The 140,356-nt window shown below is 42.6% G+C and overlaps 2 protein-coding genes, 1 long non-coding RNA gene and 1 other non-coding gene across 8 annotated transcripts; 3 read left to right on the top strand and 1 right to left on the bottom strand.

The window, feature by feature from the left end:
* Window positions 1–26,495: 26,495 nt before the first annotated feature.
* On the top strand, window positions 26,496–62,170 carry GINM1 (glycoprotein integral membrane 1). Of its 4 annotated transcripts, none has more exons than XM_033235106.1 (8): window positions 26,496–26,779; window positions 33,473–33,532; window positions 33,696–33,792; window positions 40,031–40,182; window positions 41,037–41,193; window positions 42,127–42,257; window positions 43,963–44,126; window positions 62,047–62,170. In XM_033235106.1, exons 1-8 carry the CDS (start codon window positions 26,660–26,662, stop codon window positions 62,063–62,065), a joined length of 900 nt encoding a protein of 299 aa, XP_033090997.1. In that variant the 5' UTR covers window positions 26,496–26,659; the 3' UTR covers window positions 62,066–62,170. The 4 variants fall into 4 exon arrangements, with proteins under 4 accessions (XP_033090997.1, XP_033090994.1, XP_033090995.1 ...); XM_033235103.1 differs by lacking the exon at window positions 62,047–62,170 and adding an exon at window positions 52,440–53,257; XM_033235104.1 differs by lacking the exon at window positions 62,047–62,170 and adding an exon at window positions 48,830–49,150.
* LOC117098167 lies at window positions 55,083–55,217 on the top strand. The gene has a single exon (XR_004443222.1). It is a non-coding gene; the product is annotated as a small nucleolar RNA SNORA2/SNORA34 family (small nucleolar RNA).
* On the bottom strand, window positions 55,337–127,794 carry KATNA1 (katanin catalytic subunit A1). Of its 2 annotated transcripts, XM_033235101.1 has the most exons (11): window positions 127,465–127,794; window positions 115,877–116,051; window positions 109,722–109,879; window positions 98,228–98,408; window positions 65,453–65,574; window positions 63,747–63,852; window positions 62,085–62,243; window positions 58,699–58,825; window positions 57,993–58,127; window positions 57,544–57,670; window positions 55,337–55,696 (listed from the first exon to the last, which is right to left on the bottom strand). In XM_033235101.1, the coding sequence occupies exons 2-11, from the start codon at window positions 116,036–116,038 to the stop codon at window positions 55,498–55,500; spliced, it is 1,476 nt and encodes a 491-aa protein (XP_033090992.1). In that variant the 5' UTR covers window positions 116,039–116,051; window positions 127,465–127,794; the 3' UTR covers window positions 55,337–55,497. The 2 variants fall into 2 exon arrangements, with proteins under 2 accessions (XP_033090992.1, XP_033090993.1); XM_033235102.1 differs by lacking the exon at window positions 62,085–62,243.
* A 101-nt stretch (window positions 127,795–127,895) lies between these two features.
* LOC117097298 lies at window positions 127,896–137,739 on the top strand. Its single transcript, XR_004442905.1, has 3 exons — window positions 127,896–128,195; window positions 136,897–136,945; window positions 137,661–137,739. It is a non-coding gene; the product is annotated as an uncharacterized LOC117097298 (long non-coding RNA).
* Window positions 137,740–140,356: the final 2,617 nt, after the last annotated feature.

Here is a 140,356-nt window from a genome sequence, read left to right as displayed (position 1 = left end):
CCTCTACTAGGAGTTTCAGATTCTAAGAACTGACATTTTGTTTTGTTTTCTGTTTTGAGAGAGGGTCTCGCTCTGTCGCCCAGGCTGGAGTGCTGTGGCGCGATCTCGTTTCACTGCAACGTCCACGTCCCGGGCTCCAGCGATTCTCCTGTCTCCAGCCTCCCAAGTGACCACAGGCGCGCGCCACCACGCCCGGCTAATTTTGTTCTTTTATTTTGTAGAGATGGCGGTGGGGGGAGGTGGTTTCACTATGTTGCTCAGGCTGGCCTCGAACTTCTGAGCTCAAGAATGCGAACTCTTCCCGCCTTGGCCTCCGGAAGTGCTGGGATTACTGGCGTTAGCCACTGCGCCTGGCCAAAACTAACACTTTGGCACGCAAGTTTATTCCCCACACTCTCTTCTGGGCAAGGCTGTCACTCTCTCTGACGACATTTTACACATAATCTCCAATAACTTCACATCTGACGAAAAGTCAAAGCTTTTTTTTTTTTTTTTTTGAGACGGAGTGTCGCTCTGTCGCCCAGGCTGGAGTGCAGTGGGCCAATACAGCCTCCCGAGTAGCTGGGACTACAGGCGCCTGCCACCACGCCCGGCAAATTTTTTTATTTTTAGTAGAGACAGGGTTTTACCGTGTTAGCCAGGATGATCTCGATCTCCTGACCTCGTGATCCGCCCGCCTCGGCCTCCCGAAGTGCTGGGATTACAGGCGTAAGCCACCACCCCTGGCCGAAAAGCCAAAGCTTTTATAATGGCTTACAAAATCCTCTCCTACCCCATCTTCCTAGGCCATCTTATTCATCTGAAGCCATACTAGACAGTTTGCTCTTCCCTGAACACCGCTGACATACCCCTGCCCCAGGGCCTTTTCACTTGCCTTGGTTGAGGGACCTCTTCCTCCAGTTATTTGCGTGGCTCCCCTTCACCTCCTTCAGGCGCTTTGGCTTCTGTCACCGTCAGTGAGGCCCTCCATGGCTGCCATAATTAAAATTAACACCACATACACTTTTCTTTTTCTCCATATAGCTTTTTCTCCAGAGTACTTTTTACAATCTAGCATGCTATTTACGAATTTGTTTATGTTTGTTTATTGTTACTAGAATGTGTGTTCCAGGATATTCCATCTTGTCTGTTTTGTTTAAAGCACTATCCCTAATGCTTATGACAGCGTGGTACATAATGCGCAAGTGTTTGTTGAATGAATGAATGTTGTTTTTCGGTTTTGGGGGTTTTTTTTTTGAGACGGAGTCTCGCTCTGTCATCCAGGCTGGAGTGCAGTGGTGCGATCTCAGCTCACTACAACCTCTGACTCCTGGGTTCAAGTGATTCTCCTGCATCAGCCTCCCGAGTAGCTGGGACTACAGGTGCGTGTCACCACGCCTGCCACCACAATATTCATGGCTGGGCGTGGTAGCTCATGCCTGTAATCCCAGCACTTTGGGAGGCTGAGGTGGGCCGATCACCTGAGGTCAGGAGTTTGAGACCAGCCAGGCCAACATGGTGAAACCCCCTCTCTAATAAAAAATAAAAATAAAAAAAATTAGCTGGGTGTGGTAGTGCATGCTTGTAATCCCAGCTGCTGGGGAGGCTGAGGCAGAATTGCTTGAACACAGAAGGTGGAAGTTGCAGTGAGCCAGGATTGCGCCACTGCACTCCAGCCTGAGTGACAGAGCAAGACTCTGTCTCAAGGAAAAAAAAAAAAAAAAAAGAAAGAGAGTGCTCTCATACCATGTTCCATTTATGCCTGATATGTCTTTAAGGGTTAAAAGTAAAGCCAACAAATGGAATCCTAAGACTATGAGTTCCAGGTCATTGTAAGGTTCCTCAGTGCTGTTGAACTGAGAAAACCGCTTAGGACAGACCCAACAAATTAGTCTTGTTGCAGAAATGGACCATGGCAGATATTGTAGAAGCTAAAGGGTGTGACTTATTAGTAAGTCCCATAAAAAGTCCTAACAGACCCAGTGATAGTAAAACGCTCATGTTTACTGTCGGTTAATAACCATTATTCCTGCTGTGAGGATAGTAATTAAGCAAAATGCTACAGTAATTGAGGTTCTCTGTTCGATATTACACCATGAGGGTGCTATAGTATATAGTAATATTTGGCTTAAAAAGAGAGGTAGAAACAGCAAAAAGTATTTGGTGAGGTAGAGGCGAGACTAAGGTGAGTAGTTCTTACTCCATTACTTACCTTTTGTGATTTTCAGCTTACGGTCTCCTACTTCTTCGCATTGATATTCAGGTCGTTCCTCTGGGCTGTCACGGGTTGCTCCCTCAGCTTTCCAGCTTTGACTCGAGTGTGATGTATCCAAAAGTCGATTCCTGTAACTTTTATTGCCAAGGGAGTTGAAAGAACGGTGTAAAGCCCTTCCCAGCTTGGGCTTAGGGTGGAAGAGAGAGAAGGGAGAGCCTTCACCAGTACCAAATCTCCTGGGTTAGATAGAGGTGGCCCAGTTTCCTGGGGTTGGGCCTTTGCTAATTGTGCTAATACCTGTTGCAAGTGAGACAGAGAAGTTACACGCTTGAATAGCTCAGAGTTTTCTTGATCTAATAGAAAATCATTGGTAAAGAAAGGTCATCCATACAGCATCTCAAAAGGGCTAAGACCTATTTTTGAAGGGGTATTTTTTATTTGTAGTAATGCCATAGGAAGAAGAGTGATCCAAGGAAGGTGAGCTTCTTGGGATAATTTTCTGAGGTGTCTCTTGATCATGTTATTAGTTTTCTCTACCTTTCCTGAGGATGGAGTCTCCAAACACAGGGGAGACAGTATTCTATGCCAAGTGCTTTTGAGACCCCTTGTGTGACAGCTGCCTTAAACGAGGGTCCATTGTCACTTCGAAGATACCTAGGTAGACCAAAGCGGGGAGTTATTTCATTAACACTTTTATTACCTCAGAGGCTTTTTCTGTACGGCATGGGAGTGCCTCTACCCAGTGAGTGAAGGTGTCTGCCCATACCAGCAGGTATTGGATGCTCTTTGTCTTCCACATGTGGGTGAAGTCTATTTGGCAGTCTTCCCCTGGATAGCCTCCTATTCTTTGGGGTTGAGGAGGAAGGAGTCGCCTGTTCAGGATTATTTTTAAGACAGACTTCACAAGCATTAATAACCTCCTTAACTGTTTTTAGCAAGTTATCTCCTGAAAACAATCTCTGGGCACATTGATATGTCTTATCCTTTCCCAGGTGAAAAGCTTGGTGAAGGACTTCAAGGACTTTCCATTGGCTGGAGGCTGGCAAGTGGAGCTTGCCATTCTGCCACTGTCACCATCCTGAGGGCAGAAATGTAGACCCTCGAGAAGTGGCCCATTCTACTTCTGTAGGGGAGTACTGAGGTTTAATTCCTCTTATAGAACCTTCCCAGACTAGAGGGGTTTGAAGTGTTGATGTCTTGAGGCTTTCTTGGCACTGACTTAGCTGTCTGATCAGCTAATCTATTTCCTTCAGCTACCTCATTTGTTCCCTTTTGATGTTCCCTACAATGTATTACTGCAATTTCTCATGGAAGGAAAACTGAGGATAGTAATGTATTAATTTCCTGGTGATATTTTATAGGAGATCCATTAATGGTAAGAAAATGCCTTTCCAGGCCCTGCATGGTGGCTCCCACCTATAATCCCAGCACTTTGGGAGTCTGAGGCGGGAGGATCACGAGTTCAGGAGTTCGAGACCAGCCTGGCCAACATAGTGAAACTCTGTCTCTACTAAAAATACAAAAATTATCCGGGCGTGGTGGTAGGTGCCTGTAATCCCAGCTACTTGGGAGGCTGAAGCAGGAGAATCACTTGAACCTGGGAGGCAGAGGTTATAGTGAGCTGAGATCATGCCACTGCACTCCAGCATGAGCAACAAAAGCAAAAGTCCATCTCAAAAAAAAAAAAAAGAAAAGAAAATTCCTTTCCTTCCAAATGGCCGCATGAGCATGGAGAACTAGGAAAGCATACTTGGAGTCAGCGTAAATATTAGCTACCTTTCCTTTGCTTAATTCAATTGCTCTTGTAAGAGCTATTAGCTCAGCTAATTGAGCGCTTGTGCCTGGAGGAAGAGACACACTTTCAATATAATCAAATTCAATAGAATCAAATAGTGGCTGGATTTAGGCTAGAACAAGTCTTTAATTGGATGTGGGAACCCTCTAACAACAAGGCCTGATATTTAAGCCAATGGAGTTATGTTCCCAGGGGGATTATGGCCTCCTCGAGCTTCCTTGGAGCAAGTAGTCAATGATTACTGCGCATCCTGCCTTGCGGATCCCTTGTTCTATAAAAGAGCTCCATCTGTGAAGAGGGTCCAGTCCGAATTCTCTAGGGGAGTTTCCCTGAGTTCCTCCCTGGCTGCGTAGATTTGTACTATGACTTGTTCACAGTTATCTTCAGGTTCCCCAGTTTCCTCAGGGAGGAAGGTGGCTGGATTTAGGCTAGAACAAGTCTTTAATTGGATGTGGGAACCCTCTAACAGCAGGGCCTGATATTTAAGGAGTCAGCTATCTGTTAGCCAAACCCTTTCTCTAGAGTACAGTAGTCCTGCCACATGATGTGGGGTCTAAACAGTTAAATCATTCCCCAGGGTTAGTTTGGAGGCTTCTGGGACCAGAAGAGCCACCAGTCCCTTCTAGCTTGTAGAGTTTCTGCTGGCTTGGTAGTGGCAAATTCTCTCAGCATTTGTTTGTCTGAAATAGACTCTATCTTTGTTTGTGAAGCTTAGTTTTGCTGGATACAAAATTCTTGGCTGATAATTGTTTTGTTTAAGGAAGCTAAAGATAAGACCCCAATCCCATATAGCTTATAGGGTCTCTGCTGAGAAACTGTTGTTAATCTGATAAGTCTTCCTTTATAGGTTACCTGATGCTTTTGCCTCACAGCTCTTAAGATTCTTTCCTTCTGGCTGGGCGCGGTGGCTCACGCCTGTAATCCCAGCGCTTTGGGAGGCCGAGGCAGGCGGATCACAAGGTCAGGAGATCGAGACCATCCTGGCTAACACAGTGAAACCCTGTCTCTACTAAAAAAAAAAAAATACAAAAAATTAGCCAAGCACGGTGGTGGGCGCCTGTGGTCCCAGCTACTTGGGAGGCTGAGGCAGGAGAATGGCGTGGGCCCAGGAGGCGGAGCTTGCAGTGAGCTGAGATCGCGCCACTGCACTCCAGCCTGGGCAACAGAGCGAGACTCTGTCTCAAAAAAAAAAAAAAGATTCTTTCCTTCTTCTCGACTTCAGATAACCTAATAACTATGTGCCTAGGTGGTGATCTTTTTGTGATGAATTTCCTGGTGTTCTGTGAGTTTCTTGTATTGGATGTCTAGGTTTCTAGCAAGGCCAGCCCCAGAGCTGTTTGTACTGGCACCAGTGTTAAGTGGGTCAAATTCTTGGGCCTCCATGTGGCTTGCTCAAATGCTGGTAGTGCTAGTGACAATCCAGGTGTTTGGGTAGGTTTTGGGCTCGTGGGTAGCTGCTGGGAAATGACTGATGGCAGTAGCAGTGGTGGAGCAACCCACTGGGGCCCAGACAGTCTGTGCTTGTATTGGCGAGGGCTGTGACAGGTTGAGTTGCACTGGTAGCACTGCCAGCTGTGAAAGTATCAGCAGGATGGGTCAGCCCAACCTTAGACCCCCGCAGGAGTGGCCATTCAGGTGTCAATGGTCATAGATTGGGATGGGTGATTTTCAGGTCCCTGGATAGCGTGCTTGAGTACTGGAGGAATGGTACTGGGCTGGCCAACTTGTACTCTGGCCCTCTAGTAGTGAATTTAGGTGCTTTTTGTGATAAGTAGAGGCAGAGTGGTCCACAGGCCACAGGCAGAATGCTCAGGTGTGGGCAGTGGCAGCTGTGCTATGGGCCTGCCCTCAGGGAGGGTGGGACCCGTCCCAGCTGGAGTAGTGCAGGCAGGCAGCTGTAGGCAGTGCAGTTTGCCCAGGCCTTGGCCCACAGCAGCCTGCAGCTGCAGTGGTGAGATTTGTCCTAGGGTTGCATGGGAGTGCCCGGCCTCCCCTCTCACTTCTCAGTGGCAGCAATGTCAGCATCAGCCTGGCCCCAGGGCAAGATACAAATCCCCAGAGGCTAGGCTCTGAAAATGGCACCAAGCTGAAGCTACTCTGGCCTTGGATGCCTCTGGGACTTTGTATGAGTTCGCTCTTTGAAGCTGTGTCTCTGTGCAATCTCTAAGCACCTTCCTGTTAGACTTGAGACCTGCATGGCTTGAGTCGTTCTGCAGCTACGTTATAAAAGACGATGGCAGAAGTATGAAGCTCTGAGGGTTTTTCTCTTACCCTTTACCTGTGTTTGGAAACTTCTCCCACTTCTCATCCAATCCTGGCTAAGCAAGCTGCCTCTTTCCCTGCTTTCAGTGCTTCCTATCACTTTTCTGTTGAATCCCAGTGTTCTCTCTTAGACAATCTTTTGAAGTATGAATATCTACTTGCTATATTTGTCCCTCTCCATAGAGGAGGTGCATACTAGCTGCATTTACTCAGGCATCTTGAACCCTCTCCTTGATATTAATGTTTGGAAAGCAACAAAAATGTACTAATCTTTTCTCCAGATTTAATCTAATTTATTATTTACATTTGGTTGAATTGCAAATAATATAGCTCTTTCTTTTCACCTATGTAACTACTATACAAACCACTTCAACATATTTAAATATTTGTAGCATTAGAGACAATAAGATAATGACAAGCATAAACTATATAATGAAATGATACTTTCCTTGTGATGGCAGAATATTTTATATTTAGGGATATAATTAAGTATAGCATAATTTAAAGATGGTGTAAATTACACACTGAATAATAATAATAAGATATTCTATCTAGAGTTTAAGATGTCCATACCTTAATTATCAGAGTTGGGAGATGATTGAAAAATTAAAAATTAATGCTGGGCGCGGTGGCTCAAGCCTGTAATCCCAGCACTTTGGGAGGCCAAGACAGGCGGATCACAAGGTCAGGAGTTCAAGACCATCCTGGCTAATATGGTGAAACCCCGTCTCTACTAAAAAATACAAAAAACTAGCCAGGAGAGGTGGCGTGCGCCTGTAGTCCCAGATACTCCGAAGGCTGAGGCAGGAGAATGGCGTAAACCCGGGAGGCGGAGCTTGCAGTGAGCTGAGATCCAGCCACTGCACTCTAGCCTGGGCGACAGAGCAAGACTCCGTCTCAAAAAAAAAAAAAAAAAGGAAAAATTAAAAATTAAAAAAAAATGCCTATACCGGAGTCTGATTCTTCAAAACAATCTGGCAGTACCCTATATGGTCATTAGTGACCATATAGGTCATATAGCAAGTAGATATTCATACTTCATACCATATAGCAAGTAGATATTCATACTTCAAAAAGATTGTCTAAGAGAGAACACTGGGATTCAACAGAAAAGTGATAGGAAGCACTGATGTGAAATCATTCCTCATGTTTATTATGTCACTTTCTAATTCTCTTTGAATAGTTCAAATTCTTCTTTAAAAATTACTTGATTAGTGGCTCATGCCTGTAATCCTAACACTTTGGGAGGCCAAGACAGGCAGATCACTTGAGCTCAGGAGTTTGAGACCAGCCTGGCCAACATGGTGAAACTCAGTTTCTACTAAAAATATAAAAATTAGCTGCACGTGGTGGTACATGCCTGTAATTCCAGCTACTGGGGAGGCTTAGGTGTAAGAATTGCTTCAACCCGGGAGGTGGAGGTTGCAGTGAGCCGAGATCATGCCACCGTACTCTAGCCTGGGTAATGGAGTGAGACTCTGTTCAAAAAATAATAATAATAATAATAATAAATTGTTTGATTTTTTCCAAACCCTCTTTTTTTCTTTGGATTTGTAATATTTCTCTTAAGGATACACAGAATGTTATCAAACATTACTCTTTAATGCTATCTCTAGTCTTGTAATTTAGGATTCTACTAGGGAAAGATTATATGAATTATATACACAGTATCAGGCAATTAGGTTGAACTAAGGTTTCAGTTTTCTTTTCTTTTTCTTTCTTTAGAAAAAGTTTTTGAACAGGGTCTCACTCCTGTTCAGGCTGGAGTGCAGTGGGATGATCAGGGCTCACTGCTGCTTCAACCTTGGTGAGTATTGAAGTCCCCCACTCTACTAAAAATACAAAAATTTGTCAAGTGTGGTGGCGGATGCCTATAATCCCAGCTACTTGGGAGGCTGAGGCAGGAGAATTGCTTGAACCCAGGAGGCGGAGGTTGCAGTGAACCCATATCATGCCCCTGTGCTCCAGTCTGGGCAGCAGAGTGAGACTCCGTCTCAAAAACAAACAGAAAAACAACCATCTATGATAAACCCTCTCAAATAAAAAAACAACCATCTATGATAAACCCATAGCCAACATTATACTGAACAGGGAAAAGTTTAAAGCATTCCCCCTAAGAACTGGAATAAGACAAGGATGACCACTTTCACCACTTCTGTTCAACACAGTATTAGAAGTCCTAGCCAGAGCAATCAGACAAGAAGAATAAAGGGAATCCAAATCTGTAAAGAAGAAGTCAAATTGTTGCAGGTTGCTAATGATACGATCATATACCTAGAAAACCCTAAAGACTCATCCAAAAAGTTACTACATCTGATACATGAATTCAGTAAAGTTTCAGGATACAAAATCAATATACACAAATCAGTAACACTGTTATACACCAACAGCAATCAAGCTGAGAATCAAACTGAGAACTCAATCACTTTTACAATAGCTGCAAAAAAATAATAAAATACTTAGGAAATTACCTAACCAAGGAGATGAAAGACCTCTACAAGGAAAACTACAAAACACTGCTGAAAGAAATCACAGATGACACAAACAAATGGAAACACATCCCATGCTCATGAATGGGTAGAATCAGTATTGTGAAAATGACTATACTGCCAAAAGCAATCTACAAATTCAATGCAATTCCCATCAAAATACCATCATCATCTTCACAGAACTAGAAAAAACAATCCTGAAATTCATATAGAACCAAAAAAGAGCCCATATAGCCAAAGCAAGACTAAGCAAAAAGAACAATTTTTTTTTTTTTTTTTTTTTTTTGAGATGGAGTTTCGCTGTTGTTGCCCGGGCTGGAGTGCAATGGCGCGATCTCGGCTCACGGCAACCTCCGCCTCCCGGGTTCAAGCGATTCTCCCGCCTCAGCCTCCCGAGTAGCTGGGATTACAGACATGCGTCACTACACCCGGCTAATTTTTTTGACTTTTAGTAGAGATGGAGTTTCTCCTTGTTGGTCAGGCTGGTCTTGAACTCCCAACCTAAGGTGATCCACCTGCCTCGGTCTCCCAAAGTGCTGGAATTACAGGTGTGAGCCACTGCCCCCGACCTTTCTTGTTCTTTACCTGACTTCAAACTCTACTATAATGCTATAGTCACCAAAACAGCATGTTACTGGTATAAAAATAGGCAAATAGACCAATGGAACAGAATAGAGAACCCAGAAATAAAGCTAACAGCCAACTGATCTTCAACAAAGCAAACAAAAACATAAAGTGGGGAAAGAATACCATACAAATGGTGCTGGGATAATTGGCAAGCAACATGTAGAAGAATGAAACTGAATCCTCATGTCTTACCTTATTAAAAATCAACTGAAGATGTATCAAAGACTTCAATCTAAGACCTGAAACCATCAAAATTTTAGAAGATAACATTAGAAAAACTCTTTTAGACACTGGCTTAGGCAAAGACTGCATGACCAAGAACCCAGAAGCAAATGCAACAACAACAAAAAAGATAAATAGATGGGACTTAATTAAACTAAAAGGTTTCTGCACAGCAAAAGAAATAATCAGTAAACAGACAACCCACAGAGTGGATAAAACTTTTCACAAACCATGCATCCAACAAAGGACTAATATCCAGAATCTGCAAGGAACTCAAACAAATCAGCAAGAAAAAAACAAATACTCTCATCGAAAAGTAGGCTAAGGACATGAATAGGCAATTCTCAAAAGAAGATATATGAATGGTCCACAAACATGAAAAAATGCTCAACATCACTAACTATCAGGGAAATGCAAATCAAAACCACAATGCAATACCACTTTACCCCTGTAAGAATGGGCATAATTTTTAAAAAAAGATATTGGCATGGATATGGTGAAAAGGGAACACTTCTACGCTGCTGGTGGGAATGTACAACCACTATGGAAAACATTATGGAGATTCCTGAAAGAACTAAAAGTAGATCTAACATTCTGATGCAGCAGTCCTGCTTTTGGGTTTCCACCTAGATGAAAAGAAGTCATTACATGAAAAAGAGACTTGCACACACGTTTATAGCAGCACAATTCACAATTGTAAAATTATGGAACCAGCCCAAATGTCCATCAATTAACGAGTGGATAAAGAAAATGTGGCAGTGGCCGGGTGCAGTGGTTCACGCCTATAACCGCAGCACTTTGGGAAACTGAGGCGGGCAGATCATCTGAGGTCAGGAGTTGGAGACCAGCCTGACCAACATGGCGAAACCCCAACTCTATTAAAAATACAAAAATTAGGCTGGGGGCGGTGGCTCACGCTTGTATTCCCAGCACTTTGGGAGGCCGAGGTGGGTGGATCACGAGGTCAGGAGATCAAGACCATCCTGGCGAACATGATGAAACCCCATCTCTACTAAAAATAAAAAAAATTAGCCAGGTGTGGTGGGTGCCTGTAGTCCCAGCTACTCAGGAGGCTGAGTCAGGAGAATGGCGTGAACCCAGGAGGCAGAGCTTGCAGTGAGCCAAAATCGAGCCACTGCACTCCAGCCTGGGTGACAGAGCGAGACTCCATCTCAAAAAAAAAAAAAAAAAAAAAGCTGGGCATGTTGGCACGCACCTGTAATTCCAGCTACCTGTGAGGCTGAGGCAGGAGAATTGCTCGAACCTGAGAGGCAGAGGTTGCAGTGAGCTGAGATCATGCCACTGCACTCTAGCCTGGGTGACAGAGAGAGACTCCGACTCAAAAAAAAAAGAAAAGAAAAGAAAGTGATATATATACATATATATACACCATAGAATACTACTCAACCATAAAAAGAAACAAAATAATAGTATTTGCAGCAACCTGGAAGGAGTTGCAGACCATTATTCTAAGTGAAGTAACTCAGGAATGGAAAACTAAACATTGTATGTTCTCACTTATAAGCGGGAGCTAAGCTATGTGGATGCAAAGGCATAAGAATGATCCAATGGACTTTGGGGACTCAGGGGGAAGGTTGAAAGGGGGTGAGGAATAAAAGACTGTAATTAGGTACAGTGTACACTGCTCAGATTATAGGTGTACCAAAAGTTCAGAAATCACCACTAAAGAACTTATCCATGTAACCAAATACCACTTGTTTCCCACAAACTATTAAAATTAAAAATTTTAAAAATTTAAAAAATTTTAAAGTAATTGACAATAAAAAACACAAAAAAGTAGAATGATTTCAAATGAACAACCTAATAAGGCACTTAAAGGTACTAGAAAAGAAGGAACAAATCACACTCCCAAATTATGAGAAGAAAAAATAGAGATCAGAGCAGAACTAAATCAATTTAAGACTAAAAAATTACAAAGGACCAATGAAACAAAAAGTTGGTTCTTCAAAAAAATAAACAAAATTGATAAACTGTTATCTAGACCAGCCAAGAAAAGAATACTCAAATAAACAAAATCAAAAATGAGAAAGGAGATATTACCATTGATGCCACAGAAATATGAAAAAATTATCAGAGACTTTTATGACTATATACGGACAAACTGGAAAACCTACAGGAAATGTATAAATTCTTGGACACTACAATCTACCAAGACTGAATCAGAAAGAAACAGAAAACCTGAACAGACTAATAATGAGTAAGAAGATTGAATCAGTAATAAAAATCTCTCAACAATATAAAGCCTAGGATAAGATGGATTCACATTCAAATTTGCCTAAGTGTACAAAGTAGAACTAATGTCAATCCTCCTGAAATGATTCCAAAAAAAACTGAAAAGGAGGGAATTCTTCCTAATTCTTTTTTTTTTTTTTTTTTTTTTTTTTTTTTTTTTTGAGACAGAGTCTCACTCTGTTACCCAGGCTGGAGTGCAGTGGCGTGATTTCGGCTCACTGCACCCTCCACATCCGAGGTTCAAGCAATTCTCCTGCCTCAGCCTCCCGAGTAGCTTGGACTACAGGGGCGCACCACCAGGCCCAGCTAATTTTTGTATTTTTTAGTAGAGATGGGGTTTCACCATGTTGGCCAGGCTGGTCTCGAATGCTTGACCTCATGATCCACCCACCTCAGCCTCCCAAAGTGCTGGGATTACAGGTGTGAGCCACCATGCCCAGCCCTCCCTAACTAATTCTATGAGGCCAGTGTCACATTCATATCAAAACCAAACAAGGACAAGAAAAAAGGAAACTACAGGTCAATAACCCTGATGAATATAGATGCAAAATCCATAGAAGAAAATACTAGCAAATCAAATCAGCATTATATCAAAAACTAATACACCATGATCAAATGTGACTTATACCTGGAATGCAAAGATGGTACAACATATATAAATCAATAAATGTGATACATCACATCAACAGAATGAAGGACTAAAACCATATGATCATCTCAATAGATGCAGAAAAAGCATTTAATAAAATTCGATATCCATTCTTCAGAAAAATTCTCAACAAACTAGGCATACAAGGAGTATACCTCAGAGTAATAAAGGCCATATATAACAAATCCACAGCTAGCATTATACTGAATTCAAAAGAAGTTGAAAGCCTTTCTTCTAAGAACTGGATCAAGACAAGGATGCCCACACTTACCACTCCTATTCAACATAGTACTAGAAGTCATACCCAAAGGAATCAGGCAAGAAAAAGAAATAAAATGCATTCAAATTGGAAAAGAAGAAGTCACACTACCTCTCTTTGTTGATGATATGATCTTATATGTAGAGCAAGCTAAAAGACTCCACCAAAAAACTCTTAGATTTAATAAATAAATTCAGTAAAGTTGCAGTTCACAAAATCAACACACATAAATCAGTAGTGTTCCTGTATACCAATAATGATCTAGCCAAGAAAGAAATTAAGAAGGCAATTCCATGTACAATAAATACAAAAAAACCCACCAAAATACCTAGAAATAAATATAACCAGGGAAGTGAAATATCTCTACAAAGAAAACTATAAGATAGCTAAACAAAAAACAGCAGAAACCTCGGCAGAGGTAAATGCCCCCGTCTGACAGCTTTGGAGAGAGCAGTGGATCTCCCAGCATGGAAGTTGAGATCTGAGAACAGACAGACTGCCTGCTCAAGTGGGTCTCTGACCCCTGAGTAGCCTAACTGGGAGACATCCCCCACTAGGTGCAGACCAACACCTCACACCTCACACGGCAGGATACACCCCTGAGACGAAGCTTCTAGAGCAAGAATCAGACAGCAACACTCGCTGTTCAGCAATATTCTATCTTCTGCAGCCTCCACTGCTGATATCCAGGCAAACAGGGTCTGGAGTGGACCTCAAGCAAACTCCAACAGACCTACAGCTGAGGGTCCTGATTGTTAGAAGGAAAACTAACAAACAGAAAGGACACCCACACCAAAACCCCATCAGTACGTCACCATCATCAAAGACCAAAGGCAGATAAAACCACAAAGATGGGGAAAAAGCAGTGCAGAAAAGCTGGAAATTCAAAAAATCAGAGCGCATCTCCCCCTCCAAAGGAACGCAGCTCATCACCAGCAACGGAACAAAGTTGGATGGAGAACGACTTTGACGAGTCGAGAGAAGAAGGCTTCAGTTGATCAAATTTCTCAGAGCAAAGGAAGAACTACATAACCAGTGCAAAGAAACTAAAAACGTTGAAAAAAGATTTGACAAATGGCTAACTAGAATAACCAATGTAGAGAAGTCCTTAAAAGAACTGATAGAGATGAAAACCATAACATGAGAACTACGTGACAAATGCACAAGCTTCAGTAACCGATTCGATCATCTGGAAGAAAGAGTATCAGTGATTGAAGATCAAATGAATGAAATGAAGCAAGGAGAAGTATAGAGAAAAAAGAGTAAAAAGAAATGAACAAAGCCTCCAAGAAATATGGGATTATGTGAAAAGACCAAATCTACGTCTGATTGGTGTGCCTGAAAGTGACGGGGAAAATGGAACCAAGATGGAAAACACTCTGCAGGATATCATCCAGGAGAACTTCCCCAACCTAGTAAGGCAGGCCAACATTCAAATTCAGGAAATACAGAGAACAACACAAAGATATTCCTCGAGAAGAGCAACTCCAACACACATAATTGTCAGATTCACCAAAGTTGAAATGAAGGAGAAAATGTTAAGGGCAGCCAGAGAGAAAGGTCGGGTTACCCACAAAGGGAAGCCCATCAGACTAACAGCAGATCTCTTGGCAGAAACTCTTCAAGCCAGAAGACAGTGGGGGCCAATATTCAACATTCTTAAAGAAAAGAATTTGAAACCCAGAATTTCATATCCAGCCAAACTAAGTTTCATAAGTGAAGGAGAAATAAAATCCTTTACAGGCAAGCAAATACTTACAGATTTTGTCACCACCAGGACTGCCCTACAAGAGATCCTGAAGGAAGCACTAAACATGGAAAGGAACAACAGGTACCAGCCATTGCAAAAGCATGTCAAAATGTAAAGTCCATCGATGCTAGGAAGAAACTGCATCAACTAACGAGCAAAATAACCAGCTAATATTATAATGACAGGATCAAGTTCACACATAACAATATTAACCTTAAATGTAAATGGACTAAATGGTCCAATTAAAAGACACAGACTGGCAAATTGGATAAAGAGTCAAGACCTATCAGTTTGCTGTATTCAGGAGACCCATCTCACATGCAGAGACATACATAGGCTCAAAATAAAGGGATGGAGGAAGATCTACCAAGCAAATGGAGAACAAAAAAAAGCAGGGGTTGCAATACTAGTCTCTGATAAAACAGACTTTAAACCATCGAAGATCAAAAGAGACAAAGAAGGCCATTACATAATGGTAAAGGGATCAATTCATCAGGAAGAGCTAACTATCCTAAATATATATGCACCCAATACAGGAGCACCCAGATTCATAAAGCAACTCCTTAGAGACTTACGAAGAGACTTAGACTCCCATACGATAATAATGGAGACTTTAACACCCCACTGTGAACATTAGACCGATCAACCAGACAAAAAGTCAACAAGGATATCCAGGAATTGAACTCAACTCTGCATCAAGCAGACCTAATAGACATCTACAGAACTCTCCACCCCAAATCAACAGAATATACATTTTTCTCAGCACCACATTGCACTTATTCCAAAATTGACCACATAGTTGGAAGTAAAGCACTCCTCAGGAAATATAAAAGGACAAAAATTGTAACAAACTGTCTCTCAGACCAGAGTGCAATCAAACTAGAACTCAGGACTAAGAAACTCAATCAAAACCGCTCAACTACATGGAAACTGAACAACCTGCTCCTGAATGACTACTGGGTACATAATGAAGGAAGAAATAAAGATGTTCTTTGAAACCAATGAGAACAAAGATACAACAAACCAGAATCTCTAGGATACATTTAAAGCAGTGTGTAGAGGGAAATTTATAGCACTAAATGCCCATAAGAGAAAGCAGAAAAGATCTAAAATTGACACCCTAGCATCACAATTAAAAGAACTAGAGAAGCAAGAGCAAATACATTCAAAAGCTAGCAGAAGGCAAGAAATAACTAAGATCAGAGCAGAACTGAAGGAGATAGAGACACAAAAAGCCTCCAAAAAATCAATGAATGCAGGAGCTGGTTTTTTGAAAAGATCAACAAAATTGATAGACTGCTAGCAAGACTAATAAAGAAGAAAAGAGAGAAGAATCAAATAGATGCAATAAAAAGTGATAAAGGGGATATCACCACCGACCCCACAGAAATACAAACAACCATCAGAGAATACTATAAACACCTCTATGCAAATAAACTAGAAAACTTAGAAGAAATGGATAATTTCCTGGGCACTTACACTCTCCCAAGACTAAACCAGGAAGAAGTTGAATCCCTGAATAGACCAGTAGCAGGCTCTGAAATTGAGGCAATAATTAATAGCCTACCAACCAAAAAAAGTCCAGGACCAGACAGATTCACAGCCGAATTCTACCAGAAGTACAAGGAGGAGTTGGTATCATTCCTTCTGAACTATTCCAATCAATAGAAAAAGAGGGAATCCTCCCTAATTCATTTTACGAGGCCAACATCATCCTGATACCAAAGCCTGACAGAGATACAACAAAAAGAGAGAATTTTAGACCAATATCCCTGATGAACATCGATGCAAAAATCCTCAATAAAATACTGGCAAACCGAATCCAGCAGGACATCAAAAAGCTTATCCACCATGATCAAGTGGGCTTCATCCCTGGGATGCAAGGCTAGTTCAACATACGCAAATCAATAAACGTAATCCAGCATATAAACAGAACCAAAGACAAAAATGACATGATTATCTCAATAGATGCAGAAAAGGCCTTTGACAAAATTTAACAGCCCTTCATGCTAAAAACTCTCAATAAATTCAGTATTGATGGAATGTATCTCAAAATAACAAGAGCTATTTATGACAAATTCACAGCCAATATCATACTGAATGGGCAAAAACTGGAAGCCTTCCCTTTGAAAACTGGCACAAGACGGGGATGCCCTCTCTCACCACTCCTATTCAACATAGTGTTGGAAGTTCTGGCTAGGGCAATCAAGCAAGAGAAAGAAATAAAGGGTATTCAGTTAGGAAAAGAAGAAGTCAGATTGTCCCTGTTTGCAGATGACATGATTGTATATTTAGAAAACCCCATCATCTCAGCCCAAAATCTCCTTAAGCTGATAAGCAACTTCAGCAAGGTCTCAGGATACAAAATCAATGTGCAAAAATCACAAGCATTCTTATACACCAGTAACAGACAGAGAGCCAAATCATGAATGAACTCCCATTCACAATAGCTTCAAAGAGAATAAAATACCTAGGAATCCAACTTACAAGGGATGTGAAGGACCTCTTCAAGGAGAACTACAAACCACTGCTCAGTGAAATAAAAGAGGATACAAACAAATGAAAGAACATACCATGCTCATGGATGGGAAGAATCAATATTGTGAAAATGGCCATACTGCCCAAGGTAATTTATAGATTCAATGCCATCCCCATCAAGCTACCAATGACTTTCTTCACAGAATTGGAAAAAACTGCTTTAAAGTTCATGTGGAACCAAAAAAGACCCCACATTGCCAAGACAATTCTAAGCCAAAAGAGCAAAGCTGGAGGTGTCACGCTACCTGACTTCAAACTATACTACAAGGCTACAGTAACCAAAACATCATGGTACTGGTACCAAAACAGAGATATAGACCAGTGGAATAGAACAGAGCCCTCAGAAATAATACCACACATCTACAGCCATCTGATCTTTGACTAACCTGACAAAAACAAGAAATGGGGAAAGGATTCCCTATTTAATAAATGGTGCTGGGGAAACTGGCTAGCCATAAGTAGGAAGCTGAAACTGGATCCTTTCCTTACTCCTTATACGAAAATTAATTCAAGATGGATTAGAGACTTAAATGTTAGACCTAAAACCATAAAAACCCTAGGAGAAAACCTAGGTAATACCATTCAGGACATAGGCATGAGCAAGGACTTCATGTCTAAAACATCAAAAGCAACGGCCACAAAAGCCAAAATTGACAAATGGGATCTAATTAAACTAAAGAGCTTCTGCACAGCAAAAGAAACTACCATCAGAGTGAACAGGCAACCTACAGAATGGGAGAAAATTTTTGCAATCTACTCATCTGACAAAGGGCTAATATCCAGAACCTATAAAGAACTCAATCAAATTTACAAGAAAAAAACAAACAACCCCATCAAAAAGCGGGCAAAGGATATGAACAGACACTTCCCGAAAGAAGACATTCATACAGCCAACAGACACATGAAAAAATGCTCATCATCACTGGCCATCAGAGAAATGCAAATCAAAACCATCTCACACCAGTTAGAATAGCAATCATTAAAAAATCAGGAAACAACAGGTGCTGGAGAGGATGTGGAGAAATAGGAACACTTTTACACTGTTGGTGGGACTGTAAACTAGTTCAAACATTGTGGAAAACAGTATGGTGATTCCTCAAGGATCTAAAACTAGAAATACCATTTGACCCAGCCATCCCATTACTGGGGATATACCCAAAGGATTATAAGTCATGCTGCTATAAAGACACATGCACACGTATGTTTATTGCAGCACTATTCACAATAGCAAAGACTTGGAATCAACCTAAATGTCCATCAGTGACAGAGTGGATTAAGAAAATGTGGCACATATACACCATGGAATACTACATAGCCATAAAAAAGGATGAGTTCGTGTCCTTTGTAGGGACATGGATGCAGCTGGAAACCATCATTCTCAGCAAACTATCGCAAGAACAGAAAACCAAATACCGCATGTTCTCACTCATAGGTGGGAATTGAACAATGAGATCACTTGGACACAGGAAAGGGAATATCACACACGGGGTCCTATTGTGGGGAAGGGGTATGGGGGAGGGATAGCATTAGGAGATATACCTAATGTAAATGATGAGTTAATGGGTGCAGCACACCAACATGGCACATGTATACATATGTAACAAACCTGCACGTTGTACATATGTACCCTAGAACTTAAAGTATAATAATAATTAAAAAAAAAGAAACTATACATTTACTTAACGACATTCCAAAAAAAAAAAGAAGAAGAAAACTATAAAACACTGTTCAAAGAAATTGAAGATGACACAAATGAATGGAAAATATCCCATGCTCATGAACTGGAAAAATTAATATAATTAAAATGAACATATTGCCCAAAGTAATCTATAGATTCAATGCAATCCCTATTAAAATACCAATTCATTTTTTATAGAATTATTAAAAACAATCCTAAAATTCACATGCAACCAAAAAAGAGCCCAAATAACCTATGTAATTCTGAGCAAGAAGAATGAAGCTGGAGGCATCATATTACCTGACTTCAAAATATATTACCAAAGCAATATAGTAACCAAAACAGCATGGTATTTATATAAAAATTGACACACAGACAAATGAAACAGAATAGAGAACCCAGAAACAAAGCCATACATTTACAGCCAACTGATCTTTGACAAAGTGAAAAGAGCTTATATTGGGAAAAGAACATCTTCTTCAATCACTGGTGCTGGGAAAACTGGATAGACACATGCAAAAGAATAAAACTGGACACCTATCTCTCACCATACACAAAAACCAAGTCAAGTTGGATTAAAAACTTAAACATAAGATCTGAAACTACAAAAATACTGGACAAAATCCTAGGGAAACCTCTCCTGGACATTGGCCCAGGCAAATAATTTAAGATTAAGACCTCAAAAGCACATACAACAAAAACAGAAATAGACAAATGGGAATTAATTAAACTAAAAAGCTTCTACACAGCAAAAGAATCAGCAAAATGAAGAGACAACCTGTTGAATGGGAGAAAACATTTGAAAACTATTCATTCAACAGGGGACTAATATCCAGAATATATAAGGAACACAACTAAACAGGAAAAAGCAAACAATCTCTTTATAAGGTGACCAAAGTTGGCTGAGCATGGTGGCTCACACCTTTAATCCTAGCACTTTGGGAGGCCACGGTGGGAGGATCCTTTGAGCCCAGGAGTTCAAAAGCAGTCTGGGCAACATAGCAATACTCTGTCCCTTATTTATTTATTTTTTTAAGTGGGTAAAGAACATGAATAGACACTTCTCAGAAGAAGACATACAAGTGTCCAGCAGATATATGAAAAAATGCTCAACATCACTAACTGTCACAGAAATGCAAAGCAAAACCACAATGAGATATCTTACCATTTGGAATGGCTATGATTAAAAAGACAAAAAATAACAGAGGTTGGCAATGATGCAGAGAAAAAAAAACTTTTATACGCTGGGAGAATGTAAACTAGTATAACTACTGTGGAAAACAGTATGGATATTTCTCAAAAAACTAAAACAGAATTAGCATTCAATTCAGCAATCCCACTGCTGGCTATCTACCTGAGGAAAAAGAAATCAATATATCAAAGGAATATATGCACTCACATGTTTATTTCAGCACTATTCACAATAGAAATATAGAGGATCAACCTCAATGTCCACTGACAGATGAACAGATTAAAAAATGAGGTATATGTACACAATTGAATACTATTTGGTTATTAAAAAGAATGAAATAATGTCATTCATAGCAACATGGATGGAACTGGAGGTCATTATCTTAAGTAAAATATGCCAGGCACAGAAAGAAAAAATATTGCATGTTCTCATTTACATGTGGGAGCTAAACAATTGGACTACATGGAGGTAGAGAATGGAAAGGTAGATGACAAAAACTGGGTAAGGTGAGTGAGGGGGAAACGGGAGGATGAAGTCAAGTGGGTTAAAAGGTATAAACATACAATTAGATAGAAGACATAAATTCAGTGTTTGATAGAAGAGTCGGGTGATGTTAGTCAAACAAAAATGTACTGTACTCAGGTGACACATACCCGACATACCCTGACTTGATCACTATACATTACATACATATAACAGAGTTTCACGTGTATCCCATAAATCTGTACAAACATAAATAAAAACACAAATAGATTGGTTGGATTGTATATGAGAGGTGCACTCCCAGAGGTGTCCACTGGAGCATGAGCTCTGGATTGGCTGTGTTGTATATGAGATGTGAACTCCCAGAGGTGCCCAGGGAAGTACTTTGTGATTTCTAGGAATTAGCTAACCCTCAGAGGGGCAGTGTCTCCAGGGCCAGTGAGACTCCAGATGCCACAACATCAAGAATACAGAAAATAAGCAAATATAGTTAATACATATGGCTATGAAGTTGCCTGTTATTTTAGCACCAACTGAGGTAAAGAATGATAAAGTGAGGCTCTTATATTCTAGTGAATTAAATAAAGTGAATCCTGACTCAGAAGAAGAAAATCCACTCCCAAGAGGGAAATCCACTGAAGGCAGAGGAAAGACACCCTATACTCTGCTTCTGCTTCCAAGTGGAGGCTTCTTTCATTTCTAAAGGTGTTTTTAAAAGTCAAATAAGGCTGGGCACGGTGGCTCACACCTGTAATCCTAGCACATTGGGAGGTTGAGGCAGGTGGATCATGAGGTGAGGAGTTCAAGACCAGCCTGGCCAACATGGTGAAACTCCGTCTCTACTAAAAAATACAAAAATTAGCTGGGCCCGGTGGTACGCACCTGTAGTCCCAGCTACTCGGGAGGCTGAGGCAGAAGAATTGCTTGAACCCAGGAGGCACAGGTTGCAGTGAGCTGAGATCGGCCACTGCACTCCAGCCTGGGTGACAGAGCAAGACTTCGTCTGGGAAAAAAAAAAAAAAAAAAAGTCCGATAAGACAAAAGAAAATGGCATCTTACCACAAATATAACGTACTTGTCTGGGTTACTGAATATGAAATCATCTCTAAACAAACTCTTCTTGCAGTATCTGTTACAGATGCTTTATTTTTTAAAACCTGATAAGATCTCTTATGCCTTAGGATACTTAATCATTTTAATCTTTTTTTGTTCGTTTGTTTTTGTTTTTGTTTTTGAGGCGGAGTCTCGCTCTGTCGCCCAGGCTGCAGTGCAATGGCTGGATCTCGGTTCACTGCAAGCTCCGCCTCCTGGGTTCACGTCATTCTCCTGCCTCAGCCTGCCGAGTAGCTGGGACTACAGGCGCCCGCCATCATGCCCGGCTACTTTTTTGTATTTTTAGTAGAGACGGGGTTTCACTGCATTAGCCAGGATGGTCTCGATCGCCTGACCTCGTGATCCGTCCGCCTTAGCTTCCCAAAGGGCTGGGATTACAGATGTGAGCTACTGCGCCCGGCCCTTTAATCTTTTATATTCAGGATTTTTATTAGAGTACCAATCAAACATCAAATTATACTATGATTTTTAGCATTCTTGAGTACATACGTCTCTGCAGATTTTCAGATTGTTGAAACTAGTTAGCTGGGGGAGCAGAGAGCAGGGGCTGCATCTTGGCCCTGGAGCCCCTCTAGCTTCTGTGATGGAGAAGGCATAGCTCTCCTGTTTCTCCATTTCTCCCAACTCAGCTCATTTTATTTATTTATTTATTTATTTATTTATTTATTTATTTATTTTTTAAGACGGAGTTTCACTCTTGTTGCCCAGGCTGGAGTGCAATGGCGCGATCTCGGCTCACCTCAACCTCCGCCTCCTGGGTTCAAGTGATTCTCCCGCCTCAGCCTCCGGAGTAGCTGGGATTACAGGCATGCGCCACCACACCCAGCTGATTTTTGTGTTGTTAGTAGAGACGGGGTTTCTTGAACTCCCAAGCTGGCCTCGAACTCCCGACATCAGGTGATCCGCCTGCCTCCCCCTCCCAAAGTGCAACCCAGCTCATATTTTTAGAAAGCTAATAAGTGGAATAATTTATAATCATCTCTATAAATGTATATAAATTAACTAAATGCCTTTTGTTTTATTATACTGTGTTGGCTTAGAATACCAGAGTTTAAAACCATAGCTTCATCATTTACTATTCTGTAACTCAGAGAAAAACACTAAATTTCTATAAATTTCTGTTTTGTATATAAAAATGGGATAATAAATTGTAATCATGTCATTAGGCTGTTATGAGGTTTAAATAATACACATAAAGCACTTAACACAATTAGTATAATACATGCTGGCTGCTACAATGATAATATTTCTGTGAGTCGTTCTTCATATGAGAGGCATCAGCCATCATTATGAGCTAATGAAATTCATTCATAAATATATGAACAAGAAAGTTACAGCAAAAGCAGTTTTAAAATATTTAAGGCCAGGCACAGTGGCTCATGACTATAATCCCAGCACTTTGGGAGCCCGAGGCAGGTGGATCACCTGAGGTCAGGAGTTTGAGACCAGCCTGGCCATAGTGGTGAAACCCCGTTTCTACTAAAAATACAAAAATTAGCTGGGTGTGGTGGTGGGTGCCTGTTATCCCAGCTACTCTGCCTTGGGAGGCTGAGGCAGGAGAATTGCTTGAACCTGGGAGGAGGAGGTTGCAGTGAGCTGAGATTGCGCCATTGCACCCCAGCCTGGGTGACAAGAGTGAAACTCTGTCTCAAAAAAAAAAAAAAAAATTTTAGGCCAGGCACAGTGGCTCATGCCTGTAATCCCAACACTTTGGAAGGCCAAGGCAGGAGGACTGCTTCAGCTCAGGAATTCAACCTGGGCAACCTCGCAAGTCCTCGTCTCCACTTAAAAAAAAAATCAGCAGGGCATGGGGGCACATGCCTACAGTCCCAGCTACTCAGGAGTCTAAGGTAGGAAGATGGCTTCAGCCCAGGAGGTCAAGCCTGCAGTGAGCCATGATCTATCTTGCCATGGCACTCCAGCCTGGGTGTCAAAGCAAGACCCTGTCTCAAAAAAATAAAATACAGTATCTTTGTTTCTTGCTCTCCCTCTTGTCATCTTCTAGGGGTCTTTTAAAAAGTTCAAAAATATGTAGATGACTAACTCTGGAAAATACTGGAATAGACCGTGTTGCAATAGAAGTGCAGTGAACTCACTCCCAGAAATTGGAAACAGATACAAATCATCTCCCAGATTTCCTTTTGGCGTCAAGCCTGCTTTAAATTGCAGAAAAAGATGGACTCCAATTTTTATTGTGGGAATGATGAAAATGACAACGAAATCGGCTACTGAAAAAGGAAATACATCAAGGTTTGGAGTCAAAAGGTATTATCTAGTGAAAGAATAAAGACATTTTAATATATACTTTGTTCGGGAGGCTGAGGCAGGAGGATGGCGTAAACCCGGGAGGCGGAGCTTGCAGTGAGCTGAGATCCGGCCACTGCACTCCAACCTGGCCGACAGAGTGAGACTCCGTATCAAAAAAAAAAAAAAAATATATATATATATATATATATACACACTTTGTTTTCTGTAGTATTAGAAATTTATTAGACTATCTTCTCCTATATGAAAGATAACCTTCAAAGAAGAGAAAGCATCTAATGTGTACAGAACTGCAGTCAGTTGCTGTTAGGCAAGTTGAACTCTTTATGATAGAAGATATCAAGTTGACACGAGCTGACTCAAAGGAACATCAAAGTACTCACCCTATTAACATTGACAGATTTATCTGTCATGTAAGCAACTGCCAAGTTAATTCTGTCTTTTGCTTCTCAGATTAATGTGAAGGCTCAGTATACCAAGTTGAGTTTCCAATGGACAAGTGGAACTCAGCCACAAACCTTGTTTAAAGTTTTGTTGTAACCCATTAGAGTTGTGGTATGGTTCTTTTCCCCCCAAATGATGGGGTTTTTAACATGAAATTCCATAGCGCTCATGTTTGCATGTAGCAAAATAACGGCCTAAAGAGAACCATTCATACAAAACAGTAAAATTGTTGATTATTAAATAATACTGTCAACCACTTAGACATTATTTGTCCAACAAACCCCCACTGAGGGCCTACTCTAGCAAGCTGTTTACTTTAAGGTTTGGCCACCCCTTTCCTGGAGCTCACATCTATCTGACCAGACAGACAAGCAAAAGAACAGTGGACAGTTAGACCATGGGAAAGGCTCAGTAAGAAAATAGCCTCAAATTTCCCTATTATCTTTTCATATATACGTACTTTGTAACCTTATATTACTAATTCAAATTATACACATCCACATGTCATGTTTTCTGACTTCCAGATTCCTTTTTTTTTTTTTTTTGAGACGGAGTCTTACTCCATGGTGCAAGCTAGAGTGCAATGGCGCGATCTTGGCTCACTGCAACCTCCGCCTCCCGGATTCAAGCGATTCTCCTGCCTCAGCCTCCCTAGCAGCTGGAATTACAGGTGCGTGCCATTATGCCTGGCTAACTTTTGTATTTTTAGTAAAGATGGGGTTTCACCAAGTTGGCCAGGCTGTTCTCGAACTCCTGACCTCAAGTGATCCACCCGCCTCGGCCTTCCAAAGTGTTGGGATTACAGGCATGAGCCACTACGCCCGGCTTCTAGATTCCTTTGTTTTTTTTTTTTTTAAATAGACTCAGGCGATCCTCCTGCCTGTGTTTGCTGCATAGCTGGGACTACAGGCACAAACCACCACGTCCATCTCCAAATTCATTTGTAATTCCAGCAGTAGGAAAAAAATGAAAAGGCCAAGTTTGCAGATGGAACCCAGAAGTGGGTGGGGCTTCGCTGTGAAATCTCTTGTAGCTTAGCAATGGCGTGGGGAATCTCAGAGTAAGCCCGGAGTTAGTTGAAAGGAGTCTTCAGCCAAAACTTTTATAACTTATTCTGGTGGGGGGAGGGGAAGCAGGCAAGTGGCAGGAGGGTGTTAAAAGGAGTAAAGGGGGCTCAAAGAGAGAAACAGATTCTTGTTTCCCTTTTCATGTAAAAAATTTTATTTCAAAGGAAGACTAAATATTTCTCTTATTCTGCCTGAATGGCCAAGTTTCCAAGTTTTTCTCAATCAACGTGCAATCCTGTTAATCTAAAATGCTTGAATTTCTTGCCACTCTCTGCTTTACAGGGTTCCGTAACTTTTTTTTTTTTTTTAATCTGAAAGGTGGAAGAAAAGTCTAACACTTTCACTTTAGAGTTAAGATACTGACCAAAAAGGCGCTGAGCGCCCAGGTGTGCTGGCTTCCAGCTGAGCGCTGTCCCCGCGCCGCCTCCAGGGGTCGGCGGAATGCTTAACGATAAACGTGGCGCATCCTCAACCTTGGCCCCACAATGAATCACCCAAGAAAATTTAAAAACCACCAGGGCCCGAGCCGCAGCCCAGGCTGGAAAGTGCGGTATTTAGGGAGACCCCAGTACTTTTTAAAGCTGCCCGGGAGAGTCCCACGTGCAGCCAAGGGTGGGAAATTACCCACTTAATAAAAATTTCCCCTCTAAATGCGATGTTTCTTTTCTTTTCTTTTTTTTTTTTTGAGCGGGTTCTCGCTCTGTCACCCAAGCTGGAGTACACTGGCCAGATCTCAGCTCACTGCAAGCTCCGCCTCCCGTGTTCACGGCATTCTCCTGCCTCAGCCTCCCGAGTAGCTGGGACTACAGGCGCCCGCCACCTCGCCCAGCTAGTTTTTTGTATTTTTTAGTAGAGACGGGGTTTCACCGTGTTAGCCAGGATGGTCTCGATCTCCTGACCTTGTGATCCGCCCACCTCGACCTCCCAAAGTGCTGGGATTACAGGCTTGAGCCACCGCGCCCGGCCGCGATGTTTCATTTTTAATGTATAACAGTTTTCTGAAATATTTCCATTGTTTTCATCGTATAGGTGCATGTACATGTGCACACCAAGACACATGCATGTGTGTATATACTAATTTTAAAAATAATGGCTACGAGAACATTTACATCGCTCAAGTTGGAGTCCTGTCCAATCCTGAGGGCGGGTCTAATAAGGGGCCGTACCTTCCAAGACTTCACTCCGCCCCTCGACGCCGCGCGGCGCTGCGCGTGCGCAAACGCCTTCCCCGGCCAGCCGGATCTCGGAGAGTCCCCGTGCCTTCCGCGGCCTCCCTGGAAGGGGACAGCCCGCCCCGCCCGCCGGAGCTCCGCCCCGCCCGCGGGCCGGCTCCGCCCTCACCTCCCGGCCACCGCTGCCCTCTGCCCCGGTTGTCCAAGATGGAGGGCGCTCCACCGGGGCCGCTCGCCCTCCGGCTGCTGCTCTTCGTGGCGCTCCCCGCCGCCGGGTGGCTGACGACGGGCGCCCCCGAGCCGCCACCGCTGTCCGGAGCCCCACAGGTAGGGCAGGGCGGACCCAGCTGGCCGCTTTACGACTCCGACCCTCCGGGAGGCCCGGGCAATCCACAATGACGCTTCCCACATCCCACTGGTGGGCAGGGGCGGGGGTCCGGGCTCCCGAAGGAGTTGTGGGGAGAAGCACCCCAGGAAATGGGGGCGGCGTGGGAGGCCGAGGTAAGAGGGAAAGGACCTACTGGGGTGAGTGAGCCTCGAGTCACCTCACACCGACTCTCCGGCGGCCCAAGCCGGCGCGCGACGTGACGGGGCTTTGCCGTCGAAGCGCGCGGTTGCCGGTGATCGCAGGCCTTCGTAATGGCGCCTTCCCGGGGTAGAGCCGGCGCTTGGGCAGGGAATGTTTGTGTGCTCGGGAAGTGTAGAAGTTGCCCTCTTCGCGCGTTTCCAGGCCACCTGTGCCTGCTCGGCCTGCGATCGCGAGGGCCCGCCGTCCTGAGGCTGCGGGGCTCCGCTGGGCTGAGGTGGGCAGAGGCAGAGACCCGGCCCTCGCGCGACGTAGTGTTTTTGTCGGATGTTGGAGGAGAAGTTCTCACGGCGGGGCGCGATCGGCGGCGTCCGCATCCGCTGGGAACTCGGCCCGTCCTCTGGGGGCGGGGCCCAGCAGTCCGGGTTGGCGAGTCCTGCAGGTGCTTCTGATGCCGGCTGAGGTGGGAGAATCGCATCCTAACATTAAAACGTGGCTGATGCTCACCATTTCTGCCGTAGAGTCGTGCCTACCTAGGCCAGTATCAGCCTTTTTTCAGTAGAATGGTAGGGAAAAGTTTGAATATTTTAAAGTGTAAGTTTTCTGAGAATGACAAGAAACTATGTTGGTACACCTTATCTTACTCGTCAAGACTTGAATACGAACACTCTAAATACAAAGGTGAAGGGCACGGTAAATGTCACTTTGACCAACAAGGTGAAACCCCGTCTCTACTAAAAATAGAAAAATTAGCCGGGCGTGGTGGCAGGTGCCTGTAGTCCCAGCTACTCGGGAGGCTGAGACGGGAAAATTGCTTGAACCCAGGAGGCAGAGGTTGCAGTGAGCCAAGATCGTGCCACTGCACTCCAGCCTGGGTGACGGAGCGAGACTCCGTCTCAAACAAAAAGCAAGTTTTAACGTTTTAGGATAATGACATTACCCCATGTGTGTACAAAAATGACGAGCATGTCTCAGTTCTGCAGGGCATTCCAAGAAGCCAGACATTGCCTGCCGTAAGAACTACATATATCTGAAATTATATGTGGATCACAGTTGCATCTGGTTAAACAATAGGAATGTGATGGACAGGCACCAAGGGACCAAATAAAAGTGAAATAGTTCTAAAAAGTTCTGGAAATATGGACATTATTTTCCTATTTTTCAAGTTTTAAAGATTCATAATTGACACCTATGTGTCAAGCGATGTTTAGGTCTATATAATCTGTGAAAAATACATTTTGACTGCAGGCTTAAAATACACTGCATTGTCAGCTGGCTCTTAGTGATTTTATTATTTCAGTTCTCCCTTCTTGGACCTTCATTTCACTTTTGGAAAGTCCAGATCTAAACTCGGAAATTCACATATTAAGCTTGGTGCAGTGGCTTATGCCTATAATCCCAGCTACTGGGGAAGCCAAAGCCAGAGGATCGCTTGAGACCAAGAGTTGGGTGTTGGCTGATAAGCCTGGTTAACATAGTAAGATCCTGTCTCAACAATAAGCAGTTTCACAGATTAAATGAATGCTGAACAACTAGAAAGAGAATTCCATTACCTGGACTGTGTTTGTGGGAAACTGAAGTCCCTTGATCTAAGTCTTCTCAACGTCTTGTTGTGAAACATTTCCAAATAGGAAAGAATTTCACAGTGGTCCCATATATTGTATAAGTGCTGTCCAGTAGAACTTTCTGCCTTGATGGTTATGTCTTTTCTCACCTTGTGAGTAGCCACTAGACTACTGTGGCCACTGAGCATTTGAAATGTGGCCAGTGCCAGTGAGGAACTGTTTTTAAATTTTTATTTAATTTTAATCAATTTAAATGTAAATAGTCACAAGTGATTAGTGTGTACCATATTGAACAGTGCAGAACCAGACTACCCTTAACATTACTAGCTTTATCACATCTGTCCATCCTCATATCCAGCCTGATATGAATTAAACTGGTTGAAGTCAGGAAAATTCTGCCTTCTTCCAATGACTCAGATTTATTGGATTATAAGCATTTTTCGGTTTTTATGTATGCAGTTGTCAGAAGTTGAGGTTATACAAGATTGCACGTAAGACTGACAAATGAAAGTTGGTTTTTTGTTTTTTTTGAAACAGAATCTCACTCTGCCTCGCCCAGGCTGGAGTGCAGTGGCGGAATCTCGGCTCACTGCAGCCTCTGCCTCCCAGGTTCAAGCAATTCTCGTATCTCAGCCTCCTGAGTAGTTGGTACCACCGGCATGTGCCACCACACCCGGCTAATTTTTGTATTTTTATTTTCATTTTTTATTTTTGAGACAGAGTCTCAGTCTGTCTCCCAGGCTGGAGTGCAATGGCGTGATCTGGGCCCACTGCAAGCTCTGCCTCCTGGGTTCAGGTTCACGTGATTCTCCTGCCTCAGCCTCCCGAGTAGCTGGGATTACAGGCTCCCGCCACTATGCCCAGCTAATTTTTTTATATTTTTAGTAGAGACGGGGTTTCACCATGTTGGCCAGGTTGGTCTCGAACTCCTGACCTCAAGTGATCTGCCCGCCTCTGCCTTCCAAAGTGCTGGGATTACAGGTGTGAGCCACTGTGCCCAGTCACTTTTTTATTTTTTTGAGATGAAGTCTTGCTCTGTCCCCAAGGCTGCAGTGCAGTGACATGATATCGCCTCACTGCAGCCTCTGCCTCCTGGGTTCCAGTGATTCTTCTGCCTCAGCCTCCCAGATAGCTGGGATTGCAGGCATGTGCCACTATGCCTGGCTAATATTTGTATTTTTAGTAGAGATGGGGTTTCACCATGTTTGCTAGGCTGGTCTCAAACTCCTGACCTCAGGTGATCCACCTGCCTCAGCTTCCCAAAGTGCTAGGATTACAGGCATGAGCCACCATGCCTGACCGAAAAATAAAAGTCTTTATAGTAAATTCTTCTAATATTAAAATAACTTGGTCACCAAAGAGAGGCATTCAGAGGACACTTACTTTCTTGTATGCATAACCATATATTTCACTCAGACGTATTTTAAACCACCTGTCTATTACCTTTATTCTTAGGAACCCACTTGTGTCCCCAGTGGGCATCCTATGAGTAAAGGAATTAGAAGAATTGAAGATGGTTAGGGAGAAACTTTTCAGTGTCCCCAAGTATTGGGGGAACCAGCCCCTGATATTTCAACATAGGTTCTTTTCTATTTTCCCTAAGTGTCGGCTGGTCTGAGGAATAAAGGGAAAGAGTACAAAAGAGAGAAATTTTAAAGCTGGGTGTCTGGGGGAGATATCACATGTCGGCAGGTTCCATAATGCCCCCTAAGCCGCAAACCCAGCAAGTTTTTATTATGGATTTCAAAAGAAGGGAGTGTACAAATAGGGTGTGGGTCACAGAGACCACATGCTTCACAAGGCAATAGAATATCACAAGGCAAATGGGGGCAGAGCGAGATCACAGGACCTGCACGAAATTAAAATTGCTATTGAAGTTTCATGTCCCACTGGGCACTCACTGTCACTGATAACATCTTATCAGGAGACAGGATTTGAGAGCAGACAACCAGTCTGACTAAAATTTACTAGGCAGATATTTCCTCATCCTAATAGGCCTGGGAGCGCTATGGGAGACCTGGGCTTATTTTGTACCTTATATACAAACATATAAGACAGACATTCCCAGAGCGGTCATTTTAGATACCTTCCCCTAGGACTGCATTCTCTTTCTCAGGGCTGTTCCTTGCTGAGAAAAAGAATTAAACAATGCTTTTCCTATTCGCTTTTGTAAGAAGAGAAATATGACTCTGTTCTACCTGGCTTCCAGGCAGTCAGACCTAATGGTTATCTCCCTTGTTCCCTGAACATTGCTGTTATCCTGTTCTTTTTTCAAGGTGCCCAGATTTCATATTGTTTAAACACACATGCTTTACGAACAATTTGTGCAGTTAACGCAATCATCACAGGGTCCTGAGGTGACATACATCCTCGGTTTACGAAGATGACAGGATTAAGAGATTAAAGACAGGCATAGGAAATCACAGGAGTATTGATTGGGGAAGTGATAAATGTCCATGAAATTTTCACAGTTTATGTTCAGAGATCGTAGTAAAGACAGGCGTAAGAAATTATAGAAGTATTAATTTGGGGAACTAATAAATGTCCATGAAATCTTCACAATTTATGTTCTTCTGTCACGGCTTCAGCAGGTCCCTCTGTTCAGGGTCCCTGACTTCCTGCAATACCCAAGCACTTTCTAAGTATATGCAACCCTGGCTCACAAGCCTGAACTTCCAGTTCAATCAGAAGTTCTCAAGAACAATAAATATGACCTGGCTCTGAACTGCTGGTCAGGAGGCAGTAAAATAATTCAAAAATACCAGAAAAGAATTTCGTTGAACTTGGTTCTCTGGAAAATATAGTGTGCTTGTGTCTGTTAATTGTCTTTTTCAAACTCTGTAATTTTACTAGGTAGGTGAGATATATATATATATAAAGTTCAGTAAGTTGCTAACAATATAGTGTATGTTCACTGCTAAAACGGCAGAAGCTATAAAATGGTTTCCTAGAACAACATTGGAGGCTTACTTCTGGGCTGTTAGAAGAATAGTAGTTTATAATGAATACATTCTCTAGTTTGCAGAGGAGATCCATATGACTTGAATTTGGACATAAAACAATATAGCTATCAATCTGATGGCTCATTGAATGTTGATTTGTTTTAGATGCACTATTGATTCTAACCCTCTAGATCAAGATGGTCCAGGAGAAAGCCGGCTAGTTCTGAGGAACTGCTAGTTGGAAAGCTTCCTAGGCTTCTAGTTGGGAAGTGAACCAAAGTCACCCTAAATATATGATATGGGTCTTGTGTGGTATGAATCCTGTTCCACAAGTTATTCCTGGAATCAGCTCAACCTCATGAAATTTCACCAGTCTTATTCTCTCATTTGTTGGAAATTATATATAAAGTATTGAGGATACTCAGGGCCAGCAGATGAACTTGTATATTCTTTTTGATGTTTATGAACAATTTTCTAAGTTAATACAACCTCAAAGAAAAAGTATTTGAGAGGAGTATTGTTTTTATTCTAGAATAACAATGTCTGTTTGTGAATAAAGTTAGGAAAAAATTTGATTTATGAATGACAGATTGTAGTTCCTGTGGTCAGTGGTAAATACTTCTTAAAATAGTGCTTGCTTCTCTATATAAAGCATGTCATCTTCAATATTTGGGTATACTGCTTTTGATCATACCTTGAGAGGCAGTAAAATTGGAGCACTACAGATACTTGTATAAGAAGCACACTCAAGAAAGGGTCAGTGCAACTTTGGTCAGGTGTGGTGGCTGATGCCTGTCATCCCATCACTTTGGGAGGCCGAGGTGGGTGAATCACGAGGTCAGGAGTTCGCGACCAGCCTGACCAACATGGTGAAACCCCATCTCTGCTAAAAATAAAAAAATTAGCCAGGCATGGTGATGCACACCTGTAATCCCAGATACTCGGATGGCTGAGGCAGGAGAATCGCTTGAACCCAGGAGGCGGAGATTGCAGTGAGCTGAGATCACTACTGCACTCTAGCCTGGGCAACAGAGCAAGACTCCATCTCAAAAAAAAAAAAAAGTCAGTGCAATTTTGTTTATAAAAGCAAAAAAGTCGGAAACAACTCAGATGTCCATGGGTAGTAGAGTAAGTAAATTGGTAGTCAGAAATGGACTACTGTGATTATGTGCATCAACAGTATCAGCTAAAGTTAGGGAAGAATACATATACTGTTATCCCACTTACTTAAAACTCAGAAACAGATAAAGCTAAGCAACATATTGTTTAGAGAGAGGCACACAGGTAGTAAAACTATAAAGAAAAGCAAGAAATGATTCAAATGGAATTGGGTGTAGGATTCCTTCTGGGGGGATAGAGGGCAATTATGCAGAGCCTGCCAAGGCAGGGGTAATATTTTATATTTTATCCTAGGTGGTACTTACAGGAGTGCTTATCTTTTAAACTCTACATTTGCGTATTATATATTCATGTGATACTTTTCACAAGTAAATAGAAAAAACATATATTATAAAAAATTAGACCTGGCGTGGTGACTCACGTGTGTAATCCCAGCACTTTGGGAGGCCGAGGTAGGCGGATCACGAGATCAGGAGTTCAAGACCATCCTGGCCAACATGGTGAAACCCCATCTCTACTAAAAATATAAAAATTAGTTGGGTGTGGTGGTGCATGCCTGTAATCCCAGCTACTCGGGAGGCTGAGGCGAAGATTGCAGTGAGCTGAGATCGTGGTACTGCACTCCAACCTGGCGACAAAGTGAGACTCTCTAAAAAAAAAAAAAAAAAAAAAAAAGAAATTATAAAAAATTGGAATTGTAAATAAGGGTGGAAAAATGGCTATAAAATGGAAAAGATGGTCTTTTAAACTCACTTAATGCTGTTAAGTGATTGTACAATAGATATAATTGAAGGGAAAAGAGAAAGCCATGTTATTCTCAATCTGTGAGATGTAGACCTATCCAATTTACACAATACTTGTTTTACAGGACGGCATCAGAATTAATGTAACTACACTGAAAGATGATGGGGACATATCTAAACAGCAGGTTTGTCTCCTTTTCTGGTTTTAATATATAATTTAGCTAAGTGTTATGCAGCTTATTTGATTTTTTTAACCTGCATATCTAATTTAGTTAATCTTTTTTGACATGAAGAGTTTGCTATTATTTATAAATATTGGAATTAATGTATATGCTGCTTTATTTTAAGGTTGTTCTTAACATAACCTATGAGAGTGGACAGGTGTATGTAAATGACTTACCTATAAATAGTGGTGTAACCCGAATAAGCTGTCAGACTTTAATAGGTGAGTACTACTAAATTATTTCCATAATTGCTCTGTTTTTTTGTTTGTTTTTGTCATTGTTATTGTTTGTTTTTTGAGACAGTCTTGCTCTGTCATCCAGGCTGGAGTGTATTGGTGCGATCTCAGCTCACTGCAACCCCCACCTCCTAGGTTCAAATGATTCTCATGCCTCAGCCTCCAGAGTAGCTGGGACTGCAGGCATGTGCCACCATACTCAGCTAATTTTTGTAATTTTAGTAGAGACAGGGTTTTGCCTTGTTGGCCAGGCTGGTCTTGAACTCCTACCCTCAAACCATCTACCCTCCTCTGCCTCTCAAAGTGCTGGGATTACAGATGTGAGCCACTGTGCCTGGCCTGTTCTGTTTTTAATAATACTAAATTAGCAAAACAATTTTTGGATGTTATATATTTCCATTTTAAAGTAAAAATAGACTGGGCGCGGTGGCTCATGCCTGTAATCCCAACAATTTGGGAGGCCGAGGTGGGCAGATCATGAGAGGTCAGGAGTTTGAGACTAAACTGGTCAACATGGTGAAACCCCGTCTCTACTAAAAATGTGGTGTGTGCGCTTGTAATCCCAGCTACTCGGGAGGCTGAAGCAGGAAAATCATTTGAATCCAGGAGGTGGAGGCTTCAGTGAGCTGAGATCACACCACTGCACTCCAGCCTGAGTGACAGAGTGAGCCTCTGTCACAAAAAAAATAAAAATAAAGTAAAAATATACATCATTGAAGCAAGAGGATCACTTGATCCCAGGAGTTTGAGGCTGCAGTGAGCTATCATCATGCCACTGCACTCCAGCATGGGTGACCGAGCAAGACCCCATCTCTAAAACACACACACACACACACACACTATCAGAATGTACAATCACACGAATGTGTTTAAAACTCTATTCTTATTTTATATTGGCTGCTTCTGGTATATTCACTATTTTCCATAAGATCAGCATTGATGGAACTGCATTTCTGGTAAGTTGATATTGATGTAAGAATGTGCATAGAGGTGGGGCATGGTGGCTCTAGCACTTTGGGAGGCTGAGGTGGATGAACTGCCTGAGCCCAGAGTTGGAGACCAGCCCGGGCAACATGGTAAAACCTTGTCTCTGCAAAAAATGCAAAAATTAGCTGGGTGTGGTGGTGTGTGCCTGTAGTCCCAGCTACTCCTGAGAGGTGGGAGGATCGCCATTGCACTCCAGCCTGGGCAACAGAGTGAGACCCTGGCTCAAAAAAAAAAAGTGCATAAGGGTAGTAAATCAGCTAGCAGAAGCCAAGAAAATGAATTATCTGATTATCTAGTTTTCAGTTTACTCTACCCTTATGTCAGTAGAACATTTTCTTTTTAACCTATAAAAATTTTGAGTTGTTTAAAGGTAAGCAGATACGTTGCATTGGAATATGCCATATTATTTGGATGAAATAGCAAATACAAAGAATATACATAGGATTGTTTTTTGTTTTTTTTTTTTTGAGATGGAGTTTTTGCTCTTGTTGCCCAGGCTGGAGTACAGTGGCACGATCTTGGCTCCCTGCAACCTCCTCCTCCCGGGTTCAAGTGATTCTCCTGCCTCAGCCTCCCGAGTAGCTGGGATTATAGGTGCCCACCACCATGTCTGGCTAATTTTTGTATTTTTAGTAGAGATGGGGTTTCGCCATGTTGGTCAAGACTGGTCTCCAACTCCTGACCTCAGGTGATCCACCCACCTCAACCTCCCAAAGTGCTGGGATTACAGGCATGAGCAAGCGCGCCCGGCCCATTTGTTGTTTCTGTCAGTCTGTCTTTTAGTTGGGATTTTAACTTATTTACATTAATAAAATTACTGATACATTTGGATCTAAATCTTCCTTCTTAACTGTTTCCTCTTTGTGCCAACTGTTCTGTGTTTCTTTTTCTTCCCCCTTTGCCTTCATCTAGGTTAATTATTTTTGGTATCATAGTTCCCTTCTGTCTTGGTTTTACATAATTTTACTGTTCTTTTAGTGGTTACCCTTGCTATCAATAAATTAGTACTTTTGGCTGGGCATGGTTGCTCATTGCTGTATTCCCAGCCCTTTGAGAGGCCAGAGCTGGAGGATCACTTCCGCCTGGGAGTTCGAGACCAGCCTGGGCAACATAGGGAAACCTATGAGCCCGGTGTGGTGGTGTAGGCTTGTTTTCCCAGCTACTTAGGAGGTTGAGGCGAAAGGATCCCTTGAGCTCAGGAAATAGAGGCTGTAGTGAGCTGTGATTGTACCACTGTTGTCCATCCTGGGTGGCAAAGTGAGAGCCTGTCTCAAAAAATGAATTTAAAAAATGAAAATAAATAAATTTATATTTTTATCACTTCCCAAACAATGCAAGAACCTTAGAACACTTAAATTCCATTTATTCCTTTTTGCCTTTGGGTTATTATATATTTTAACTCTTTGTGTTCTTAAACCCCATGTGACATAATTGTTATTGTTTTATGCAGTCCAGTATTCATGTTAATCATGGTTACCTTTTTCATTGCTCTTTATTCCTATCTGTGCTCCCCTCTATATCATTTGGTTGGAATTTCAAGTTCTAAAATTATTTCTTCTATCCCTGTTTCTCTGTACATTCTGCAACTCCTCCCTTACCCTCACACACATGCATTGTGCCCTCGTTGTCATTTTCCTTCGGCCTAAATAATTCCCTTTAGTATTTCTTTCAGTACAGGTTTGTTAGCAGTGAATGGTCTGAGGTTTCATTTGTCTGAAAATATCTCTTTGCCTTCATTTTAGAAGGCTGTTTTTGCTGGCTGTAGAAGCATAGCTTAGCATTTTTGTTTTAACACTTAAAACACTTTATTTTCTCCCCTGCTGAGTGAGACTGCCAGACACTTTGTCAAGCTTTTTTGCCTCCTAGTCATTGCTTTCTACTCAGCTTTTCAACCTCTCTACCTGTTCTGCTTGGGAGTTGGCAAATGCCTTCGGGGGAAGAAGTCACATAGGATATTGTGCTCACCTCAGGGAGCTCTTTTCTTGGCCCTTCAAGTGCTGGCCGTCTTTAGCTTCTGATGCCTCTAGACAGATACAGGTTTTGTGTGTATATGTGGGTGTGTATTTTTTACATCTTCTAGCGGTTCTTTGCAAGTGGTTCATTGCAAGAAGGTTGGTGTACTACAAGCTGATCTATGGTAGCTAAGAAAGTAAGTGCTAGTACTATTGAAATAATAATTCTTTTGTTGTTGTATTCACTGGAAACAGGATGTGGAATGCAGCCTCTCTCCTCTCTTACGGCCATATTTTAGTCATCCCAGTCATTGCACTGAGTTTGTTTCTATGATAACTGAAGTAAATGCTCATCTTACCCAGTGACAACAGGAATCTTCAAAACATTAGATGCAGCAGCAACAACAAATCTTTAATTCTTTAAAGAAACTTTTTCTTTAGTTGGTGTATTTGTTATTTATTGCTGCATAACAGTTTAACCCAGAAATCAGTGGCCTAAGACAATATTTATTATTTCATAGTTTCTGTAGGTCGAGAATCTGAGCTTGGCTTAGCAGGGTCCTATGGTTCTCAAAAGGCTGCCATCACGTCAGGGCTCATCTGGGAAAAATCTGCTTCCCAGCTCCTTCATGTGGTTGTTGGCAGGAGTCAGTTCCTTCTGAACTCTTGAACAGAGGCCTCAGTTCCTCACCAGATGTTGGTCGAAGGCCTTCCTCAGTTCGTTGTCACATGAAACTCCCCATAGAGCATCTCACAACGTGGCAAATTAGCTTCATCATTGAGAGGACAAGAGAGACTGCCAGTAAGAAAAAGAGTTCTAGCAAGACAGAAGTCACAGTCTTTAATAATCTAATTGTGGCAGTAACATTCCATCACTTGTGCTACGCTCTGTTTGTTAGAAACAAGTCACTAGGCTGTGTGTAATGGCTCGTGCCTGTAATCCCAGCTATTCGGGAGGCTAAGGCTGTAGGATCACTTGAGGCCAGGAGTTCAAGACCAGCCTAGGCAAGATAGCAAGGTTGTCTCTTTCAAAAGAACAAAAAAAAAAAAAAAAGAAAAAAAAAGACTGTCTCATTCATGCATAGATAGAGAGGTAACTGACTGACTAGTCACTAGGTCCAGCCCACTTGAGGAAGGAATTGCAGAAATGTCTGACTCCTTAGAGGCAAGGGTCATTGAGAGGCATTTTTGAAAGCTGCCCTACCACAGTAAGGAAGTCAGAATATCAAGGGCTTTGTTGTTTTTTATTTAATTTTACTCTGTATTAGAGGTACTGTATGAGACTCTTCTCACATTGCTATAAAGAAATACCTGAGACTGGGTAATTTATAAAGAAAAGAGGTTTAATTGGCTCATGGTTCTACAGGCTGTACAGGAAGCATGGCCGCAGAATCTGCTCAGCTTCTAAGGAGGCCTCAGGAAGCTTTTACTCATGGTGGAAGGCAAAGGGGGAGCCAGTGTCTCACGTGGCAGAGCAGGAGCAAGAGAGAGTGAGAGTGGCAGGGGGGTGCTGTAACCCCAAGCCATGAGGGATCTGCCCCCATGGCCCAAACACCTCCCGCCAGGCCCCACCTCCAACATTGGGAATTACATCTCGACATGAGATTTGTGGGAAACATCCAAACTATATCAGGCACCAAATTTGCAGGCTGAAGAATTGCCACTTGGGTGTATTTATATGACTGCATTTTCTCACCCATTGAGTCTCCTGTACCCTGGTCTTTGGGCTTACGGACATGGTGACACAGCATCTGCTGTTTTACGAGGCAGACCCACAGGTGTAATGGTCAGCTGAAACGTGGGGATGGACCATGAGAGAGGGGGTACCTTTGGCAGTGGTGCCTTTCAAAGGGCATGAAGGATTAGGCAGGCACACTAGAGAGAGGAGCAGCGAGGGGCCACATGAGGAGCCTGAGGAGGACCAGTTAGAGGACTGGGAACCTCACAGAAGTGCCACTAAAGGTGCATGAGCAGAAGGCTGTGGACTGAAAACCACGTCACAGTGAGATGAGCCTGGCACTGTTGTCTGAATGGTTTGGAGGGGGGACTAAAGCAGGGGAGAACAGGTAGGTACATCTTATAATAGTAAGTAGTTAATGAACTAGGTATTGAGATATTCCAGACAAAGGAAGTAGCCCTATAGAAGCACAGAATCAGATTAAACAGCTGGGTGTGCATTCAGATTGTACATCTGGGTTCCTGTTTGGCAAATAATCTTCAGATTATTTGAGGGATAGAAACAAAATGCTCCATCTGTGGCAGGTGCATTGGTGTATGTTGCTTTATCTTTTTCGATAGAACTTCTACCTTAATAGAGTAACCATTGGCTCTATAAACCAGTTGCAGGTACTACACCCCATTTCTACTGGAGCAGGAATAGGGGTTTCCTAGCTAGAGAAGAACATGGACAATAGCTAGTCCTACCCCATTATCCATTACCAGAGAAAAATGACAGACCTCCCCGACTCTCTTTCCCCATACCTGCTTTCTCTAATAGTAATGAGTCACTTATAGGGGAAAGGATTGAGAAAAGAACTTAATGTTCTTACTGCTTGGGCATCTTTTCTCACAGGATTTTGTGGATACATGAATGGATGAATATATGTGCTTATTGTGTTAAAACATGGGATTGACTGTATCTTCTGGCTGGCTTTATAGTTATGCCTTGTTGGTTCCTCATTGCCAACTTGTGTAAAAGAATAGGAAAGATGGGCCGGGCACGGTGGTTCACGCCTATAATCCCAGCACTTTGGGAGGCCAAGGTGGGTGAATCACTTGAGGTCAGGAGTTAGCAAGACCAGTCTGGCCAATATGGTGAAACTCCATCTGCTAAAAATACAAAACATCAGCTGGGCATGGTGGTGCAAGCCTGTGATACCAGCTACTCGGGAGGCTGAGGCAGGAGAATCCCTTGAACCCAGGAGGCAAAGGTTGCAGTAAGCCGAGATGGCGCCACTGCACTCCAGCCTGGGCGACAGGGCAAGACTGCATCTCAAAAAAAAAAAAAAAAGAATAGGAAAGATGTTGCTAGTGTGGTATTTCATACAAAGTCTAAAGATCAACATATTTTGCCCTTTCAAATGAGTGTAAGCAGTCATAAAGATTTGTCAGATTGTCTTTGTTTTTAATAAATCTGAAACAGCATTGAGATCAGGGATGAAGAAAGCCAAAGAAATTGGTTTACAACTGTCTTGTTCCATGTAAATGTCATCTAAATAATCAAACTCAGTAACAAATTTGGTGGTAATTTTTGTTCAAAGCTGTCACTACTTTTTTTTTTATAGTGAAGAATGAAAATCTTGAAAATTTGGAGGAGAAAGAATATTTTGGAATTGTCAGTGTAAGGATTTTAGTTCATGAGTGGCCTATGACATCTGGTTCCAGTTTGCAGCTAATTGTCATTCAAGAAGAGGTAGTAGAGATTGATGGAAAACAAGTAAGATAGTATGTTTATTAATTGGGAATTAAATTATAAAGATTTAGATTTCTGCTAGGTATTATGCATGTGTTCAGTTATTTTGTTTCTGACTTGATAAGGAAGGTGCCTAATGTTGCCTATATCCAATTATTTACAATTTTTGTATATTTATTTTAGCATTTGTAATGTATTTTTAAAATTTCCCATATTCACACATGTTTATATCACTTTAAAATGTATGGACATTATTAAATAGAAAGTAAGCAAAGAGATTCAATTTGGCTCATAGTTCTGCTACCATTTCCTCTATGGTAAATGAAGTCTCTGTGTGTAAATGAAGTAGAATCTAGATTTAAGCTTATAATAGTAAGTGTTAAAGCAGACAGGAATATTATTAAAGTTGCAAGTTAAGTGCCCCAAAGTGGGAGTATGGGGAAATAAAGAGTAATTGTCGGCTGGGCACAGTGGCTCACGCCTGTAATCCCAGCACTTTGGGAGGCCAAGGCAGGTGAATCACCTGAGGTCGGGAGTTCGAGACCAGCCTGACCAACATGGAGAAACCCCGTCTCTACTAAAAATACAAAGTTAGCCAGGCGTGGTGGTGCATGCCTGTAATCCTAGCTACTCGGGAGGCTGAGGCAGGCGAATCGCTTGAACCCAGAAGGCGAAGGTTGCTGTGAGCTGAGATCGCACCATTGCACTCCAGCCTGGGCACACCAAGCGCGAAACTCCGTCTCAAAAAAAAAAAAGAATAATTATCTGAATAGGACACATGTTTTAGTTATATAAATCTGGGAGGAAAATTTGCTTTTAAATTTTTATGGGGCTGTGCCACTATTTAAAATAAAGAATAATTATATTTTCTTTCACAGGTTCAACAAAAGGATGTCACTGAAATTGATATTTTAGTTAAGAACCGGGGAATACTCCGACATTCAAATTATACCCTCCCTTTGGAAGAAAGCATGCTCTACTCTATTTCTCGAGACAGTGACATTTTATTTACCCTTCCTAACCTCTCCAAAAAAGGTAACTTAAAAGACCATTATTTAAAGTATTAAGGAGATTGTTTATTTAGTTGGTAGCTTTATATATACTCTTGAACTTTGTTATTTTTTACACTATTTGCAAAAGTTGCTATTGATCTTTAATTAATAGTTAATATGTTTGGAAATGAGCTTCTTTAAAAAATGCTTTATAACATGTTGCTTCATATGTCCATTTAAGAATTTTAGGACTCTATTTTGAGCCTTAGTAGAATGTGATCAGTGCTGTTTGCATAGTGACATTTTTCAGTAATTATTCACTCTTACTCTGGGTACTGATCACAAAATATGTAATAAGACTATAGTAAAGGTTCGTTCAGATGAAGAACTATTCCTTTTTTCACAGAAACATAGAACTTATAAAATTTTGGCTTTCTATGTGAGAGAATCATAACTGCTTTAGCTCCTTTTACGTGTCTTTGTTTATAGCTCTCTTCTGGCATTTAAATCAGTGAACATTCGGATATGTTAATTTTTTTTTTTTTCTTTTTTTTTTGAGACGGAGTCTCGCGCTGTCGCCCAGGCTGGAGTGCAGTGGCCGGATCTCGGCTCACTGCAAGCTCCGCGTCCCGGGTTCACACCATTCTCCTGCCTCAGTCTCCCGAGTAGCTGGGACTACAGGCACCCGCCACCTCGCCCAGCTAGTTTTTTTGTATTTTTTAGTAGAGATGGGGTTTCACCGTGTTAGCCAGGATGGCCTTGATCTTCTGACCTCGTGATCCACCCATCTCGGCCTCCCAAAGTGCTGGGATTACATTACAGGCTTGAGCCACCGCACCCGGCCTGGATATGTTAATTTTTTCTCCCATGGTAAAATATGTGTTCTCACTATCCTAAATGCTATTAGTTTAGTAATCTTAGGTCTAGTAGGATAAGACAACAGCATTTTGCTAATGTTGCTCTTTCTCCTGGGTAGAAACCGTTAGTTCACTGCAGACCACCAGCCAGTATCTTATCAGGAATGTAGAGACCACTGTAGATGAAGATGTTTTACCTGGCAAGTTACCTGAAACTCCTCTCAGAGCAGAGCCTCCATCTTCATATAAGGTAAATCAAGTATTTGATGTTGTATTTATTTGGTGTTATCATAAGCATTCATGGTTATGATGAAGAAGATTGATCTAGCATTTAAAATGGAGTGGAAATTATGATGATGGAACCATGGAATATTGGTGATAAGGGACTCATCTTGGTCTTAATGTGATATTTTTAGGTATTCCTATTTTCCTCTTCAAGCTTTGTTTAATAATATTGTAGTCAGATCATGATTATCAAGGTGCTGGATTTCATGTGGTTGGAATGATCAATTCCACAGTTCTTTCTCATATCCAGATTTCTGTGTTTATTCTGCACCTGCTACCTTGCATACACACATGTGCATTGTGCCCTCAGGATCTTGCCCAGTGATTCAGCTCAGGTGGTTGAGAATGTACTTCCTGGAGTCAGCCTGCCCAGGCTTGAAACCTGGTTCTGCCGCTGACTAGTTGTGTGAGTTGAACAAATTTTTTTTTTTCTTTGAGATGGAGTCTCGCTCTGTCACTTAGGCTGGAGTGCAGTGGTGTGATCTCAGCTTAATCTTCCACCTCCTGGGTTCAAGTGATTCTCCTGCCTCAGCCTCCCAAGTAGCTGGGATTACAGGCGCGTGCCACCATGCCTGGCTAATTTTTGTATTTTTAGTAGAGACAGAGTTTCACCATGTTGGCCAGGCTGGTCTCAAACTCCTGACCTCAAGTGATCCACCCACCTTGGCCTCCCAAAGTGCTGCGATTATAGGCGTGAGCCGCCGTGCCGTCCTTGAACAAATGCTTAATCTCTCTAACCTCAGTTTCTTTATCTGTGCAGTGGGGCACCCACTTAATCTGAATAGTAGTGTAAAGTAATATCTCATGAAGTTGTTATAAGGATTAAATAAGTTGGGTACTACATATAAATATGCATTGGCACCTACTAATTTCTCGAATGTTACCTGTGACATTTATACTGCTTACTAGGAATATATTCATGGGTTCAGAGAGCATCCTGATATCTCTCTGTGTATTAAGTAGGCCCCTACCCAAAATTCATTTTAAATGAGCAGGGTCTATGGTTGGTCTTAAAGGAGTAGTAGTTCTCACTGAAGGTCAGGATTGCATATTTGGGGTCACTTTAGCAGTGTGGACTGTAGCACCTTTACCCGGTGTCTACCTAACCTCCCTTGGCAGGTCAGGCCCAGAGCAGACTGTCTTCATAGCCCATGCCATGAGTGCCCATCTTAGGTTCTTCTCTCACTCTTAAAGTATAGAAACATATTTTGTACACAGTGAACTTCCCATCTGTTCTAAAAGCTATTAATATGTTTGTCTTTCTCTTCCTTCTCTTGTGCTCTGGGTACTGGAAACAGATAGTTGACTCTGCTCCATTTCGTTTATAATGGACTAGCCTAACGAATCTCTTGTCAATTAGCAATTATTTTCATTTGATTTGTAGTTAGAAAATAATATAAATAATTTTGCAGGCTATTAACATTTCTGTGCTTGTATTGTTAGAACATAATTTTTAAAATTGTAAGTAACTTTATTGAGGTACATTCTAAAATAAAATGCACCATTTAAAATATACAATTAGTTTTGACAAATGTAGTCACCCATGTAACTACCAGCACAATCAAAATATAGAATATTTTCATCATCCCAAAGCTAAAACATTAAAAAATTTAAAGTTTATTCTTAGAGATCGATGCAACTTGCATATCTAATCAAAACTCCTTTTTCAGGTAATGTGTCAGTGGATGGAAAAGTTTAGAAAAGATCTGTGTAGGTTCTGGAGCAGTGTTTTCCCAGTATTCTTTCAGTTTTTGAACATCATGGTGGTTGGAATTACAGGAGCAGCTGTGCTAATAACCATCTTAAAGGTGCTTTTCCCAGTTTCTGAATACAAGTAAGTATTTCTTATTTTTGAAATGTTAGTATTTTTAATGATTAAAAAGTGAGACATGTTTGCTATGTTTTAAAGTAGAAAATATAAAAATTAGAGAGGGTAGGACAAATGGGAGGGAAAATAACACCTACTGTTTTTCTAGCCCATCTTCCAACATTAGCAAAATTGAAACACATTTATTGAATAGCTATTGGAATCAGGACATTCTTAGAGATTCAGATGTGAGTAAGACAAACTCCGCTAAGAACTTAAAATCTAGTAGCGGAGGAAGAAAACAAATATGTGTAATGGAAAATGCAAGTGTATGATCAGAGGTGAACAAAACCAGAGGACTTCATGATGTATTTTCAACCCCAGAGTATCAGTTTAAAATGTCGTTAATTTCAGTAGACAAGCAGGATACTCATTGCAGCATTGTTTGTAATAGAAAATAAAAGCAAAATAGGCTGGGTATGGTGGCTCATGCCTGTAATCCCAGCACTTTGGGAGTCCCAGGCAGGTGGATCATGAGGTCAAGAGCTCGAGACCATCCTGGCCAACATGGTGAAACCCCATCTCTACTAAAAAAAAAAAAAAAAGGCCGGGCGTGGTGGCTCACGCCTGTAATCCCAACACTTTGGGAGGCCGAGGCGGGTGGATCACAAGGTCAGGAGATCGAGACCATCCTGGCTAACACGGTGAAACCCTGTCTCTACTAAAAATACAAAAACCCTCTTAACTGTTTGTCAGTGAGGGCTAATGAGATTTTCTCTGGCTGAATAAGTCCAAAATCTATTATGTGGGGGGAAATATGGCAAAGCAGTGTGATCACATTTAGGTAAAACAAAAGTATTATGTGTATATAAATGCATAGAAAATTTCTGGAATGAGAAAATAAGTTATCTTTAATGAATGGGAATGAGAGCAGAGGTGGAGAGACTGACTTTGACCTCCTTTTGTGTATTTTTTAGTCAAAAATTATTTTATAATAAAATTTTAAATGAATTATTGTATTTTCCCAAGTCAGTCATTTTATTTATTTAATTAATTTGTTTATTTATTGAGTTGGAGTGTTGCTCCATCACCCAGGCTGGAGTACAATGATGCGATCTTGGCTCACTGCATCATCCACCTCCTGGGTTCAAGCGATTCTCCTGCCTCGGCCTCCCGAGTAGCTGGGATTACAGGCATGCACTACCTTGCTTGGCTAATTTTTGTATTTTTAGTAGAGACGGGGTTTCGCCATGTTGGCCCAGCTGGTCTTCAATTCCCAACCCGCCCCGGCCTCCCAAAGTGCTGGGATTGCAGGCGTGAGCCACCCCGCCTGGCCCATTAGTCATTTTAATGATCTTAACAGAAGCAAATCTCAATGCAGATGACCACAGTTCTTGGCTTAGCTACATTGCATTATACTGTTACATAACAGGATTTTTGGAAAAGAAGACCTAATTTGAACATTTACTTTCTGAACCTCCAACTTCTTCAGGTGTAATGATGAACTAATGCCTCACTTGAAGGATTGTTGAAAATCAAAGTCATGAAGCAAGCAAAGCACCTGCAGAGTAAAGAAATATTAGTTGCCCCTCCCACCTCTTAGTTTATGTTTCCACTGAAGAATTGGCATTCCCATTCCTTTCTGATACAGAAGTATCCTTATCCAAAATGCTTAGAACCAAAAGTGTTTCAGATTTCAGATTTTTTTGGATTTTTGAATATTTGCGTTATACTTACTGGTTGAGCATCCTCAATCTAAAATCCAAAATGCTCTTGGGAGCATTTCCTTTGCATATATGGAAATATATATATAAAATACTTGTATATATTTTATATATTTATATATACATGTGTGTGGGTGTGTATGTATATATGTAGAGAGAGAGAGAGAGAGACGGGGTCTCACTATGTTGGCCAGTTTGGTCTTGAACTCTTGGCCTCATGCCGTCCTCCCTCCTTGGCCTCCCAAAGTGCTAGCATTACAGGTGTGAACCACTGTGCCTGGCCAAGCATTTTCTTTAAGTATCATGTTGGCACTCAAAAAAGTTTTGGATTTTGGAGCATTTTGGATTTGGGATTAGGGATGCTTGACCTGTAATAAAAATTCTATAATTTAATAGATTTTTTTCCCCCTTTGGCTGCCAGGAAGTTCCAAACTTTTTTCGAACTTTATTATGTATACCTGCATAGAAAATGGTGTTGTAATGTTTTTCTTTTTCTTTTGCCATTGTTTTGTTATGGGTTTCTCTGCAGGAACAGATGCAATATAAAATGAAAAACCAAATTTGCAGGTGTCCTGCAGATACTTCCTGGTAGAAAAGGATTTAATAGAGAACTATAGAGAGCAATGAACTGAAATATCTCTTCTCTGTTCTTCAATTCTTATTCTTCTACCTAGAGGTAGTCATTGTCAACTGTTTGAGTTGACATTTTTAATCCAAATTCTATGTACTAATGTAAATGTATACTAGATAGTCATAATTGTTTATCAACTCAGATTGTTAATTGTTCTGCATTGCATTTTTCACTTAAGACAGAGGTTTCCCAAACTTTCTTGGTTTACAGTACCCTTAGTGTGCCAGTAATTTTTTTTAATGCCCCTATACTTAGGCCAAAAGACAAATTTAAAGATTTTAAATTTTTTTTTTTTTTTTTTTTTTTTGAGACAGAGTCTCACTCTGTTGCCCAGGCTGGAGTGCAGTGGCACAATCTCAGCTCACTGCAAGCTCTGCCTCCTGGGTTCATGCCATTCTCCTGCCTCAGCCTCCTGAGTAGCTGGGACTACAGGCGCCCGCCACCATGCCCAGCTAATTTTTTGTATTTTAAATAGAGACGAGGTTTCACCATGTTAGCCAGGATGGTCTCGATCTCCTGACCTCGTAATCCGTCTGCCTTAGCCTCCCAAAGTGCTGGGATTACAGGCATGAGCCACAGCGCCTGGCAATTTTGTTCTTAAATTACTAATTTAAGAAGTACTGATAGGATGTGAGTGCCTATAGAGCACTACACAATACCTCATATCTTGGCATCAGCTGGAAACTGACATCCTCATTTCTTGTTCAGTGTTAGTTTTGTACAGTATTTGCTTTTTATCATAGTAACCACTGTGTTATCCACTTTGTGTTGCTTATAAAGTAATACCTGGGCTGGTTACTTTATATAGAAAAGAGGTTTATATATTTAGCTCATGGTTCTACAAGAACCATGTAGGCTGTACAAGAAGCATGGTGCTGCCATCAGCTGGGGTTCTGGTGAGGTCCTCAGGCTGCTTCCACTCAGCAGCAGCGCAAGGCAAAGGGGAGCAGCATGTGCAGAGATCACATGTCTAGAAAGGAAGCAAGAGGAACAGCAGGGAGGTGTCAGGCTCTTTTTAACAGCCAGCTCTCCAGGTAATGAACAATGAGAACTCATTCCCTTCCCCTCCAGAGAGGGCATCATCTGTTCATGAGGGATCTGTCACCATGGCCCAAACACTTCCTATTAGTCCACACCTCCAACATAGGGGATTAAATTTTAACATGAGGTTTGGAGGGGAAAAACTTTCCAAATCTAGCACCACCAAAACCCAGCTTTGGAAAGACTGACTTCACTGAATGTTTGCAATCTAATGTTAAAACCATGAAGTAACCTCAAACTAATATTACACATGAAGTCTCTTGAAAATTTATAATATTCTGTGGTGCCGCCGTGAATGTGCTCACCAACCCAGAGACCTCAGTGCAGTTTGGAAACCATAGACCTAAGATCTTTCTTATCACTACATATATTCTTTTTTGTCCCCTTAGTTATTTTAATTCCATTTTATTTTTTATTACTTATTTTTGAGACAAGGTCTCACCTTGACACCCAGGCTGGAGTGCAGTGGCTCAGTCATAGCTCACTGCAGCCTCAGTCTCCCAAGACTCAAGTGATCCTCTCACTTCAGCCTCCTGAATAGGTAGGACTAAGGTGTGTGACACCATGCCCAGCTAATTTTTTAAATTTATATTTTGTAGAGCCAGGTTGTCCCAGGCTGGTCTCAAACTCCTGGGGTCAAGCAATCCTTCCACCTTGGCTTCCCAAAGTTCTGGGATTACAGGCTCAATATTATTTTTAATATTAAAAATGTGCCCAGCCCTTAATATTATTTTTAACTGACATGTCATAATTATGTATAGCTCACCTATTCTTTTTATGGCTGCATATTTCTAAAGGAAATAGGAAAAATACTTTGGTTTTTTCCTACTCTGACATTCTGGAGTACTTCACATTGGGCACCAATACGTGTGTGGGGATTTTTCCCCACCAATAACCAATTCTCCAGTGGACGCCAGCTGGGTGTCCTGTAATTCTTTCAGTTCTGATACTTTCCACCTGGACATAGCGTCAGATTCCCACGGGCTAAGGGCTTCAGATGCCAGTTGTAAGCCCCAGATTGTTACGTGTGATTCTGACCAGCTGGGTTAAAGAGGTTCCCATGACCTCCTCTTTGGGTTTGCTTAATTTGCTTGGGACGTCTTTGGGGCGGCTCACAGATCTCAGGGAAATACTTCCACTTACTAGTTTATTACAAAGGAAACATGAACAGGCAGATGGAAGAAGTGCATAGGGCAGGATATGGGAAGGGAGAGAGGGGTTCAGAGCTTCCCTGCCCTCCCTAGGTGCACCTCTATCCAGGCCCCATACCTCTGTGTGTTCAGATATCCAGAAGCTCTCCAAACCTAGTCCTTTTGGGGTTTTTTTTTTGGCAGGTTTCATCACACAGGCATGATTGATTGCATCATTGGTCACTGGTGATCAACTCAACCTTCAGTACCCCATTCCCTTCCTCAAGGTTGGGGGATGGGACTGATCTCATGATTGATACCCCTGGCAACCAGCACCCCTGTTGAGGCTATCCAGGATCTCCCCCCACCCCCACCATCAGTCATCATTAGCATCCAAAAGACACTTACCACTTTGGAGATTTAAGGGCTTTAGGAGCTATCCAGGAAGCCAGAGGAACTTACACATCACAATATCACGGGTGTTCCACAGTATAGATATACCTTAACATAACCATTCCTCTAACATTTAGGTAATTTCCAATTTCATGTTAATCCCAGTAATGTTCTAGTATATTCTTGCACATATATATATATATATATATATATTTTTTTTTTTTTTTGAGACGGAGTCTCACTCTGCCGCCCAGGCTGGAGTGCAGTGGCCGGGTCTCAGCTCACTGCAAGCTCCGCCTCCTGGGTTTACGCCATTCTCCTGCCTCAGCCTCCCAAGCAGCTGGGACTACAGGCGCCCGCTATGTCGCCCGGCTAGTTTTTTGTATTTTTTAGTAGAGACGGGGTTTCACCATGTTAGCTAGGATGGTCTCGATCTCCTGACCTCGTGATCCGCCCGTCTCGGCCTCCCAAAGTGCTGGGATTACAGGCTTGAGCCACCGCGCCCGGCCGCACATATATTTCTTTACACATGTGTATTTATGTACAATAGATTCCTAAAAGCAAAATTACTGGGTCACAAGTAATTAACTCCTTACAACCTGATGATAATCTTTTTTGGTTTTGCTACTAAAAATATAATTCATCTTAATTTGCATTTTCATCTTACTAGCATCTTTGCTAGTTTAGGTCTGGGTGGGTTCAACATCTTTGTGATAATTGGCTATATATGATTCTCTCATGACTTGCTTACTTCGAGCCTTTGAACGTTTTTCAATTGTGTTGCATTTTGTAACTATTATTATAGAAGAGCTCTTTTGTCTATTATACATATATAATGCACATTACAGATTTTTTTCATTAATCCCAGCCTATCATTTGTGTTTTGCTCATTTATGGTATCTCATATCATACAAAAGCTTTAAATTCGAAGTCTAAGCAATTCATGTTATTTATGGCATCTAGGGTTTTTATTTTGCCTACTAAGTAGGCCAGACTTTCCTATCTTAAAATTATGAGGCTTTTTTTGTTTGTTTTTTGTTTTTTAAAGACAGGGTTTTGTTCTGTTGCGGAGGCTGGAGTACAGTGGCAGTGCTATCAAGGTCCACTGCAGCCTTGACCTCCTGGGTTCAAGCGATCCTCCTGCCTCAGCCACCCAAGTAGCTGGGACTACAGGCACTTGCCACCATGCCTGGCTAATTTTTGTTGTTGTTGAGACAGAGTCTTGCTCTGTTGCCCAGGCTGGAGTGCAGTGGTGTGGTCTTGGCTTGCTGCAACCTCCACCTCCTGGTTTCAAGCAATTCTCATGCCTCAGCCTCCTGAATAGCTTGAGATAACAGACGCCTGCCACCATGCCTGGCCAATTTTTGTATTTTTAGTAGAGATGGGTTTCACCATGTTGGCCAGGCTGGTCTCGAACTCCTGACCTCAAGCGGTCCACCTGCCTTCCCTCCCAAAGTGCTGGGATTGCATGTGTGAGCCACCATGCCCAGCCTAAGCCTCTGTGCCCAGCCATTTTTTTTTTTAACTTTATTTTGTGTAGAGACAGGGTCTCACTATGTTGCTCAGGCTGAACTCCTTGGGCCCAAGCAGTAGGCCCACTCCAAAGGTGCTGGGATTACTAAGGGCATGAACCACTGTGCCTAGCCATTATATTTTCTTAAAATTAATTAATTTATTTATTTCTTTTTTTTTTTTTTTTTTTGAGACGGAGTCTCGCTCTGTCACCCAGGCTGGAATGCAGTGGCGCGATCTCGGCTCACTGCAAGCTCCGCCTCCCGGGTTTACGCCATTCTCCTGCCTCAGCCTCCCGAGTAGCTGGGACTACAGGTGCCCGCCACCACGCCCAGCTAGTTTTTTGTATTTTTTAGTAGAGACGGGGTTTCCCGGTGTAGACCAGGATGGTCTCGATCTCCTGACCTCGTGATCCACCCATCTCAGCCTCCCAAAGTGGTGGGATTACAGGCTTGAGCCACCGCGCCCGGCCTTTATTTCTATTTTTTGAGACAGAGTCTCACTCTGTTGCCCAGGCTAGAGTGCAGTGGCACAATCTTTGCTCACTGCAGCCTCCGCTTCCCGGGTTCAAGTGATTCTTCTGCCTCAGCCTCCCAAGTAGCTGGGATTACAGGTGCGCACCACCACGGCCGGCTAATTTATGTATTTTTAGTAGAGACAGGGTTTCGCCATATTGGCCAGGCTGGCCTCGAACTCCCGGACTCAGTGATCTGCCCGCCTTGGCTTCCCGAAGTGTTGGGATTACAGGCGTGAGCCACTGCGCCCGGCCAAAATTTATTTTTTAGCATTACTTTTCTGTATACTTTTAAAGCTAGAGTTCTCATTTTATTTCCCAAACAGCGGCCATTTTTCCATTAGTAATTTCTCATTGACTTAGAATGTTACTTTATTATAAACTAAATTTCCATATATGTTAGTCTTTTTCTGGACTCTTTTCTGTCCCAGTGATTTGTCTATTCCTGTGCCAGTAGCACACTTTTATTCTCATGTTTTGTTTTTGTTTTTGAGACAGGGGCTAAGTTTTGTTACCCAGGCTGCAGTGCAGTGGCACGATCTCGGCTCACTGCAGCCTCCACCTCCTGGGTTCAAGTGATCCTCCTACCTCAGCCTCCTCAATAGCTGGGACTGCAGGTGTGCACCACCACGCCCAGCTAATTTTTTCTGTTTTTAGTAGAGATGGGGTTTTGCCATGTTGCCCAGGCTGATCTCGAACTTCTGGGCTCAAGTGATCCATCTGCCCACCTCGGCCTCCCACAATGCTAGGATTATAGGTATGAGTCCCTCCACCTGGCCTACTATCATGTTTTAATAAAGAGAACTAGTTAAGGCAACTTTGTCTTCTCCCCATTGTTCTTTTAAAAAAAATCTTATGGCTATTCTTGCAGTTACTCCCCTGTGAACTTTAGAATCTGTTTGGTTCTATAAACAACTAACCTCTGTTGGTGTTCTTATTAGAATAACACCAAATTTCCAATATAGGGTCCTAGATTCAATCCAAAGACGTACTCTCTGGTCAGAGATTTTAAGTAACAAAAAGAGCAACACTATCTAAAGACCTAAGGTTGTGTTCTAGTGGTGAGTATTGTTTAGAAAGGGGCTTAGGCTTAGGCTTTTTGCTCAACCTGGGTGTATCTAGGAACCTAACTCTGTCTTGGAGATCTATACTTACCCTATTCTTCCCTAAAATAGGAAATAATGAACTTCCTCGATGCCTTTCTATTCTTTCAGCCAGTTTAGTTGAAGTGACTTTGGGCTCAGAGTTTGTACAACCACTATGAATTTTTAAGTAGAATGCAGCAAAAGCACCTAACCTTAGGTATATATTATAACCTTGAAGTAGCCTTTTCTCACTATCTAACTACAGGCAGAGGAAACATTTAATTTTGATAGTAATCACTTTCTATTTCAGAGGAATTCTTCAGTTGGATAAAGTGGATGTCATACCTGTGACAGCTATCAACTTATATCCAGATGGTCCTGAGAAAACAGCTGAAAACCCTGAAGATAAAACATGTATTTAAAACGCTGTTTCATATCATGGACTCCAAAGTAGCCTATTGCCTCCAAATTTGCCACTTGAATATAACTTTCTTTAAATCGTTAAGAATCAGTTTATACACTAGAGAAACTGCTAAACTCTAAGACTGCCTGAAAATTGACCTTTACAGTGCCAATTTAAACTTCACCTTATTCTCTGCTGGGTATGGTGGCTCACGCCTGTAATCCCAGGACTTTGGGAGGCCAAGGCGGGTGGATCATGAGGTCACATCAAGACCATCTTGCTAACATGGTGAAACCGTCTCTACTAAAAAAATACAAAAATTAGCCAGGTGTGGCTGTGCACACCTGTAATCCCAGCTACTCGGGAGGCTGAGGCAGGAGAATTGCTTGAACCCAGGAGGCGGAGGCTGCAGTGAGCCAAGATCACGCCATTACACTCCAGCCTGGGCAACAGAGCAAGACTCCATCTCAAAAAAAAAAAAAAAAAATTGACCTTATTCTCTAAAAGGGCTGGCTATTCATATGATGAATTGTTAAGGAAAACTTAAAGTGGAAGAGAAGACATGTGAAGAGACTTTGAAATTAAGAAAAAAAAAGACCAGACAAAATCTCATGTGCCAATAACTTTTCAAGGTGCCTTTGTTAAGGGAATTATATCCACTTAATTACTATAATATATAAGACTTTATGAAAAGCACTTTATAAAATTCTAATTTAAAAGCTCAAGAACTTAACACTTATTTTTTTATTTAATAGTGTGCCTTTATATGAAGTGTGTGACTCAGTATAAAATCACTGAAGTGTATCATGATTTGATTGTATCCTGTACCAAGACTACTTACCTTCAATGTGCCAAGATTTAAAAGTAGTATGACATGTTCTCACTCCAAAATAAACTTTTTTTTTTTTTTTTTTTGAGGAAAAAAGTATAGCCGTTTTGGTTACACCGATATAAAACCTTTGCCCAGGTAAGAATGACCGAGATGCAGGAGTAGGTATACTTTCATTTACACTGGCTGAAAGCATGGCTCAAATTGAATGAGTCCATTGATATCATGAGTTAGACTGTGCCCTTGGTCTTGTGGTTCTAGCTACAGTGCTGTTTACCCTAAAAGTGTTTTATTACCTTTTTAAACCATCACTCATATTGACATACTAATATTTTACAATGTGAGTACATATAACTCATCTCTATGTGACTGAGTTTCTATTGTTTCATTAAAAAATATTTTTACTGCAACCCATCATTTTGAAAACATTATCCAAGAAAGTAATGGTTGTTTTTTTTTGAGATGGAGTTTCACTCTCATTGACCAGGCTGGAGTGCAATGATGTGATCTCAGCTCACTGCAACCTCCGCCTCCCAGGTTCAAGCAATTCTGCCTCAGCCTCCTGAGTAGCTGGGATTACAGACTCCCACCACCATGCCCGGCTAATTTTTGTATTTTTAGTAGAGATGGGGTGTCACCGTGTTGGCCAGGCTGGTCTCAATCTCCTGACCTCAGGTAATCCACCCACCTAGGCCTCCCAAAGTGCTGGAATTACAGGCATGAGCCACCATGCCCGGCCATGGTTAGTTTTTTTGAGACCACTTTATATTTAGGCCAAACAGGTATGTGTGTGGTGGGGGTGGAGAGGATGACAAGAAGTAGAATGAAGGAGTGATGTTTCATTTTGCCAGACTTTAATTGTTACATTACATTGAATACTGCTGAAAAAAAAAAAAAGCCTGCAACTTATAATTTGATCCTAGAGTTAACCAGCTAGTAACACTTTTTCTTTACACCCTTTCTCATTCCGTAAGTTATTAGAAAGCACCAGTTCTAACTCCAAATGATGACATGGTCTTATTTTATCTATTAAGCATAAGCTTACAGATTCTAGTGAAGAAAAAACTTTAGGAGGCTACATGGTCTATTGGAGAGTGTAGACTTTGCAGTCAGCAGATCCCTATCCGGGCTTCTTTCTTTCTCAGTAAGACTTGGGACCATAGCAAGGTCCGCAATCTCCTGAGGCTCTGTTTTCTATGGTTGTGATAACATGGTAAATTATTTTTTTCTAAGTAGTCACACATGGAAATCTTACCTAAATTTTATACCATTAACTTTCATTTCACTTATTAACTTATACCATTAACTATTACTTTAGCTATGTTTAGTATGCATGAGTTAATGAGTGATTAGAGTACTATGAGCAGCACAGGTTTAGAAATGCCTATTTGCCTATAGTGCAGCCTTTTATGTAGGCAAAATCAAAGTCAAGTAAGACTTTTATTTTTTCTTTTTAAAATGCAAAGTAAAATGTGTCTTTAAAACTCTCCAGGAGGTGAAGGGAAGCTACCATAACACCAGGTGTTATGGGCTTGGCTCATGCTTTAATTAGCTACTGTGTAAAAATGTTCCAGGATTTTCAGTTATCCACTGGCACCCAGAGGCAATGGGTAAAGTTTAACTGTAGCTAGAGCCAATTTTTTCCTCCCTAGAAGGAGTGACAGCAGCAAACGGTGGGAGAGAAGATGCCAAGTTAGAAGTGCATATAAAGACAGCTTTCCTAGGCCCTGAATCAAGACAGGTGGTGGTTTGCCATTGTAGCTGTTGGTTTCAAACAAGAGCCAAGATTGATGTCTTTCTTATGGTCTGTTGGCTAATCTCAATATGAATGGCCAGTTCAGTTGGAAGAAACACAGTCTTGAAAAAAATAGAAAAAGCAAAGAAAAAAAAGACAGCTTTCCAAGCTAAGTAACATTTGTGTTGTAACATTTGTGGTCAGTGAAATAGAAATCTAGTAATGCTAAAGTAAAACAAATTTTCAGCTTAAAAATACTGCCTTTATTCAGAATCATACAGGTTTTAAAAAAAATCTTACCATTATGAAAGTTAAAAAATATATAGCACTCAGTGCAATGAATTACTACATTTAATATTCAAACACTTAAGGCACATTTCTCACAATTCACATGTGAGAATTTAGCATGATCCAAACTCAAATATCCATTTCTCATATCTGTCAATGTCTGCAGCAGACACTGACTTAGAAACCTTTTTTAAAGCCATCTCGAAATCCTCCATAGTTGTAGGCATGTGCATTTCTTCTTTGGACAGATTTCGGATTTCCTCTGGAGTCAAACCTTCAATGCGCCTTCTCATTGCCATCAAAGACGCATCCCTAGGTTTTAAGTTAAAGACAACAACAACAACAAAGTGTTACTTTGTTTAAATGAAAACCTGTTAATAGAAACATTTTCAATCGATCTGTTGTAGCCTTCTCTAATTATATATATGTAGTATTGTAGAGAAGCTTATTGGAATACAAAGCCTGTTGTGTTTTTTAAGCAGTTAAATCTGTAATGAAATAGGATGCTAATTTAAATAATTAATACTGAATATAAAGCCCCAGAAAAAGCAAAAGGGGTATTAAAGCTAGCAATTTGAATTTCATTATAACTATTCAATAAAATGAAGAATAAGCATCACAGAGTCAGAAGAGAACCTGTTAAGAAAATTAAATATTTTCTCCATGTAGAGGAAAAGCTAGGTAAGTTCAGTGGTTTCTCCTTTTCTCCTCTATTTGTGTTAAAAAAAAAAAAAAACAAAAACAACTTCAGATTCAAATAGCTCTTTTACCAAGTTTTATCCTTAATAGCAGCCACCATTTATGCAAAGGGATAGCAATATAGCTGATTGATGTATTCACCTTAGTTTTAATCCTCAGAACCCTGTGTGGGATGCTCACTTTAGAGAGGAGGAAATGAGCGCAGTTAAGCCCCTGGGTAATTAAGTACCTCTACTAATACTTAGATTAGGACAAAACTGACTTGAACCAGCTGGATTAAAGACAGTCTTTTTTTCTTTTTACTGCTATTCTATCACATTTAGGATAAGTTCACTGAGAATGAGACTGTACTCTGTGCATATGGCAAGTCAATATCTTTCACAATCATCTCCTATTTTATAATATAGTGAACAAAGGCACCAACAATTTTTTAATCCAAGACAATTATTGATGTTCTATGTTACACAATTTATCCTAACATTAGGTTCTTGAACTTGTAGCTTTCAAATGAACTGTAGACTCTTCACTGACATGAAAGATACCCAGATATCTTACCAGTACCTGCTAACACCAACAAAACCAGAATTTGTGACCCTGTCTACAAAATGTATGGGGGGCTGGGCACAGGGCCTCACGCCTGTAATCTCAGCACTTTGGGAGGCTGAGGCAGGCGGATTACTTGAGGTCAGGAGTTGAGACTAGCCTGTCCAACATGGTGAAACCTCATCTCTACTAAAAATACAAAAATTAGCTGGGTGTGGTGACACACACCTGTAATCCCAGCTACTCAGGAGGCTGAGGCACAAGAATCACTTGAACCCAGGAGGCAGAGGTTGCAGTGAGCTGAGATCAGACCACTGCACTCCAGCCTGGGTGACAGAGCGAGAGTCTGTCTCAAAAAACAAAACCAAACAAAACAAAAAACTGGAATGTGAGTCTTTATTCATCTTTTTTTTTTTTTTTTTTTTGACACAGGGTCTTGCTCTGCCACCCAGGCTGGGGTGCAGTGGCACAATCATGGCTTACTGCAGCCTCAACCTCCTGGGCTCAAGTGATCTTCCTGCCTCAGCTTCCGGAGCAGGTGGGAACCACAAGTGGGCACCACCATGCCCAGCTAATTTTTAAAATTGTTTCATGGAGATGAGGTTTTGCTATGTTGCCCAGGCCAGTCAAACTCCTGGAACTCCTGGGCTCAAGTGATCTCCCACTTGGCCTCCCAAAGTGCTGAGATTACAGGCGTGAGCCACCACCAAGATACTGATCTATCTTAATTCAGCATAAGAACTTCACATCAGAGGATCACTTGAGCCCAGGAGTTTCAGGCTGCAGTGAGCTGTGAATGCGCCTCTACTCCCCAGTCTGGGTGACAGAGCAAGACTTGGTCTCAAAAAACAAAACCAAGAAACTTCATATTAGACGTTTATGCCTACAAAAACCTATGCTTCCGTGATAATCCATACCTGCACACGTTGGTAATGTCCGCACCTGAATAACCTTCCATGTTTTCTGCTATACTTGCAAGGTCAACATCATCAGCCAATTCCAGCTCACGTAGACTTATTCGTAATAGCTCCTCCCTGCCTTTTGCTAATGGTAGAAACAAATTTTAAAATGTAAGCCTGCAGCATAAACATAGTATACTGTTGTCTCAAATCTTCTTTGTGTGAGATGTTGTTTTCCAGTAAGAATTGGATTTCTAAGAAGAGATCATTTGCTTAATTCAAGAACCATTCTTTACTTTTTAATTCCTTACTATTTAGTATTAAGGCATTTAGCCTAACTAGTACTGTAAGGGAAGATATTCCTCATGTATCTCTTTGGGAAAGTTAGTTAATACCAAATTTTTAATTCTCTAAACAAAACTACCTGAAAGTTAACAGGCTTTCTGACAAGATTGAAAAGAAGATACCTGATGGCAAAGGAATATAGATTCGTTTCTCAAGGCGTCGTCTTAAAGCCTCATCTATATCCCACGGAAAATTAGTAGCTGCCAGAACCATAACCATTTTGGAAGGGTCATCATTTTCAGAAGCACCTCCAACACCTAAAATAAGGGTAAGGAGAGAGTGAAAAAGATACTAAGTTGGATTATACCAAATAAAGCTCAGCTATTTAAAGATCATCAGATATTTAGTACAATACAAGGAAGCATAGTCTTCAAGCCTCCTTAAGACTTAACTGGTACATATGTGAATTTGTAATCCAAAGAAAATGAGTTCTGTAGTAAGCAAATATATGACTCAAAATAGATTTAATCGAAAGTCAGATCAGCTCAACTACATAACAATTTTAAATCTTTTTCAAAGCATACAAAAAGGCCAATTTATCTGCATTTATTTATTTCAGTTTCATAGCTAAAGTAAGATAGTTGTATATACCAAAAGGGTGCCCTGTGGGTGGCCATTAATTCTGACTTGTCACCACTGCCAGTGTACCAGATCTATTACTATCACTATCAGGAACTACTTGCCACCCCCTCTAGACCATCTGAGGTTATGAATACCTATTAAAAGCCTTGGGTTAGCAGTATGAGTAAAGTTTGACCGACTGGAGCTGGAGACGCCATACCTAACAACCTCCCATCCCTGGTCAACTCATGCTAAACAAATAGATACCATCCATTTGAACCAGCAGCTCCGCTTTCACCCTTCTGCTTGCTTCATGTTCTTCAGAAGTCCCTCGGCGACTACAAATGGAGTCTATCTCATCAATAAATATGGTGGCTGGAGAATAAAATCGAGCCTAAAGGAAAAAACCATGCAATACCAAGCTATTTCATTTTAAAATAATCCACAGGTTAGCAATCAGAAAACAGCTGAGGGAGGCTGGGGGCAGTGGCTCACACTTGTAATCCCAACACTGGGAGGGTGAGGCAGGAGGATGGATTGAGCCCAAGAGTTTGAGACCAGCCTGGGCAACATAGCAAGACTCCATCTCTACAGAAAATTAAAATATTAGTTGAGTGTGGTTACACGTGCCCGAGTCCCAGCTACTCAGGGGAATAGGTGAGAGGATCCCTTGAGGCCAGGAGTTCAAGGCTGCAGTGAGCTATGATCACACCACACCACTGGGTGACAGACTGGGTGACAGAGTGAGAACCTGTCTCCAAAACGAGGAAAGAAAGAAAACAACAAAACAGCTAACGAGCCTGCCACACTGTGCACCTTTCACACTAATATTGGGGAGATGGGATAGAATTAGAACAGCTAAAGTATGGCTTCTAATGCAACCATTTTTTATTTATTTTTCTCCAGGCTGGGGTGCAGTGATAAGATTTTAGCTCACTTCAACTTTGAGCTCCTGGGCTTAAGCAATCCTCTCACCTCAACCTCTCGAGCAGCTAGGACTGCAGGTGTGTGCCACCACACCAGGCTTATTTTTATATTTTTTGGAAGAGATGGTGTCTTATTATGTTGCCCAGGCTGGTCTCAAACTCCTAGACTTAGGCAATCTTCCTGCCTCGGCCTCCCAAAATGCTAGGATTACAGACATAAGCCACTGTACCTAGCAGCATAATTTCATCTTTAAAGAAGAGTCAATACTTGGGTTTCTATGTATAAATATTTTTGTACTTTTTCAAGAAATGGAGAGGGAAAGAGTGAACTTAATCATCATTAAAACATCCAACAAAATTCTCAAATTTTAGTTAGGAACCATCTATCAAAAGAACCTACATCAACACAAATTAAATTTCGATCTGTTGCCACACCAAGCAAAAGTGACTAGACTGATTCTTCCCACATACTGAGGGTATGTAGAATGATCTGACTTCAAGTAAAGGCTACGTGTCCCGGGTTTAGCTGGCCCAGGAAGGTACTGTAGAGGACACCAATTGGTTCTCCCTGCACAGCACACATCTGGTAAAAGAAGCCTCTTTTTCATTTGCAAATCATCCTTCCTTCCTTTACTTCCTTTCCTTCCTTCCTTCCTTCCTTCCTTTTCTTTCTTTCTTTCTTCTTTTGAGACAGGAGGCTTGCTGTGTCTCCCAGTCTGGAGTGCAACACCACGATCTCGGCTCACTGCAACCTCTGCCACCCAGGTTCAAGCGATTCTCCTGCCTCAGCCTCCCAAGTAGCTGGGATTACAGGTGCATACCACCATACCCGGCTAATTTTTGTATTTTTAGTAGAGACAGGGTTTCATCATGTTGGCCAGGCTGGTCTCGAACTCCTGACCTCAAGTGATCTGCCAGCCTCGACCTCCCAAAGTGCTGGGATTACAGGCGTGAGTGAGCCACCATGCCTGGCCCCTCTTTCATTCCTATTCCACTACTTCAAAGGAGGCTAACTCTACTTGGAGCTCCAGGGGTTTTATTCAGGCCTGGCCAATCAGAGCACTCCAATTCTCTGACCAAAAACAAGGAGTTTAGGCATAGATATGAAACTCAAAACAGGCCAAATATTAATCATTGGACTTTTGCTGGAACTATGACAAAATGAGGGCTAATTTCTCTGAGAGTTCATTACCCTAAGGACAATAAAAATAAGGCTTGAAAACTGAGTGCAGTGGTACATGCCTGAAGTCCCAGCTACTTGGGAGGCTTAGAGAGGAGGATGCAGTACGCTATGATTGTGCCTGTGAATAACCACTGCACTACAACCTGTACAACATAGTGAGAGCCTATCTAAAAAAAAAAGCTGAACACAATGGCTCTTGCCTGTAATCCCAGCACTTCATGGGGTCTAGGCAAGAGGACTGTTTGAGGCCAGGAGTTCTAGACTAGCCTGGGCAACATAGTGAGACTTCATCTCTACAAAAAAATCAAAAAGGGCCAGGCGCAGTGGCTCATACCTGTAATCCTAGCACTTTGGGAGGCCAAGAGGGCAGATCACCTGAGGTCAGGAGTTCAAGACTAGCCTGGGCAACATGGCAAAACCTCATCTCTACTAAAAATACAAAAATTAGCCAGGCATGGTAGTGCACATCTGTAGTCCCAGCTACTCAGGAGGCTAAGGTGGGAGGATCGTTTGAGGCTAGGAGGTGAAGGCTGCTGTGAGCCGAGATTGCAACACTGCACTCCAGCCTAGGTGACAGAATGAGACCCTGTTTAAAAGAATAGAATTCATGTCTTGACCAGGATTGGTGACCCCTGCCTGTAAATCCAGCACTTTGGGAGTCTGAAGCAAGAGGATCACTTGAACCCAGGAGTTTAAGATCAGCCTGGGCAACAAAACAAGACCCATCTGTAAAAAAAAAAAAAAAATTAGCTGAGTGTGGTGGCTCATGTCCATCGTCCCAGCTACTGGGGACGCTTAGACGGGAGGATCACTTGAGCCTGGGAGGTCATGGCTGCAGCGAGTTGTGATCATGCTCCTGCATACCAGCCTAGGCAAGAGTGAGAACCCATTTCAGAATAATAAAAATTAACATCTTTGTCACTAATAGCATAACTCTATCCTAATTACATAAAACTACTCTGTTTCTTAGAGGCAAGAAGTAATCACTGAAGCTTAACAAAGTCTGAAGTTTAAAAGGCTGTGGAATTCAATCTAAACACTCTACCAGAACTTGTTGAATTACATTTCTTCTCTTGGTACTCTGATTTGTATTGGTGGAAAAAAGAACCTAATCCAAATATTAGGTCATTAAAATGAAGGCATTTGATATAGTTAATAGATTGGAGGTAACCTAAGTTCCACAATAACTTAACAATCCTCACCTTTTGGCATCATTGTTACAATACTGTGGTTATCATATTATAACTAAACTTATTGATTTAAAAAACACAGTAATTTCAGATTCCTACAGAAGATTAGTAATGCAGATCCCATAATGTGAGCATGCCCCAAAACTGGTAGATTTGGATCTACATCTGGAGAAAAAGAGACAAAGAGAAACTCTAATTATTCATGTTTGTAAAGAAAGCTAGCTTTAAGGACACCAAATCATACTCTGGGCAAAATGGCATCCTGCCTAACTATTCCATACACTGGAGATAGTTACAGCTCTCTCTCCCCTTTTAGAGAGGTAAGGAATCATTAGAGCTGTCTCAAACATTCACCATTTCAAACAGAAGACGAACAAGCTTCTCAGATTCTCCTCTGTATTTGGAAGTCAGAGTTGATGAAGAGACATTGAAGAATGTTGTCTTGCATTCTGTAGCTACTGCTTTAGCAAGGAGCGTCTTCCCTGTGCCAGGTGGGCCGACCATCAGTACTCCCTGTTGTGAATATAATAGCCTAAGCAGAGGATTTATCTGCCATTATTCTAATTCATAAAAATGTCATTACTAAGTAGGAAATTTCAACCAACTTATATATAATATCAAGACAAATAAAAGACAAACAGATAAACAGAAGAATACTTTGTCACAAATTTACTCTTCCCATTAAAAAAGAAGATAACCACATTATTAAAAATTTGGAACTCAAAGATGAGAAAAAGTAGTTTATAATATCAACACCCTAACAGAGGTACCATTAGCATCTAAATTTATATCCTGATTGTCCTTTTGCTCAGACAAATTAGGTTTTTTAAAAATATAACTTATTCGGCCAGGCGCGGTGGCTCACGCCTGTAATCCCAGCACTTTGAGAGGCCGAGGCAGGCAGATCACGAAGTCAGGAGATCGGGACCATCCTGGCCAACACGTGAAACCCCGACTCTACTAAAATACAAAAAAAGTTAGCTGGGCGTGGTGGTACGTGCCTGTAATCCCAGCTACTCGGGAGGCTGAGGCAGGGGAATTGCTTCAACCTGGAAGGCGGAGGTTGCAGTGAGCCAAGATCGCACTGCACTCCAGCCTGGCGACAGAACAAGACTCCGACTCAAAACAAACAAAATATATATATATATAATTTATTCAAAGTATGTCTATCATTTTGTATCTTGCTTATCACTTAATGTATAAAGAATTTTTACAACTATTCATACATGCAGAGTTACCTATTAGTGTGTCTTCCAAATCCAAGAAAGTCTTTTTTGATGGTCTTTTTTTAGATAAGCCCATGACTTTAAAAAGTATTTATCACATGCAGGTATTTCCCATTAATTTATTGAGAACAATCCCCAAAATACAGGTTACAATCATGCAACATGACATAATAAGCATTTCTGCACTAGCTGACTAGGTCATATTTGCAAATACAAGCTCATTCTAAATGGGGTGAATTCTAATTTTTTTTTTTTTTTTTTGAGACAGAGTTTTGCTCTTGTTGCCCAGGCTGGAGTACAATGGCGTGATCGCGGCTCACTGCAACCTCCGCCTCCCAGGTTCAGGCAATTCTCCTGCCTCAGCCTCCCGAGTAGCTGGGATTACAGGCACGCGTCACCATGCCCAGCTAATTTTGTATTTTTAGTAGAGATGGGGTTTCTCCATGTTGGTCAGGCTGGTCTCAAACTCCTGACCTCAGGTGATCCGCCCGCCTCGGCCTCCTAAAGTGCTGGGATTACAGGCGTGAGCCACCGCGCCCGGCCAAATTCTAAATTTTAATGCTGTGTATTCCACTTTCCAAAGATCACATTGTATGTATTTCTTATTCTAGAAATCTTGCAATAGCTTACGGTTTAACAAAATTCTCAGCAGCACAACATATACCTTTTAATTAAAAAATTTCCTTACTCTACTTTCTCCCTCCACTTTTCCCAATATAGATAAATATTGGCTGTCTATATCAACATGCTGCCATTTACTTTGACAATGCCATCACAGTAATAAACTTACTTTCCATGGTCTTCTAATGCCCTTAAAGAATTCAGGCATCCACATTGGTAACACTACGGCTTCCTTAAGCAACTTTTTCGCTTCTACTAAATCAGCGATATCATCCCTGAAAGAGAGGACATTTTATTAACAACCCCTTAGATGATACATGCCTATGCAGTCACTCGTGAGAACCACTGGAAGCACAGGATGTTGTGCTGCTGACAGAATGGTAAGCCTCTCTCTGAGCCCAGGTGAACTAATGCGCTGTGATGAGGCCCACCATGTCAACCAGCAGATATATGCGCTGCTGACAGAATGGTGAGCCTCTCTCAGAGCACGGGTGGACTAACACTGCAATGAGGCCCACCATGTCAACCAGCAGATATATAGAGAGCACAATGTTTTCTTCAGTTCTTGGCAGTTGACAGTTTTTAGCCTGGATCATAAGAACATAGTCTATAGGCACACTCTTCAGGGTTATGTGTCATCTCATTTTAAACTCCTGCTTTTATGGTCCTCCTTCCATAACTTCCATGATTTAGAAACAATAAGCCCATTTTTTTAATTAAAAAAAAGCATAAAGAATAAAAAGGGTATAAAGCAGAGACACGCTACAGCATAGCTGCTTTGCCTCCAGCTCTATTAAGAGGTAGATGCCAACGTTAAAGAGTATCATAGAGATTGCTATGAGGTCATCTCCAACCACTAGAATACCTACTACTACTGCTACATGTGGCAATTTCTGTTGAAACAACAACAAACTTTTCATTGTATAAAATATTAATGTCCCCAATTTTTTTTTTTTTTTTTTTGAGACACAGTCTCACTCTAACGTCCAGGCTGAAGTGCAGTGGCACCACACCGTCTCGGCCCACTGCATGCCCGGCTAATTTTTTTTTTTTTTTTTTTTTAAGTAGAGACGGGGTTTCACCGTGTTAGCCAGGATGGTCTCGATCTCCTGACCATGTGATCTGCCCGCCTCAGCCTCCCAAAGTGCTGGGATTACAGGTGTGAGCCACCGCGCCTAGCCCCCAATATTTTTTAATATAATTCAAACCCATACCTAATAATCATCAAGGTTTTAACAGAAATATAATATACCTAACTTTGTGGAAAAGTTAACTTTAACTCACTGTAATATATTACAGATCTTTGATTACATGTAATACTAATAAAGTTGAGAACCACTGCTCTAAAAGAAAAGCAACATTTCTAGGATGCTATAGATAATAAGCAACACACATACATACAAATCATTGCCTTGGCCAGGTGCAATGGCTCATGACTGTAATCCTAGCACTTTGTGAGGCTGAGGCAGGAGGATCACTTGAACCCAGGAGTTCAAGACCAGCCTGATCAAGACTCCATCTCTACAAAACACTTTTAAAACTTAGCTAGATGTGGTAGTGTGCACCTGTGGTCCCAGCTACTTGGAAGGCTGTGGCAGGAGGACCACTTGAGCCTGGGAATTTGAGCCTGCAGTGAGCTATGATCGAGCCACTGTCCTCCAGCCTAGGCAACAGAGTGAGAACCTGTCTCTAAAAAACAAAAACAAAAACCTCAGACTCTCAGACAAAAATTGGAACAGGCTGAATGCAGGGAAATTATGCTCATGCTGCACATACTCCGAGTCTGTCCTCAAGTTCTGCTCTTCAGTACATTCTCCATTTTCCATTTCAAAAAGCAACATCAGCACCCAGTTATTTGGTTGTGATATGACTTACCATCGAACATTGGGATTCTGGGAAATTATATCTCTTTCCAAAGCTTCTACTAAGTCTTTATCATATCCGGTACTGTCAAATTTATTTGTCTCTGGTTCTGTTACTGCAGCAGGTGATTTGTTCTACATAAAGAGAAAAAAACAAGAGCTTTTGATTCATTTATTTTGTTTCTGTGAGTCAGAAACACAGATTGGACTCAAGTGACATCCTTTAAAAAGCTAATACATCATTTGGCTGGGCGTGGTGGCTCACGCCTGTAATCCCAGTACTTTGGGAGGCCGAGGCAGGTGGATCACGAGGTCAGGAAATCGAGACCATCCTAGTTAACATGGTGAAACCCCGTCTCTACTAAAAATACAAAAAATTAGCTGGGCGTCGTAGCGGGCGCCTGTAGTCCCAGCTACTAGGGAGGCTGAGGCAGGAGAATGGCGTGAACCCAGGAGGCGGAGCTTGCAGTGAGCCAAGATCGTGCCACTGTACTCCAGTCTGGGTGACAGAGCGAGACTCTGTCTCCAAAAAAAAAAAAAAAGCTAACACAATAGTGCAATAACAATAACAAGGATAGGATCAAAGACTCTAAGTCATCCTTCTATATCAACATTGGTTTGATGTATCAAAAGTATCAAAGGAAAATAAAAATGACCATGCATATGAACTGGCTAGCATAAAAAAATTAATACTGAGATAAATGTGGTCGCAAGCGAATATCAGATATACACAAAATGTATTTCAGTCCTTTAGAGGAGATCAGATTAAAGATAGATGGCTTATTTAGCCAAGACTATGGCTCAATCTTTAAACACCTACTTGGCCCTCGTCAATGCTCCTAAAAATATCCCTTTTCATTATTCCCACTACCCTCCAAAAGACACATCTCAGTCCTTACATGGGATTCCTCTCACCCTCTGTGATGATAGTCATTAGGGCCACAGTTCCTAAACTATGTACTCAATACCCAGAACACAATGGCAAACTCGCAAGGTACTGTGGGATACTTTAAATTTATGAAAGAAACACAGCAACAGCTGTTGAACATTGTGTGAACTACTAGCTCGAGGTAGTTCACAATTCCTATGTAAGACTGCTATATCCTCTTCAATAATGCCTTATTTATTTATTTATGAGACAGAGTCCCGGGCACGGTGGCTCAAGCCTGTAATCCCAGCACTTTGGGAGGCCGAGATGGGCGGATCACGAGGTCAGGAGATCGAGACCCTCCTGGCTAACACGGTGAAACCTCGTCTCTACTGAAAAATACAAAAAAAAAAAAACTAGCCGGGCAAGGTGGCGGGCGCCTGTAGCCCCAGCTACTCGGGAGGCTGAGGCAGGAGAATGGCTTAAACCCGGGAGGCGGAGCTTGCAGTGAGCTGAGATCCGGCCACTGCACTCCAGCCTGGGCGACAGAGCGAGACTCTGTCTCAAAAAAAAAAAAGAGAGAGAGTCTCACTCTGTTGCCCAAGCTAGAGTGTAGTAGTGTGATCTTGGCTCACTGCAACCTCCACCTCCTGGGTTCAAGCAATTCTCCTGTCTCAGCCTTCTGAGTAGGATGACAGGTGTGCACCACCACGTCTGGCTAATTATGTTTAGTAGAGACGGGGTTTCAGAACGTTGGCCAGGCTAGTCTCGAACTGCTGACCTCAAGTGATCCACCCACCTTGGCCTCCCAAAGTGCTGGGATTACAGGCGTGAGCCACCGCGTCCGGCCTCAATAATGCCATATTTTTGTGAAGCTGGGTTTTGGACAGTTGCTGTGATAAAATGTACAGAGAGAAAATCAATGTGGAAGAGGAATGAGGGTAGAATGTCCATTCTGACTGCAGAGTTTGAGAAACTGTGTAATAGGGCCCAGTAGGTGTTAAACTGCTAGAACACAAACTGTTTGAACCTAGCTTCTTCATAAATGGTAAGTATTTTTCAAAAGTGGATGGGTATCCTGGCTTAGAGATGCTATATCAAAATTAAGATACTTATGAATTTTAAAGGCCAAGAAAACTTATGAAGCCCTGCATTAGGGTAAATAAACATTTCTTCTGTCATACTAAGATTGTTACCCAATTCCCATAACATTTTTTTTTGCATGTAACATGATGATTCCTTTGCCAACTGGTGCTAATGCCATTAATGTCCAGACTTAACCAACATTTATGATATTCAAAATGTTAACCTAGATGGCCAAATAAGCATCTGTTTCACAATGTGTGTATTGAGCCTCCAATATTAACATTAAAAGATTCAAGGAAGGAACTGTGTAACTTTTTTTTTTTTTTTTGAGACCGAGTTTTGCTCTTGTTGCCCAGGCTGGAGTACAGTGGCACGATCTTGGCTCACTGCAACCTCTGCCTCCCAGGTTCAAGCAATTCTCCTGTCTCAGCCTTCCGAGTAGCTGGGATTACAGGCATACGCCACCACACCTGGCTAACTTTTTATATTTTTAGTAGAGATGAGGTTTCACCATGTTGGCCAGGCTGATCTTGAACTCCTGACCTCAGGTGATTCACCCACCTCAGCCTCTCAAAGTGCTGGAATTACAGGCGTGAGCCACCACACCTGGCCAGAACTGTGTAACATTTAAAAGAGAAGATAATCTTTTCTTCAAAGTATTTATAAAGTTGTTATTCATTTACAGGTATTTAACAAGTATCTGTTCTGTGTTAGCAGCTATGGAGAACAGAAAGAAGACACTGTCCCTGACTATCAGCAACATGCCGTAAGCCAGGGAAGATACAAATATAAGTCATTTTCTCTTTCTCTTTCTTTTCTCCCACAGAACACAGTACTAAGGGAATGTTCGCAGACAAAGCAAAACAAATTCAAGTTGGCAGAAAAAAGAAACAGTGTTGTGATAGGCCAGACAAAGGAAGCTGTGGAATTTCAAATGCTGACATATTTAATAGGATTTTATTTAATTAGTTGAAGTAGTACAATTTCTTTTAGGTATACATCTATCTAATAATTTGTTCCTGGCTAGGTGCAGTGGCTCATGCCTATAATTCTAGCACTTACAGAGGCTGAGGCGGGTGGATCACTTGAGGCCAGGAGTTCGAGATCAGGCTGGCCAACATAGTGAAATCCCCTCTCTACTAAAAATACAAAAAAATTAGCTGGGCATAGTGGTACACGCCTGTAGTCCCAGCTACTCAAGAGGCTGAGGCCGGAGAATCCCTTGAACCCAGGAGGCAGAGGTTACAGTGAGCTGAGATTGCACTACTGCACTCCAGCCTGGGCGACAGAACAAGACTCCATCTCAAAAAAAAAACAAACAATAACTTGTTCTAAGTGAAAAGAGTAACTAGTAGAAAGTGGAAAAAAACAGTTGAGGGATTCAAAGGGACCTAGACTCCTTTTTTCACGCTCAAAATGAAGTTTCAGATAGACGGATGAATCAGGATATAAGTCCTTGGGTTTAAAACTAGTTCTTTTGTTGGGCTCGGTGGCTCACGCCTGTAATCCCAGCACTTTGGGAGGCCGAGGCAGGCAGATTACCTTAGGTCAGTAGTTCGAGACCAGCCTGGCCAACATGATAAAACTCTGCCTCTACTAACAACACAAAAATTAGCCAGACATGATGGCGCACACCTGTAATCCCAGCTATTCGGGAGGCTGAGGCAGGAGAATTGCTTGAACCCAGGAGGCAGAAGTTACAGTGAGCCGAGATCACGCCACTGCACTCCAGCCTGCGTGACAGAGTGAGACTCTATCTCAAAAAAGAAAAAAAAACTAGTTCTTTTAAAAGTTGGCAAAATTATAAATACAAAACCCATTACCCTCAAATAAAAGACTTAATTAAAAATGACAGCTGGGTTCTCATTTCTAGGAAGATGGAACATACTTTTCAGCATTTCTTCTGCTAGGTAGAGCTAAAACCCTTGGGTATTATACATACCACAAACACAGGAGGACTCTGAAAGGTGCAAAGAAGCCAGCAGAGCCACTAAGGAACTCAAACATGGTGTGAGTTCCCCGGGTTTTCTTTCTTTCAAATATCCAGACTTAGGGCTGAAGAGCCGGCAACCTGGATATACCAATTTGAACAAACAAAAATGCCCCAACAGAAGCTTGCTCTTTCTGGGCAAAGGACCAAAAAAGGGGCAGTCTAGCAAGACAGAGCTTTTAGACAATTAACACTCTACTCCAGTCAAGCACCACCAAAGACTTGTGGCCCCAGCCCCACCCAGGGCACCAAAGGCAGGGTGGAAGGCCTAGCACTTTCTACCTCTGGAAGCCTACAGTGAAGTACCTCAAACCCCCACCACGGTAGAATCAGAGGCTAAATAAGAAGCTGAAACTTTCATTCCCAAGAATGAAATGAACAAGAGCTCCTGCATGTTCTCCTCTCTCCCACCCCTCCCCGCCACAGTCACTGGGCATCATAGAGGGAACCTGGACTTCCACTCCCCAACCACAGTGTCTCTGGAGAGCGTGTGGAGAACTTCCACCACAGCTCGGGGGTAATGAGAAGGCCTCTGCCCCTGTGCAGGTGCCGAAAGAGGCTGGCTGGAGAACCTGAACTTCCATCCCCATCCAGCAGTGGTGGCATCCCTATTCTCCCTGCCAGAGCAATGTTAGGAAAAGTCAGCTAAACAGGTTTAAATAAGATCTAGAGTCTCGTAATATAATATGAAAATGTCCAGGTTTCAACAGAAAATTCCTCATACCAAGAACCATGAAGATCTCAAACTAAAAGAGACAATCAACAGATGCCAAGACCAAGATGACAGTGATGTTAGAGTTTCCTGACAGATTTTAAAGCCTTTTACACGCTTCAACAAGTAATTATGAATATACTTGAAACATTATGAAGAAAAATCGCCTCAGAAACAAACAGAAGGCCCCAGGACTCCATACCAACACACATTACACTTTAATTTCTGAAAACTAAAGACAAAGAAAAAATGGAAAGCAATGAAAGAATATCAACACCTTGCTTATTGGGAAAAAAAATTTGGATGAAAGCAGATTTCTTCTCAGAAAAGCAAGCCAGAGGAAGTAGTGGCATAGTATTTTTTAAGAAAAAAAAAAAAGGCGGACTTCCCAGCCCCACTCCTGTCGGGATGTCGGGACTGTATCAGGAACCCCGCCCGAGAGCCCCACCGGGGGGGTGACCAAAATAAATTTGCAGTTTTGCTCCTACCCTTGCCTGGTCGCTGGCTCTTTTGTGCCCGCTCTGGTGGTCTTTAGAAAAACAAATCAGTTGGTGCCGAAGACCCGGGAGGAGACCCCTCCTCAGGCCTCTAAGGGTTGAGGAACCTCCTCCTGCTCCCACGCCGCAGACAGACCAGGACCTGAGACTCGCTTCCCTCACTCTCATGGCCTCTCTGGGGTAAGTGCCCTTGTCTCCTCTTTACCTCCCTCGGCCAAAATTCCTGCGCAGGTTCGAGGCCCACTTTTGAGCCACCATGTGGCTCGGGAGACCCGTTCAGGACGGAGACGTCCACCTGAAGGTAATCTCCACTTTGGCTCCATGAGCCTCCAGTCTGTCTCTGCTGGTTCCAAAGGACGCTTTGAAGCCAGGCAGAGATCCGCTTCCATTTCCATTGTGTCCATTGTGTAAGTAAAGAGGAAACAAATGGGAAACCCCCAGTACAAATTTCCAAAGAGCACCTCCTTAGGGTGCCTCCTAGCCGATTTAAAAACCTTACAGCTCGAACAAGACCTTAGGAGGAAGCGGTTAATTTTCCTTTCCACTGTGGCGTGATCGACCTCAGCAATTTCTGCCAGCAGCTAGGCAAGTGGTCTGAAATTAATTACATACAAGGCTTTTGGGGCTTACGCTCTCGTCCCGATCTGCCCTATACTCCTCCTTCTCTCCCCGCTCTCTCCACCCCCTCCCTTCCTGCACAGACTCCTCCTTCCTCCTCCTTATCTACTAGTAATCCACTCGGTCCCGTGCCTCCTTCGGGGCCCCCAACTGGCTGTCTTGAGTCCCCTATTTCTGCCCCACACCCTCCTACAGTGTTAGCACCTTTGCGAGAGGTAGCTGGGGCGGAGAGGGGTAGTCAGAGTACATGTCCCTTTTTCACTGGCCGATCTTTCCAAAATTGAGAAGCGTTTAGGTGATTTCTCAGCTAATCCTACCATATACATAAAGGAATTTAGATACCTTTGTCAGGCCTATGACTTAACTTGGCATGACCTCCAGGTTATCCTAACCTCTACCCTAAACTGACTGAGGTTCTAACCCAATATACCCGGTTAGATCCGGCCTCCCCCACAGGGGCCACCATTTTGGTGTCTTATTTCATTTCTCAATCAGCTCCTGCCATTCGTAAAAAACTTCAAAAGGTAGAGGATGGTCCTCAGACACCAATACAAGACCTAGTTAAATTAGCCTTTAAGGTCTATAACTCCAGAGAGGAGACGACTGAGGCACAGCTCATAGCAGCGGCTTTACAGCCCAGTCGTAACCCCAGACCAGAGAGCACACACCCCACAGACTCCAAGGCTACGAAAGGAGCCTGCTATAAATGCGCCAAGGCAGGACACTATGCCAACAGGTGTCCGCAAGGTCCCCGAGCCCCAACGCAGCCTTGCTATAAGTGCAAGGCGTCAGGACATTGGGTCAGTGAATGTCCTAACCCTCGTCCACCAGCAACCCCCTGCCCTGCTTGCCAACAGGGAGGGCACTGGAAGTCTGATTGCCCCACCCTGAGAACAGGTGCCGCGTCTCCGCGTGACCCCCTTTCCCAGGATCCTGGGAGCTCCTTCCAGCTCCTACATCTGGGCGACGACAACTGAAGGTGCCGACACTCGGGGACCCCCATCACCCTCGCCGAGCCGCGGGTAACTCTCCTGGTAGCGGGTAAGACAATTAATTTTTTAATCAACAGCGAGGCTACCTATTCTGTTTTGCCGTCCTTCTCTGGACCTAGCCTTCCATCCAATATCTCTGTAGTAGGAGTAAGCTGAAAGCCATCCACTCCACAAAAAACTCCACTCCTTAATTGCTGCCTAGCCAACAACTACTTTGCGCACTCGTTCCTCATTCCCAGCTAAAAGGGCCCCTACCGAAAGCAATCAGTGGAAATCAGTTTGGCTTTCCCCCACTTGCCTCAAACTTACTAAATTTTCTTAACTATCACATACTCCCCAACCCTGCCAGGACCATCCTTCTGGGTTTTGCCCATATTCCAACAAATGCTTCCATTCCTCATTCTTATACTAATACTGTGCCTTATTTTATGTTTTGTCCCCATTTTGATCAAATTTCTCCGTGCCAAGATTCCGTACGTCCAAATGCCAACTATGGGCCCCGACCTTAACAACGCCCCTTAACAGCAGGAAGTAGCCAGACAGACCAGGGCGCCCCTTTATCACTATTATCAATAAAAGGTTGGACTGTTTGGACGAACGGAGGCAAGATGGTGCACTTCCGGGTTCTTCTTCACCAACTTTTCCCACGCGCGCGAAAATGCAGCCAGCGCCCAGGGACGGTGCAGACCAACCGGGCATGCGCCAGGTGACGTCAATCCGAAGAGACTAAGATTTACCTGGTCGCACCTGCGGAACGCCCCCCAACACGCCCGTGCCCCGCCTATTGCCCTCCCACTCCTAGAAAAGCCGCTCCGGACGGACGCCACGCGCGGACTTCCCAGCCCCACTCCTGTCCGGATGTCGGGACTGTATCAGGAACCCCGCCCGAGAGCCCCACCGGGGGACTCTGTCGGCCTTCTTTGCTGGAGGCCGACAGACCTCTCCCCCACACCTTAGGTGACCAAAATAAATTTGCAGTTTTGCTCCTAAAAAAAAAAAAAAGAAAAAGAAAAAAAGAAAAAAAAAAAGTATTTTTTCAAGAAAAAACTCAGGCCAGGTGCGGTGGCCCATGCCTATAATCTTAGCATTTTGGGAGGCCAAGGTGGCAAGACTGCTTCAGCCCAAGACTTCAAGACCAGCTTGGGCAATAAAATAAGATCCTGTCTCGGCCAGATGTGGTAGCTCACGCTTGTAATCCCAGCACTTTGGAGGCCGAGGCGGGCAGGTCATGAGGTCAGGAGTTTGAGACCAGCCTGGCCAATAGAGTGAAACCCCGTCTCTACTAAAAATACAAAAATTAGTGGGGCATGGTGGCGGACACCTGTAATCCCAGCTACTTGGGAGGCTGAGGCAGGAGAATCGCTTGAACCCGGCAGGCACAAAATGCAGTGAGCTGAGATCGCGCCACTGCACTTCAGCCTGGACTCCATCTCAAAAAAAAAAAAAAAAAAAAAAATAGGCCAGGGGCGGTGGCTCATGTCTGTAACCCCAGCACTTTGGGAGGCCGAGGTGGGCGGATCACCTGAGGTCAGAGTTCAAGACCAGCCTGACCAACATGGAGAAACCCCATCTCTACTAAAAATACAAAATTAGCCAAGTGTGGTGGCACGTGCCTATAATCCCAGCTACTCGGGAAGCTGAGGCAGGAGAATCGCGTGAACCCGGGAGGCGGAGGTTGTGGTGAGCTGAGATCGTGCCATTGCACTCCAGCCTGGGCAACAAGAGCGAAACTCTGTCTCAAAAAAAAAAAAAAAAGAGATCCTGTCTCTGCAAAATAAAAATTAAAAAATTAGCCAGGTGTGGTAGCACACATCTGTAGTCCCAGCTACTTGGAAGACTGAGTCAGGAAGATCCCTTGAGCCTAAGGAGTTCAAGGTCGCACTGAGCTATGATTGGTGCCACTGCACTCCAGCCTGGGCAACACAGTGAGACCCTATCTCAAAAAAAAAAAAAAAAGAAAAAAAATCAGCAAGGATATAGAGCTCAGTAACACCACCATCCAAAGGATCCAACAGACATTTATAGAAAATTCCACCTCACAACAGCAAAATACATACTGTTTTCAAGTGTTCACAGAACATACACCAAAATAGACCATATCTTGAGCCAAAAACAAACTTAGACAAGTTTTTTAAAAACTGAAAATATATTCTCAAAGCACAAAAGATTCAAACTAGAAATCAGTAACAGGAAGAAAACAAGAAAATCTCCACACAATTGGAAACTAAACAACACGCTACTAAATAATCCAGGTCAAAGAGGACGTCTCAATGGCTATCAAAGAACACACTGACCTGAAGGAAAATAAAGATACAACTTATCAAAATTTCTGGGACACAGTTAAATCAGTGCTGAGAGGGCAATTTAGAGCACTAAATGCATATGTTAGATAAGAAAAAAACGTCTCAGGCCGGGCGCAGTGGCTCACATCTGTAATCCCAGCACTTTGGGAGGCCAAGGCAGGTGTATCACCCAAGGTCAGGAATTTGAGACCAGCCTGGCCAACATGGCAAAACCCCGTCTCTTCTAAAAATACAAAAATTAGCTGGGCATGGTGTTCCATTCCTGTAGTCCCAGCTACTCAGGAGACTGAGGGAGGAGAACTGCTTGAACCTGGAAGGTGGTGGCTGCAGTGAGCCGAGACTGCACCATTGCACTCCAGCCTGGGCAACAGAGCAAGATTCCATCTCAGGAAAAAAAAAAAAAAAAAGTCTCAATCATTTAAGCTTTTACCTCATGAATGTAGAAAAGAACAAAATAAACTCAAAGCTAAAAGGGAAAATATTAGGCCAGGGGCAGTGGCTCACGTGTGTAATCTCAGCATTTTGGTAGGCCAAGGCAGGAAGGGCTGCCTGAGGTCAGGAGTTTGAGACCAGCCTGCCCAATATGGCGAAACTCTGGCTGTACTAAAAATACAAAAATTAGCTGAGCATGGTGGTGGGGGCCTGTAATCTCAGCTACTCAGGAGGCGGAGGCAGGAGAATCACTAGAACCTGGGAGGTGGAGGTTGCAGTGAGCTGAGATCATGCCATTGCACTCCACCCTGGGCAACAAGAGTGAAACTCTGTCTCAAAAAGAAAAGAAAAAAAAAAGGATATTGATAAGAGCAAAAAGCAATACAGTTAAAAACAGAATAACCATAGAGAAAAATCAATGAAACAAAGGAGTCTTTTAAAAAGATTAAAAATTGACAAACCTCAGGCCGGGCGTGGTGGCTCAAGCCTGTAATCCCAGCACTTTGGGAGGCCGAGACGGGCGGATCACGAGGTCAGAAGATCGAGACCATCCTGGCTAACATGTGAAACCCTGTCTCTACTAAAAAATACAAAAAAAGCTAGCCGGGCGAGGTGGCGGGCGCCTGTAATCCCAGCTACTTGGGAGGCTGAGGCAAGAGAATGGCGTGAACCCGGGAGGCAGAGCTTGCAGTAAGCCGAGATCGCACCACTGCACTCCAGCCTGGGCGACACAGCGAGACTCCGTCTCAAAAAAAAAAAAAAAAAATTGACAAATCTCTAGCAATACTGGCAATGCAAAAAGGACAGAGAACACGTATTACGGATATCAGGAATGAACAAGGAGCTATCATTATAGACCTGCAAGCACTTATAAGAATAAGGAATATGGCTACACACGGTGGCTCATGCCTGTAATCCCAGCACTTTGGGAGGTCGAGGTGAGTGTATCACCCGAGGTCAGAAGTTCAAGACCAGCCTGGCCAACATGGTGAAACCCTGTCTCTACCAAAACTCACCAATAAAAGAAGATAATCTGAAAACTGCCGTAACTATTAACGAAGGTGATTCATAGTTTTAAAGAAATATTCAAACCCCGGTGGTTTCATTGTAGAAACATTTAAAAAAGAATTAAGGCCGGGCGCGGTGGTCACACCTGTAATGCTGGCACTTTGGGAGGCCGAGGCGGGTGGATCACCTGAGGTCAGGAGTTCGAGACCAGCCTGGACAAATTGGTGAAACCCTGTCTCTACTACAAATACAAAAAAAGTAGCAGCACGTGGTGGCACACATCTGTAATCCCAGCTACTCGGGAGGCTGAAGCATGAGAATCTCTTGAATCCAGGAGGAGGAGGTTGCAGTGAGCCAAGATCGCACCACTGTACTCCAGCCTGGGTGACAGAGTGAGACCCTGTCTCAAAAAAAAGTTTTTTTTTTTAAAGAATTAAATCAATTCTATACAAACTCTTCCAGAGCACAGAAGGAACATTTCTCAATTCATTTTATAAAAGGCTATATTACCCTGATACTGAAATCAGATGAAGACAGTTCCAAAAAACAAAACAAAACAAAAACTATAGAATAGTATCATTCATGAATATATAGATGCAAAAACTGTTAACAAAATATTACCAAATAGAATCCAGCAAGATATAAAAACAATTACATACCATGATCAAGTGAGAATTATTCCAGGGACATAAGACTAGTTCAATGTTCAAAAACTAATTAATATAATCCACTATATTAAGAGACTAAAGAAAAAGACCTGTGTGATCATGCAATAAATGCAGAAAAGCATGTGCTAAAACTGAATACCCATTCAGGACATAAGCTCTCAGAAAAACAGAATTTAAAGGGAATATCCTCAACCTGATAAAGAGTATCTACAAAACCATCCTGGTTAACATGGTGAAACCTCATCTCTACTAAAAATACAAAAAAATTAGCCAGGCATGGTAGCAGGTGCCTGTAGTCCCAACTACTCAGGAGGCTGAGGCAGGAGAATGGCGTGAACCCAGGAGGCAGAGCTTGCAGTGAGCGGAGATCATGCCACTGCACTCTAGCCTGGGCGAGAGAGCAAGACTCTATCTCAAAAAAAAAAAAAGAAGAGCATCTACAAAAACACCTACAGCTAACATTATACTCTATATGATGAAACACTGAATTCTTTTCTCCTAAAATCAGGAACACAGCAAGGACATCTACTTTGTCACTCTTATTTGACACAGTACTAGAAGTTCTAGCCAATGCAATAAGGTAAGAAGAGGAAATAAAGGCATAGAAATCCAAAAATACAGAAATATTTGCAGATAACATAATTGTCCACAAAGAAAATACTAAGGAATCTACAAAAATTCTTCTAGAATGAACAATTCTAGCATAGTATTAAGGTGACAAGATAGAAGATAAACATAAAAATCCATTCTTGGGACAGGATAGTGGAAGACTGGCAGAGTAAGAAGCATCAAGAATCTGTATCTCCACCTAAACAAAAACTGCACCCGCAGAATCTGTCTGATGCAACTATTTAGAAACTCTGGAGTCTATTGGGAGGAATGCAACTTCCAGGGGGAAACCTGGATGGTAAATGACAAATTATGGTTAATTTTGGTTAATTTCAGCCCAGCTACTGCTATGGTTTTAATGTGTCCTTCCAAAAGCAAGGTGTTGAAACTCAATAGCTAATGTGCTAGTATTAAAAGCTGGGCCTTTGAGAGGGGATTATGCCACAAGGGTTCCTTACTCATGAATGGGAGTAAGGCCCTTATAGAGAGGCATCAGACAGCATTTGGGTTTCCTGCCTTCTTCCTTCAGCCATGTGAGAACAAAGTGTTCCTCCACTCCAGAGGATACAGCCCTCACCAAACAACTGAACACGGCAGCACCCTGATCTTGGACTTCCTAGCCTCCAGAACTGTGAAGGAAAAAAATTCTGTTCTTTATAAATTACCCAGTCTGTGGTATTCTGTGATAGCAGCACAAAACGGAATAAACTTCTCAGCCCCTAGTACCTTAGTGGGCAACTGTACACATGTTCCTGGAGGAGTTTGCAGGCATTTCACAGGAGCCAGGATGGTCAAAAAGGACCCGGTCCTCCAAAAACTGGATATTTGTGTTTTGATTGCCAAATGCAGCTTCTGACCTTGCAGTCATGGGGGGCAGCTATGGTTGCACCCCTCCTCCCACTGTTGCAAGCCCTTCCCCTTCAGGCTGAAGCAACTTCCGGAGAGATCAAGGGCCTTTTATTTCCCCCATCCCTTCATTTTTCTCATTTTTCCCTTTTGGGGAAACAGACATTTAAAGTCTAGGAAATTCAAAAGTAACCACACACAGGGGAATTTTTAAAGTCTCTGTGAGTCACACATGGTTGGCTCATGCTTGTAATCCTAGTACTTTGAGAGGCTGAAATGCAAGGATTGCTTAAGGCCAGGAGTTTGAGACAAGCCTGGGCAACACAGTGAGACCCTGTCTCTACAAAAAAGATGAAAACATCAGCCAGGCTTGGAGGTGTACACCTGTAGTCCCAGCTACTCAGGAGATTAAGGTGGGAGGATCGCTTGAGCCCAGAAACTTGAGTCTACAAGTAGCTATGATCTTGCCACCATATTCTGGCCTGAGAAACATGGAGACCAAAAAGAAAACAGCTATAAAATATACAAATATACACAAAAGAAAATAAGAAGGGAATTAAAACATTTCACTGCAAAAAATCAACTAAATGGCCTGGCGTGGTGGCTCACGCCCGTAATCCCAGCACTTTGGAAGGCCGAGGCAGACGAATCACTTGAGGTCAAGAGTTTGAGACCAGCCTGACCAACATCGTGAAACCCTGTCTCCAATAAAAATACAAAAATTAGCTGGGTGTGTTGACATGTGGCTGTAATCCCAGCTATGTAGGAGGCTGATGCAGGAGAATCGCTTGAACCCGGGAGGCTGAGGTTGTAGTGAGCTGAGATCGCGCCACTGCACTCCAGGCTGGGTGACAGAGCAAAACTCCAGCTCAAGAAAAAAAAAAAAAAAAAACAACTAAACACAAAAGAAGACAGTAAGTAGAAAATTATTTATTTATTTATTTATTTTTTGGGGGGATGGAGTTTTGCTCTGTCATCCAGGCTGGGGTGCAGTGGTGCAATCTTGGCTCACCGCAACCTCTGCCTCCTGGGTTCAAGCGATTCTCGTGCCTCAGCCTCCTGAGTAGCTGGGATTACAGGCACCCGCCACCATGCCCAGCTGATTTTTTGTATTTTAGTAGAGAGGGGTTTCACCATCTTGTCCATGCTGGTCTCGAACTCCTGAGCTCAGGCAATCGGTCTGTCTCGGCCTCCCAAAGTGCTAGGATTATAGGCATAAGCACCATCCCCGGCCACTAATGTAGAAAATTAAGGAAAAAGATGGATAGGCATACAAAAAATTGAAATAACAGAAGTCCCTCCTTATCAGTAATTACCTTAAATGGATTAAACCCTCCCATCAAAAGACAAACTGGCAGAATGGATAAAAAACCAACAGGGTGTGCACCTACAGTCTCAACTACTTGAGAGGCTGGTGGGGGAAGGGGGACAGATCACTGGAACTCAGGAGTTTGAGGCTTAGTGCATTATGATATAGCACACTGTGAATATTTACTGTACTCCAGTCTGGGCAATGCAGTGAGACCCTGTCTCTAAAATTAACAAAATAAATTTTAAAATAAAAAAAAAGAACCAACTATATGTTGTCTACAAGAGACACTTTAGATCTAGACACACACATAGGTTAAAAGTGTAAGAATGAAAAAAGATACTCCACACAAACAGTAACCTAAAGATACCAGGGATGGCTATAAATAAGCCTGTCACAAAAAGACAAATGCTATATGATCCACTTACGTAAGTAGCCGAATTCACAGAGACAGGAAGTAGAAGGGTGGTTGCCTGTGGCTGGAGGGAGGGTGAATGGTGAGTTATTGTTTAATGGGTATGGAGTTTCAGTTTTGCAAGATGAAGAGATCTGAAAATGAATGGTTGTGATGGCTGCATAGCGATGTGAATGTGCTTAGTACAACTACACTGTACACTTAAAAACTGTTAAAATGGCAAATTTTATGTTATGTGCATTTTACTACATACAAAAAAGTCAACTATATCATTGGGAAAAAAGTCAACTATATGATTGGGAAAATGGAAATCGATACCACAATGGGATACTACTTCACACCCAATTACATGGTTGTTATCAAAGAAACCCAAAAATAACAAGCATTGATGAGGATGTAGAGAAATTGTAATCCTGGTGGGAATGCAAAATGGTGCAGCCACTGTGGAAAACAGTTTTGTCATTCTTCAAAAAATTAAAAATGAGGCCGGATGCACTGGCTTACGCCTGTAATCCCGGCACTTTTGGAGGCCAAGGGGGGTAGATCACCTGAGGTCAAGAGTTCAAGACCAGCTTGGCCAACATGGTGAAACCCCGTCTCTATTAAAAAAATTAGCCGGGCATGGTGGCGGGTGCCTGTAATCCCAGACACTTGGGAGGCTGAGGCAGGAGAATCACTTGAACCCAGTAAGCGGAGGGTGCGGTGAGCCAGGATCACACCATTGCACTCCAGCCTGGGAAACAGAACAAGACTCCAGCTCAAAAAAAAAAAAAAAAATTAAAAATGGAATTACCATATGACCCAGCAAATCCACTTCTTGTATATATCTAAAAGCAGGGTCTGGAAGAAATATCTGTGCACCCATATTCATAGCAGCATTATTCACAAAAGCCAAACAGTGAGAGCAACCCAAGTGTACATCAACAAATGAATGATAAAGCATGAAATATACATGCAATGGAATATCACTCAGCCTTAAAAAGGAAATTTTGATATACTATAACACGGCAAAATCCCTAAAACACTATGCTGAGTAAAATGAGTAAGTCACAAAAGGGAAAATACTGCATGATTCCACTCAGGTGAGGTACCTAGAGTAGTCAAATTCACAGAGAAACACAATGGTGGTTACCAAGGGCGGGGATGAGGGGGAGAATAAGAATGATGACTTTAATGGGTTGTAGTGTTTCAGTTTTGAAAAATAAAAAATGTTCTGTGGATAGAGAGTAGTGATGATTCCACAACTAGTGGAACATGTGAATGTACTACTTAATACCACTTAACTGCGCACTTGAAATATTTTAAATGGTAAATTTTATGTTATGTATATTTTACCACAACTTTTTTTTTTTGGAGACGGAGTCTCGCTCTGTCCCCCAGGCTGGAGTGCAGTGGCCGGATCGCAGCTCACTGCAAGCTCCGCCTCCCGGGTTTACGCCATTCTCCTGCCTCAGCCTCCCGAGTAGCTGGGACTACAGGCACCCACCACCTCGCCCGGCTAGTTTTTTGTATTTTTTAGTAGAGACGGGGTTTCACCGTGTTAGCCAGGATGGTCTCGATCTCCTGACCTCATGATCTGCCCGTCTCGGCCTCCCAAAGTGCTGGGATTACAGGGTTGAGCCACCGCGCCCGGCCCACAACTTTTAAAAAATAAATAATGGCCGGGTGCGGTGGCTCAAGCCTGTAATCCAGCACTTTGGGAGGCTGAGACGGGCGGATCACGAGGTCAGGAGATCGAGACCATCCTGGCTAACACAGTGAAACCCCGTCTCTATTAAAAAAATTAGCCGGGCATGGTGGCGGGTGCCTGTAATCCCAGACACTTGGGAGGCTGAGGCAGGAGAATCACTTGAACCCAGTAAGCGGAGGGTGCGGTGAGCCAGGATCACACCATTGCACTCCAGCCTGGGAAACAGAACAAGACTCCAGCTCAAAAAAAAAAAAAAAAATTAAAAATGGAATTACCATATGACCCAGCAAATCCACTTCTTGTATATATCTAAAAGCAGGGTCTGGAAGAAATATCTGTGCACCCATATTCATAGCAGCATTATTCACAAAAGCCAAACAGTGAGAGCAACCCAAGTGTACATCAACAAATGAATGATAAAGCATGAAATATACATGCAATGGAATATCACTCAGCCTTAAAAAGGAAATTTTGATATACTATAACACGGCAAAATCCCTAAAACACTATGCTGAGTAAAATGAGTAAGTCACAAAAGGGAAAATACTGCATGATTCCACTCAGGTGAGGTACCTAGAGTAGTCAAATTCACAGAGAAACACAATGGTGGTTACCAAGGGCGGGGATGAGGGGGAGAATAAGAATGATGACTTTAATGGGTTGTAGTGTTTCAGTTTTGAAAAATAAAAAATGTTCTGTGGATAGAGAGTAGTGATGATTCCACAACTAGTGGAACATGTGAATGTACTACTTAATACCACTTAACTGCGCACTTGAAATATTTTAAATGGTAAATTTTATGTTATGTATATTTTACCACAACTTTTTTTTTTTGGAGACGGAGTCTCGCTCTGTCCCCCAGGCTGGAGTGCAGTGGCCGGATCGCAGCTCACTGCAAGCTCCGCCTCCCGGGTTTACGCCATTCTCCTGCCTCAGCCTCCCGAGTAGCTGGGACTACAGGCACCCACCACCTCGCCCGGCTAGTTTTTTGTATTTTTTAGTAGAGACGGGGTTTCACCGTGTTAGCCAGGATGGTCTCGATCTCCTGACCTCATGATCTGCCCGTCTCGGCCTCCCAAAGTGCTGGGATTACAGGGTTGAGCCACCGCGCCCGGCCCACAACTTTTAAAAAATAAATAATGGCCGGGTGCGGTGGCTCAAGCCTGTAATCCAGCACTTTGGGAGGCTGAGACGGGCGGATCACGAGGTCAGGAGATCGAGACCATCCTGGCTAACACAGTGAAACCCCGTCTCTACTAAAAATACAAAAACTAGCCGGGCGAGGCGGCGGGCGCCTGTAGTCCCAGCTACTCGGAGGCTGAGGCAGGAGAATGGCGTAAATCCGGGAGGCGGAGCTTGCAGTGAGCTGAGATCCGGCCACTGCACTCCAGTCCAGCCGACAGAGCGAGACTCCGCCTCAAAAAAAAAAAAAAAAAAATAAATAAATAATAATAAATAAATAAATAAATAATTTTAAAAACTCAATTGAATTTCTATAGCTTAGCAATTAACATACAGACACTGAAATTAAAAATACAACACTGTTTATAATCACTTAAAAAATGAAATACTTAGGTATAAAATCTAACAAGACATATACATATATGACATGTGCTAAAAACTATAAAACAATGGCCAGGCACAGTGGTTCACGCCTGTAATCCCAGCACGTTGGGAGGCCGAGGCTGGCAGATCACGAGGTCAAGAGATCAAGACTATCCTGGCCAACATGGTGAAACCCTGCCTCTACTACAAATACAAAAAATTGCCAGGCGTGGTGGCTCACGCCTGTAATCCCAGAATTTTGGGAGGCTGAGGAAGGTGGATCACCTAAGGTCAGGAGTTTGAAACCAGTGTGACCAATATGGTGAAACCCTGTCTCTACTAAAAAATACAAAAATTAGCTGGGCGTGGTGGCCTGCATCTGTCATCTCAGCTACTTGGGAGGCTGAGGCAGGAGAATCGCTTGAACCCAAGAGAGATGGAGGTTGCGGTGAGCCGAGATCGTGCCACTGCACTCCAGCCTGGGCGATGGAATGAAACTCCGTCTCAAAAAATAAAACATAAAATTAGCTGGGCATGGTGGCACGTGCCTGTAGTCCCAGCTACTTGGGAGGCTGAGGCAGGAGGATCGCTTGAACCTGGGAAACGGAGGTTGCAGTGAGCTGAGATCGCGCCACTACACTCCAGCCTGGTGACAGAGCAAGACTGTCTCAAAAAAAAAAAAAAGAACTATAAAACACTGATGAAAGAAATCAATGATCTGAATAAATGAAGATACATACCATGTTTATGAATTAGAAGACTCATATTAGTGTGGTATTCTGAAATGTAATTTTCTCAACAATAGCCTGGGCACATATTTTCAACAAACACACACTAACTTGGAAAGAATACCTATTCTATACACTTTTGCTTTAATTTCTGATGACTTTAGCTTCTAACAAAGCAATGTTGGAGTGGTGTCAGCAAGATGGTTAACTAGAAGTCCTTTGTGCTTATCCCTACATCCCAACAAGGACAGCCAAAACAATAAATAAACAGCTACATTTCAATGAAAATAACTACAGGAGAGCACAGGAGTCATCAAAGGAGTAACAGAAACCCAAGTGAGCATAGAAACTCAGGATAGCCATATAGAAAACAAGGAAACAGGAGGCCTCCACCTGTCATCCCCCAGCTGGGATCAGCTGGGAACCAGGAAGAGCTTCCTGTGCTGAAAAGGTAGCAAGCGGATCCCAGCAGCCCCCTCAACAACTTGGGCACCCACAATCACGCCAGTGGGGTCCTCTGCAGTCCTCACAGGAACTAAGCCCAGCTGAGGGAGCTACCTGGAGTCCACAGAGCTGTGCCCCTCCCAGGGGAGCAGGCACTGTCTCACCCACTGTGGCCCATGCAGCTACTATGCTACACCACTGTGGAACTAGAACTACTGCTGGAGTGTGTCTTGCAATGGGGCAGGTAGCCAGGGCACCTCCTCCTCCTTGAGGCTAAGCTGCCCCTGATCCACCCCTGCCTGGTGGCCTGACATCCCCAAGCTGAGCTGTGAGTAGCTGTTATGCCCATCCCCATGGGCCAATCTACCTCACCCTGTCCCTGCCGCCTCTCAGATCTAAAGTAATGTACTCCCTCCTGAGGACGTGTGCCCTGGCCGAGCTCCTCCATCTACCACTCTCAGTTACTGCCGCACCCTGTCTCTAGGGGCTGAGGGAACCGTGCCACGGTGCAGGGGCCGCATATACCTCTCTCCAGTTGCTGCCGCATCCTGTATCCAGACTCTGTGAGGCCAAGTACAGGGATGGCAAATGCCTCAGAATGGTAGAACACAGCTGTTATCTGGGCCCTAAGAAGCAGCACAGCAATGGCTCCACCTGGCCTCATGGAGTCTAGAAGACTGCCAAGTGCCACCATCCCAGGGTCTAGACTCACCAGTATACAATGCCTCATCCCCTATTGTCACTGTGCTCTATTGGCTCAGGTTCCTGAATTGCAGAGGCCATACCCTGGTCTCTGGGCCCAAACTCGCAGAGTACCTCTTCTTCCTGGAATCAGGTCAGAGCTGTACCCTGCCCTCCAGGGATAGAATTATAGCTGCATCCCAGCCAAGCTATAAGGACCCAAGCTGCTAGAGAATGGTTCATAGTCTCAGATACTGGCTCTGTGGTCAACGTACATCCAATTTTGCCACAGAAAGCAAACCAGCATATCAAGACCCAGGTACCACAATGGGTTCACAAGACCCTGAGCCTAGGACCTGAGTCCTACAGCCAATCCAAGCATCTGCACCTGGAACCCAGCTCCTCTGCAGCTACTTGGAGACCACATCAGATCTGACACCATTAGAAGGATCCCCTTGGCTAAGTCCCCCCACTGAGGGGAAAACAAGAAGACTCCAAAAGCCCTTGCCACCAAGGACATCAACAACCTATGTAGTTACTGCCACAAACTTCTCCAGCCTAGAACACTGAGGTGTCTGCCATTATTGCTGATTTTGAAAGCAGCTGAAGAAGTTGCACAGAGACCATACCACTGCAGCACCTACAAGGAAAGAGAGTAACCACACTCTTCCCAACTGGCATACCTTATAAGATCCAACTACAGATGAAAGTCTTTCACTAGAGAGTGGTTCTAGAGGCAATTACTCTACCAGATGTGCAGACATCAGTGCAGGGAGACAAGAAACATAAAAAAAAAACAAGGAAATATGATGCCACCTGAAGAATATAACTCTCTAGTAATAGACCCCAATAAAAAGGAAATCAACAAATGCCAGGAAAGAAAAATATTTTAAGGACACTCAATAAGATACTAGAAAATACAGACAGACAATTCAAGAAAATAAGAAAAACAATTAATGATATAAATGAGAAATTCAACAAAGCGACAGATATCATAATTTAAAAAAAACAAAACAGGCTAGGTGCGGTGGCTCATGCCTGTAATCCCAGCACTTTGGGAGGCCAAGGCGGGCGGATCACAAGGTCAGGAGATTGAGACCATCCTGGCTAACACAGTGAAACCCTCTCTCTATTAAAAATAATTTCTTAAAAAATTAGCTGGGCATGGTGGTGGCACCTGTAGTCCCAGTTACTCGGGAGGCTGAGGCAGGAGAATGGCATGAAACCAGGAGGCGGAGCTTGCAGTGAGCCGAGATCGCACTGCACTTCAGCCTGGGTGAGAGCGAGACTCTGTCTCAAAAAAAAAAACAAACCAAACAAACAAATAAAAAACCACGTATCTTGCAGCTGAAGGATTCAATTAATGAAATTAAAAAACAGAATAGAGAGCTTCAACCACAGAACTGATCAAGCAGAAAAAAAATCTTTGAACTTCAAGATGGGTTGTTTGAAATCGGAGAAAAAGAAGTAAGAATGAAAAGAGTAAAGAAAGCTCGCTCGTAAGATGTCTGGGACACACCATTATGTGAACGCATTTCTTATTATGGAAATTCCATAAGAAAAAGAAATGAGAAAAGGCATAGAAAACCTACATAGGCCAGGCACAGTGGCTCACGCCTCTAATCCCAGCACTTTGGGAGGCCAAGGTGGGAGGATCACCTGAGGTCAGGAGTTCGAGACCAGCCTGGCCAACATGATGAAACCCCGTCTCTACTAAAAATAAAGTATGCCAGGTGCGGTGGGTCATGCCTATAATCTCAGCACTTTGGGAGGCCGAGGCGGGCAGATCACTTGAGGTCGGAGTTCAAGACCAGACTGGCCAACATGGAGAAACCCCGTCTCTACTAAAAATACAAAATTAGCCAGGCGTGGTGGTGCAAGCCTGTAATCCCAACTACTTGGGAGGCTGAGGCAGGAGAGAATTGTTTGAACCTGGGAGGTGGAGGCTGCAGTGAGCCAAGATTGCTCCACTGCACTCCAGCTGGGCAACAGAGCAAGACTTGTCTCAGAAAAAAAAGAGAAAATCTATTTAATAAAATAATAGCTGAAAATTTCCCAAGTCTGGGGGAAAATATGGATATCTAGAGCCTGAAAGCTCAAAAGCTCCAAATAGATTCAACCCAAAAAGGTCTTCCCCAAGGTATATTATAGCCAGATTGTCAAAAGTCAAAGGCAAAGTGAGAATTCTAAAAGCAGCCAAGAGAAAAGCATCAAGTCACGTATAAAGGAATCCCCTTTAGACTAACAGGAGAAACCTTACAGTTCAGGAGAGAAGGGGATGACTATTCAACATGCTAGAAGAAAAAAAAAATCATCCAAGAATACTATATCCAGCAAATCTATCCTTCAGAAATGAGGGAGAAATAGTCTTTTCCAGGCAAAAACACAACAAAACAAAACAAACACCCAAGGGAACTCATCACTACTAGACCAGCCTTACAAGAAATGCTCAAAGGTACTGTATGTACATCTGGAAGGGAAAAGATGATAATCACCATCATGAAAACATGCAAAAGTATAAAATGCAGTGGAACAGCAGATATACAAAGGAGAAAGATAAAACAATCAAACCTTATCACTACAGACCAAACTGCACTGATAATAAGAGAGAAGAAAGGAACAAAAGATATACAAAACAACCAGGAAAAGTTAGCAAAATGACAGGAGTAAGTCCTCACCTATTAATAACCTTGAATGTAAACAGATTAAATTCCCCAATTAAAAAATGGCTGAATAGACTTTTAAAAACTTTTTTCAAATATATGCTGCCTACAAGAAACTCACTTCACCTGTAAAGACATATGTTGAAAGAAAGTGAAGGACTGGAAAAAGATACTCCACACAGACAGAAACAAAAAACAAGCAGGAGCTGCTATACTTAAATGAAATAAACTTTAAGTCAAAAACTGTAAGACAAAGAATGTCTTAATACAATGATAAATGGATCAATTCAGCAAGAAGATATAACAATTGTAAATATCTATGCACCCAACATTGAAGCAACCACAAATATAAAGCAAATATTTAGATCTAAAGGGAGGGATAGACTCCAATACAATAACAGGGACTTTAACACCCCACTCTCAGCATTAGATAGATCATTTAGACAGAAAATCATCAAATAAACACTCCATTTAAACAGCACTTTAGACCACATGGACCTAACAGGTATTTATACGGAACATTTCATCCAACAGGTACAGAATACAAATTCTTTTCATTGGCACACAGAACATTCTCCAGGAGAGTCTATAGTCATACCACCCTGGACACCCCCAATCTCGTCTGATCTGGGAAGCTAAGCAGAATCAGGCCTGGTTCGTACTTGGATGGGAGAATATTCTTCAGGATAGACCACATTAGGCCACAAAACAAGTCTCAACTAATTGAAAAGAACTGAAATCACATCAAGTATCTTTTCTGACATAACAAGAGCAACTTTCAACACTATTCAAATACAGACAAACTAAACATGCTCCTGAAGAAACTATGAGTCAATTAAGAAATTAAGAAGGAAAATAAAACATTTCTTGAAACAAATGAAAATCGGAACACAATATACTGAAACCTATGGGATATAACAATAGCAGTACTAATAAGTTTATAGCAATAATTGCCTATACCAGAAAGCACCAAGATTTCAAATAAACAACTCAGAAATGCAGCTCAAGGAACTAGAAGAGCAAGAACAAACCAAACTCAAAATGAGTAGAGGGAAATAAATAATAAAGATCAGAGCAAGGCCAGGTGCAGTGGCTCATGCCTGTAATCCCGACACTTTGGGAGGCCAAACTGGGAGGATTGCTTGAGCCCCAGGGTGCAAGACCAGCCTGGGCAATGTAGTGAGACTCTTGTCTCTTACAAAAAACTTAAAAATTAGCTGGGCATGGCGGTACATGTTTGTACTCTCAGCTACTCATGAGGCTGAGGCAGGAGGGCTGCTTGAGCCCAGGAGTTTGAGACCAGCCTGGGCAACATGGCGAAACCTCATCTCTACAAAAATTACAAAAATTAGCCAGGCATGGTGGTGCATGCTTGTAGTCCCAGCTACTTGGGAGGCTGAGGTGGGAGGATCGCTTGAGCACCAGTAGTGATGGTTGCAGTGAGCTGATATAGTACCATTGCATTCCAGCCTGGGCAGCAAGGCAAGAGACTGTCTCAAAAAAAAAGCCCGGGCATGGAGGCTCACGCATGTAATCCCAGTACTTTAGCAGGCCAAGGCGGGTGGATTACCTGAGGTCAGGAGTTAGAGAGCAGCCTGGCCAACATGGCGAAACTCATCTCTACTAAAAATACAAAAATTAGCCAGACATGGTGGCATGCCCTTGTAGTCCCAGCTACTTCAGAGGCTGAGGCAGGATAATTGCTTGAACCCGGGAGGCAAAGGTTGCAGTGACCCGAGGTCACACCACTGCACTCCAGCCTGGGTGATAAGAGTGAGACTCCATCTCAAAAAAAAGAAAACAACAAAAAACCAAAAACAATCAATAAAACAAAAAGTTGTTTTGAAAAGATAAACAAGGCCAGTACGGTGGCTCATGCCTGTAATCCCAGCACTTTGGGGGGCCAAGGTGGGCAGATCACCTGAGGTCAGGAGTTCAAGATCAGCCTGGCCAATGTGGCAAAACCCTGTCTCTACTAAAAATACAAAAATTTGCCAGGTGTAGTGGGGCGCACCTGTAATCCTAGCTCCTGGGGAGGCTGAGGCAGGAGAATCACTTGAACCCAGGAGGTGGAGGTTGCAGTGAGCTGAGATCGTGCCATTGCACTCCAGCCTGGGCAACAAGAGCGAAACTCTGTCTCAAAAAAAAAAAAAAAAAAAGATAAAATAACCATTAGATAGACTAATCAAGAAAAAAAAAGACTCTAAAAATAAAATCAGAGGCCGGGCGCGGTGGCTCATGCCTGTAATCCCAGCACTTTGGGGGGCCAAGGTGGGCAGATCACCTGAGGTCAGGAGTTCAAGATCAGCCTGGCCAATGTGGCAAAACCCTGTCTCTACTAAAAATACAAAAATTTGCCAGGTGTAGTGGGGCGCACCTGTAATCCTAGCTCCTGGGGAGGCTGAGGCAGGAGAATCACTTGAACCCAGGAGGTGGAGGTTGCAGTGAGCTGAGATCGTGCCATTGCACTCCAGCCTGGGCAACAAGAGCGAAACTCTGTCTCAAAAAAAAAAAAAAAAAGATAAAATAACCATTAGATAGACTAATCAAGAAAAAAAAAGACTCTAAAAATAAAATCAGAGGCCGGGCGCGGTGGCTCAAGCCTGTAATCCCAGCACTTTGGGAGGCCGAGACGGGCGGATCACGAGGTCAGGAGATCGAGACCATCCTGGCTAACACAGTGAAACTCCGTCTCTACTAAAAATACAAAAAAACTAGCCGGGTGAGGTGGCGGGCGCCTGTAGTCCCAGCTACTCGGGAGGCTGAGGCAGGAGAATGGCGTAAAACCCGGGAGGCGGAGCTTGCAGTGAGCTGAGATCCGGCCACTGCACTCCAGTCCGGGCCGGGCGACAGAGCGAGACTCCGCCTCAAAAAAAAAAAAAATAAATAAAATCAGAAACAGAAAAGAAGATATACAGATGATACCACAAAAATGTAAAGGACTATTAGAAGCTACTAAGAACAACTATACATCAACAAATTGGAAAAGCTAATGGAAATGGATACATTCCTGGAAACAAACAACCTACCAAGAGTGAACCAAGAAGGAACAGAAAACCTGAACCAACCAGTTATGAATAATGAGATTAAATCAGTAATAAAAAGTCTTTCATGAAAGAAAAACCCAGGACCTGATAGCTTCAATGCTGAGTTCTACCAAATATTTGAAGAACTAATACCAACTCTCGAACTATTCCAGAAAATTGAAGAGAGGAGTAGATTTCTCCCAAACTCATTCTATGAGACTACCATGACTCTGATAGCAAAACCAGACAAAGACACGACAAAAAAAGAGAAAACTACAGGCTAATATCCCTGATGAACAAAGATGCAAAATCCTCAGCAAAATACTAGGAAGCCAAATACAGCAGCACATCAAAAAGATCATTCACTATGATAAAGTGGGATTTATTCCAGTGATATCAGGATGGTTTAGCATATGCAAATCAATAAACCTGATACATCACATCAACAGAAGAAAGGACAAAAACCATATATGATCATCTCAACAGATGTAGAAAAAGTATCTGATAACATTCAACATCCTTTCATGATAAAAACTCTCAACAAACTGCATACAGGAGCATACTGCAAAACAATAAAGACCATTATGACAAACCCACAGCTGGCATCATACTGAATGGGACAAAGCGAAAAGCTTTTCCTCTAAAAACTAGAACAAGACAAGGCTGTCCATTCTCACCACTTTTATTCGGACTGAAAGTCCCAGCCAGAGCAATCAGGCAAGGGAAAGAAATACAGAAACAAGAAAGTCAAACTGTCCCTGTTTACAGACAACATGACCTTGTATCTAGAAAACTAAAAGATCGCCAAAAAACTCTTTGAACTGATAAATTCACTAAAGCTGCAGGACACAAAATCAACATACAAAAATCAGTAGTGTCTCTATATAACAACAATGAACTAATAGAAAAAGAAATCAAGAAAGCAATCCCATCTATAGTAGCTAAAAAACAAACAAAAAACCCCCAAAACCCAAGAATAAATTTAACCCTAAGAACAAATTTTTAAATTTTTAAATAAATTTAAATAGAGGTGAAAAAACTCTACAAGAAAAACTATAGAACACTGTTAAAAGAAATTGACGATAACACAAAAAATGGAAAGATATCTCCTGTTAATGGATTAAAAGAACTAATATTGTGAAAATGACCATACTATTAAAAGCAATCTACACATCTAAGGCAATCCTATCAAAATACCAATGACATTCTTTAGAGAAATAGAAAAGCCTCGGCTGGGTGCAGTGGCTTACACCTGTAATCCCAGCACTTTGGGAGTTGAGACGGGCGGATCAGCTGAGGTCAGGAGTTCAAGACCAGCCTGGCCAACATGGTGAAACCCTGTCTCTACTAAAAATACAAAAATTAGCCAGGAGTGGTAGTGGGCGCCTATAACCCCAGCTACTCGGGGGACTGAGGCAGGAAGAATTGCTTGAATCCGGGAGGCAGAGGTTGCAGTGAGCCAAAATCGTGCCACTGCACTCCAGACTGGGTGATAGAGCAAGACTTCGTCTCAAAAAAAAAAAAAAAAGAAAGAAAGAAATAGAAAAGCCTAAAATGCCTAGAGAACCACAAAAGACTCCAAAGAGATCCTGAGCAGAAGGAACAAAGTTGGAGACATCACACTACTTGACCCTAAACTGCAATGCTATTGTAACCAAAACAGTATGGTACTGGCATAAAAACAGACATACAAGACCAATGAAACAGAATAGAGAATCCAGAAATCCATGTATTGAACATTCACTGGAGCAAGTACGGTGTCTTCAATAAATGGTGCTGAGAAAACTAGATATCCATTTCCAGAAATAAGGAACTAGACACCCTAACTCTCATCGTATATAAAACCAACTCAAAATATTAAAGATATAAACGTTTAGACCTGAAACTATGAAATTATTAGAAGATGACATAGGGGAAATGCTTCAGGACACTGGTCTGGGTCAAGATTTTAGGAAGACCTCAAAAGCACAGGCAACAAAAGCAAAACTAAACAAATGTGATTATATAAAACTAAAATGCGTCGGCCGGGCGCGGTGGCTCAAGCCTGTAATCCCAGCACTTTGGGAGGCCGAGACGGGTGGATCACGAGGTCAGGAGATCGAGACCATCCTGGCTAACACGGTGAAACCCCGTCTCTACTAAAAATACAAAAACTAGCCGGGCGAGGTGGCGGGCGCCTGTAGTCCCAGCTACTCGGGAGGCTGAGGCAGGAGAATGGCGTAAACCCGGGAGGCGGAGCTTGCAGTGAGCTGAGATCTGGCCACTGCACTCCAGTCCGGGCGACAGAGTGAGACTCCGCCTCAAAAAATAAAAAATAAAAAAAAAAAAAAAAATAAAACTAAAATGCTTCTGCACAGTAAAGGCAACAATTAAAAGAATAAAGAGGCAACCTGTAGAATGGGAGAAAATATTTGCAAACTATTCATCTAACAAGGGATTAATATCCAGAATATACAAGGAACTCAAACAAGAGCAAAAAAAAACCTCACAAATAATCCAATTAAAAAATGAGTAAATGAATTGGAATAGACATCTCTCAAAAGAAGACATATAAATGGCCAAGAGGCATATGAAAAAAAATCCTCAGTGTCACAAATCATCAGGGAATTACAAATCAAAAGCACCATGAGATACCATCTTGCCCTAATTAGGATGGCTGTTAGCAAAAAGACAAAAATTGCCGGGCGTGGTGGCTCATGCCTGTAATTCCAGTACTTTGGGAGGCCGAGGCAGGTGGATCACCTGAGGTCAGGAGTTTGAGACCAGCCTGTCCAACATGGTGAAACCTGGTCACTACTAAAAATACAAAAATTAGCCTGGTGTGGTGGCAGGCACCTGTAATCCCAGCTACTTGGAAAGGTGAGGCAGAAGAATCGCTTGAACCCAGGAGGCGGAGGTTGCAGTGAGCCGAGGTTATGCCACTGCACTCCAGCCTGGGCAACAGAGTGAGACTCCATCTTAAAAAACAATGATAATAATTTCAAAAAAAACCCTTACTGTCATATACTTACATACGTGTGTGTGTGTATGAGGGGTGCATCAAACAGTACCAGGTAATATTAAGTGCTATCAAGAAGAATAAAGAAGGGGGCCAGGCATGGTGGCTCATGCCTATAATCCCAGCACTTTGGGAGGCTGAGGCAGGTGGACTGCCTGAGCTCAGGAGTTCGAGACCAGACTGGGCAACATGGTGAAATCCCATCTCTACCAAAATACAAAAAATTAGCTAGGCGTGGTAGTGTGTGCCTGTAGTCACAGCTACTCAGGAGGTTGAGGCATAAGAATTGCTTGAACCTGAGAGGCGGAGGTTGTAGTAAGCCGAGATGATGCCACTGCACTCCAGTCTGGGCAACAGAGTGAGACTCTGTCTCCAAGAAAAAAAAAAAAAAGAGACAAAACCTAGCAAATGCTAGTGAGGATTTGGAGAAAGAATTCGTATACAAAGTTCTTGGAAATGTAAAATAATATAGCCACTATGAACAGTATGGAGGAAGGGATTAATGGAAGAATAGGATTAATGAACATAGGAGTGCAGATCTCTCTGACATATTCATTTCCTTTCCTTTGGATATACTCAGCATCAGGACTGCTAGATTATATGGTAGTTCTAGTTTTTGTTTTTTAAGGAACCACCATACTATTATAAGCACTATTCACAATAGCCAAGACATGGAATCAACCTAAGTTCCCATCAACAGACGAATGAATAAAGAAATTGTAGGCCGGGCACGGTGGCTCAAGCCTGCAATCCCAGCACTTTGGGAGGCCGAGACGGGGCAGATCACGAGGTCAGGAGATCGAGACCATCCTGGCTAACACGGTGAAATCCCATCTCTACTGAAAAAATACAAAAAAACTAGCCGGGCGATGTGGCGGGCGCCTGTAGTCCCAGTTACTCAGGAGGCTGAGGCAGGAGAATGGCGTAAACCCGGGAGGCGAAGCTTGCAGTGAGCCAAGATCCGGCCACTGCACTCCAGCCCAGGCTACAGAGCGAGACTCCGTCTCAAAAAAAAAAAAAAAAAAAAAAAAAAATTGTAATATAAACATGTTATGTTTCATGTAATATAATACATGTTAAGAGAAATAATGCAAGCACAGAAAGATAAATAACACATGTTCTCACTCATGACGAAGCTAAAAAAGTTGATCTCATAGACGTACAGAGTAGAATAATGGTTACTAGAGGCTGGGATGGTAGGGGAAGGTACAGGTATATTAGACATTGGTTAACAAATACAAAAGTACAGCCAGATAGGTGGAATGAATTCTAGTGTTCTATAGTGCTATAGGGTGACTGTAATTATTATTTTTTAATTTTTTTGAGACAGAGTCTCACTTTGTCTCCCAGGCTGGAGTGCAGTGGCGCAATCTTGGCTCACTGCAACTCTGCTTCCCAGGCTCAAGCAATCCTCCTGCATCATCCTCCCAAGTAGCTGGGACTACAGGTGTGTGCCACCACGCCTGGCTAAATTTTTTTTGTATTTTTAGTAGAGACAGGGTTTCACCATGTTGGCCAGGCTGGTCTCAAACTCCTGACCTCAACTGATCTGCCCACCTCGGCCTCCCAAAGTGATGGGATTACAGGAGTGAGCCACCACGCCCAGCCAGATGACTGTAATTAAAAATAATTTATGGTATATTGTCAAATAAGTAGAACATATTTTAATATTCCCAACACAAAGAAATGATAAACGTTTGAGGTGATGGTATGTTACTTACTCCGATTTGATCACCACCCATTGTATATGTGTACTGACTTATCACACTGTACTCCATAAATATGTATGATTATTATGTGTCAAATTAAAAATTATAAACGAAAATTTTTAAAAGCCAACGTCTACACTCAGCTTTTATAATTAATATAGAAGCAACGCTGGCATTAGAAAATTATGCTTTTGCAATCAGTGCAGAAATAGTTGATTCAGACAAGAATCACTTGGTGCTAAAACGAGTAGATGAGATATTGACGAGAAACAGAATATTTACATAGTCTCAAAGTACCTCCCACAAATTATTACAAAGGGTCAAACAGTAAGTTTATTGTGGAGAGGCCAAGCAGACACCACCTAACCAAGCGATCCAACTTATCACCAGTAATAGGACAGACATCTGTGCCTTCTTATAAGATACACTGAGAGAAAAAAACCATCATACCAACGGTATGCCTGCCAAAAATAATCTTTTTTTTTTTTTTGAGACTGAGTCTTGCTCTATTGCCCAGGCTAGACTGCAGTGGTGTGATCTTAGCTCATTGCAACCTCTGCCTCCCGGGTTCAAGCAATTCTCCTGCCTCAGCCTCCCGAGCAGTTGGGATTACAGGTGCCTGCCACCATGCCCAGCTAATTTTTGTATTTTTAGTAGAGATGGGTTTTCACCATGTTGGCCAGGCTAGTCTCGAGCTCCTGGCCTCAAATGATTAACCAGCCTCAGCCTCCTAAAGTGCTGGGATTACCGGCATGAGCCACCACGCCCAGCCAAAAAAAAAAAAAAAAAAAGAATCATCTTTGTTTTTTTTTTTTATACTTTAAGTTCTAGGGTACATGTGCACAACGTGCAGGTTTGTTACATATGTATACATGTGCCATGTTGGTGTGCTGTACCCATTAACTCGTCATTTACATTAGGTTTATCTCCTAATGCTATCCCTCCCCGCTCCACCCACCCCATGACAGGCCCCAGTGTGTGATGTTCCCCACCCTGTGTCCATGTGTTCTCATTGTTCAATTCCCACCTAAGAGAACATGCGGTATTTGGTTTTCTGTCCTTGCGGTAGTTTGTCCATAATGATGGTTTCCAGCTTCATCCATGTCCCTACAAAGGACGTGAACTCATCCTTTTTTATGGCTGCATAGTATTCCATGGTGTATATGTGCCACATTTTCTTAATCCAGTCTATCATTGATGGACATTTGGGTTGGTTCCAAGTCTTTGCTATTGTGAATAGTGCCATAATAAACATACATGTGCATGTGTCTTTATAGTAGCATGATTTATAATCCTTTGGGTATATACCCAGTAATGGGATGGCTGGGTCAAATGGTATTTCTAGTTCTAGATCCTTGAGGAATTGCCACACAGTCTTCCACAATGGTTGAACTAGTTTACAGTCCCACCAACATTGTAAAAGTGTTCCTATTTCTCCACATCCTCTCCAGCACCTGTTGTTTCCTGACTTTTTAACGATCGCCATTCTAACTGGTGTGAGATGGTATTTCATTGTGGTTTTGATTTGCATTTCTCTGATGGCCAGTGATGATGAGCAAAAAATAAATAATCTTAATCTAATCCTGAGGAAGTATCAGGCAAGCCCAAACTGAGGAATATTCCACAAAATAACTGGCCTGAATTCTTCAAAAATTCTAGTCCAAGAAAGGCAAAAACTGAGATGTTTATGTTAAAAGGGACTAAAGAAACATGATAACTAAATTTGATGTGTGCTTCTACATTGTAATCTGACCTAATGGGGACAGAAGGGGGAAAATCTCTATATGACATTCTTGGGATAACTGGCCAAAATTTATAAAGGTCTGTGGATTAGATGAATAGTACTATAACAATGTAAAATTTACAGCTTTTGATAATTGTGTTGTTTTTACGTAAAAAAATGTCTTATTACTCAGGATATACATTCTGAAATACTGAAGGTTAAAGGAGCGTTATATCTACAACTCAGTCTCAAATGGTTCAGGAAAAGGGTATACAGAGAAAGAAAATGATAAATCAAAAGGGGCACAATATTAATAATTGGTAAAACTAGGTAAAGTATATATGGAAGTTCCTTATACCATTCCTGCAAATTGTCTGCTAGTCTGAAATTATATCATAATATAAAGTTACCAAAAAAAGCCAAAATATTTGTTGAATTGCAAGTGGGGAAAATCCCAGCCTAGATGTAGCAGAACTAAGGTTTTATTATAGCTCTGACAAACTGAAGACTACAACTTATTGAAATTTAGGGCCGGGCACGGTGGCTCAAGCCTGTAATCCTAGCACTTTGGGAGGCCGAGACGGGCGGATCACGAGGTCAGGAGATCGAGATCATCCTGGCTAACACGGTGAAACCCCGTCTCTACTAAAAATACAAAAAAAAACTAGCCGGGCCAGGTGGCGGGCGCCTGTAGTCCCAGCTACTCGGGAGGCTGAGGCAGGAGAATGGCGTAAACCCGGGAGGCGGAGCTTGCAGTGAGCTGAGATCCGGCCACTGCACTCCAGCTCGGGCGACAGAGCAAGACTCCGTCTCAAAAAAAAAAAAAAAAAAAAAAAAAAAAGAAATTTAGGCTGGGCACAGTGGCTCACGCCTGTAATCCCAGCACCTTGGGAGGCCTAGGGGGGCAGATAACCTGAGGTAAAGAGTTCGAGACCAGCCTGGCCAACTTGCTGAAGCCCCATCTTTACTAATAATACAAAAATCAGCTGGATATGGTGGCGCCTGCCTGTAATCCCTGCTACTTGGAAGGCTGAGGCATGAGAATTGCTTGAACCCAGGAGGTGGAGGTTGCAGTGAGCCAAAATCACGCCACTGCACTCCAGCCTGCGTGACAGGGTGAGACTCTGTCTCAAAAAAGGAAAAAAAGAAAAAAAAATAAATGTGTACAGTATCAATTTTTACAGTTCAGCAATACCTTTTTCGCTTATAAAACCTAATTAACATTTACCTTTTCCTCTCTTCCTTTATTCTGTTCTTTCTTTTCACGACAACGAACAGCTTTCCCTCTGTCATTGTGAAGATTCTGTGCAGATGAACGGTGAACTCTGACAGTTGTACCTGGACGATTACCATGTGATTTAGGGTCACTGTACTGAGAAGACTGGCGTTTTCTAGGTCCTGGTGAGGGTCTAATCAAACAAAAACTCATTAATATCATAATCAACTCCACATACAGATGAACAGACATACTGTGTAAGTTAGAGTCAGTGAATTAAAGAAGCCAATGCAACAACTGATCACAAGACACAACTGAATAAACTTCAGGATGTTGCAACCTAAGATCTAAAATTCAAATCTGGGCCAGGCGCCATGGCTCACACCTATAATCCTAGCATTTTGGGAGGCAAAGGTGGGTGGATCACCTGAGGTCAGGAGTTCAAGATCAGCCTGGCCAACATGGTGAAACCCCGTCTCTACAAATACAAAAAATTAGCCAGGCATGGTGGTGCGCATCTGTAATCTCAGTCACTCGAGAGGCTGAGGCAGGAGAATCATTTGAACTTGGGAGGTGGAGAGTGGAGTGAGCCAAGATCGCACCACTGCACTCTAGCCTGGGCAACAGAGTGAGACTCCGTCTCAAAAAAAATAAAAATATAAAAATAAATAAAAAATAAAAATAAATAAAATTTAAATTTGACATATCTGTTGGTGGTGACTTAAAGGAATGCGGTATAGTCATATTACAGAAATAATGGGGGGGAAGTAATGGTCACCTCTACTTAGAAAGGAAATTGTTGTGTATCAAAGATGAATGCATCTGATTGTTGGAAGCTGAAAAAACATTATCAGAGAAGAGAGTTTTATCGAGACAACCAGAATACAACACAAGTACTCAATTCACATTAATCCACTGGTATATATGCAGTTTGGTACCATTTATTTAGAATATACAGATTTGAGTATCCCTTATCCAAAATTCTGGGGACCAGAAGTCTTTTGAATTTTTGATTTTTTCAGAACTTGGAATATTTTCATATACATACCAGCTGAGCATCTCTAATCTGAAAATCCACAATCTAAAATGTCCCAATGAGCACTTCCTCTAAGTATGACCTTTGAGTGTCATGCTGGTGCTCAAAAAGTTTCAGCTTTTGAAACATTTTGAATTTTTGGATCAGGGAAGCTCAATCTATACCACAATTTTTGTGTTTTAATTAATAAGATTTAATCATTTTTCCATTTAAAAAACTGATACAGCACTAGCTATCAACAGTTACTAGAACTCATGTTCAGTGCTTTACATTTACATTCATCACCTCATTTCACTTTTATGTATTTATTTTTTATTATTATTATTTTTTGACATAAGGTCTTGCTCTGTCACTGCAGCCTTGGCCTCCCAAGCTCAAGCAATCCTCCCACCTCAGCCTCCCGAGTAGCAAGGACTACAGCCACATGGCACCACACAAGGCTAATTTTTGTATTTTGTAGAGATAAGGTCTCATTATGTTGCCTAGGCTGGTATCAAACCCCTGGGCTCAATCAATCTTCCCATCTTGGCCTCCCAAAGAGCTGGGACTACAGGAGTGAGCCCTGTGTCAGTCCTCATTTCATCCTTATTTCTGTAGCAGGATTCAGACTTCTCAAATATCCGTTAGGCTCCTACTCTGCTCCCAGATTTGGTTGCAGCCATTTACAAGGGGGAAAACAAACAAAAAAAAGGAGTCCTATTCTCAAATAAACCACAGTATAGTTAAACAGACAGAAGATGTGTAAAGCTAGGCATGTATACCAGAAGGTGTGAAACAGACCTCGTGCTATGGCAATGGGAATGGCCTCATGGAGACAGAAAATAAACTGGGACTGGAAATGCAGGAGTTGAACTAAACAAGAGGGTACAATTATAGACAGAACATCAATAAAGAAAAGCAAAGAAACAAAAATGAGCTTAATCTATGTAAAGGATTATAAAGACACCAGTCTAACACATAATGCTGAACATTAAGCAATAATACTGAACAGAAATGGTTTGGTACACAGAAGATACGAATACCACTTCAAGAGCCTTCGCTTTTAGCTAACTGCTAACAAGGATCCACTGAAAACATTTTAGAAATATTAGTCTAATACTGAACATGATATACTGCTAAAGAAAACACAGAAAGCAGTGAGATGTTTGTGATTACAAATGTTACTGAGATATGAGATGAGGGCCTAGTTTAAGGCAGTAACAATGAGAAGAGTCTCAGAGACACACTATTAGTAAAGACACTCCTGGCCGGGCACGGTGGCTCACACCTGTAATCCCAGCACTTTGGGAGGCTGAAGTAGGCAGATCACTTGAGGCCAGGAGTTCGAGATCAGACTGGCCAACATGGCAAAACTCCATCTCTACTAAAAATACAAAAAATTAGCTGGGTGTGGTGGCATGCACCAGTAATCCCAGTTACTCAGGAGGCTGAGGCAGGAGAATCACTTGAACCTGGGAGGCAGAGGTTGCATGAACCGAGATTGTGCCACTGCACTCCAGCCTAGGAAACAGACCTCGACTGTCTCAAAAAAGAAAAAAAGAAAAGAGAAGAGAAGAGAAGAGAAAAGAAAAAGAAAGAAAGAAAGAAAGAAAGAGAAGAGAAGAGAAGAAAAAAGAGGAAAGGAAAGGAAAAAGGAAAGGAAAAAGGAAAGGAAAGGAAAAAGGAAAGGAAAGGAAAGGAAGAGCTGGGCACGGTGGCTCAAGCCTGTAATCCCAGCACTTTGGGAGGCCAAGACGGGCGGATCACGAGGTCAGGAGATCGAGACCATCCTGGCTAACACGGTGAAACCCCGTCTCTACTAAAAAATACAAAAAACTAGCCGGGCGAGGTGGCGGGCGCCTGTAGTCCCAGCTACTAGGGAGGCTGAGGCAGGAGAATGGCGTAAACCCGGGAGGCGGAGCTTGCAGTGAGCTGAGATCCGGCCACTTCACTCCAGCCTGGGCGACAGAGCGAGACTCCGTCTCAAAAAAAAAAAAAAAAGAAAGAAAGAAAGAAAAGACATTCCTAGGCCGGGTGCAGTGGCTCACGCCTGTAATCCCAGCACTGTGGGAGGCCGAGACAGGTGGATCACCTGAGGTCAGGAGTTCAAGACCAGCCTGGCCAACATGGCAAAACCCTGTCTCTACTAAAAATACAAAAATTAGATGGGCATGGTGCTGTGCACTTGTAATCTCAGCTACTTGGAAGGCTGAGGCATGAGAATCACTTGAACCCAGGAGGCGGAGGTTGCAGTGAGTCGAGCTCATGCCACTGCACTCCAGCCTGGGTGACAGAGCAAGACTGGAAAGTTGAGAATGAGAATTTGGGAGGATGATAACACCAAACTAACGTGTATGTGAAGCAATGATGGGGGTTTAATTTTGGATTCAGGAAATATTTCTGTGGATGTATTTTTCCCTTTGCTACAGAAATAATACAAAATAGACACTGACATATAATAAAGTATAGTTGGCCTTCCATATCTGCAGATTCCGCAATGCTGAGTCAATCAACTGCCAATGAAAAATATTTTGAAAATAAAGATGGTTGAGTTGGTACTGAACATGTACAAACTTTTTTTGTCATTATTCTCTATATAATACAGTGAAACAACTATTTATATAACATTTACATTGTATTAGGTGTTACAAGTAATCCATATATGATTTAAAATATACAGGAGGATGTGTGCAGGTTATGTGCAAATATACACCATCTGGTTGGATGTGGCGGCTCACGTCTGTAATCCCAGCAATTTGGGAGACCGATGCAAGCAGATCACCTGAGGTCAGAAGTTCAAGACCAGCTTGGCCAACATGGCAAAACCCCGCCTCTTACAAAAAAAAGCCGGGTGCAGTGGCTCATGCCTGTAATCCCAGCAATGTGGGAGGCTGAGGCAGGCAGATCACGAGGTCAGCAGTTCAAGACCAGCCAGTCCAAGATCACCCTGGCTAACATGGTGAAACCCCATCTCAACTAAAAATACAAAAATTGGCCGGGCGCGGTGGCTCAAGCCTGTAATCCCAGCACTTTGGGAGGCCGAGACGGGCGGATCACGAGGTCAGGAGATCGAGACCATCCTGGCTAACACGGTGAAACCCCGTCTCTACTAAAAAAAAATACAAAAAACTAGCCGGGCGAGGTGGCGGGCGCCTGTAGTCCCAGCTACTCCGGAGGCTGAGGCAGGAGAATGGTGTGAACCCGGGAGGCGGAGCTTGCAGTGAGCTGAGATCCGGCCACTGCACTCCAGCCTGGGCGACAGAGCGAGACTCCGTCTCAAAAAAAATAAAAATAAAAAATAAAAATAAAAATAAAAATACAAAAATTAGCTGGGTGTGGTGGCATGCGCCTGTAATCCCAGCTACTCGGGAGGCTGAGGCAGGAGAACTGCTTGAACCCGGGAGGCGGAGGTTGCAGTTAGCCAAGATCGCACCACTGCATTTCAGTCTGGGCGACAGAGTAAGACTCCGTCTCAGGAAAAAAAAAAAAAAAAAAATGAGCTGGACATGGTGGCACAGGCCTGTAGTCCCAGCTACTTGGGAGGCTGAGGCAGGAGAATTGCTTGAACCAGGAGGCAGAGACTGCAGTGAGCCAAGATCACACCACTGCACTCCAGCCTGGGCAACAGAGCAATACACCATCTCAAAATAAACAAATATACACCATCTTATATAAGGGACTTGAGTATCCATGGGTTTTGGTATCTGTGAGGGTCCTAGAACCAATTCCCCACAGATAATGAGAGACAACTATATAAAGAATTAAAAAGTTGTCTGTAACTCCACTATCCAGAATTAACCAATTAACATATTAGTCTATTTCTTGTAGTTATCTTTCATTTAAACAAAATCAGAACCATTATACACACATACACTCTTGTATTTTTCTCTCTTTATTATACTTTGAGACATTTCCAATAACAAAACCTCATAAATGACTGGATGGTAGTCAATTACATAAAATGTGCCATTTCATCTACTTCTTACTGCTAGCCATTCAGTCATTCAAAAAACAATGTAAAAACAATTTTAGGCCAGGTGCAGCGGCTCATGCCTGTAATTCCAGTACTTTGGGAGGCCAAGGCAGGTGGATCACCTGAGGTCAGGAGTTCAAGATCAGCCTGGCCAACATGGTGAAACCCGGTCACTACTAAAAATACAAAAATTAGCCTGGTGTGGTGGCAGGCACCTCTAATCCCAGCTACTTGGAAAGCTGAGGCAGAAGAATCGCTTGAACCCGGGAGGTGGAGGTTGCAGTGAGCCAAGGTTATGCCACTGCACTCCAGCCTGGGCAACAGAGTGAGACTCCATCTTAAAAAAAAATAATAATTTCAACAAAAACCCTTACTGTCATAGACTTACATATATGTGTGTGTGTGTGTGTGTGTGTGTGTGTGTGTGTGTGTGTGTATGAGGGGTGCATCAAACAGTACCAGGTAATATTAAGTGCTATCAAGAAGAATAAAGAAGGGGGCCAGGCATGGTGGCTCATGCCTGTAATCCCAGCACTTTGGGAGGCTGAGGCAGGTGGATCACTTGAGGTCAGGAGTTTGAGATCAGACTGGCCAACATGGAGAAACCCCATCTCTACTAAAAATACAAAAACTTGGCTGGCCATGGTGGCTCACGCATGTAATCCCAGCACTTTGGGAGGCCAAGGCAGGCAGATCACTTGAGGTCAGGAGTTCAAGACCAGGCGGACGGATCACTTGAGGTCAGGAGTTCGAGACCAGCCTGGCAAACATGGTGAAATCCTCTCTCTACTAAAAATACAAAAAAATTAGCTGGGCGTGGTGGTGCATGCCTATAATCCCAGCTACTTGGGAGGCTAAGGCAGGAGAATCGCTTGAACCTGGGAGATGGAGGTTGCAGTGAGCCAAGATTACACCACTGCATTCCAGCCTAGATGACAGAGTGAGACTCCATCTCAAAAAAAAAAAAAAAAAAAAAAAAATTAGCTGGGTAATTATTCCAGCTACTCAGGAGGCTGAGGCATGAGAATTGCTTGGATCCAAGAGGTGGAGGCTACAGTGAGCTGAGATGCACTACTGCACTCCAGCCTGGGTGACAGAGCAAGACTCTGTTTCAAAAACAAAACAGAGGGGCAAGGGGCTACGGGATCATGCAGGATGGTTTTTAGGTGGTGTAGTCAGACACAGACTTTCTGAGGTGACAATTAGCTAGAGAACTAAATGAAAGAAGGGAACAGGCCATTCAGCACTGGAGCTGAGGGAAAGGCGGGTGAAAGGAGTGAAGCATTTGTGGCCTTGGCTCATTCAAGGCCACAGCACAGTGCCTGAGGGAGAGAGATGTAAGAACTTAGGTCCCAGAGGCTGCGGGGAACCAGGTCTCATAGGGCTTGAAAGACATGAAAACTCTGGGTTTTATTCTGTGAGATGGGAAGATATCTTAGGGGCATCAGCTGACTGTTAAAAGACATTTGAAAAGAATCACATCTAGTGGCATTTAAGCTATGTCTAACTTTTTCTACATAAGGCTTCAACAAACCTCCACGTACTCAATTTTTTGTGTACCGTTCTAGAAGAGAATACTGGATCAGTTGAATTTGTTCTTTAATGGTACTAAAATTTAGGTGATGATAAGGTTAGAATCACCAACATAGGTGAAGAAAGAATGACTCTTGGCCAGGTACCGGTGGCTCATGCCTGTAATCCCAGCACTTTGGGAGGCAGAGGTGGGTGGATCACAAGGTTAGGAGTTCGAGACCAGCCTGGCCAACTGGTGAAACTCCATCTCTACCAATAATACAAAAATTAGCCGGGCGTGGTGGCGCACACCTGTAGTCCCAGCTACATGGAAGGCTGAGGCAGGAGAATTGCTTGAACCTGGGAGGCAGAGGTTGCAGTGAGTCGAGATTGTGCCACTGCACTGCACTCCAGCCTGGGCAACAGAGCAAGACTCCATCTCAAAAAAAAAAAAAAAAAACTCTCTTAAGCATGAGTACAAATGAAGACTAATAGAAAAATAAAAAGAATCTTAAAAGATCTAGTTAAGGGAGCAAATAAATTACAGGAAGAAACAGATGCCACAAATAAAGTCAAAAAGGAAAACGTAACAGTAATCTAGAGCATTCAAAATCAGGAACAGAAAACGATACTGAAGAAAGCAAGAAACAGTAAGAAGGAACACCCAAATTTAGGGCTTAACTTCTCACCACCCCTCAGAGGAAATCCTGCCTCTCTGCTTGTGAGACTGAGGTGATCAAACACTTCACTAAATTCAGAATCAACTGATTTCCCACTGGGAACATCTATTTGTTGGAAAGATCTTACCAATAACTGAGGAGAGTTATAGGACTGTTAGCGGTTGAATGTTTGTGTCCTCCCCAAAATTCATATGTTAAAGCCCCAATGCCCAATATGACTATTAGGAGTAAGGAATTAAGAGTCCCTGATGTGACATGATTAATGTTCTTATAAAAGACACCAAAGAGCTCACTCACTCTCTCTGCCATGTGAGCACACAGAGAGACAGTGGCTGTCTGCTCAGGGAGAGTCCTGACCTGGAACCAAACTGGCCACATCTTGATCTTGGACTTCCCAGCCTCCAGAAGTGTGATAAGCAAAGTTCTGTTGTTTAAGCCACCCAGTGTATGGTATTTTGTTATGGTAGCCCAAGCAGACTAATACAAGACCCAAGTGATGATTCTCCAGAAGGAGAAAAGAGCAAGTAAATAAGAATAAAACAAATTAACAGACAAAAGCAAAAACACAACTTGACTCATCTATTAGTTCTACTTCTGAAATTAGAGGAAAACATTATAAATGTGGAAAAATTTTTACTCACAACTATTCACTGCAACTTTATTTATAATAATGAAAAAAACGGGAAAAAACATTAAGAGCATGGTTAACTATATAGGTTACATATCAGTCAGAACAGTGGCAAATAACTCTTAAAAAACTGCAGGGAAAAAGATCTGACATGGTTTATAATTTATAAATGTTTAAAATATGAAGAGCAAATTATTTAATCTATCTTAGCTTATCGTCATCAGAAATTGGGGTTAAAAAAATCAGTACCTACCTTCTAAGGTGGTTTTGAGAATTAAATAATACATGTAAAACAACAAAAACAGTACCTGGCACACAGTAATATGCAATGATTGTTGACTATTATTAGGATTTTTCTTGTTTTTTTTTTTGAGACGGAGTCTGGCTCTGTCGCCCAGGCTGGAGTGCAGTGGCCGGATCTCAGCTCACTGCAAGCTCCGCCTCCCGGGTTTACGCCATTCTCCTGCCTCAGCCTCCCGAGTAGCTGGGACTACAGGCACCCGCCACCTCGCCCAGCTAGTTTTTTTGTATTTTTTAGTGGAGACGGGGTTTCACCGTGTTAGCCAGGATGGTCTCGATCTCCTGACCTAGTGATCCGCCTGTCTCGGCCTCCCAAAGTGCTGGGATTACAGGTTTGAGCCACCGTGCCCGGCCCTATTATTAGGATTTTTCTTAAAAGAGGGTACAATGTTGTAAATTATGGATATAGCACAACTACAACTATGAAAATAATGCATAAAAGAACAGAAGAAAACAAACTAGGATGACTGTGTGATTTCCCCCTACTTCTATGAATTTTTCTATTTTTCTTTAATAAGCTACTGTGTTTTAGTGAACTATTATGTAATAAACAGAAAATGTAATTATGTGAAAGTGCTTATGAGGCATGGAAAAAATTTAGCAAATCTCCAAAGGATACCAGGAGTCAGTAACAGAACACTAGTACAGTCCTTTTATGTGAAGATTAAGAAAATAAAAGTGGCAGCTGGGTGCGGTGGCTCACGCTTGTAATCCCAGCACTTTGGGAGGCCAAGGCAGGTGGATCACCTGAGGTCAGGAGTTCAAGACCAGCCTGGCCAACATGGTGAAACCCCGACTCTACTAAAAACACAAAAATTAGCCAGCGTGGTGGCACATGCCTGTAATTCCAGCTACTTGGGAAGCAGAGACAGAAGAATTGCTTGAACCAGGAGGCGGAGGTTGCAGTGACCCGAGATCATGCCACTGCACTCCAGCCTGGGCGACAGAGCAAGACTCCATCTCAAAAAAAAAATAAAAATAAAAATAAAAGTGGCTAAGAAATAATCAACACTCATCAATTGATTTTAAATGTCAAGAACGGCCGGGCGCGGTGGCTCAAGCCTGTAATCCCAGTACTTTGGGAGGCCGAGACGGGCGGATCATGAGGTCAGGAGATCGAGAGCATCTTGGCTAAGACGGTGAAACCCCGTCTCTACTAAAAAATACAAAAAACTAGCCGGGCGTGGTGGCGGGTGCCTGTAGTCCCAGCTACTTGGGAGGCTGAGGCAGGAGAATGGCTTGAACCCAGGAGGTGGAGGTTGCAGTGAGCTGAGATCCGGCCACTGCACTCCAGCCTGGGCGACAGAGCAAGACTCCATCTCAAAAAAAAAAAAAAAAAAAAATGTCAAGAACATGAAGGTATGAGTCTTCTCAGCATGTGACCTAGGGACCACCTACATCAGAATCACTTGTGGATTCCTGAGTTCTACCTGCTGTCTACTATATTAGACTCTCTGGGAGTGATGTCCCTAAATCCACATTTTTAATTAGAGATTGTTAGGACTGCTATAGCAGAGAGTGCCAGCTTTGTAATCATTATTATAAAACACAATATGTATAGGTTCAAATCCTAGCTCTACCAGTTTTGTGATAGTGGAGAAAAGTTACCCAACCTTATTGTACCTCAGCTGTCTTATCGGAAATACAGGGAAAATATGACTTATTTGGAAGGCTTATTGTAACAAATAAATAAAATAACACTTATAGCTTAAAATAGTTCAGAACACTGTGGATGTATAATCCAGCACCTATATTATAAAATACAACCAGGCCGGGTGTGGTGGCTCACGCCTGTAATCCCAGCACTTTGGGAGGCCAGGGTGGGCGAATCACGAGGTCAGGAGTTCAAGACCAGCCTGGCCAACATGGTGAAACCCCATCTCTACTAAAAATACAAAAAATTAGCTGGGCGTGGTGGCAGGTGCCTGTAATTCCAGCTACTTGGGGAGTTGAGGCAGGAGACTTGCTTGAACCCAGGAGGCAGAGGTTGCAGTGAGCTGAGATCATGCCATTGCACTCCAGCCCAGGCGACAGAGTGAGACTCCATCTCAAAAAATAAATAAATAAAATAAAATAAAATAAAATAAAACCAAGGCTGGTTCAAAGGCAGTGAGTTATCTCAATTGATTGTTCACAGTCAGTTACAGATCAAACTCTTTGTTCTACTCTTCCCCACCTTCTCACCACTGCACTTAACTAGTCTTAAAAAAAAAAACCAAGAAATCAGAGTTGCAATGACAAAATGTTAAAACTGAAAACCACCTGGGCAACATCTTAATGCAAGGTTAACGGGCAATGAACCCAGGAAGTCGTAAGTGTTCTTTCTAGAAAGGCATGACACAGTCAATATTTAAATCTATAATACAAATTAGAAAATCTACCATGTGAATGAAGTAGATAACATCCACCTGCACAGTTGTCAGTTAAAAAATATGCAGTAAAACTATGCATGATTGGCTAGTTACAGTACTTCAGTAAATATCAGTATCACTAGTTGTTCCTTTGATGGCACTTGGTAGCAGGAAGTTAGGGAAAAAAGGCCAGAAAAAACCCTAAAATTCAGAACATTTTATTTTTACTGTTCTCTATGAATTAAAAAGCCCTTTGTTTGTTTGTTTGTTTTTTATTTTAGCAGTGTTACAGCTTGATGAAAAGAAATATTCTGTGATCCCTGTTTGAGAACCACTGTTAGTCTAACTTCCTCTCTTTGCATAAGAAAAATCTGAGGCCTGGCCGGGCACGGTGGCTCAGGCCTATAATCCCAGCACTTTGGGAGGCTGAGGCTAGGCGAATCACGAGGTGAGGAGATCAAGACTAGCCTGGCCAACATGGTGAAACCCCGTCTCTACTAAAATACAAAAAAATTAGCCAGGCATGGTGGTGCATGCCTGTAGTCCCAGCTGCTCAGGAGGCTGAGGCAGGGGAGTCGCTTGAACCCGGGAGGCGGAGGTTGCAGTGAGCTGAGATCGCAACACTGCACTCCAGTCTCCTGACAGTGTGAGACTTCGTCTAAAAAAACAAAAAAAGAAAAAAAAGAAAAATCTGAGGCCTAGAAAGGTTCTATTATTTTCCCAAATCTACAGAGAGTGGCAAAGACAGACACAGAGCCTGAATATTTCAATTCCTAACCCCACTCTCCTTCCACAAGATAACACTGTCTCTACCACTTTAAGGTCATTCACAAAAGCATATTTTTAAATTATTCCTACCGAAATCTTATTTTTTGAAATAGGTCAAAAAGACACAAGGTTCAAGACCAGTGAGTTATAAAAGAGAGAACATTCAGTAAAGAAAACTCCCTCCCATTCCTGTCTCTCAGCCACACCACCCTCCTCCTAGATATAATCAATGCTATAAGCTTCTTGGGCTAACTGGTTTCTTAAAAGGTCTCCACTTACCTTCGTTCAACAGGTACAGGCATGGACCAGACTTCTCCCTCAGAAGCTGGAAGGTCATGCTGTGCTGCCTTCAAGGGAGTGCTGTCTAGTTTAAAGCTCTCTAGTGTTTTCATGATATCTTTAACATGTTTAGCTTCCACATTTATTTCCTGCCAAACCTGATTTCAAAGAAGAAGAAGCATCTTTAAATTTCCACAATATATCACTGTCAAAATTAAATGAGGGCCATTTATTAGAGATGTTAGAAAACTCCATTTTGATATCAGATATCCAGTAAACCACATCAAGATATTCTATCGAAATTTTAAAAAGTTCATTAAATTTATGTTTCAACTGCAATTTTTTTTTTTTTTTTGAGATAGAGTGGCATGATTACGCCTCTGCTCACTGTAAGCTCCTCCTCCCGAGTTCATGCCATTCTCCTGCCTCAGCCTCCCGAGTAGCTGGGACTACAGGTGCCTGCCACCACGCCTGGCTAATTTTTTGTATTTTTAGTAGAGACAGGGTTTCACCGTGTTAGCCAGGAAGGTCTTGATTTCCTGACCTCGTGATCCACCCGCCTAGGCCTCCCAAAGTGCTGAGATTACAGGCGTGAGCCACTGTGCCTGGCCCTCAATTGCAAAATTAATTCTGATAAAATGAATTAAACATCCAGGATAGGCTAGGCATGGTGGCTCATGCCTGTAATCCAGCACTTTAGGAAGCTGAGGCGGACGGATCACTTGAGCTCAGGAGTTTGAGACAAGCCTGGCCAATATGGCAAAACCCCATCTCTACTAAAAATACAAAAAATTAGCTGCGCATGGGGCATGCGCCTATAGTCCCAGCTACTTGGGAGACTGAGGCAGGAGAATTGCTTTAGCCCAGGAGGTGGAGGTTGCAGAGAGCCAAGATCGCGCCACTGCACTCCAGCCTGGGCAACACAGCAAGACTCTGTCTCAAACCAAAAAAAAATCCAGGCTAATTAAATAATACTACTAATTTACATTCTTATTTAAATTGCATAGCCAGGTATGCTGGCACACGTATGTAATCCCAGCTACTCGGGAGGCTGAGGCAGGAGAATTGTTTGAACCTGGGAGGCGGAGGCTGTGGTGAGCTGGAGATCGCGCCATTGCACTCCAGCCTGGGCAACGAGAGCGAAACTCCGGCTCAAATAAATAAATAAGTTGCATAATAGGCTGGGCGCAGTGGCTCACACCTGTAATCTCAACACTTTGGGAGGCCAAGGAGGGCACATCACCTGAGGTCAGGCTTTCAAGACCAGCCTGGCCAAAATGGTGAAACCCCACCTCTACTAAAAATAAAAAAATTAGCTGAGTGTGGTGGCGGGCACCTGGAATCCCAGCCACTCGGGAGGCTGAGGCAGGAAAACTGCTTGAACCCAGAAGGCAGAGGTTGCAGTGAGCTGAGATCATGCCACTGCACTCCAGCCTGGGCAACAGAGCGAGACTCCATCTCAAAAAAACAAAACAAAACAAAACAAATTGAATAACAAACTGAAAAGTCAGGCATAACTTTAAAATTCTACAAGAATAATTAGCTGGGCATGGTGGCCCATGCCTATAGTCCTGCCTACTTGAGAGGCTGAGGTGAGAGAATTGCTTGAGCCTAAGGTGAAAAAAAAAACATCAAAGCACAACTTGTGAAAGTTTCATTTTTGTCAAACTTTACTGTTATTTCTTAGAGACAAGGTTTCATTCTGTTGCCCAGGCTGTACTGCAGTGGCACGATCATAGTTCACCATAACCTCAAACTCCTGGGTTCAAGCCATCTTCCCACCTCAGCCTCCCAAAGTGCTGGGATTACAGGCGTGAGCCAACATGCCCGGCCCTACTTTGATAACTTTTATGCTATTTAATTAACTTTTAAATGCTGAATAATCCCAATTACCCTGATTTGATAATTAAATATTGTATATAGGAAACAAAATATAATGTGTATGCCCAAGCTATGTACAACTATTATCTATCAGTAAATAATTTCTAAAAAACGAATACAACACTGATCAGAATATACTAATTTTACGACTAATGGGTCACAACCTACAGACTAAAAAAGGTCTCAATTCATATGCAACCAAGGTATTTTTTTAAAAGCAGTCTTTTTTTTTTTTTTTTTTTAATATTTTTTAGAGATAGGTTCTCATTCTGTCATCCAGTCTGGAATGTAGTGAAATGGCCCTAGTTTTGAGAGTAAGGCTCCAACTCAAAAATAAAAGAGAAAAGGAATCTTGACGCAATTTAAAAACTAAGCCTGGGCAACATGTCAATACCCCATCTCTAAAAAAAATAATAATAATAAACCAGACATGTTGGTTTGTGCCTGTGGTCCCAGCTGCTCCGGAGGCTGGATGGGAGGATTGCTTGAGCCTGGGAAGTTAAGGCTACAGTGAGCCATGATTGCACCACTGTACTCCAGCCTGGGGAACAGACTGAGACCCTGCCTCAAAAAAACCCTCAAAAACCTATATATAGTTTTGATTCAACTGTATTATAGTAATGGGTCTTAACTCAGCCTAAAAATTATATATGGTGACGGCTGTACATTATATATGTATTTAATGCCACTGAGTTGTATACTTAAAAATGGCCAAGGCCAGGTGCAGTGGCTCACATCTGTAATCTCAGTACTTTGGGAGGCTGAGGCAGGTGGATCACCTGAAGTCAGTAGTTCCAGACCAGCCTAGCCAACATGGCAAAAACCCTGTCTCTACCAAAAGTACACAAAAATTAGCTGGGTGTGGTGGCGCACACCTATAATTCCAGCTACTCGGGAGGCTGGGGCAGGAGAATCACTTGAACCCGGGAGGCGGAGGTTGCAGTGAGCCGAGATTGTACCACCGCACTCCAGCCTGGGCAAGAGAGTGAGACTCCGTCTCAAAAAAAAGCAGGGGCCGGGCGCAGTGGCTCAAGCCTGTAATCCCAGCACTTTGGGAGGCCGAGACGGGCGGATCACGAGCTCAGGAGATCGAGACCATCCTGGCTAACATGGTGAAACCCCGTCTCTACTAAAAAATACAAAAAACTAGCCGGGCGAGGTGGCGGGCGCCTGTAGTCCCAGCTACTTGGGAGGCTGAGGCAGGAGAATGGCGTGAACCCGGGAGGCGGAGCTTGCAGTGAGCCGAGATTGCGCCACTGCACTCCAGTCTGGGCGACAGAGCGAGACTCCGCCTCAAAAAAAAAAAAAAAAAAGAAAAAGAAAAAAAAACAGTAAAGTGTTATGTATATTTTACCACAATAAGAAAATGGTAGGAAGGGCATGGTGGCTCATGCTTGCAATCCCAGCACTTTGGGAGGATCCCAGCACTTTGGGAGGCCAAGGCAAGCGGATCACCTGAGGTCAGGAGTTCAAGACCAGCCTGGCTACAAGGTGAAACCTGTCTCTACTAAAAATACAAAAATTAGCTGGGTATGGTTGCAGGCTCCTGTAATTCCAGCTACTTGGGAGTCTGAGGCGGGAGAATCACTTGAACCCAGGAGGTGGAGGCTGCAGTGAGCTGAGACTACGCCATTGCACTCCAGCCTGGGTAACAAGTGAGAAAATCCGTCTCAAAAAAAAAAAAAAAAAAGAAAATGGTAAAAAAAAACTATATATATAATATTGAAATGAAATTTAAGATGATAATGTTTTGTTTTATAACTTAAATGATTTAATCTTAAGTACCTTTAAACAAAAGCTTAGACTTAAGTAGAAGTCTTTGGCCAAACAACAAAAGTTCTAAAAAGTCCCTCACTGACAAACTTAAGACTCCTTATGAAATAAAATATTTTCTAGGCCGAGCATGGTGACTCACGCCTATAATCCTAGCACTTTGTGAGGCTGAGGCAAGAGGATCATTTGAGTCCAGGAGTTCAAGACCAGCCTGAATAACATAGTGAGATGCCATGTCTATAAAAAATAAATAAATAAAAGATTAATAAAATAAAATATTTGCCCCTTCTGGTAATTATATGGATACAGTAAAGGATATGAAGGGACAGATATAGGGAAATACATTAAGTTCAAAGAGATAGGCTATTTCTCTCAAAAAAATTAAGGACAAATATTGAACAATATTTAAAAAGCAGCTCAGTAAAATCTGAGGTATAATATTCTATCTAGAAGATCAGCTCAAAAAGACTATTACTTTCGGGTTTTTTTTTTTGAGGCAGAGCCTCGCTCTGTTGCCAGGCTGGAGTGCAATGGCGAGATCTCGGCTCACTGCAACCTCCACCTCCTGGTTTCAAGAGATTCTCCCACCTCAGCCTCCCAAGTAGCTGCGATTACAGGCACCTGCCACTACACCAAGCTAATTTTTTTGTATTTTAGTAGAGATGGGGTTTCACCATGTTGGTCAGGCTGGTCTTGAACTCCTGAACTCAGGAGATCAGCTCACCTCAGCCTCCCAAAGTGCTGAGATTACAGGCGTGAGCCACCACGCCCGGCAAGACTATTATTTTCTTAACATTTTTTTCCTCTTGTGACATAGTTGAGCCTTGTTATAAATGCCACCCTCCACTGGACCTGTAAGTTACACAATTTCCAATTTTAAATTTCTGTTGGTCCTCAGTGACTGAAATTTCTCAATGGGATTCAACCATAATCTGCTTTATACAGTTCTGTTATACAAGGAATATGAGGCTGGGTGTGGTGGCTCACACCTGTCCCACCACTCAGGGAGGCTGAGGTGGGAGGATCACTTTAGTCTACGAGTTTGAAACCAGCCTGGGAAACATAGGGAGATCCCATCTCTACCAAAAAATTTAAAAATTAGCAGGTCACAGTGGGGCACACGTGTGGTTTCTCCCACTCAGGAGGCTGAGTGGGAGGACTGTTTGAGTCTGGGAGGTCATGGCTGCAGACTGCACCACTGCACTCCCTCCTGGGCAAGAGAACAAGACCCTCTCTCAAAAATTAAAAAAAATATATATATGATGCCTGTGAGATTCACAAGCCATTTACAGTTTCGACAATGGCTTAATAAAGTCTACTCTACTTTTACCAAGTAAAAATCTGAACAAAAAATGTCAAAACAATTATTTTAAAAAACCCTTGGCTGGGCGCAGTGGCTCATGCCTGTAATCCCAGCATTTTGGGAGGCCAAGGGAGGCAGATTACCTGAGGTCAGGAGTTCGAGACCAGCCTGGCCAACATGGTGACACCCTGTCTCTACCAAAAACACAAAAACTAGCTGGGTGTGGAGGCAGGCGCCTGTAATCCCAGCTACTCGGGAGGCTTGAACCTGGGAGGTGAAGGTTGCAGTGAGTCGAGAACGCGCCACTGCACTCCACCCTGGATGACGAGCAAAACTCTGTCTTGAGAAAAAACAAACAAACAAAAAGACCCTCTTATTAGATTCCAGCAATTAGAGTTAAGTAGAACTCATAATACCGCTGATGGTGAAAATGATTATTAATAAAGTTTCAAGTAATATTATATAGAAATCTGTGTAATAACTCAAATACTCATGTTTTGTTTTGTTTTTTATTTTGGAGACAAGGTCTAGCCCTGTTGCCCAGGCTGGAGTGTAGTGGTACAAGCATAGCTCACTGCAGCCTCAACCTCCCAGGCTCAAGTGATCCTCCCTAGTAGCTAGGACTACAGGCATGCACCTTCACACCTGGCTAATATTTTATTTTTGTAGAGATGAAGTCGTGCTATGTTGTCTAAGCTGGACTTGAACTCCTGGCCTCAAGTGATCCTTCTGCTTTGGCTTCCCAAAGTGCTAGGATTACAGGAGTGAGCCACTGTGTACTGTGCTCAGTAGTCATACAGTCTTTTTTTTTTTTTTGAGACAGAGTCTTGCTCTGTCACCCAGGCTGGAGTGCAGTGGTGGGATCTCAGCTCACTGCAAGCTCCACCTCTGGGTTCACACCATCCTCCTGCCTCGGCCTCCCGAGTAGCTGGGACTACAGGCACCCACCGCCATGCCCGCCTAATTTTTTGTATTTTTAGTAGAGACAGGGTTTCACCGTGTTAGCCAGGATGGTCTCGATCTCCTGACCTTGTGATCTACCTGCCTCAGCCTCCCGAAGTGCTGGGATTACAGGCGTGAGCCACTGCGCCAGGCCATACAGTCTTAACATGTAACTACATATAGCATTGGCATCTGATCTAAATTTTCTCTTCCTAGTACTTAAGCCATTAAAACACACAGCAGCCATTATTCTCACCTGTTGCCATTTCTGCTGGAGGTATGTGTCTTTGACTGAGTACAGATACTTGTTCATTTGGTCAAGAACTCCCTGATAATAGACCATCGCAGAGTCATAGTTTCCCAGCAATGCATATTCACGAGCCAATTTTACATTCTCACTAATCATAAGAAGACTCATGTTCAACTGTAAGCTAAAAAGAAGAAGAAAAAAATAAACACTTGAGGTTTACATGTCTCTTAAAAATAAGTATAGTTATTAAAAAATACTTTCCAGTGCTCCCTCAAGAAATTCACAATCATACATACCACACTTCCCATCTCTGTGTGTGCTCATGCTATTTCCACTCCTTCAAAGAAAGCTTTTTTTTTTTTTTTTGAGACAGAGTCTGCCTCTGTCTCCCAGGCTGGAGTGCAATGGCATGATCTCGGCTCACTGCAACCTCCGCCTCCCAGGTTCAAGTGATTCTCCTCAGCCTCCCAAGTAGTTGGGATTACAGGCACCCACCATCATGCTCGGCTAATTTTTTTTGTATTTTTGTAGAGACGGGGTTTCACCACGTTGGCCAGGCTGGTCTTGAACTCCTAACCTCAGGTGATCTGCCCACCACCTTGGTCTCCCAAAGTGCTGGGATTACAGGCATGAGCCACCGTGCCTGGCCTCAAAGAAATACTTTATTTAGGAGGCCAAGGCAGGCAGCTCACTTCAGTCCAGGAGTTCAAGACTAGCCTGGCCAACATGGCAAAACCTTGTCTATACTACAATGTAAAAATTAGCTGGGCATGGTGGCACATGCCTATAGTCCCAGCTACTTGGGAGGCTGAGACACGAGAATCACTTGAACCAGGGTAGCAGAGGTTGCAATAGGTCAAGATCGCGTCACTGTACTCCAGCCTGGGAGACAGAGCAAGACTGTTTAAAACAAACAAACAGGCCAGGCGCCGTGGCTCATGCCTGTAATCCCAGCATTTTGGGAGGCTGAGGCGGGTGGATCATGAGGTCAGGAGATAAAGACTATCCTGGCCAATAGGGTGAAACTCAGTCTCTACTAAAAATACAAAAATTAGCTGGGCATGGTGGCACGTGCCTGTAATCCCAGCTACTCAGGAGGCTGAGGCAGGAGAATCGCTTGAACCAGGGAGTCGGAGGTTGCAGTGAGCCAAGATCACGCCACAGCACTCCAACCTGGCAACAGAGTGAGACTGTCTCAAAACACAAACAAACAAACAAACAATTAAAATATTGTTTTAAAAAAGTTCCCACATTCAAACCCTCCCAATTGTCAAAGCCCAGCTCAGATGGCAGTTTTCCTAGTATGTCTACCCCCTGAACTCCTCAGTTCAAAATAAATTCTCCCTCCTCTAAAGTCCCCCTGCACTTTACTGTGACTTTCATCCCAAGACACTGTCTACTTCAAATTATAGTTTCTATATATGTCTTATCTCTATTAGACTGGTATCTGACAGTAGGATTTGCATCTGAAAGGTGCGAGACTATATGATCCTTGCATGACACACATCTTATTAAACATCTGCAGAATGAATAGTGAATATTAGATACATTTTTTGAAGCAGTGTGGATTAGCAGAAGGCATATGTATTTTGAAGTTAGAAAAATCTTGGCTAGAATTGTAATTCTGCCACCTTAGTCGAGTCCCTAAACTTTTTTCTAAGCCTGTTTTAATATCTGTAGAACTGTCATAGCAACTACTTTCAGGAGTTATGCTATAAACAATAAAAGACTATTTAAAGTACCAAGCATACTACTTGACAAATAGTAGGTCTTCAATAAATGTTAAATGTATCTGCCATGAAACTTTCTATATATGAGAACCTAATCCAACCTTTAAACCTAGGAGTTCAAGACCAGCCTGGGCAACATGGCAAAACCTCATCTCTACAAAAAATACAAAAATTAGCAGAGCATGGTGGTGTGCGCCTGTAGTCCCAGCTACTCGAGAGGCTGAGATGGGAGGATTACCTGAGCCTGGGGAGGTCAAAGCTACAGTAAGCTGAGATAGTGCCACTCTACTCTAGCCTGGGCAACAGAGACAGAGTGAGACTGTGTCTCAAGAAAACATTTTTGGCCGGGCACAGTGGCTTATGCCTGTAATCCCAGCACTTTGGGAGGCCGAGGCAGGTGGATCACGAAGTCAAGAGATCGAGACCATCCTGGCTAACGCAGTGAAACCCCGTCTCTACTGAAAATACAAAAAATTAGCTGGGTGTGGTGGCAGGCGCCTGTAGTCCCAGCTATTCGGGAGGCTGAGGCAGGAGAATGGCGTGACCCCAGGAGGCAGAGCTTGTAGTGAGCTGAGATCGTGCCACTGCACTCCAGTCTGGGCGTCAGAGCAAGACTCCATCTCAAAAAATAAAAAAAAAAAAGAAAGAAAACAATTTTTAAAAATGCACCTAGTAGGATATGGATATATGGATGTGGATATAAAGCATTAGAAGCAGATGCCTGATAAATGTCAGCTTTGTTAAAGTTCACAATGACTATTATTATTTTCTAACTGTAAATCACATGGTGAAGTTCAAGGCTGGAAAGATTTACATGCTTTTGGGGAGCAATAATTTGGATTAGGGATGTGGCTATGAGAATAAAAAGAAACAAATCAGAAACACTATGGTGAAAGAAATGCTGAGATTACTCAGGAACTCACTGTGTGGAGAAAAAGTTGAAAATGAATGAAGTTTCAAGCCTAGAGGACTAAAAAGGTGAAGAAATCATGAAAGATCACAGTCAAGTTGAGAAGACATATAAGTATAAAGAAAACAAGACTTTTTTTTTACTTCTTTTGTGTGTCAGTGGGGTATCTAGATAAGTGTATTTCATAGCTTGTTTTCTAGCTGCGTCCTTTCTGATTTTCATTGCACTGGCCAATCTTTGCTCACTCGAGCCCTATCCCACCATCAGACAGAAAAACAGCAGTGCCAGCCCAATACCAGATAGAGATAGCAGAGTATTTTAGGGCCAACCTAGACCTGGATAGAGTGAGGAGCTGATGAAAAAAGAGACGTCAACACAGCAGCTCTTAAAAGTGGTCTCAGCCAGGCACGGTGGCTCATGCCTGTAATCCCAGCACTTTGGGAGGCTGAGGCAGGAGGACTGCTTGAGCTTAGGAGTTCAAGACCCACCTGGGCAACATGGCAAAACCCCATCTCTACGAAAAACACAAAAATTAGCAGAGCATGGTGGTGTGTGCCTGTAGTCCCAGCTACTTGGGAGGCTGAGGTGGGAGGATTACCTGAGCCTGGGGAGGTCAAAGCTACAGTAAGCCGAGATAGTGCCACTGTACTCCAGCTCGGGCAACATAGACAAAGTGAGACTGTGTCTCAAAGAAACTTTAAAAAAAAAGAAAAAGAAAAAGCTCCAGGTCCAGATGATTTCTATAAGTATGATGGGGTTTCTTGTTTTTTGGGTTTTTCTTCTTTTTTTTGAGACGGAGTCTCACTGTGCTGCCAGGCTGGAGTGCAGTGGCACAATCTCAGCTCACTGTAACCTCCGCTTCCTGGGTTCAAGCGATTTCCCTGCCTCAGCCTCCCATGTGGCTGGGACTACAGCCACGCAGCACCACACCCAGCTAATTTTTTGTATTTTAGTAGAGATGGCGTTTCACCATGTTGGCCAGGTTGGTCTCGATCTCTTGACCTCATGATCCGCCTACCTCGGCCTCCCAAAGTGCTGGAATTACAGGCATGAACCACCACGCCTGGCCTCGGGTTTGTATTTTTTTGTTGTTGTTTTTGTTTTGTTTCTTTTCTTTGAGACGGAGTTTTTGCTCTTGTTGCGCAGGCTGGAGTGCAGTGGTGCAATCTCGGCTCACTGCAACCTCCGCCTCCCGGGTTCAAGCGATTCTCCGGCCTCAGGCTCCCGAGTAGCTGGGATTACAGGCATGCGCCACCACGCCTGGCTAATTTTGTATTTTTAGTAGTGACAGGGTTTCTCCATGTTGGTCAGGCTGGTCTCGAACCCCCGACCTCAGGTGATCTGCCCGCCTCAGCCTTCCAAAGTGCTGGGATTACAGGCATGAGCCACCGCACCTGGTCTGGCCTCGGGGTTTTTTTTAACCAAGCTTCTAAACAGAAATAATTTCAACCACATAAAAGTTGATCCAGAAAACAAGAGAAAAGCTGAGCAACTCTTTTTTATGAGGCTGAAATCATCTCAATTGAATAAGAACACAAGACCCATTTCACTTATGAACATGGAAATCCTAATATTAGTTTACCTACAATGCATCGACACACACATCCCATGATCAAGAAGTGTTTACCCCAGAAATGCAAGGATGACTTAAGATCAGAAAATCTATCATTGTGCCGGGCGCGGTGGCTCACGCCTGTAATCCCAGCACTTTGGGAGGCCGAGGCGGGCGGATCACAAGGTCAGGAGATCGAGACCATGGTGAAACCCCGTCTCTACTAAAAATACAAAAAAATTAGCCGGGCGCAGTTGCGGGCGCCTGTAGTCCCAGCTACTCAGGAGGCTGAGGCAGGAGAATGGCGTGAACCCGGGAGGCGGAGCTTGCAGTGAGCTGAGATCCGGCCACTGTACTCCAGCCTGGGCGGCAGAGCGAGACTCCGCCTCAAAAAAAAAAAAAAAAAAAAAAAAAGAAAATCTATCATTGTAATTCCTCACATTAACGGACAAACGTACCTCACAAGAAAATGAGGAAAGAGTATAAGGGACAATTCACAGAAGGGAAACCCAAATGGCAAACAAGCACAGACAGAAGTGACCAATAAATACAAACCAAAGCCATGAGAAACCTCTTTTTATTATTATTTATTTATTTATTTATTTTTTGGAGACAGAGTCTCTGCTGCCCAGGCTGGAGTGCACTGGTGTAGTCTCGGCTCACTGCAACCTCTGCCTCCCAGGTTCAAGCAATTCTCCTGCCTCAGCTTCCCGAGTAGCTAGGACTACAGGTGCTCGCCACCACACCCAGCTAAATTTTTGTATTTTTAGTAGAGAAGGGGTTTCACTATGTTGGCCAGGATGGTCTCAATCTCTTGACCCTGCGATCTGCCCGCCTGGGCCTCGCAAAGTGCTGGGATTACAGGCATGAACCTATGCGACTGGCCAAGAGACCTCTTTTATTCACCAGACTCAAAAGTAAGTGCAATAATACTAAGTATTGGCAAGGATTTGGGAAAAAGGAAACCTTTACATCAACTTGCAGGCATAAACTGGCATAGTCATTTTGGAGTGCAATCTGGCAGTACTTGGGGAAATTATGTATGCATGTATACGTATATGTACATACATACACACACACATACACACACATACATATATATGTATATATACACCCCGTGACCCAGCAATCCCACTCTCATGTAAATCTTCCAGAGAAAGTCTCATACTGATCCATAAAGGAACTTGGTTTTGGACATTAATGACAGAAATCTTTGAGAAATCAAGTAGCGTCAATCTATTGATTCCCTGCTAGGGGAAATATGGTGGATACAGACCACAGAGTACCATGTAGCAGATAGAAGCAATGAATAAAATTTACATATAGCAACATGGATAGATATCAAAATACAGGGTTGGGTGAAAAAAAGGTCTTAGACATAGAACAAGATCTAAATCCCAATGTCATTTTATAAATTAAAAATACATATGCTATATAAAATACTCATTTTTAAAGGATGCATACATACTCAAGAAAGTACCTTAAATATATTAGAAAGTCTATGGAAGGTGAGGAGGAAAAGATGTGAGTGGAGAAATTGCTTATGACAAGTAGGAGAGAAACAAAAAATAAATATAACAGAAAAAGGGCCTTATATCCATGGATAATTATAGGGAGCCTCTAAGATGGCACTCAATGACCTTTGCCTCTTGGTATCTGTACCCTTATATAATTACTACCCCTTGAATGTGTGCTTGTAACAAATAACATAATACCATTTCTGAGATTAGACTATGACTTCCATCTTGTTTGCTGTCTCTTGCTGACCCCACTCAAATGGAATACCAGCTCCACGCAGTGAGCTGCCTGGGCAGAGGCTCACATGGCAAAGAGCTGAGGGAGGCTCCAGGCCAACAACCAGTAAGGAACTGAGGCCCTCGGTCCAACAGCCCCTGAGGAACTGAATCCTGCCAACAACCATGTGAGTGAGATCTAAAGTGAATCCTTCCTCACTAGAGCCTTGAGATGACTATAGCCCTGGCCAATATCTGACCACAGCTCTGAGAAACACCCTGAATCTAAAGCATCCAGCTGTTATGCCCAAATTCCTGACCCAATGACACAGTGAGAGAGACAATAAATGTCTGTTGTTTTAAGTCACCAAGTTTTGGGATAATCTGTTATGAAGCAATATAGCTATGAACTAAGGTCTATGAGTAACTCAAGACTGGGCATCTGAGCTCCAAAAGAAAAGGAATAAAATCCTATGACCTAAATCTTGCCTCCCTGGATTCATGACCACTAATGACATTCTGTCTTAATAAAATCCTAAAGGCCAAGGACTATATCTCTCTGTTATTTACTGGTATCTCTCTAGCACCTAGAACCATGGCCTCAAATGTAGATCTCAATCAATCTTCCAAAGACTGAATACTGCCTAGTTGTTGTCCTTTTTTTTTTTTTTTTTTTTTTGAGACAGGGTCTCACTCTGTAGCCCAGGCTGAAGTGCAGTGGCGCCATCATGGCTCACTACAGCCTTGATCTCCTGGGCTCAACTGATCCTGAGGAGCTGGGACCACAGATGTGTACCACCACAGCCAGCTAATTTTTTTTTTTTTTTGGTATGTTTTGTATAGACGGGGATTTCACCATGTTACCCAGGCTGGTCTTGAACTCCCGGGCTCAAGCAATCAGCCCACCTTAGCCTCCCAAAGTGCTAGGATTATAGGCATGAGCCACTATGCCTGGCCAGGTTTTTGCTGTAACTACCAAGAGTTTGTAACCTTGTCTAGTTCCTGACCCTCAGCATGTTCACATTCCTTGATCCTCAGCTCATCCCTTCCAAGCTGGGATTACAGCTTGATTCTTGTGTGATTGCTTCTGCCCTGAAGTCATCCATGCCCTACAGAGACACCTAGTCTGGGCAAGGGTGTTAGAAAAGTATAATTGGGGCCTGCTGCTAAAAGTACACAGTTGTTCTAGATGAGCTTGGATGTCAAGCCTTTCAGGTCTTTTCCCTCTCTTCCTCTTTTCCATAATAGTCTCCCTGGAGATCTTTCTTCCCATTTTCCCACTAAAAAAATCTAAAATCTAAAATAGTCAGGCATGGTGGTTCATGCCTGTAATCCTAATACTTTGGGGTGCCAAGGCAGGAGAATCGCTTGACCCCAGGAGTTCAAGACCAGCCTGGCCAACATAGTGAAACCCCATCTCTACAAAAATTACAAAAAATTAGCTGGGCATGACGGGACGCGCCTGTAGTCCCAGCCACCAGGAGGTTGAGGTGGGAGGATGACCTGAGCCCAGGAAGTCAAAGCTGCAATGAGCTGTGATCATGCCACTGCACTCCAGCCTGGGTAAGAGAATAAGGCTCTGTCTCAAAAAAAAAAAAAAAAAAAAAAAACTAAATTAAATAAAAATAAATTTAAATTAAGTTGTTACTTATATATAGGTGGTCCTTGTTTTTTTTCTTGAAGGCCATGATTCAATAGCCCAAAACTCATACAAGTCCCTCTAAGCCTTCTTTAAAGGTTCTATGTTTTGAACTCTTTCTAGTCAGATAAAATTCTTGAGAAGCCAAAGAATTGATATTTTCTAACAAACATGAATGTAAAGTCTAATCCAAGGCTCATTAACAAATGACTTGAAAAATCCTTGATTATTAAAGAAACAACGTGTTTGCAGAAAACAGTATTAAAGCACTTAGTTCACTAAATGCTAGCCGAAAATAATTTTCCGCATTCCCTTATTACTCTCTAAGCCCAAAACACCCTTCTCAAATGAATGTTACAACTGTAAATTTATGAAATTCTCCCAATTTTCAACAATATATCTTTATCATTGCTAAAATTCTACTGCAGGAAGATAGAAACTGGCTCTATTTAGCACAATATCTGGCAATATTTGAAGAAATGAATCTATTTGAAAAAAATAAAAGCTGGCTGGGCACGGTGGCTCACACCTGTAATCCCAGCACTTTGGGAGGCCAAGGCGGGCGGATCACGAGGTTAGGAGATTGAGACCATCCTGGCTAACATGGTGAAACCTCGTCTCTACTAAAAATACAAAAAATTAGCCAGGTGTGGTGGCAGGCACCTATAGTCCCAGCTACTCGGGAGGCTGAGGTGGGAGAATCGCTTGAACCCGGGAGGTGGAGGTTGCAGTGGGCTGAGATCGCTCCACTGCACTCCGGCCTGGGCGACAGAGCAAGACTCTGTCTTAAAAAAAAAAAAAAAAAAAAAAAGAAAGGAAAAAAAAGCTGACTGACACAGTGTAAGCACTATGAACTATAAACACAATCTGTTGGTTCAACATTAATAGAACACTTATAAAGATGAGATTGCCCCAAAATTCAGGCTCTTGGTTACACGGATTATTAGAGAGAAGGATAACCATACGCTATGCCTGCTTTATCTCACAGCAAGTTTTTCCTTTACATTATTCTAACAGAACCACCCTTTTGCTTACATGCCTTGAGTATTTATGAGTCAGCAAGTGACTAAATTAACTTAATTAAACAGAGCAAGATGCAATGGGAAATTTTAACTCAAGTGACACAATCAAATTTTTTAAAATACTGAAATCCTAATTTTACAGCAAAATTTCTAGCAAATATAGTATGTGATGCAGTGTTGTGTCTCCACAGAGAAAGTTGTTTTTTTTTTTCTCCTCTAGGATTAGGAAAAAGAAGTGATCAAAGAGACTGAAAAAGAACAGGCAAAATATCCAAATATCTGAGTTATAAGATTCTTATTCTCTCTCTAAACAACAAATACAGGGCCCTGCCTATTTCACACCTAAAGAGGATACCTTACCCATTTAATTTTTAAAGGACTCAGGCTGGGTTCCACTTATTTGCAGTTTTTTTTAACAAAACGTACATGGGTCATTCATTCAAGAAATATTAAAGGAGGCTGGGCGCAGTGGCTCACGCCTGTAATCCCAGCTCTCAGGGAGGCAGAGGCGGGAGGATAGCTTGAGCCCAGGAGTTCGAGACCTGCCTGGGTAATACAGCGAGACCCCGTTCTCCACAAAAAGGAAAAAAAAAAAGACAAAAAAAAAAAGAAATATTAAAGGAACACCAACTAAGCTGCAAGGAATTGCACTGAAGACAAAAACAAGACAGAATTAGACCTTGAAATCCTTGAAGTTTAATAGAAGGGATATCACCTTATTTATTCTAGGTGGGTTTTTTTCCTTTGCTTAGTAAGAGAAGACAAACATAGAATATTATTAAACACAGACTAAAAAATCAGCAGCAATGTTGGAAGCCTGAAAATGTTTTTAAAATACCTATCTGTGAAATTTACTTCCTAAAACAAAAAGATCACGAAACCCAATCATGCATCTTCCTGAAGGCATTTCAGTAAAGCAAGTGTATGTGACTTCAAAAGTGGCAATACACTGGTAAGCAATTTTCAGAATGCTCATCTCTGGGATATGAAAGAAACCACATGCTAACTTAGTCAGCCACTGATTATTACGAATAGGCACAATAAATGAATGATCCATGACCAATTACATCATGGCATACATTTTTCTTACCTTTATAATCATCATATGATAAATACTTAAGCACAAGACAGTTAGCACTATTTTTTAAAAATACCAAAAAGAAACTTGTTCAGGAAAAAAGTACACATGAAGTTCACTCTATTTGTACAGTAAACTTTCCGTTTACCCTAAACAAAACAAACAAATCAGTGAGTATAATTATTAAAATGTAATTTAAAAGTCATATTCAAGCTTATCGATAAACACCACAAGCAAAATCTACTTAGCATGTTATCAACACTGACCATATTTATGTGATAATACTATCTTTTTTAAACAGTCAAGTGGCTAAAAAAACCCAAACTACTGTCAACAGAAATTCAACAATGTTGTTAATAGAGTTAATTCAACAAGATTCTCTAATCCTCAATATTTGTCAGCATCTTGATACCAGTTTTAAAATGAGGTGGAGAATCCCTTGTGGACTACATAGCATGCCTAATACTGAACCTATAAAACTGTAAATGCTTCTTGAATAACTAATGCTATAAAGCAGCTTTATACAGCTTTTCATAGTCTAGGAATGTTGGAAAGTTGATCAGCACTGCCTGTTTTTTGTTTTTTTTTTAAGGTATTTACAGGCCACAAGTTGTTAATGTTAATACAAAACAGAGTTTTGCTCCTATTTCTTAGTATAAGAACAAAAACTGGACGGGCGCAGTGGCTCACGCCTGTAATCCCAACACTTTGGGAGGCCTAGGCAAGCGGATCACGAGGTCAGGAAATCGAGACCAGCCTGGCCAACATGGTGAAATCCCATCTCTACTAAAATACAAAAAGTTTGCCAGGCGTGGTGGAGCGCGCCTGTAGTCCCCGCTACTTGGGAGGCTGAGGCAGGAGAATAGCTTGAATCCAGGAGGCGGAGCTTGCAGTGAGCCGAGGTCGCGCCACTACACTCCAGGCTGGTGCCAGAGCAAGACCCTGTCTCAAAAAAAAAAAAAAAAGGACAAAAACCAGCTCCTTTGGAAAAGAAAGCAGGGCTTTATATTGAGACATTTAAGCCCGTAAAAACATTTCAAGAATCTGTCTTAACATCTACCAAGGTGACTATCATTGTGACTACGTGACAAAGATCTACTGCACCCATTCTAAAACATCGGGAATGTTTTCAGCAATAACTAAACGTCTAATTTCAAAGAGGAAGCCGTAAATTAGTGCTTTCAAGAGAAAAGAGCATCACTGTGCTGTTGGAAGTTAGTAACTAATATAAAAGCGACCCTTCGCGGTTATAGCAGTTAACTATTTTTGATTAAACAAGAGCTTGAGATTATCCACCATAAGGCACTTCAGGATCTACTTCAGAAACTATTTTTGATTAAATAAGAGCTTGAGATTATCCACCATAAGGCACTTCAGGATAACTTTGTCATCACATTTACATGAAACTAATGTTTCGAGGGAAAACTTTTCTAAAAGGTATCAACTCTAAACCAAAAGGCCCACAGGCCTTCCAGAGGACGCCAGGCTCTAGAATAAATAAGAAATAACATCCCCAACAATATCACTCTAACCTAACAAATTTTAAGGAAAGTTGCCTCCCAATGTCATGGCCATCGGGGTTTTTACCTGTGAGGGTTTCGGGGTGGGGGGCGTGAACGGGTTCGGGAGAGAACCAGTCAAAAAAGCGAAGGACTAAAAACTCTCGGCTGGTGACTTCGCTAACGACACAGACCAAAAGACGGAATCGACAGGAGGCCCCGAAAAGTCCCCCGCCGGACAGGACTCCTCAGGTAGGGGGACTGTCACCTAAGCTAAGTTGTCGGGGACAACAGCAAGGACCTAAGACCTCAGGTAGGCAGGCTCACGGAGGGTTGCGCTGCGGGTTCTCGCTGCGGGCCTCCCGAGTCCCTCACCGGCCCGGCCCTGGAAAATCCGGGGTCCCCAGAGCACCGCCAGAGTGAAAACTCACCTGCGGCGGCCCAAGCTCCTCGGGAAACCGCCCAACGCCAGGCACAGGGTATTGGCCGAATGGAGGTCCTGGAAGCGAGGAAGGAGGGCCTGACCCAGTCCAGCCCACCCTGCTCTCCGCTCACGGCCCCAGTACTGCCCAGTTCAGTCGTCACCACCACCTGCCGGCGCGACTTCTGTTCGCCAAGAATTTGAAGACAAACCCGCCAGGGTCACTTCCGGTGCCGGGGACGACCTCGGCGACTCCGCCGCACGCAGAGCGACACCCCGGGAGCGAGGACGCTGGGCGGGAGCGGCGGAAGAGGGTGTGGCCGGGCGCGGGGGCGCGCGTGCGCAGTCTGGCGCTTCCTTCCCGGGGACGCGGCGGCGACCAGGGATAGTATAGACCTTGGTATAGATGGTATTATAATACTACATCGCGCGCCTCTGTACCTTGTTCAGGTGCTTGCCCACTTTCCCTCCCATTTGATTTTCACCACACTCACACACACACCGAGGTCAGGTGTCTATTTTAGAGGTGAATGTCCAGGATCAAGCAATTCGTTTATGACAAATCCTGTTTTAGAACCTAGTATTCAGAATTCCCCAGCTGGGCTCCGTGTCATGACATAACAATAGGGAGGGGATAAACAAAGATTCTCGGACACACTGCTAGTGGGATTTTATTGATTTTTTTTGTCACCGTTTTAATACGACGAGACAAGGAAAATTATGCTATTTCATGATTTACAGGTATGTACTCCACAGGGCTTCCTCCAGTCTCAATCATCCTCTGCCATCACTTGAGGCAGAATAGGGCACTTATCACACATTCCTTTAAAAATGCAAGGTAATTGGCCGGGCGCGGTGGCTCAAGCCTGTAATCCCAGCACTTTGGGAGGCCGAGACGGGCGGATCACAAGGTCAGGAGATCGAGACCATCCTGGCGAACACAGTGAAACCCCGTCTCTACTAAAAATACAAAAAACTAGCCGGGCGAGGTGGCGGGCGCCTGTAGTCCCAGCTACTCGGGAGGCTGAGGCAGGAGAATGGCGGGAACCCGGGAGGCGGAGCTTGCCGTGAGCTGAGATCTGGCCACTGCACTCCAGCCTGGGCGACAGAGCAAGACTCAGCCTCAAAAAAAAAAAAAAAAAAAATGCAAGGTAATTAAGTTTCTAACATTAAAACATCCCAACTGGGCACAGTGGCTCATCCCTGTAATCCCAGCACTTTGGGAGGCTGAGGCGGGAGGATATCTTGAGCTAGGAGTTCAAGACCAGCCTGAGCAACATAGTGAGACCCCCCCATCTCTACAAAAAGTACAAAAATTGTCTGAACACGGTGGCGCACGCCTGTAGTCCCAACTACTCAGGAGACTGACACAAGAGGATCACTTGAGCCCAGGAGTTGGAGGCTGCAGTGGGCCATGATGGCACCATTGCACTCCAGTCTAGGAGACAAAAGTGAGGCCCTATCTCTAAAAAAAATAAAAGCACCCCAGTCATCTAACATAGACATGTAAAAGCAATTCAGGGGAAATACATCCATTCAGTCAACAAATGTTTACTCAGCAACTACTATGTGTGAGACAGTGTTGGCACTGGATATACAGTGGTCACAAAATAGAAGGTTTCATGGGGCTTAAAGTCTTGTAACATTCTCAACTGAGTAGAAAATAATAGTTTCACTGTAGTAAATATGAACTCTATTATAATAGGGAACAGGAAACTATATTTAGTATATATTTTTGGAATCAAAACCAATTCAGGGAGGTACAGATTAATTACCCTAATTCAACCTTCATCTTTTATATGAGTTTAAAGGTATGCTTTGAATTTATAAAGCCAATTTACAGTTTAAAAACTTCTCAAAGGCCACAAAATGAATACACATTGTATGATTCCATTTATACAAAATTCTAGGCCAGGCACGGTGACTCACACCTGTAATCCCAGCACTTTGGGAGGCCGAGACAGGAGGGTCACTTGAGGTCAGGCGTTTGAGACCAGCCTGGCCAACATAGTGAAACCCCATCTCTACTAAAAATACAAATATTATCTGGGCCTGGTGGCGCACACCTGTAATCCCAGCTACTTGGGTGGCTGAGGCACGATAATTGCTTGAACCCAGGAGGTGGAGGCTGCAGTGAGCCAAGATTGCGCCATTGTACTCCAGCCTGGGTGACAGAGCAAGACTGTCTCAAAAAAAAAAAAAAAAAATTCCACAACAAGCAAAACTAATCTATAGTAATAGCTGATTAGTAGTTGGCTGCCTGAGGCTCTATTCAGGAGGTGGGGGAGAAGAACTAGATTGTTGAAAGACCCCAGGAAATGTTTAAGGTGATGGAAAGGAAATGTTCTGTTAGGGTAGTGCTTACAGACGTGTATACATTTATTAAAATTCATCAACAGTACACAAACTGGGCACATTTTATTACGTGTACATACGTGTATTATATATGAAGTTTTTTTTTGTTGTTGTTGTTGTTGTTGTTGTTTTGAAACAGAGTCTAGCTCTGTCACCCAGGCTGGAATGTAGTGGCACGATCTCTGCTCACTGCAACCTCCACCTCCCAGGTTCAAGCCTCACCCTCCTGAGTAGCTGGGATTACAGGCACCTGCCACCATGCCCAGCTAATTTTTGTATTTTTAGTATAAACAGGGTTTCACTGTGTTGGCCAGGCTGGTCTCAAACTCCTGACCTCATGATCCACCTGCCTCGGCCTCCTAAAGTGCTGGGATGAGCCACCGCTCCCGGTTGAAGATATTTTTTAGGTGGAAAGACAAACCTCCAGAGAGTGGCTTACATTCACTACTTCCATTTCTTCACTAGCTGTACTAGTCAAGCAAGAGTGGATTATGCTGTAGCAACCTCTAAGTTACAGAGGTTTCAACAACAGCATTTTTTCCTTATCTACTCTTTATGTTCATAGCTTGAGTGGATGCAGGCAGTGGGACCCTTGGCAGTGAAAAAAAGGGAGATAAATTGCACAGTCTCTGCCTGGATGTGAAACTTGCCACTCTGCCTACATTTTTTTGGCCAGAGCAAGTCACTGGTCAAGCCTGACTTCAAAGAAATGCAGGTGTTCATCTCTGCATTGTGCCTGGAAGAGAAGCAGCAGAATATTTGTGTACCACTCTCATGACTGGGAGTCATTTCTTCTTTTACAGTGTGGCTTCTACAACCACCACCCTTTTAAAATGATTGTGTCCAAACTGTGACTCAGAAAATCTGAGATTATATTTTCCTGGTGAATGGTCAGATTAATTTGGCAGAATCATAGGACACACAAAACGAAGTTAGGGGAAAAGAGATAGAAAGATAGGTGCCAGCTAAAGAGTTCAAACTTTATTCAGTAGACAAAAAGGGATCCATTGAAAGGCTTCAAATGAAGACATAAGTTATATAGCAAATAGGAGGATTAATTTGACAGCTAAACGTAGGAAGTTTTGCAGGGGAGAGAGAATAGATTGGGGGACCGTTGCAAGAGGTACTATGACCCCTGGAATTACACAGAAGGGGAATGGCCATAAAGACCTTCTTTACGTTATATATTTGTTTCTCTTGCCCCAGTGAGTAAACTTAATGAAGTCAGATACTTTGTCCATATGAGTAGAGCAATGTCTGGCACATTGTAGGTGTTAGTTAGATATTTGTAGAATAAATAAAATAAAATAATTTAAAAGAATTTGAGGGCCGGGTGTGCTGGCTCACGCCTGTAATCCCAGCACTTTGGGAAGCCGAGGCAGGCGGATCACCTGAGGTCAGGAGTTTGAAACCAGTCTGGCCAAAATGGCGAAACCCCATCTGTACTAAAAACACATAAATTAGTGGGCATGATGGTGAGCGCCTGTAGTCCCAGCTACTGAGGCTGAGGCAGGAGAATCACTTGAACCCGGAAGTGGAGGTTGCCGTGAGCAGAGATTGCACCACTGCACTCCAGCCTGGGCAACAGAGCGAGACTCCGTCTCAATAAATAAATAAATAAGTAAATAAATAAATAAATAAAAGAATTTGAGACACTTTTTACATTTCATGAGAGAAATTGGAAAGGACTTTCAGGACCAGTTTATTGACTTCACTCACCTGCTTGACGCATCTGGCATTCTTCTATACTTCAAACATTTGAGCCATCTCCTGGGATACAGTATGTATAAGGCTAGAAAATCTAACCTTAAGTAAGATTTACTGAATTTTTAAATTATGTCACACCATAGCTGCAATTAACAGACTGGGACAGATTCACCAGTGTTCTTTACTAACCTTATACGCATTCTTCCTAAACAATAGTTTCCATCACTGATCTGCTAATACCAGGCTGTTGAATGCTACCAAGAAAATCACATCACTGTGAAGATTGATGCGCCATAGTTTCATATCTTTCTTTTTTTTTTTTTTGAGACGGAGTCTTGCTCTGTCGCCCGGGCTGGAGTGCAGTGGCCGGATCTCAGCTCACTGCAAGCTCCGCCTCCCGGGTTTACGCCATTCTCCTGCCTCAGCCTCCCGAGTAGCTGGGACTACAGGCGCCAGCCACCTCGCCCGGCTAGCTTTTTTGTATTTTTCAGTAGAGACGGGGTTTCACCGTGTTAGCCAGGATGGTCTCAAACTCCTGACCTCGTGATCCGCCCGTCTCGGCCTCCCAAAGTGCTGGGATTACAGGCTTGAGCCACCGCGCCCGGCCAGTTTCATATCTTTCTAACCCAGCTGAAACATTTTGCTGCCTGTCTCACTTCAGTTATGTCTCATTCTTCCCATTAGTTCAGACTTTTATTTTTTTTTATTTTTTTTTATTTTTTTGAGGCGGAGTCTCGCTCTGTTGCCCGGACTGGAGTGCAGTGGCCAGATCTCAGCTCACTGCAAGCTCCGCCTCCCGGGTTTACGCCATTCTCCTGCCTCAGCCTCCCGAGGAGCTGGGACTACAGGCGCCCGCCACCTCGCCCGGCTAGTTTTTTGTATTTTTAGTAGAGACGGGGTTTCACCGTGTTAGCCAGGATGGTCTCGATCTCCTGACCTCGTGATCCGCTCGTCTCGGCCTCCCAAAGTGCTGGGATTACAGGCTTGAGCCACCGCGCCCGGCCTTTTTTTTTTTTTTTTTTTTTTTTTTTTTTGAGACGGAGTCTCGCTCTGTCGCCCAGGCTGGAGTGCTGTGGCCGGATCTCGGCTCACTGCAAGCTCCGCCTCCCGGGTTCACGCCATTCTCCTGCCTCAGCCTCCCGAGCAGCTGGGACTACAGGCGCCCACCACCTCGCCCGGCTAGTTTTTTGTATTTTTTAGTAGAGACGGGGTTTCACCGTGTTAGCCAGGATGGTCTCGATCTCCTGACCTCGTGATCCACCCGACTCGGCCTCCCAAAGTGCTGGGATTACAGGCTTGAGCCACCGCGCCCGGCCCAGACTTTTATTTTTTGAAACAGGGTCTTGCTCTGTCCCCCAGGCTGGAGTACAGTGGTAGGATCTCAGCTCACTGCAGCCTTGACCCACTGGGCTGAAGCCATCCTCCTGTCTCAGCCTCCTGAGTAGCTAGAACTACAGGCACATGCCACCAAGCCCAGATAATTTTTAAATTTTTTTGTAGAGACAAGGTCTCACCATGTTGCCCAGGCTGGTCTCGAACTCCTGGGTTCAAGGATCTTCCCGCTGCAGCCTCCCAAACGTGAGGCTGATGGGATTACAGATGTGAGCCAGTGCACCCGGCCTATTTCAGACCTTTACCCCAGAAAGGCAGCTACCCAGCCCTTTCTGCCCTTTCAGTGAATTACTATGCCTCCAACCTCAAAGAAATAGAAGCTATCAGAAATTCTCTCAACTTGGGCCAGGCATGGTCGCTCAGGCCTGTAATCTCAGCAGTTTGGGAGGCCAAGGTGGGTGGATCACCTGAGGTCAGGAGTTCAAGATCAGGCTGTCCAACATGGTGAAACCTCGTCTCTACTAAAAATACAAAAATTAGCTGGGCATGGTGGCGCGCACCTGTAATCCCAGCTACTTGGGAGGCTGAGGCAGGAGAATTGCCTGAACCCAGGAGGCAGAGCTTTCAGTGAGCCAAGATCACACCACTGCACTCCAGCCTGGGCAACACAGCAAGACTCTGTCTCAAAAAATAATAAAAAAAGAAAAAAGAAGAAAGAAAGAAATTTTCTCAGCTTGCTCACTGTGGCAGAGGCTGGATGCCAAATACCCATTCTTGTAAAAGAACCTGGTTTGATAAAATCAGACCACCTGGAATAAGGACTATCTCCCAGACACTCTTGCTGCTAGATGTGACCATGGATCTAACTTCTGGCAGTGAAAGTGTGGTGCAGAACTTTTAGGAAGGCATCTTTAAAAGGAGAGGCCATAGAAATCTCCCTCCACCCGCCCCTCTCTCTTTTCACCAGGTTAGAACAAGGAAAAGAAGGCTGGGCACAGTGGCTCATGTTTGTAATCCCAACACTTTGGGAGGCTGAAGCGGGTGGTTGCTTGAGCCCAGGAGTTTGAGACCAGCCTGGGCAATATGGTAAAACCTCATTTCTACTAAAAACACAAAAATTAGCTGGACGTGGTGGCGGGCACCTGTAATCCCAGCTACTCTGGAGGCTGAGGCACAAGAATTGCTTGAATCTGGGAGGCAGAGGTTGCAGTGAGTCATCGTGCCGCTTCACTCCAGCCTGGGCGACAGAGCTAGACTCAGTATCAAAAAAAAATAAAAAACAAACAAAAAACACACCAAAAACACACACACCCAAGGTGTAGAGAACATAAGCAGCCAACTACTAACCAGAGCAAACTTTAGACTGACAAGGACAGCAGAATTGAACAGATGAAGTGTGGGATGACTTTGTGGAGCTGCCGTACCAGAAGTGGACATACATTATATGTCTAAGGTATGGATGTTTTGAGTTTTATGTGCAGCTGAGCTTAACCTAAATTAATACTCTTACCCTCCAACTTACAAACTTCTTTGCCTCACATCTGCCTTTTGATTTTTGCCTCATGTCCCAATGAATGTGTATCTTCCTTTGTCTAAATCCAGTTCTTCCACTTGAACTTAAAAGTTTTGAGTTGTTTTGTTTTTTAATCCCATTTTATGTTATATATTTGGATAGGCAATGCATTCACATGATGCAAAATCAAATGATATAAAGGGCTATATAGTGAGAAGTATTTCTACGATTCTTGTCACTCTACAAATCCAGTTTACCATTCCCAGAGGCAATCGAGGATACCAAATTCAGGGCCGCGCGTGGTGGCTCACGCCACTGATCCCAGCACTTTGGTAGGCCCAGGCGGGTGGATCACCTAAGGTCAGGAGTTTGAGACCAGTCTGGCCAACATGGTGAAACCCCGTCTCTACTAAAAAATATAAAAATTAGCCAGGTGTGGTGGCGGACACTTGTAATCCCAGATACTCGGGAGGCTGAGGCGGGACAATCACTTGAACCCAGGAGGTGGAGGTTGCAATGAGCCAAGATCACGCCATTGCACTCCAGTCTGGGCAACAAAGTGAGACTCTGTCTGAAAAAAAAAACAAAAACAAAAACAAAAGATACCAAATTCACTCATTACCTTTCAGATGTATTATTTTAGTATACACTCGACTGAAAGAAATGGTGGTCGAACATAAAAAAGAATGAGTTAATGTCCTTTGTAGGGACATGGATGAAGCTGGAAACCATCATTCTTAGTAAACTAACACAGGAACAGAAAACCAAACACCACATGTTCTCACTCACAAGTGGGAGTTGAACAATGAGAACATAGGGGCACAGGGAGGGGAACATCACACACCAGGGCCTGTCAGGGGGTGGGGGCTAGAGGAGGGATAGCATTAGAAGAAATACCTAATGTAGATGACGAGTTGATGGGTGCAGCAAACCACCATGGTACATGTATACCTATGTAACAAACCTGCACATTCTGCACATGTATCCCAGAACTTAAGTATAATTTTTAAAAAAAGGAAGAAAAAAAAAAAAAAAGAAATGGTAGCTGAAAAAAATCTTGCATTAATGAAAACCATTGCTCCACAGATTCAAGAAGCTCAATGAACCCCAAGCACAAGAAAAATAAAATGACACCAGACACATCATAATTAAATTGCTTAATATCGGTGATAGAAAACCCTTAAAAGTGAATATTGGTTCAAATATCACAGACTCTCAAAACTCATACCAAATTTTAGTAGATTTTCTTGAGTAATCTTCCCTCCCCTCCCCTCTCCTCCTCTCTCCTCACTTCTCCTGTCCTTTTGGAGTCTCTGTCTCCTAGGCTGGCGTGCAGTGGTGATCTCGGCTCACTGCAACCTCCACCTCCCAGATTCAAGTGATTCTCCTGCCTCAGCCTCCTGAGTAGCAGGGACTACAGGCATGCACCACCACACCTGCTAATTTTTGTATTTTTAGTAGACACAGGGTTTCACCAATGTGGCCAGCCTGATTTCAAACTCCTGACCTCAAGTGATCTGCCTACCTCAGCCTCCCAAAGTGCTGGGATTACAGGCGTGAGCCACCGTGCCCAGCCTTACCTACATATTTGATTCATGATTCAGCCAAAGATTTGGGCCTTTCTCAGGCAAGATATCATAAAAATGGAATACTTATCTAGTGCCATTCCTCTCTTCCAAGGATCAGCTCCCTTCCAGAATTTGCCTGGTCTTGTTCCATTCCAGTATCTTTAGGTAGTTGGGTTTTTACCCCCAGACTTTATAGTTGTTAGCTGTGATACAGTAAATCCATTAGGATCTGATTGGTTGTAGTAGAAGCAGAATCTGGAATTATCTTTTAAGGTCATTTTGGTGACAGGTTGGATAATAAACTTAAGAATATCAGAATATATCAGAAATATCAGAATAAAGACTCACGTTAGAAAATTATTACATTAATTCAGGCTGATGAGGACCTTAACCAAATTAGTTAACAACAAGAATAAAGATGATGAATTAGAGAAAAACCTAAGAGGTAAAATAACTGAATTTTATGGTTGAGTCCACAGGAGATGGTCAAAATACAAAATGACTTTGTTAAGTCATTCTGCAAATCAGATTATACACTAATACAAATTATATGCTGTATTACTTAAGGTATAGGCGGCCGGGCGCGGTGGCTCAAGCCTGTAATCCCAGCACTTTGGGAGGCCGAGACGGGCGGATCACGAGGTCAGGAGATCGAGACCATCCTGGCGAACACGGTGAAACCCCGTCTCTACTAAAAAAATACAAAAAACTAGCCGGGCGAGGTGGCGGCGCCTGTAGTCCCAGCTACTCGGGAGGCTGAGGCAGGAGAATGGCGTAAACCCGGGAGGCGGAGCTTGCAGTGAGCTGAGATCCGGCCACTGCACTCCAGCCCGGGCGATAGAGCGAGACTCCGTCTCAAAAAAAAAAAAAAAAAAAAAAAAAAGGTATAGGCTCAGCAGCAGTAACAAATGGATATATATTATATATATAGATATAACTTTTCTCCCCTCTCTCTCACATTCTGCAGTTGATCAGTTCAGACTGGAAAGATGACCCTGCTTCACACAATCTCTCAGGTAACCAGAATGTAATCATTTGGTTGATTCACCATCACTAGAGAGTTTTTCTTTTTTTTTTTTTGAGATAGAGTCTCGCTGTGTTGCCCAGGATGCAGTGCAGTAGCTCAATCTTGGCTCATTGCAACCTCCACCTCCCAGGTTCAAGTGATTCTCCTGCCTCAGCCTCTTGAGTCGCTGGGACTACAGGCGTGCACCACTACGCCCAGCTAATTTTTGTATTTTTAGTAGAGACAGGTTTCACCACATTGGTTGGCCAGCATGGTCTCGATCTCTTGACCTCGTGATCCGCCTGCCTCGGCCTCCCAAAGTGCTGGAATTACAGGAGTGACCAACTGTGTCCAGCCACTAGAGTGTTTTTCTAATGTTCACGGTCAATATAAAATCACCACTTTGTACGTGTTCCATCCTGTGGGAAGAGGTGAAGAGCAAGTGGTGGGCAAACAATGTCAACTTTAATTATATGTATAATTTGCACATACCACGTCTGCTAATGTCCCAGTGACCAAAATCTAGTCATATGCCCAAAACTAATTACAAGGAAATAGGAGAAACATGGACTCTACTGGGGTAGTCAAAACTTAGAAAGGGATATTGGCTCTATTAGTAAAAGGAAAAATGGGAGAGTGGATACTGGGGAGCAAGAGTGGCCTCTGTCATTTGTCAACCCCTCTGTGAGCTAGGTATTCATGAGAATCTTTTTTTTCTCCTGCAGAACAAATTTAACCCTTCCTCAAGGGAAACAACCCAAAGTTCCATTCATAGCCTAAATCCAACAAAATGTTCGGAATCTCTGGGTAGCTCTGTTACTGAAAGAAAGGAGGAAAAACTGGACAATAACTGTTTGGCGACCTCTCTCTACTCTTCACATACACAAGCAGATGTGCGTGTGTGTGTGTGTGTGTAGCAAAGTATAGTCACAATTTTAAGTATACCAAATGTGGGCCCACAATGTAGTACAATAAACCATAGGAATAATGCAATTTGTGTCATCTGTACAACAGACTTATGTAGAACAAATACAAACTTACAAGGGAGTGCAAACAAGAGGATAAAAGAAGATATAATGATGGTAATGCTTAAAAAGAGGATGAAAAACAGTACTTGTTTTTCATCCATATAAAGCTGATAAAAGATATATCAACATATATATTTTGACACAGTGGTTCAGGTCTGTAATCCCAATACTTTGAGAGGCAGAGGTGGGAGGATCGCTTGTGTACAGGAGTTTAAGATCAGACTGGGCAACTTAGCAAGATTTATAGATTTATAGAGATGGGCAACCCATCTCTATAAATATAAAAATAAAAAATTAGCCACGTATAGTGGCACACTCCTGTAGTCCTAGCTACTTGGGAGAAAAAGGCAGGAGGACAGCTTAAGCCCAGGTGTAAGTTAAAGTGAGCTTTGATCATGACACTGCACTCCAGCCTGGGTGACAGAGCAAGACCATCTCTAAGAAATAAAACAAACAAAAAGGATTATAAAGGAAAACAGATTAACCAACAATTTTACATTTTAAAAATTATATACCATAATCAAATGGTACTAAATGTAAAATTTAATCATTAAATTCTAAACCTGTAATCTAATGGAGGCCCTTAACAGGAAATACTGTACTTATATTGGACAAAATGAAAACATTAAAATGAAAACATGACATTTACATGATATTCAGTTTGCCTTAACCTAAGTACTATCATTAGTTATTTTAATTCCAAAGCATCAAAATTTTAATAACTTTCTCAGAGAATAAAAATATTTACATAAATTTTTGAATTAAAAAACAACATAGTTAAGCAGTGTAAAAATTAGCTTTCCACACATAATTGAAAGATTTGAATTTTTTTTATTATCCCAGCAAACATTACACTAGAGAAAATGATTGGGAAAATACAAATAAGTTCATTAAAAACACAGGCTGATTATTCGTATCTATTACATTCAGAATTATGCAAAACAATTAGTTATATTGCAAAGCTGTAATTCCTTTTCTAACAAAGCATGATTTTATAAAACTTTAGTGTTGCCACTGATTCAATTTTAATACAAAATACTTATATACACAATACAATATAAAAGTAAACTGTGTAGTGCCTTCCACAAAAGGATATATTAAGGCGCTTTACAAATATACCAATATTTTGACCCAAATTACTTTTTGCTTTAGATTAAAATGAACAGGCTAAATGTTCCACTTTAAATACCAAAGGAATTTTTGTTTATTAAATTTTTTGATCTAAAATACCTTGGGTAACAGCAGCAGCAATGTCTACAAATCCTCCCACTGTATTCTCTAATTTCTAACATATTAAGTCAGAATAAAACAATTCCACTCACAGTTTTGCACTTTGCAACAGCAGAAAGTAATAACTTTTTAAAAAGTCAATCTCAAAGTGACTTTTTAGTCATACATTCTCTAGTTTCTATTACAAATAAGAAGGTAGAAAAGATACAGCAGTAGGGCCTGCCTTATGATGCCACTGGACAATACATAACAGTATCTACAATTACATAATTATAGAACACATCTTATAAATACTATTGATATGCATAAAAAGGGTAAGTACAATAAAGACAGCAAGTTTTTATGAGAAAATTATTTTAAAAGAAAACATACAGAACCAACGTTTTCACTCCATTTCAATGGAAAGTATCTATATTTTTAACATTGTTTTTCTCATCTTTTTGGTCAGGTCAGGAAGCACCAGATTCTATACTGGAGGAAGTAGATGTAGTTTTGGAATAAGATAGCTGGTAAGTATATCCAAACTGTTAAAACTGCTGATACCAAAGGCATGTATACTGCTTCACATAAATGCAAAAGGCTTATAGTATCAGAGGAAATTTTAAAAGAATACATATTTGCGCCAGGCGCGGTGGCTCACGTCTGTAATCCCAGCACTTTGGGAGGCTGAGGTGGGCATGTAACTGGAGCCCAGGAGTTCCAGACCAACCTGGGCAACATGGCAAAACCTCATCTCTACTAAAGATACAAAAATTAGCTGGGCTTGGTGCGAGGGCTGCGTGAGCCCCAAATGTCGAGGATGCAGTGAGCTGTGAAGCGCCACTGCACTCCAGCCTGGGTGACAGAGTGAGACCCTGTCTCAAAACAAAAAACAAAAAAAGAATACAAAATTTGTAGTGTCTGTTACATTTCAGCAATAGGGGGAATACAGATTTTGTGGGAAGGGAAGGGGGAGGAGACAGCACCTTAGATTTCCTACAACATAAATGTAACAAAGTTATTTTCTACTGTATTGCACCTTAGTCCAAAAGTAAAACAACTAAATGAAAATTTAAATAAATCAGATTAAAAAAGCCCAAACAGCAAGAGGAATACCTTATAAATGTGAGTACCCACCTAAAAATTCTTGAACTACTTTGTTTTGCATAGGATTTTATGGGACT

Source organism: Trachypithecus francoisi, unplaced genomic scaffold (assembly GCF_009764315.1).
Source record: "Trachypithecus francoisi isolate TF-2019V2 unplaced genomic scaffold, Tfra_2.0 Lachesis_group15, whole genome shotgun sequence".
Taxonomy (NCBI): domain Eukaryota; kingdom Metazoa; phylum Chordata; class Mammalia; order Primates; family Cercopithecidae; genus Trachypithecus; species Trachypithecus francoisi.
This window is presented reverse-complemented; position numbering and strand designations above follow the sequence as displayed.

Excerpts from the sequence above, each read along its gene's own strand:
- GINM1 (XM_033235103.1), top strand. The coding sequence starts at position 26,660 with ATGGAGGGCGCTCCACCGGGGCCGCTCGCCCTCCGGCTGCTGCTCTTC. Across the intron at positions 26,780-33,472 it reads CGCTGTCCGGAGCCCCACAG|GACGGCATCAGAATTAATGT; the intron begins GTAGGGCAGGGC and ends CTTGTTTTACAG. Across the intron at positions 33,793-40,030 it reads AAGCTGTCAGACTTTAATAG|TGAAGAATGAAAATCTTGAA; the intron begins GTGAGTACTACT and ends TTTTTTTTATAG.
- KATNA1 (XM_033235101.1), bottom strand. The coding sequence starts at position 116,038 with ATGAGTCTTCTTATGATTAGTGAGAATGTAAAATTGGCTCGTGAATAT. Across the intron at positions 57,671-57,992 it reads CTATATTCCTTTGCCATCAG|CAAAAGGCAGGGAGGAGCTA; the intron begins GTATCTTCTTTT and ends TTCTACCATTAG. Across the intron at positions 55,697-57,543 it reads GACATTACCAACGTGTGCAG|GGATGCGTCTTTGATGGCAA; the intron begins GTATGGATTATC and ends CTTAAAACCTAG.